The 121,896-nt window shown below is 38.9% G+C and overlaps 10 protein-coding genes across 19 annotated transcripts; 5 read left to right on the plus strand and 5 right to left on the minus strand.

The window, feature by feature from the left end:
* Positions 1 to 4,171: 4,171 nt before the first annotated feature.
* Positions 4,172 to 12,608, minus strand: LOC119494739 (ADP-ribosylation factor 3). The gene is made up of 5 exons (XM_037780862.1): positions 12,474 to 12,608; positions 8,529 to 8,781; positions 7,624 to 7,734; positions 7,405 to 7,529; positions 4,172 to 6,257 (listed from the first exon to the last, which is right to left on the minus strand). The coding sequence occupies exons 2-5, from the start codon at positions 8,674 to 8,676 to the stop codon at positions 6,096 to 6,098; spliced, it is 546 nt and encodes a 181-aa protein (XP_037636790.1). The 5' UTR covers positions 8,677 to 8,781; positions 12,474 to 12,608; the 3' UTR covers positions 4,172 to 6,095.
* Positions 12,609 to 20,006: 7,398 nt separating this feature from the next.
* Positions 20,007 to 24,463, plus strand: fkbp11 (FKBP prolyl isomerase 11). The gene is made up of 6 exons (XM_037766271.1): positions 20,007 to 20,397; positions 20,490 to 20,552; positions 22,342 to 22,429; positions 22,577 to 22,610; positions 22,757 to 22,827; positions 24,213 to 24,463. Exons 1-6 carry the CDS (start codon positions 20,299 to 20,301, stop codon positions 24,419 to 24,421), a joined length of 564 nt encoding a protein of 187 aa, XP_037622199.1. The 5' UTR covers positions 20,007 to 20,298; the 3' UTR covers positions 24,422 to 24,463.
* Positions 24,464 to 26,838: 2,375 nt separating this feature from the next.
* Positions 26,839 to 29,349, plus strand: LOC119483659 (40S ribosomal protein S26). Its single transcript, XM_037762050.1, has 4 exons — positions 26,839 to 26,970; positions 28,554 to 28,731; positions 28,820 to 28,950; positions 29,256 to 29,349. Exons 1-4 carry the CDS (start codon positions 26,968 to 26,970, stop codon positions 29,289 to 29,291), a joined length of 348 nt encoding a protein of 115 aa, XP_037617978.1. The 5' UTR covers positions 26,839 to 26,967; the 3' UTR covers positions 29,292 to 29,349.
* Positions 29,350 to 32,329: 2,980 nt separating this feature from the next.
* On the minus strand, positions 32,330 to 39,121 carry LOC119483425 (zinc finger protein Eos-like). Of its 4 annotated transcripts, none has more exons than XM_037761548.1 (8): positions 38,971 to 39,120; positions 37,528 to 37,585; positions 37,334 to 37,438; positions 36,755 to 37,009; positions 35,486 to 35,653; positions 35,245 to 35,394; positions 34,829 to 34,960; positions 32,330 to 34,145 (listed from the first exon to the last, which is right to left on the minus strand). In XM_037761548.1, exons 2-8 carry the CDS (start codon positions 37,565 to 37,567, stop codon positions 33,259 to 33,261), a joined length of 1,737 nt encoding a protein of 578 aa, XP_037617476.1. In that variant the 5' UTR covers positions 37,568 to 37,585; positions 38,971 to 39,120; the 3' UTR covers positions 32,330 to 33,258. The 4 variants fall into 4 exon arrangements, with proteins under 4 accessions (XP_037617476.1, XP_037617730.1, XP_037617555.1 ...); XM_037761627.1 differs by having other exon boundaries at positions 33,259 to 34,145; positions 38,931 to 39,057; XM_037761717.1 differs by lacking the exon at positions 38,971 to 39,120 and adding an exon at positions 38,462 to 38,813 and having other exon boundaries at positions 33,259 to 34,145.
* A 2,299-nt stretch (positions 39,122 to 41,420) lies between these two features.
* LOC119483731 (40S ribosomal protein S26-like) lies at positions 41,421 to 48,286 on the minus strand. Of its 6 annotated transcripts, none has more exons than XR_005205825.1 (4): positions 42,091 to 42,228; positions 41,871 to 41,988; positions 41,704 to 41,780; positions 41,421 to 41,517 (listed from the first exon to the last, which is right to left on the minus strand). XR_005205825.1 is itself a non-coding variant. In XM_037762170.1 (2 exons), the coding sequence occupies exons 1-2, from the start codon at positions 42,058 to 42,060 to the stop codon at positions 41,728 to 41,730; spliced, it is 243 nt and encodes an 80-aa protein (XP_037618098.1). In that variant the 5' UTR covers positions 42,061 to 42,199; the 3' UTR covers positions 41,524 to 41,727. The 6 variants fall into 6 exon arrangements, 1 of the variants encoding a protein (XP_037618098.1); XR_005205804.1 differs by having other exon boundaries at positions 42,080 to 42,214; XR_005205846.1 differs by having other exon boundaries at positions 41,704 to 41,768; positions 41,871 to 42,199.
* A 134-nt stretch (positions 48,287 to 48,420) lies between these two features.
* rhebl1 (Ras homolog, mTORC1 binding like 1) lies at positions 48,421 to 55,073 on the plus strand. Its single transcript, XM_037761915.1, has 8 exons — positions 48,421 to 48,842; positions 50,363 to 50,434; positions 50,545 to 50,612; positions 51,276 to 51,358; positions 51,733 to 51,789; positions 51,884 to 51,931; positions 52,357 to 52,438; positions 53,394 to 55,073. Exons 1-8 carry the CDS (start codon positions 48,791 to 48,793, stop codon positions 53,484 to 53,486), a joined length of 555 nt encoding a protein of 184 aa, XP_037617843.1. The 5' UTR covers positions 48,421 to 48,790; the 3' UTR covers positions 53,487 to 55,073.
* A 2,257-nt stretch (positions 55,074 to 57,330) lies between these two features.
* On the plus strand, positions 57,331 to 66,865 carry prkag1 (protein kinase, AMP-activated, gamma 1 non-catalytic subunit). The gene is made up of 13 exons (XM_037779943.1): positions 57,331 to 57,506; positions 60,479 to 60,530; positions 60,632 to 60,732; positions 60,823 to 60,904; positions 60,996 to 61,054; positions 61,271 to 61,316; positions 61,415 to 61,469; positions 62,625 to 62,751; positions 62,950 to 63,115; positions 63,209 to 63,246; positions 63,688 to 63,834; positions 64,877 to 64,976; positions 65,127 to 66,865. Exons 1-13 carry the CDS (start codon positions 57,498 to 57,500, stop codon positions 65,135 to 65,137), a joined length of 993 nt encoding a protein of 330 aa, XP_037635871.1. The 5' UTR covers positions 57,331 to 57,497; the 3' UTR covers positions 65,138 to 66,865.
* Positions 66,866 to 67,426: 561 nt separating this feature from the next.
* Positions 67,427 to 82,169, minus strand: LOC119489631 (activin receptor type-1B-like). Its single transcript, XM_037772344.1, has 9 exons — positions 81,903 to 82,169; positions 75,826 to 76,071; positions 73,731 to 74,000; positions 73,377 to 73,607; positions 73,075 to 73,242; positions 71,922 to 72,078; positions 71,680 to 71,804; positions 71,432 to 71,562; positions 67,427 to 70,248 (listed from the first exon to the last, which is right to left on the minus strand). The coding sequence occupies exons 1-9, from the start codon at positions 81,967 to 81,969 to the stop codon at positions 70,123 to 70,125; spliced, it is 1,521 nt and encodes a 506-aa protein (XP_037628272.1). The 5' UTR covers positions 81,970 to 82,169; the 3' UTR covers positions 67,427 to 70,122.
* Positions 82,170 to 85,318: 3,149 nt separating this feature from the next.
* ankrd33ab (ankyrin repeat domain 33Ab) lies at positions 85,319 to 94,460 on the minus strand. The gene is made up of 5 exons (XM_037772357.1): positions 91,456 to 94,460; positions 89,591 to 89,894; positions 89,373 to 89,502; positions 88,973 to 89,113; positions 85,319 to 86,987 (listed from the first exon to the last, which is right to left on the minus strand). The coding sequence occupies exons 2-5, from the start codon at positions 89,843 to 89,845 to the stop codon at positions 86,134 to 86,136; spliced, it is 1,380 nt and encodes a 459-aa protein (XP_037628285.1). The 5' UTR covers positions 89,846 to 89,894; positions 91,456 to 94,460; the 3' UTR covers positions 85,319 to 86,133.
* On the plus strand, positions 89,727 to 121,210 carry arhgef25b (Rho guanine nucleotide exchange factor (GEF) 25b). 2 transcript variants are annotated; one of them, XM_037772321.1, is made up of 18 exons: positions 89,727 to 89,863; positions 94,472 to 94,571; positions 96,418 to 96,526; positions 108,869 to 109,191; positions 109,286 to 109,387; positions 113,723 to 113,856; positions 114,919 to 114,985; positions 115,164 to 115,267; positions 115,414 to 115,483; positions 116,694 to 116,783; positions 116,888 to 116,980; positions 117,594 to 117,644; positions 118,076 to 118,153; positions 118,246 to 118,440; positions 118,523 to 118,703; positions 118,794 to 118,993; positions 119,094 to 119,234; positions 120,826 to 121,210. In XM_037772321.1, exons 2-18 carry the CDS (start codon positions 94,500 to 94,502, stop codon positions 120,907 to 120,909), a joined length of 2,094 nt encoding a protein of 697 aa, XP_037628249.1. In that variant the 5' UTR covers positions 89,727 to 89,863; positions 94,472 to 94,499; the 3' UTR covers positions 120,910 to 121,210. The 2 variants fall into 2 exon arrangements, with proteins under 2 accessions (XP_037628249.1, XP_037628258.1); XM_037772330.1 differs by lacking the exons at positions 89,727 to 89,863; positions 94,472 to 94,571; positions 96,418 to 96,526 and adding an exon at positions 96,907 to 96,999 and having other exon boundaries at positions 120,826 to 121,209.
* The last annotated feature ends 686 nt before the right edge of the window (positions 121,211 to 121,896 follow it).

Genomic DNA, 121,896 nt, shown 5'->3' on the forward strand with positions numbered 1-121,896 from the left:
AGAGTCTTGTCTGCACTTTTGTTCTCAATAACAAAGTAGCACACACACACAGAGTGGTGACTTTAGCGTTTGTTAGGAATCTGTTGTTATAATAATCCTGTTTGTTGTGTCTTTGTCTCACAAATGATCAGCTGCAACTAGGGCTGTCAACGTTGATGCGATAATAATGAAAAATCTGTTTAACCGCACTAATTTCTTTAACGCATTAACGCAATCGATCTTTCGTAGGTCGCAAAGGGTTCAGTTTTAAAGCTAGCATCATATAAAACTAGAAAACCTGATGAATCCATCGGTACCAACCATGTCGTACTAGCTTGTCACGAGAGAGGCTAAATAACGCTCCAAACTTGCGTTAAATTTTGGTGAGGAAAAACTGGCATGGCCATTTTCAAAGGTGTCCCTTGACCTCTGACCTCAAGATCTGTGAATGAAAATGGGTTCTCTGGGTACCCACGAGTCTCCCCTTTACAGACATGCCCACTTTATGATAATCACATGCAGTTTGGGGCAAGTCATAGTCAAGTCAGCACACTGACACACTGACAGCTGTTGTTGCCTGTTGGGCTGCAGTTTGCCATGTTATGATTTGAGTATATTGTTTATGGTAAATGCAGTACCTGTGAGGGTTTCTGGACAATATTTGTCATTGTTTTGTGTTGTTAATTGATTTCCAATAATAAATATATACATACATTTGCATAACGAAAGCATATTTGCCCACTCCCATGTTGATGAGAGTATTAAATACTGGACAAATCTCCGAAATCTTAAGGTACATTTTGAACAGATAAAAAATGTGTAATTAATTTGCGCTTAATCATGATTAACTAATCGTGATTAACTATGGACAATCATGTGATTAATCGCAATTAAATATTTTTAATCGATTGACAGACCTAGCTGCAACACAAAAACAGGAATAAAAGTCTATTTGACCCAAATGTATTGTGTTGTGCTCTGTGTGTGTATATGTATGCGCATATGTATATTTGGTATATTTCTATTTTATTTATTATTGTTAATTTATGTATTTTTATTTTTTGTTTATTTCTATATTTTTTTTTTGGCTCTCGTGTGTGGAGAATGTGTTCTGTGTTGAAGGGGAGTTAGAAAAGAGAGTACATATTTGTTTTATGCTCCTTAATCCTTAAATGTTCGACCCTTTTGAAATCAATAAATATACTCTTAAATAAAAAAAAAGCCTCTATAGTCAATGAGCCAGACCCCCAAAATGTGGCCATCGTGCCACTTTGGAGGGACCATGTCTCATAGTGATTTTTTTAAAGGTTTATATCCCTAGTGTTGGAAAACGCATGATAGCATTACAGCAATGGTAGCTTTCTATGTGCTATCACTCCTTTTTTCATCCCTCCATCATTAAAACTTTTCCATCTTTTTTCGCCATTTTACACATAGATCCAGTATAAAAGAGGGAAACCAACACACAATATCATGAAGTCATATATCGTTGTAAAGCTTAGACTATAATCTATCCTTCAGTCACATTGTCATGACACTGAGGTCAAGATAATTTGACCTTTGACCTCTAATACTGCAATAGGGCAAATTCTGAATGCAACTCCAAATGCCCTTATAACTAACTCCATATTGATCGATTGTGCCCATGGATAGTTCCAGCATAAAGAGCACAAAAAGAGCTTTAAATTTATATATTATATGACTAACAACAATAACAACATTTCTTATCAGAATAAACGTAACTTTGTGCAGTTTGTATCTGATAAAATGTTCAGAACCTTGCATTGGATTCTGTTATTGGGGCAGTTTGTAAATGGCTTTCTTTGCAGCAGAAACACAAAATAATACTAAAACTAAAAAAACTGTACTAAGAAATTAATTCTCTATCCATTATTTTATGTTTTCTCATTGTCAATATAAACATGTTCCAACTGATGAGGCCCTGACTCAGTGGCAATGGGTTATATTCCAGGTGATATGTGAAAATGATGTTCACTTTTTTATAAAGGCATGAAACTTGGTACACTTGAACAGTTTGGAGCCCTAAACATTTTGAGACATGGAGCCATCGTAACAAAAATTACCATAACCAAATTATGTATTTTGCATCATAGCTCCTGTGCCAAACATGATAACACAGAAAAGGTGATGTCTATCCCTTTGTTTAGATGGCCAATGTTTACAATGATACCATTCACAATATCATAAACTGTTCAGGTGAATAGTTAATGGCGAATTCAGTGATGTTGTATGAAGCAAATCACACTATCTGAGAACCTAGGCTAGACTTTATAATATCCTGTCTGTTGCATACAAAGTCTTAATCCTTTTGTTCATTAATCCTGACAATACAGTGACTGTAAAGAGTTTAACAATACTTTTACTTTTACCGTAACATGTTTGGCATAGGAGTTATGATGCAAAATACATAATTTGGTTATGGTAATTTTTCTACCAAACAACTGATCATGCTGGAACTAACAGTGTCCTGGAAAGAGCGTATGGATAAGGCCAATGAGAGGAAGCGAGACCAAGTACCAGGAGCTAGTGTAAGAATGTAGAAGGCAAGGCTGGCGAACTCGCTGTGAGCCTGTGGAGGTGGGCTGCAAAGTATTTGGGCACTGGGCAATGGGTATCACCGGGGAGGCCATAGAGGAAGGCCATCAGATCCATTACTGAAGCTGCAGAGAAAGCCACCAGACTGGCTTTGGATCAAGAGGCTATATCCATGGACGACTGCTGCTGGGACTCAAGCTCGGGTCTGATCAACCCTGGCTGGGTCGCCTGGGCGAGAGTGTCTGATGTTGAAAGACCCGAAATACCCAATGACCCCAGGTTCCATCGCTGATGATGCATCCCGGCACATCTGCAGGATGTATCTTTCATCTTTTGTGTTTGACATTCTTTTTAAGCTTTAAGTTGTTATGGTCATATTGAATATTGCTCTCCTCTTTACAGTCACTATATTGTCAGGGTTAATGAACAAAAGGATCAAGCTTTTTAAAACTCTATAAAACATACATGCACATAACAGACATGATATTATAGTCTAGTTAAGTAGTAGTAGTTAGGGATAGACATCTCCTTTTCTGTGTTATCATGTTTGGCACAGGAGATATGATGCAAAATACATAATTTGGTTATGGTAATTTTTGTTGCAATGGCTCCATGTCTCAAAATGTTTAGGGCTCCAAACTGTTCAAGTGTACCAAGTTTCATGCCTTTATAAAAAAGTTTACATCATTTTCACATATCACCTGGAATATAACCCATTGCCACTGAGTCAGGGCCTCATCAGTTGGAACATGTTTATATTGACAATGAGAAAACATAAAATAATGGATAGAGAATTAATTTCTTAGTAGAGTTTTTTTAGTTTTAGTATTATTTTGTGTTTCTGCTGCTAAGAAAGCCGTTTACAAACTGCCCCAATAACAGAATCCAATGCAAGGTTCTGAACATTTTATCAGATACAAACTGCACAAAGTTACGTTTATTCTGATAAGAAATGTTGTTATTGTTGTTAGTCATATAATATATCAATTTAAAGCTCTTTTTGTGCTCTTTATGCTGGAACTATCCATGGGCACAAGCGATCAATATGGAGTTAGTTATAAGGGCATTTGGAGTTGCATTCAGAATTTGCCCTATTGCAGTATTAGAGGTCAAAGGTCAAATTCTCTTGACCTCAGTGTCATGACAATGTGACTGAAGGATAGATTATAGTCTAACCTTTACAACGATATATGACTTCATGATATTGTGTGTTGGTTTCCCTCTTTTATACTGGATCTATGTGTAAAATGGCGAAAAAAGATGGAAAAGTTTTAATGATGGAGGGATGAAAAAAGGAGTGATAGCACATAGAAAGCTACCATTGCTGTAATGTTATCATGCGTTTTCCAACACTAGGGATATAAACCTTTAAAAAAATCACTATGAGACATGGTCCCTCCAAAGTGGCACGACCAACCCCCTGGCTCATGGACTACTACATGTAACTTTGATTCATAAAATGTAGACACAGCTCTTCATGCTTTGCTGTTGCTAGAGACTGCCCTCTTCTGGTGGAAGCTTGTTACAGTAAGACCTTTTTCTATTTTTTCAGTCACTTGTAAACATGGATATAAAATATGAAATATAAATCTGAAATCCATCAGTAACACTCACTCACAGTTGATGAGACACGTCATACAGAAAATGGGTTTATTTGTAATACAGCAGGATTTTGTTTGTTGTCTTACATCACATACAGATGTCCCCTTGCATTCAGCATTGAAACATGGTCTTCACCGTTTTTAAATCTACTTGTGTAACTATAACGGTACAGAATGAATCATCAGAAGTTTTTTTTGTTTGTTTGTTTGTTTTTGTTCATACTGATTCTCATTGTTTATCACAGACACAGTCTACATCAAAGTTTCTTTACACCCCAAAGAAAAAGCAAAGAAATCTACCACCAAATATGAATCAAGTAAACAAAAAGACAAAACCTTTGCCTGATCATCTTGTATTGTGGTGCAAAAACCTGCCTTCTGAGGGCTTAGAGAAATACATCTGTAAATCATTCTTTATAGATAAATATATGTGACTCGAAATCAGAAACAAACGAGCTGAGAGGAAATCAATTAGAAGTCATCACTAAATATAAGGCCACAAAACCCAAATGATTTAACATACAGTATATGCTGAATTTGAACAAAGCACTCATAACCTGGTGGAGTGGATTTACAGTGTGTTGTACTGTCACTGGTGTATGAGTAGTAGTACCCATGTATGGCACATAAGAAGTTGTTTTATTGTCTGTGGATTCTGCTGGTATCAGTGGTGACGCAGGAACTCGTCTGCTGTTCAGAAGCGAGTTCGTGGATGTGCTGATGATTGAACTGATCTGCTTACCCTGCTTTCTTTCACATAATTATCACCGAAATAAAAGGAATATAGCATGTCAAATAAATATTACAGCCATTTATAGATTCATCAACAATATTCACATTCAGTAACACAAAGTTATCATCCCCCCGATATGCAAGTCCGAGACAAAAACACACGAAGCGAGAGCAACCTGATGCAGTTTGAGTACTCATATGGACACATGAAGGCAGCAGGTCATGTGTGTTGTGTTTTGTATACTGCTTTCACATTAAAAAAGACCATAAAGCTGACTATACTATATTTAGCGCATGTTGACAACTAAATGCAGAAGTTGGTGGTTGGGTTAGTTTCTGCATCCTACTGTAAACAGCACCAGAACACGATGGGGTCAAAAACCTACAAACAGCGTCAACATGCATGCAGCTCCGAGGATGGAAAACTATGCAACAATGTCAGCAAGATCTACCAGGATGCATGCAGCTCAGGCGGTCGAGAACGCGTTGTTAAAATATTTAAAAAGGGCGGCTTCAACGCTGTGGGTTGCCACGCGGGGGGTAGAAACGCACCACAGATATCAAAAGGTTTCCAAAATGAGGCAGTAAGAGGACGTGTGACAGGGGAAACTTCCGTCCTGTTGTCTTTTTCATGATTAATACTGACAGTATGTGAGCACGCTCACACACATGTACACACTTGGTCTGAGTATCAAAGGGCCTCAGCATTGCTCACAAATTAAAACGGTGACATGAATCTGCCAGCTGTGATTGTTCCCAAAACATGGCTCCGTTAGGAAAAAAAATACAAAACAAAAACAGGAAGTGCAACTGACACAGAACAGTTCTCTGTATGAAAGACATATATCAACAAAAAGTAAGTCATATCGGACTCATTGCTGACTCAGCGGAGTCACACATGACTTGGTACAGCACCTAGAGACGAACATACAGTACATTGCACCTAAGGACAAGAGGTGGACACAGGAAAAGCAAGTGTCTGCTGTGAGTGCTTACGGTTAGTGTGCATTTGTGTGGTTAAATATGAAGTAAATCTGTTTTTAATAAGCGCTGAAAACTATTAGGAACCTCAACAGACTGAAAATGAAAGCCTAAAATCTCCCCCAAAAGTACCCAGAATCTTGCTTCTCACCTATTGATCAGAACCCCTGTACCTAACTTACGCCCCCATTCCCCAAAACAAATAAAAAAGTTGGACGGATGTGGCTGCTTGTTCCAGTTTTCTTCTTACTTCTTGTTCTTGAGTTGATTGGCCAGCCAATCAAGACCCTCGTAGAGGCCGTCGCCGCTGGTGGCGCAGGTGGCCTGGATGTACCAGTTACGGTGACGCAGGGAGTGTAAGCCCAGCTTGTCTGTGATCTCGGCGGCATTCATGGCGTTCGGTAAATCCTGTCAGAGACACGAGAGTTCAGTGAGGAAGAGTGATCAGCGATGAGGCTTTTGTGTGACCCTAAAGACAATTAGTATTAAACTAAATTGTTTAAAAAATCGCCAACTATTTTGATAATCGATTAATCAGTTTGAGTAATTTGTTTATGAAATAAAGTCAAAATTCTCTGATTCCAGCTTCTTAAATGTGAATATTTTCTGGTTTCTTTACTCCTCTATGACAGTAAACGAAATATCTTTGAGTCGTGGACAAAACAAGACATTTGAAGACGTCATCTTGGGCTTTGGGAAACACTGATCGAAATTTTTCAAAATGTTCTGACATTTTATAGACCAAACATCTAATCGATTAATCGAGAAAATGATCAGTCACATTAATGGATGATGAGAATGATCATTAGTTGCAGCCCTTCTTTTATGCATATCTGAAGTAAATTAAGTGATTATTCAATTGACACCAATTGTTTTGATATTTTTTTCCATGAAATAGGCCAAACATTCTCTGGTTCCAGCTTTTTCAATGTGAAGATTTGCTGCTTTTCTTTGTCATATATGATATAAATTAAATATCAAAACAAGCAGTTTGTAGTTGTCACCTTGAGCTCTGTGAAATTGTTGAGGGCATTTTGTAGGTTGTAAACTACCCTAAAATATAAGACCTTCCACGACTTTCTGTGTTTCCTGCCTTTAGACGGCTTTTAATGTGAAGAATGCAGGCCAGTTGTTCCGAGAAAATCCAACGAATGTGATGTCAAGCGCGCTCGCAAGTGCCTTTACTCTCTTCAGCTCCGTTACAAGGCTAACAGTGTGAAACCATGGCTAAAGTTCAGTTGGAAATGGAGTCCGCTAACGCCAACAAACGACCAGCCCCTACCACAACTCAGACTCCAACACAAACTCCACGGAAGCACAAAAAACACAAAGTTATATCTGGTGACGCCCGTCTTGCAAATCAGGAATGTGACCGACGTCAGGTGAATTCTAAGATCAATAATGCCTTTGAATTTAGATCACAAATAATTACATCAGCTTGAGGTAGAATTTTATCTGAAGGATACTAAGAGGTGGGTTAATGAGGGTTGATGCTCCACTACATCCCTCATTTCTATGTACAGTATATATGTGCAGAGCAGTTATGGTTTCTTGCCTGTTTGTTGGCAAACACAAGGAGGACTGCATCTCTCAGTTCGTCCTCAGCCAGCATCCTCATCAGCTCCTCTCGTGCTTCGTTCACGCGCTCTCTGTCGTTACTGTCCACCACGAAGATTAGACCTGAAAAAGCAAAAGGAACAAACAAAATGTGTTTTTTCCTGAAGAAGAAGAAGAGGAAAGTTGCCGGGGTTACCCTGTGATTAGCTCGTCTCACCCTGTGTGTTCTGAAAGTAGTGTCTCCAGAGGGGGCGGATCTTGTCCTGCCCGCCCACGTCCCACACAGTGAAGCTGATGTTCTTGTACTCCACCGTCTCCACGTTAAACCCTAAAAATAAGAGCAGAGAAACACAATGTGTAAAACAAACCTAGTGGTCCACTCTTTAGTGTGCATGACAAACCTTAAACCTGCAGTAGGCAGAATATTTTTTTGCATCATTGGGCAAAAATTCCATATTAACCTTTCAGCATATTGTAATTTAAGTGTTCTGAGAGAAAACTAGACTTCTGCACCTCCTCATGGCTCTGTTTTCAGGCTTTAAAAAATCTAGCCCGTGACTGGAGACTATGGCCAATCACAGGTAGGGATGTGCATTCCAAGCAAAAATACTATTCGAAATCACTGGGAATTAGTCGATTATTATTCGAAAATCGCCGCATAACCACCAGCTGGTGAGCGGTGCTTGGTATTTCCTCAACTGATCTCAACATGGCTGCCGGGTCACAAACTTTCTCATTTTACAGCTAAACAGTGCACTACAAGATGTTTCTGAAAACATTTGAGGCGAGAAATAGGCATTACAGTAACAGAATATTGATTCATATTTGATCAGCGCTGCCTAGTTTGACCGTTTGATCAGAGTTTACAAGTGATTGACAGCTGGTCAGAGACGGAAAGGCTCCAGCTCGGCTCTGATTGGTTGTTTTCTTCCAGTCTGTTCAATCTTGAAGATGCCATTAGGAGCACCGGAGGACACAGAGGCACATGATTTTTTTCAGATTACCTGTCTCATGTACTACTGTCAGGATATAGTGACCGTTTTATAAACATAACTTTTTAAAATCATATTTCCTCCATTTTTACCCACTTCAGCTTTAATATTATGTTGACTGTGCACCTACCAATGGTCGGGATGGTGGTGACTATTTCCCCCAGTTTGAGCTTGTAGAGGATTGTTGTTTTTCCCGCAGCATCGAGTCCCACCATCAAGATCCTCATCTCCTTCTTCCCTATGAGGCTCTTCAGCAAATTCCCGAAAATGTTCCCCATGATTCAGATGAAGTTCTTAAACTTCAGTGTATGGCTACAATCGTGATTACAGATGCCTTTCTGTGGAGTTTCACTTGTCCAGCAGGGATAGATTATAAAGGAGGGCTGAAAAGAAACAGAACAAATAACCATTATTTTTATGTGTGTTGCTAATATTGCGAGGTAAACATCAAATCAAGGTCTAAATCACAAACATGTTGAATAAAAGAGAAGATTATTAATAAGCTAAACTGTCTGTAAGGCCGTTGTTAAACTACAATCACGGGAATGCTCCAGCTCACCTTCGTTTTCTCTTCTGAAAAGACTGCACCACCCTGCTGCCAGATACTCTCACTTCTACATGCACACCCCAAGACAGGTGCAAGCTATGCTAATTGCCCTCAGTCATCATCACAGAGAGGGCGAAGGAGAAGCATGTCAGTGCCATGACTCCAGGCTGCAGCACAATCTGTTCAGAACCCTTTTTTCTCTTTCAAATGGTATCCTGCAACAACGCCAAGCCCTCAGAGCACATGCAAAATGTCCTACATTACCAGGCCTGGCTGGAACACATTCAGTTCAACTCCAACCACAAAGCCACCTGGACTAAATAAAGCAGGGACAGAAGAACACGATTTTCACGAGTCTGCAGTCTAGTTGTATTTTCAGAATATTGTAAGAGGCCAAAAATGTTTTGCAGATATAGTTGTCAATGGAGCATAGGAGGAAAATACTATTCCAGTGTAACAGGAGAGACTTCAGAGACCAGGTCCAATGCACACTGAACAACATGGATTAAAATCAATCAACTTTATTAAAAGACTAACGTTTCAATGCCAACTGTGTCTTCATCAGAGGACTCTGTGTGCTTTGGACCTGGTCTCTGAAGTCTCTCCTGTTACAAGATTGCCCTATTCTGTGAGTACCGGACAGGCCTACTATTCTTTGTGAAATGGCTGAAGCGCGTTTAAGCTCCTTTTCTTCACTATTCCAGTGTCCAATCTTAAGGTAGAGGTGCACAAGCTCAAAGGTCCACTTACCAGCTTTCTGAGCTTTCAACCACATACTACTAGCCTGATGATCAGATTGATTTCATTTCAATTAATTTGTTCTTTTAATTTTCACTATTTGAAGTGTTGAACAGATTGGACATCATTCAGAGGTCTAGAACCAGGCTTGTATCTTGTGGTTTATGCATTTATGTTCAGGGCCGGCTTAAGGCACAGGCCATATAGACAATCGCCAGGGTGCTACGTTCTCGGGGGCGCTGGTCGCCATCTAAAAAAAAAAAAAGAAATACCGGTAGGCGCCCTTCCTCATTTTCTGAATTGAGGTAACAAATGAACAAATAAAGAAATAAAGAAATGCACTTTTGACCCCTTTTAAAAGTGTAAACTATAGTGAAACTGACTAAACACTTTTAAGACAACAATATCACCATTGGACCAATTCATCCATCCATCCATTATCTGTAACCACTTATCCTATTCAGGGTCGCCAGCTGAAATTGGGCGAAGGCGGGTACACCCTGGACAGGTCGCCAGACTTGCCAGACTTGCCTGTGAGGTGACAGTGCTAACCACCGCACCATCAGGGACCAATTGTTTATTTATATTATAATATGGGCTGTCAATCGATTCAAATATTTAATTGTGATTAATCCCATGATTGTCCATAGTTAATCGTGATAAATCGAAATTAATCACACATTTTTTTAATCTTTTCAAAATGTACCTTAAAGGGAGATTTGTCAGGTATTTAATACTCTTATCAACATGGGAGTGGACAAATATGCTGCTTTACAAAAATGTATGTATATATTTATAATTGGAAATCAATTAACAACACAAAACAATGACAAATATTGTTCAGAAACCCTCACAGGTACTGCATTTAGCATAAAACAATATGCTCAAATCATAACATGGCAAACTGCAGCCCAACAGGGAACAACAGCTGTCAGTGTGTCAGTGTGCTGACTTGACTATGACTTGCCCAGGACTGCATGTGATTATCATAAAGTGGGCATGTCTTTAAAGGGGAGACTCGCGGGTATCCATAGAACCCATTTTCATTCACATATCTTGAGGTCGGAGGTTAAGAGACCCCTTTGAAAACCAGTTTCTCCTCGCCAAAACTTAGCTTAAGTTTGGAGCGTTATTTAGCCTCCTTCCCGACAAGCTAGTATGAAATGGTTGGATTCTGGAGGTTTAACCCTAACCCTATAGCCCTATAGAGCTCCAAATCCGAATTACGGGCTATAGCCGGCTCTGTTTATGTTGCTTTTCAACACAGCACATTTTCAACAGAAAACAATGCAAAGTGATGTGTTATAAGTGATATAAATGTTCCCAACTAATGTCTTCTAAATGTACAAATATACCTCTGGACATTGTGGTATATTGTAGGGTATAGGTGCTATGTGAAATGTCATAGTCAGGGTCTGAAATTAACCTTTTTCCTCACCTGCCACTGTGGCAGGTCACTGAACATTTCTACCGGCCACCCAATTTTTGTCAATTGTCTGCCACTTCTGAAATCTAGGTAGAACGCTTTAAAATTGTGAACACTGAGTCAGTGGTACCAGACTGTAGAATTATGGAATATATCATGTTACCTTAATCCATGACTACTGTATATTTAATTCAGGCTTTAGAATTAAGGAAAACCTGTCTGCCATGGTGGCAGGCGACCTGCATTTGTTACCTGCCACAGCCAACATTTACCCTGTATTTGGCAGGTGGCAGGTGCTAATTTCATTCCCTGGTCATAGTAAATGCACATACTGAATTATAAAGTATGTGCACACAAGCTATATGTCACAATGGGGGGAAAGATCCTTATCATGTGCATTGACTTGATCATCAGGGATTCAGAGACTCAAATAAAGTGATAAATAGAAGATAAAATAGAAGTAGTCAGTAGATATAGGGCTAGTTGCAGCCCTGCAACACCAGTGAGGGATTCAGAGACTCAAATGAAGTGATAAATAGAAGATAAATAGATGATAAGATAGAAGTAGTCAGTAGATATAAGGCTATAGTTGTATTCAGAGACTCAAATAAAGTGGATAAATAGAAGATAAGATAGAAGTAGTCAGTAGATATAGGGCTATAGTTGCAGCCCTGTCCATGGTGCTGAAGAGGATCACCACTATGATCTCCACACATTGTCACCAGAGTGACTCCTATCCTCCTCTCACTGCTTTGGTTTACAGGTTTTACATATTATGAACTCTTATATTGTGTGGTTTATGTGTGAGCAGCAGGGCCACGATGTGCCGACGGCCTCATCATGTTAACTCAGCTCTGAGGTGACTCAGGTTAGCCGTTAGGATGCTAGCTGCTATATGGTAGCTAGGTAACCTATACGGTAGCTAGGTAACCTGTATGGTAGCTAGGTAACGGTACGGCTATCCTGCCGTTAGTAGCCGTTAGTAGCCGTTAACATCGGCCCCTGAACATCTCTCCGCTTTACTTGAAGATTCACACTGAATTTCAGCCACCAATCTTGATAGTTTCTTCATTATCTAATATGTTGTAAGCTCGTTTGTCAGTCTAGTTTAGTTTTATGCTGTATCAATGAGATGTAACGGTAGTTAGCGTCTATCTGCGGTCCTGATCCTCCTCATTCATCCCCCCGCTGTCCGCTATCAGCTCCTCCTCAGCGGGCATCCTGCTGCCAGAGAGCCGCCCGACGCTGCTACCAGCCGGACAACACGGAGGCAACACACCGGTATTTAATCAACCTGCTGGGATATATATATTGTCGGTTTCAGTGGTGGTGTTGGTGGTGTTGGTGGCAGCATCCTCACTTACCTGAGCCGAGGAGTCCTCTACTAAACGTCTCACGGTATGTTCCGGAGGGGCGGGCGGACAACTCAGCAGTAAACGAGATCTCGCGAGATTTGAAGTGAGATCTCAGTATAGAGATTTGTTGTTACACATTTACAAATCTGATTAGACACACACACACTGAGATACAGTTAAACAACTCTACACACACATTATGCAGATTGTTTTCATGCTACTTCTTTTTGGTTTCATTTACAGAAGAACTTCTCAAAACAGTTTAAAAAAGATATCATACTAACAAAGATTGAGACTCATTTTTAACAATTTTAGGCAGATGAAATTTGCATAATTAATTTGATTAATATATAAATAATACATAAATATTAATAAATATATATTAATATAATACATAAATATTATAAATATTAATAAATATTTATAATTCGATTAATATCTTAGCAAAATATTATATCCATCAAATGATATTGCTTAAAAGAATACCCTACTTTTAGTTATTTTTAATTACTGATTTTAAAACATATTTGAAAAGATTTCTAAGTTTGCAAAAACTATTAGATAATTTAGACATTTTTTATTTAATTTTCATTAACCTTTATTTAACCAGGTTAGACCCATTGAGATTAAAATCTCTTTTTCAAGAGCGACCTGGCCAAGAATGGCAGCAGTACAAACAGTTTCATACACACACATTAAAAAGAAAACAATAGATCAGCTCAAAGGTGCCATATTGTAAAAGTGCAGGGAAGCCATATAATCCAATTTCAATCAAAACAAGTACAATTATCAAGTAGTATCCATTTTTATAGATTTCACCATGCCTTTAGATTCATTTCAAATTTCAAATTTATTCCAATTGTTTAACAGACCCCGATTGTTTTTTTTGTTTGTTTGTTTTTTTGTTTTTATTCATCTTTTCCTTTCCTTACATTTCATTTGTTGTATAATTTATTTATTTTTTTATATCATTATTATACTGTGAAATATATTTGCTGAATTTTTTTGTAATGAAAAATCTGTAATCTGTTTATATAAGTACTGTATTGAACCTTCGAAATAAAGTATGAAGAAAAAAATTCACACATCGCTGCGAATAGCAATGTGCTTTTTTGGAGGGATTATTGATCATTTTGATCAATTCTTGAGTGGTAAAAAATGGTTAAATTTAGCACCAAATCTGTGTAACAAATGGTATCAACCCAAAAATTGATGCAACAACTTATGAGACATAATAGAGCATGGGAATGACGATCATATACTTTGATTACTTTGATCATAATGTTCTAAGACCTTATACATTTTTACAATATATTTTATATAAACTGCATCTCAAATTAATCTTCAGGTTCCCAGCTTTTAGATGATGTATACCACTTCTATGTGACTTATGACCTCCTGTCCCCCCTAAAAAAAGCCCAAAATGGGTCGATTGTGGGTCTCAGAAGGGAGCACTAATTAAAACAGAAACAGAAAACAATAATATGAGGTCATAAGGAACAAATGGATTGACAAAGTCATGAAAATTGGAATGATAGAATAAAGCACCTTTGAGATATGACAAAAAGTATTATACCTCTGGGGTTTTGCAGACACCCCAGCTGGTATAGGATGAAGGTTAAAGGCCCTGCACTCGCATGGTCTACCAGCACAGGTGAATACACTTATTTTGGCTGATTACACCTCCTCTCCGGACGTTGTGGGTGTGTACACATTGGCATCTCCTTCACTCTCCTATGGGACCCCCTAACTCCACTGACATAGGCCTAATGAACCAGAATAAGTGAAAACACCTGCATGGGTGTGCAGGGTCATTAAATCTCTCTGGGAAAACTTTGCTCTTGCTTACAGATTAAAACATGTGTTTGTCTCAGATAGCACAACACTTATCAATGAAAGTTTGTTTGCAATTATTTTAATTAACTTATCTACATTTTAGGTCAGACATCTCTCTCTGCTTTGGCCCTGTGTCCCCTCGCTTTACACTCCAGAGTAACAACCAGGGCCAAATTAATAGCTTAGTGGGCCCTGTGGTCATAGCAGGATTACTACAGGTAATAAGGACGCCCCTGAGGGTCTGGGGCCTTATAGGGCAGCTGGTAATCCGGCCTTGGTAACAACAGATACATCTTGAACATGCTGGTGTTCCTTAATCATTAAGGTTTCCATATTTATTCTTCTTTAAATGTGCTATTTCATAAGATAATTAAGTTTAAAAACCAATTTGAGTACTGAAATACAAATTATGAGTCAACTTACATGTTGTCAAACTTTATAATAATAATTTTTTTAAATGATTTGTCCATGACATATGACATATGACATATGACAATATATTCAATAATGTAATGCAGTTTATCATAGTATATTTTTCAAAAATAAATGAAGCACATTTGCAGGACAGGTTCACAATACAGTGAAGGAACACAATGGAAAGAAGTCCTGTGACTTTTTTGTGTTATACTTGATGCTTTTTTAACTGTGCATACATTGGTGCTGTAACCATGTAAAAAGGAGAATGGTATGCAGGACAGATAATGATGCACTATACTCACTTTTAACAGTCTCTTCTGCACTATATTCACTTTTTTTAATAGTTGTGTATCACAGCTGTGACTCTGCATTATATTCAGTTTTAACAGTTTTCTTCTTCATCTTGTATTTTTATATCTGGTATATTTTTTTTATTCTTTGCACTTTTGCACTTTGGAACTGTGATGCTGGAAACTTGAATTTCCCTCGGCATTAATAAAGTTACTATCTATCTATGTAAGTGTCTTTTTAAAATGAATTGTCAAAAAAAAAAAAAAAATACAGTCAGAATACCAAATGGTAAGAAGCATCAGCAGCTTCCCTCATTAAAACACAGATGACCAAAACACAACACTACGCTTGCTTCACCGAATTTTAATCAGTTGTATGCTGATTAGCATAAAGTTCAGCAATGATGTGTTAACTGGAAATAAACAGAAATTATAAGAAGTCATTTGGAAGTTGTAATAAATGTATTAACTGAGCCTGGCTTCCTGTTATATAAAGTTCCTGTTGTATGTGTGAAGTTTTGAAGTTTTCAGGAAACGGTGACTTGGTGTTCAGTATTGCATAATAACACTGGTGCAATATTTTCATCCACAGATGGGGAACAAAGTAAAGTTTTTAAATTGAAGCATTTGAAATGATCATGCATTCATTAATATAAAGTGTTGCAAATGGTAGAGAATATTTTAGGGGAGAGTGGGGTGAGTTGAGCCAGTTTTGAAATGTCTTTAAAGTGAGGGAATGACAGTAATGTTTTCAACTAAAGCATGTACATATATTTCAGGATGTGGTGCATCCTTGGGAATTATCACTTTGGATCTAAAATAAACAGTTTTCAATATATGACTTTCCAAAAAAAAGTGGTCTCCTGGCTCAACTTGCACCCAGTGAGGGGTAAATTGAGCCTAGGGAGAGGATAAATTGAGCCATATGTGGTACACTTAGTCTATACCTGTCTATCACTGATGTGAGGTTATCAAAGAACTGCCCCATATTGAGCCTAAAGGCAGCAGCTATTCAGAGAGAGGTGGCTTCAGGAGTGCGGTACAGATGGTGACGCATCCTAAAATGTGAACCAATCACCTCCTCAAAAAGTTTAAAAGTTGATTAACGTATAAATGATCATCTTTTTATTTATCCTTTATTGAACCATTGCAGTTTACATTGAGATTTACGTAACAAGTTGAAGCTATAATCTAATTATAATTATAAATGGCTCAACTTCCCCCAGGCCTTTTGGCACATGTGGCATTTTTCAAACTTGTCTGTAATTATTCAGACACAACAAATCATGACTCCTTGAACATAAAACAATCACTTTGAATGGCAAAAGGATGTTTTTTTAACCTAAATGTGTTTGTCATATGGGCCTCTCTCCATCACATGGTCAGTAAAATTGATGACTCTTCAAAAATGTTTGGTTACATGACCCATTCTGAAACAAGGGTTGGCTCAACTTCCCCACAGGCTCAAATCACTCAACTCTCCCAGACATGTTTTTACCAGCTATTACCACAGAGAATTTTTCACTTACTGGTAGCTTATACGTGATTCTTGTGATGCAGTAGTTGAATGTGGCGATGGGACCAAACCATAAACAGATACTGTGGTTTTATAAGCATATACTCCCATATCTTTCATCTGAGGGAGGAAGCAGGTTTTATCTTTAGTTGGCACACAAAGACGAGTCATTCATTTTTCAGTGCTGCACTGTAAGCGTTTTAATTTGATAATACTGCTATTTATATACAGGGAATCTGTATTTCCTGTCATTCCAGCGATTTAAGTTATATTGGCCGCATATCTAATGCTTTTGACATACAAGGTTGCTCACCAGGGTTCGGTGGACAGACATGAATAAGCTGCACAGTGCTTGAGCCTGCAAGCAGCATGGCATCACATCTGGTATATTTATCACTGAGCAGCCTGGGTATGTTTTAGTTAGCACCATCTAACAGAGCTTATCAAACTATAACTTCATCTGCATGAAAAACTATCCTTTGTCTAATACATGAGCATGTGGCATAAATACTGCAGTCTGTGCCAGTAATACTTCTATGATATCCTGCTGACAAAACAGAGGACTGGAGACAGTTGGTGGTTGAAGTGGTTGTAGCTTTGCAGGTCATGAAGTGAGGGGAAGTGGGAGTAATTTATGGATGACAACAACACAGTTGATGAGGTGAAATGAACAGAGTCCTTGGCAAAAAATGCTATCTCCTCTTTAATGCAACAGATCTGGGAATGTCTATCTCTTTGGCATGTATGACTCTGAGTTTGAGATTTTAGTGGGAAACAGAGGCAGAGTGACAGACATTATGATGTTGCATATCCCACCATATTGTACAGAAAAGGAGGGGGCTGAGAATAAAAGAGGTAACTTTTATACTAATTGACATTTTGTTTCTTTCTCTTAAAGCGGTTATAACTAACCAATACAATTTTTTTTCTCTTCTTCAGATACAGTATATGTTCAGTGGTTTTTCAGAAAGAAATGTATGACTATTAAATGTACATATGCCTATAAGTCCAAAAAAAGCTGGACCCGAAAAAAAAAAAGCGATCCCGACCGACTTTATTGTCTTTCAGAGGTTGTAGCTGATTCAGTTTTAGAGCTAGAGTGAAGCTAGCAGATATCATATGAAAGTATAAAACCTAAGGAATTCATTGGTACCATGTCATGGCTTGTCGGGAAGGAGGCCAAATAACGCTTCAAATTTAGGCTAAATTTTGGTGCGGAAAAACTGGCACGGCCATTTTCGAAGGGATCTTTTGTCCTCTGACCTCAAGATATGTGACTGAAAATGGGTTCTATGGGTACCCATAAGTCTCACCTTTACAGACATGCCCACTTTATGATAATCACATGCAGTTTTGGGTAAACATTGTGCAGTTTTTTTCATGCAGTATAGATGTGTTATTTTCGCCTATTCTAAAATGGTGTGTTTGAATATTTCTGACATTTTGTGACCCTGTTAACAAGTCACTGAGGGTTTCTGCCTGACAGCATCTGTGAGAGCGTTCACACGTTACACTGAAACTAAAAATAAGTGATGAAAGTGAGTCATAGGTGAAGAAAATCTGTTTCAGCGTCACTGGCAGTTTTGAGAACATCTCCTTTGCTTGGTAAATCTAATAAATCTATGAGCATCACATACTGTATTTTGTTGAATATACAGTTTGTATGTGACAACACAATGTGTGTTTTGTTTTATATTTTTAGAGCTACTCTCGTGTAGATTTTCATGCAGTTATAGGATTTAAAGGCCCTGAAAACATATTTTCTCAACTAGATTCTCACTCTGAGCAATGTGACCCTACATGAACACAGCTTTGGTTGTTAATTTATTATTTTGGCCTTGCTTCTCTTCGAGTTGGTTGAAGCCAGCTCATTAGGGAAAAGGTGATGTAATGTTTTGCCATGCACCAGTCAGAGTTTAGCAACACTTGACAGTTGTGGGACTGTTTGCTGTCTGACTACCGTCAATAAAATATGATAAAAACACACCCACACAGTCCTGATGAAGCAGATCAGCTGACCTTTTGAGTGTTAATTTCTTGATTAATAACAAGTAATCATGTTTTCCGAAGTTGAACTTATTTTTGCCTATTAGCCCTAACTATTTAATGTTACAGATACAAATTTTTTTTTAAAAAACTTCTTATGGGCTTTATTTATTTAATTCTCACATTTCTTTATTGTAGAATTCAACAATTACAATGTGTGACAATGTGACCAAACAGAAAACATTGGGCATCATACTAATAATAGTATGATGTCTAATGTTCTCTGTTTGGTCACATTGTCACATATTGTAATTGTTCATTTCTACAATCAAGAAATATGATAAATAATGATAATAAAATAAAGCCCATAAGAATGTTAGTTTATTAATTTTATTGGGGAAATTTCACATCCATAAAGATCTCGAGGTCTCGCCCATCATCTGAACACTTCAGAGTTGAATTTAGAAAGTACTATGAGTCTATCCAAATTATAAACAATAAGAAATTTGTGTCATTTATTGCCTGCAGTTTCTGTTGTTATTATTTATATAATTTATATTACTTTATTTTTTCCTCTCTCTTTTTTTTTTTATTAATTTTATTTTAAAGGTCCCATATCGTGCTCATTTTTAGGTTCATACTTATATTTTGTGTGACTACTACAACATGTTTACATGCTGTAATGTTCAAAAAAACTATTTTCCTCATACTGTCAGCCTGAATATACCTGTATTTACCCTCTGTCTGAAACGCTCCGTTTTAGTGCATTTCAACGGAATTGCAACGGAATTGCATTGCTAGGCAGCAGTTTGGCTCCATGTTTACTTCCTGTCAGCTGATGTCATTCACATCCACTGCAACAGGAAATAAACTGGGACACATTTAGAATGTTTATGTTTAAAACCGTGTAATGGTCTAAATATTTTATATTTGTGACATCACAAATGGACAGAAATCCTGACGGCTTGTTTCAAACGCACAATTTCTGAATACGGGCCGTGTGTGTTTCTCCGTATATTGAACGTTTTGAAAGTTTAACAGTATTTATACAGCACTTAAACCTGCTTTATAATATAAAAGACATGAAAATCTCCCTTTTTACAATATGCGACCTTTAAGGAAAAAGACAGTAATATAAATTATATAAATAATAACTTAACAGAGAAGATGGGCAATAAATCCAAAAACTCCTGTAGCAAAGCAAACACATTTGTTATTGTTTAGTTCATGGGCTTAAATAAATGTTTTCATCACATATTTGACATCACTTCCGGGCTGACTGCCTGCTACCTATCACTATCACTATCATCTTCACATTGTGCAGTGAGGACCAGTCTGGAACCAGCAGTGGTCTAGTGAGGGACTATATAGCAGCAACGTGGCGTCTGTGCAGCAGGCTCTTTAACAAGGTCTGTCTGCTGCTGACTGTCAGGCTCCAGCATGGAGCAGCAGAGCCGGGCGGTCTCCTGCACAGCACAGCACCGCCCCCCAGCGCCCCCTGCACCACGGCGCCGCTTCCGCTCCTCTCAGCCTGGCGGCCTGGTGGGTGAGATGCTGGCGGAATGTGTGTGAGGCGGTGCTCTTCAAAGGGACACCCAGGTGCTGGGACAACGTCCACGGGTCCTTATCTCTACTAAAGCCTTATAACACATCAGCATTACTCACTGCTGAGCCATTTTGGACACAGGAGGACTGGACTGTGCAGCTGCAGCAGCTGTGAGTGTGTGAGGAGGAGGAAGAAGAAGAAGCGGAAGTTGTTGGATGTGCAGCTGTTTTGCAGAAGTTCACAATGAAGTGCAGCGTTTTCCTGCTGCTGTTTGCAGCTTTCACCTGTGGACTCACACTGGGAGAGGACGATGAAGCCGAGGAGGTGCAGGTGGAGACCCTGGTGAGTGTTGTCATACAGTCATACTGCAGTAATACCAGCAGCTTAACACAATATCGCAAAATCACTAGTAACCGTTACTCTTCCGACCCAAGGTGAAACCAGAAACTTGCTCTGTACTTTCCTCAATGGGAGACACGCTGCAGATCCACTACACGGTAAGACTCCAGTCTGCTGTGTGCATGCTACATTTAATAATAATAATAATAATAATAATATCTATCTATGGAAACCGACCCAGCTGCTGATGTGGCACCGTCTGCATGAATCATATGTCCACACACCGCTGTGCATGTATGAATGATAACACACAGATGTGCAGCTGTTAGAAGTGTCTCTCTCTGATTGAACATTGGATCAGATTATCATTTATTGCCTGTCAGTTTTATTTTTGCTTTTATCTCGTGTGCTTTAATCTCGCCTCTGCTTCATACTGTGGAGTGATGGGGGCGGTGCAACACGTCAGCAGTAAACCGCTTCATCCATGCATGCGTAGTAGAGTAGTCTACTGGAGGTTTCCAGTCCTCCTCACACATGTTGATCTTTAGGAATTTAAAAACAGTTTGTTTTAATGATATGCGTTGAAGCTGCATGGCACAGCTGCAAAAGGTTTAATGTCAGCTCATGTTTTAGAACAGCAGTAAGTGTTGTGAAAAGATTTTAAAATATTGCCTGATATTTACAATAAATAAAAAAAATGTGCTTAGCTCTGTGACAAAAATATTATGGTAATACATGAGAGGAACAAACTGATACACAGCATACAGCGTGAACAAAATAACATACATAGTAAGATATGCCATATGTTTTGATCAGGGCTGTCAATCGATTAAAATATTTAATGTACGATTAATTGCAAATTAATCGTACATTTTTGTATCTGTTCAAAATGTCTCTTATCAACATGGGAGTGGGAAAATATACTTGCTTTATGGAAATGTATGTATATATTTATAATTGGAAATCAATTTCCAACACAAAACAATGACAAATATAGTCCAGAAACCCTCACAGATACTGCATTTAGCATAAACAAAATGCTCAAATCATAACATGTCAAACTCAAACCCAACAGGCAACAACAGCTGTCAGTGTGTCAGTGTGCTGACTTGACTATGACTTGCCCCAAACTGCATGTGATTATCATAAAGTGGGCATGTCTGTAAAGGGGAGACTCGTTGGTACCCAGAAAACCCATTTTCATTCACATATCTTGAGGTCAGAGGTCAAGGGACCCCTTTGAAAATGGCCATAACGCCCATAGCAACGGTCTGTTATAAAGAAATAACAGACAGTAGATCGCTGTGATTAACCAATCAGAATCCAGTATTCAACAAAGCTGTGTAATAAAAATGTATATCATTTCCAAAATAACTTTACTTATGGCGATCTAGTCTTTACTTTTATTTTCTAACTTTAAAGTAATTGTTATACAATTTGGGAAATACGCTTATTTGCTTTAATGCCAAGATTTAGATGAGAAGATAGATCCCACTTACATATCTGGAACCAGCAGTCGGTTAGCTTAGCTTAGCTTAGCTTGGAAACAGGGGAAAACAGGTAGCCAGGCTAGCTGTTTCCTCCTGTTTCCAGTCCTTATGCTAAGCTAAGCTAAACTGCAGACGGTAGCTTTACTGTACAGACGTGAGAATGGTAACAACCTTTTCACCTAACTCTTTGCAAGAAAGCTAATTTACCAAAATGTTGAACTATTCCTTAGATGTTTAATTTATCAAAAATGCTAATGTATAGGTTGTGCAACATTTCTTAAATATTATTTAAATGTTGGCTTCAAAGCTATGAAAAGACATCAAACCACAATATTTGTATGTTTTCTTCGCCTCATAAAGTATGCACCAAATGACTCTAATCAAGCTGTGAAATCTCTCAGTATTTTTTCTGTCATGTCACCATCTCGTGCCTCCCGTTGTGTGTGTCACTGTGCAGGGTAAACTGATGGATGGGAAGGTGATCGACTCATCACTATCCTTGGACCCTCTTGTGGTCGAGCTGGGGAAGAGGACAGTAATTGCCGGTAAATGAACAGTAAATCCTTTTGTGTTGCTCAATCAGTGACACTTGGATTTGCTTACGTTTGAGAGATAACTGTAGCCTGATGTGTGCCGGCCGGGGAACGTGCTCGCTTTGCTGATTGACTTTCTTTGTGTGATTTTCTTATCAGGTCTGGAACAAAGCTTGGTTGGCTTGTGTGAAGGGTAAGTGAAAAGTAAAGGTCCATTGGGAAGAAAGAGCGTAGCAATAGATTTTGCAGTCATGAACCAATTCAAAAACTACCAGTGTCTATTATCTACCAGATAACTATCAGTGAATGTGTTTTGTATTATTTTTTTCTCTCATTCAGGCAAAAAATCAAAGCCACTATTCCATCTCACCTTGCATATGGAAAAAAAGGTTACCCTCCTACGATTCCAGGTACTGAACTCATGCACACAAATCAATACACAGACACATGAGCACAGGGGCTGGGTGATAATGTTCAAATCAACATCACAATGTTAATAAGAATGTTTTTTTAATATACATATATTATATTATGGCACATATATGCAAAATCACATACAGAATCTAATTGCTGCTGAATGCAATGAACTCTGTTCCTATAGTACAGTATGTATTTGCAGAAAGTCCGAAGTCTGTGCACACTGAAGATCAGTGTTTGCACTTTACTGAACAACTCTGCACAACTAAGATCACATACATTAGCACAATCACACTGAACATTTGTTTAAGCATACGGTTGTTATTATTCTATAGTTTTCTTATTGTCAACAATCTCATGAAAAGGCCAAAACCAACAAAGGGTCCGTCATTTTCTAAACAGCAGGACACTACAATTTTAATACTTTTAAAGCAACAGTGTGTAACATTTTGGGGAATCTATTAATAGAAATGGAATATAATATTCATAACTATGTTTTCATTAGGGTATAATCACCTGAAACTAAGAATCGTTGTGTTTTCGTTAGCTTAGAATGAGGTGTAGGTAGAATGAGAATGAGGTATTCCACTAACTATAATGTAAACCCATCTGCAACAACAGTAAACGCTCCGATAAAGTGCGTTTGGAGTGTGGTGACGTAGTTTAAAGAGCGGGCGGGCGGGATGTTGAGGTAGATGGGTCCAACAAACACAAGACTTTCATCAAGGAGACCGCTGTTTGTGTCCTGTGCGTCACGTTACAATCAGCTGTTGATTTGTGTCCCGTGATCACAACGTTCAGTGTTGGCAGATTGTAAAACTGCTGTACCGCCAGCCGCCATCTGTCTTCCGTTGCTCCTAAAGTTGTTTTATTATGGTAAGGGTGGCCTCTGAGCGAGGCGAATGGTGTTACCACAAGCAGAGGGGTACTCAGTTGGTTGAAATCTGCAACCACGCCACTAGATGCCACCAAATCCTACACACTGTACCTTTAAACTGGAGTAAATAGTGCATTTGTCAGGGACTATTTTCACCTGCGGATTGATACACATAGTGAGTTTTTACAGCAGCAGGGCGGTGTATGTGCCCATGTTTATCTTGATGAGGGAGCATGTCACCCAGTGCGTATATGGCAGAGAAGAATAAGACTTACAATATGTGTCATTGTTGGTTTTGTTCTTTTCATGAGATTTGTTGACAACAAGAAAACTATAGAATATCACCCCTCGTTCCTTTAAATGTATGTTAGTGACTGCTTTTAGATACATTTACCTTCATTTATTTACATATGTACATAATGTAGATGGGTGAAAAATGAAAGGTAAACCCATCAATACCTAATGTGACAAAACATGGATCATGTACTTGATCTGTCCTAGGTGATGCCGTCCTTGAGTTTGAGGTGGAGGTGGTTTCTCTGACACAGCAGACACCGTGGCAGAAGATGGTCAACAACGTGTTGCCCCTCTTGTGTTTGGCGCTGGTGCCCACTCTGCTCGGCTTAGTGGGTATCTACCTCTACAAAAAGGCCAGTGCCGAGAAGCCTAGCAAAAAGAAGGCAAAGGACAAGAAGATCAAGAAGAAATAAAGACAAGGCACAGAACTATTTAAATAAATTTTTTAAATTGTATTTTGTGTTCTTCATGTTTATTTCATATTAATACATGCTTTTAATATGTGTATTAACACCTGGAATTAAGGTGTTTCGAAGAAAAAAACAAAAAAACAGCAGTTATCTTTTAAGTTCAATGTCTGTAAATCCTGGTTCTGCGATAGTAAGTTGAAACTTGGTACTACCAGAGAAGCTTTCATCCAAAGCGCTTTACAATTACAGTGTTTTGAACCTGATGCAACAAGTGCTAAAGCGTGACCCAACACTGGATCCACAATGCATCTCCTTCATGGTCTAGTCCAGGGGTCAGTAACCTTTACTATCAAAAGAGCCATTTTAGGCAAATAAAAAAAAGAAAATCTGTCTGGAGCCGCAAAACATTTGAGCATTGTGATGAAGGTAACACAGTTTATAGTCTAAGTATATAGTATATAAATCTAAAGCAGTGAAGGCCAAAGTGCAAATGTACTACGGAGTATTAAGGCCATATTGAGAGAAAATAAACCTGAGATTTCCAGAATAAATAGTCGTAATATTACAAAAAAAAAGTCATAACTTTACAAGAAAAAAAGTCGTAATATTACGAGAATAAAGTCATAACTTTATGAGAAAAAAGGTTGTAATATTACGAGAATAAAGTCATAACTTTACGAGAAAATAAGTCATAATATTACGAGAATTAAGTCATAACTTAATGAGAAAAAAAGGAAATAACATGTAAAATGACTACTTTATAATATTAGGACTTAATTTTCATAATACTACGACTTTTTTCTCTTAAACTTCTGACTTTATTCTCATATTACGGCTTTTTTTTCTCGTAAACCTATGACTTTATTCTTGTAATATTATGACTTTTTTCTCTTAAACTAATGACTTTATTCTCATAATATTACGACTTTTTTTCTCGTAAACATCTGACTTTATTCTCATATTACGACTTTTTTTCTTGTAAACCTATGACTTTATTCTTGTAATATTATGACTTTATTCTCTTTTTTTTTTTCCTCAATGTGGCCCTAATACTCCGTCGTACCATAGACCTACAACAATAATGAATAAAAATGAAAATGTAAACAAAAAACAGTTATTCATTTCCATTTTTAAAACTCCAGAGGAAGCCACTGGAGAGGAGCTAAAGAGCCGCATGTGGCTCCGGAGCTGCAGGTTGCTGACCCCTGTTCTAGTCAAAGAGGAGAGGGAGGCAGACTTGCGTTATGGATTGCAAAAACAGCTGTCACAGTTTATAAAAATCTGTAGTCAAATTGATTAAATGAAACTTCTCCTGCAAAAAAAACCCCACTTTGATGTCATCATGAGCTCTGCTGTTTCTAACAGACTTTACTGTTGACTTTAAATAAGGGCTATTTAAAGGCTAGAGTGTTCGTACTGGGAAGTTGATTCACCTCAGAAAAATGCATCCGCCGAGTTACAGACATCTCTTTCCCAATGTAAGTCTATGGGATGTGAAATATTTCTTACAAAAGTTAAAGAGTGACATAGATATAAATTGTTCCTTCTGCGAATCACATCCTGAAACTTACTCTCATTTATTCTGGTCCTGTAAATTTACATGTGAATTGTGGAAAGATGTCAATAATTTTATACTTGTTAACATTTTCTCAGATTTTGCACTGTACTATAGAAGTATTGTATTTAATTGCTATGATTACAGTGACAAAGACAGTAATGCATTTTTTCTTATTAATTTTATTTTATTTCTCACGAAGTTCCACATTCACGAGTGTATATTTACCAAAAAAAAAGCCTAATTTCTTTGTATTTATGAAAGAAATGGATCTATATCTGTCAACAATTTCTTCCTCACATAACAAAAAAGCAATGAAAACAATGAATGTATGAAATATCTTTAATGTTTTTAAGTAAAATTATTGTCATACTCTCGCTTTTTTTTATTATTATCTACTTATTTATTTATTTTTATTGTGTGTTTTTTTTATTTTATGTTTTTGTTTCATTTCTGTTGTCCTTTTATGTTTGTCACAGCTCTTTGTTTATGTTTTTGCTATGCTTCTTTTGTATGTAAATGTTTTTAATGTTTTCTGCTGTTACTATGTATACTGAAATTTAGAAATAAAAAAAATAAAAATAAAAAGTCTATTGGAAGAAGTCTTTTTGAGCCCAATAGCATCACGTGACGGACACGGAAGATGCAGTACTGCCGTTTGGCCGATGTGTGACGCTGTTCTCTTTATATATCCATGGTGACGCTTAGGAAAACCTGACTACTCTGATATCCCTCCGCGGATAAAGATATTATTAATGCTATTTTCCTGAAGAAAATATGTGTTATTTATTTTTTGCTTGGACAAATAATCAGAAAGCATACTTTTGTACAAAAATAAAAAGATATCAACGAGCTTGTATTTTTCATTTAAAAAAAAAAAAAATTGTTCTAGGGCGGAGCGGATGGATCTGTTAAAAGAACGGCGGACGGAGCGGATGGATCTACTTCTGGCCGCACTACCTCTTCCGGTTCTCTTTCCAGCCTCTCGTGCATCATGGTGAGTTGTGCTTCACTAACGGCCGCGAGGCTAAAAGAGAAATAACTCTCTTTTTACTCGAATTATCACACATAAAACGCTCTTATTGTGTACTGTAATCACAAAGCCAAACTACAACGTATAGAGCAGTCATTAGATGTGTCTCTAGTTTATTAAATAATGAGTCCGGGCCTGATGCTAACAGTAATGCTAGCTGGTAGGAGTTAGCATGCTAGCCGTTAGCATGCTAACAGTTCTGTGCATGTGTTCCTGTGAATCAGTGAAGGGTGATGTTACTGTCAATGTGCTGAGCAGTGTGGATTCAACTTGTATATTAGTTTCTCTCGCTGATGCGTTAGTTAAATAACACGGGGAAGCTTTGAGTTATTACATTTATATATGTATTAAGTGTGTTGTAATGGCAGCTGGTTCCATCACATGCATTTGATGACCCACTTTACAATATTTATTTTATTTAAAAGGGACCATGTACAGTTTAAAACTTAAATGCACCATACCAGATTATAGCTTTGAGCTATTTCACATCACTAGTCCCTTGGCAGATCAAAAAACAAAGAAAACATACTACAAGACAGAGCATACAAAACGCACAATGGCACATCACAAAGTATACTTGTCAAGTAAAAGCAAGTCATGAAGACCATGCAATAAAGATCAGTGAGTAAAAAGCTGAGCAGCTTTCAACAGACGTTTTAAGTTGGTTTTGAAAATGCTGAAAGAGCTGCAGCTCCTCACATCGTCAGGAAGCTAATGGAGAGTAGTCACTCCATCAAGCACTGATAAAACATCTCCTAAATCATGTTGACGTGGTGAATTAACCTACTGATGTGCAGGAGTTTGTCTTGTGATATCCTTTTCTTTCCCTTAATTGATAATGTTTAAGGTTAATGTTTAATTGAAATGGACTGCAACATTTAAGCACTGTTGGTGTTAAATGTTTAAAAGCTAGTAGTTGGTACATAACTTGGTAAGAATATCAGTACAGTATTGTTTTTAGTAAACCTTGAGGTGACCTATCTCTCAAAAAATCATTTTTTTTATTTATCGAAAAGTCCTTTTTTTATTTATCAAAAAAATCATTTTTATTTACCAGAAGAAGTTAAACTTGTCAAATGTTGTTTAAACACAAGCAGCCATACAATAACTTTGTCTGAATATATGTCTTAAATTGATGTCAGTTTTTGATACCAGATGCTGCGAGAACACTTTGTTCTGCACAAAAGTAGTATTTCCAGTTCCAGTCTTAGTTGTCAGGCTGTAATTGTCTTTCCAACTTTGGCATTTAGGATGTTCATAATTAACCATTAACCGACATTAAGCATTTTAACCGATTACCGCTATCGGTTAAAACGGTTAAAAAATATTTATAATTAATTAAAAAGCAGAGCGGCACAGCTGACAACATGCTAAACTAAACTAAATGCGGTGGACACTAGGAAAGTACTATTACTGGGAAAGTGGCTGCATGTCTGCGACACTAGTTACACGCAGCAGCGTGGCTGCTAAATTAACGCTCCCAGATTGGTGAACTGGGTTGTTGTCAGGCTGTAATTGTCTTTCTAACTGTGGCATTTGTTTTACAGACCAAGAAAAGAAGGAACAACGGTCGTGCCAAGAAGGGCCGTGGCCACGTGCAGCCCATCCGCTGCACCAACTGTGCCCGCTGTGTCCCCAAGGACAAGGCCATCAAGAAGTTTGTCATCAGGAACATCGTAGAGGCTGCTGCCGTGAGAGACATCTCAGATGCCAGCGTCTTTGACTGTAAGTGTTTTTCATTTCATGTATCATCTATTCTTTGTATTTTGATCCTGGTGGCTTGTCCTCATCTGAGCCTTTCTCCTTCCTGCAGCGTATGTTCTGCCCAAACTCTACGTGAAGCTGCACTACTGTGTCAGCTGTGCCATCCACAGCAAGGTGGTGAGGAACCGCTCCTGCGAGGCCAGGAAAGACCGCACCCCACCGCCCAGGTTCAGGCCCGCTGTGAGTATCTTCTACTGCACCGTGCTCTGTGTTTACTGTCGGATCTGTTAAGTGTAGTTCTGCAAAGTCCTATTTCACAGAGGATAATTTGACGAGTCACAGCAGGAAAAGCACAGGTGAGACTAATATGATTAATGGTTTTGTTAACCTTCAGATGAGTAGGTAAGCAGAGTGTTGGAACTGGCACACCTGAATGCAATCATTATTTGTTAACCTGTGTTTGACGAGTCACATTCTCCACAGTGAGAAGTATCTATATCAGATTTGGATCTTAATCATTTTTTTTTTTTCTTCTTTTGTTACAGGCCGGTGCACCAAGAGCCCCTCCTAAGCCCATGTAAAGCAGAATTTGAAGATGCTGTACACCTAAAGAATAAATTCAAGTCTTTACAAAAGCTTTAATGTGTGATGCTCGTTATTCTCAACTAACCACTAGTGTAGTTTTAGGAAAGACAGGCCTGTCAAGTATTTTATTTGGAATAGACTTTTCTTACAGTACAAAACTTACAGTAGTTTAAGATCGAATTACGCAAATGCATAATTACAATATGATACATTTAAAAAGGCTCTGCAGTTATTTAAAGCGATTTCAGACCATTTACAGGATGGGAAGGTTAACAAAGATGTTTAAACTGAAGGGAACAAATAGTGCAACAGGGAAAACATTTAAACACAAAATACCACAAAACCTTTTTTTCTGTTGTGAAGTCTTGAATCAGAGTAGACAGTTTATTTGGTTGTCCTTATGTCTAAAACGGAAAGGTGTAGGTTGAGGAGCAAACAGCATTGATATCACATGCATCAGGCTTAGAAGCACATTACTGTCTAGTGTTGAACATATGAATAAAAATCTACACCCAAACTTTCAACTTGTGAACGAGAGAGGGCTGATTTTTCCTGTGATGCAGAACTTTAAACTTAAAAATACAAATTCTGCAGAGGATTAGCCAAGTCATTAACTATTTTTGTACAATATTTGTCACACTTGAGGTCAACAAAGCGGCTGAGGGTTCAGGTCTACAGGAAGTTTCACACATAATGTAGTTAGTTCTTTGGCTCCTAGCAGTCTGCATTACCAATGTTCTTTTGATGGTCAATGGGTTGTAAATATGAACTTGGTTCTGGCCAAGGTCGCTGATTTACTGGTGGTTTTAGTTATACTCAAGGACATTTTCAAAGATGGCCAAAATAACGTGGAGCCTTCTGTAATGTGCAGTATTTGCATCACATGATTAACAACTGGCAAGGTAAGCGTTACACTTCAAATGTGAGTATTTTAACTGTTGAGAGGGAAACAAAATGCAAAAAGACCTCAGGCCAAAGGCACAATAGTAAAGTCTACTACACAGAAATCACACCAACAGGAGAAGAATCACACCAGGGCCTTTGTGTAAATACAAGCTGTTGCCTAAATCAGAATATACACAGTGAAGGAAGATGTAATCGGTTGGTCAAAGCAGGTTTTGCCCGTGCAAACTGACATGGCAATTTGATTTGCAATGACAACTTTGGTGTCGAATCATTTAAAGTCAATGTTTTCTAGATAAGGTTGCAGGAAACTACATCATCATCTTCTGCCCCAACATGACCTAACAGTCTCTATTCTTATATTAAGGCAAGATCATTTGATTATTAAATGAAACTACAACTTTGGAAGAGAAAAACACCTATTTAAGTTAATGTGTTTCTGTACTGGTGAGAAGATCGTCACAATGTAATGTCTAGAAGTGATTTGTAACAAGTCTTAAAACAAACGTAAATTGAGGTAAACCTTTACAATATTTATTTTGAAAGGGAAACCCTAACTGATCTTTTCTAAATGCAAAACTAAGTGGAGATAGCTCCTGGAAAAAAATGACAATTCTAACATCTACAAGGTTTTACTGACAGCAATGAAAACAGAAATGTTACCTTGCAGCTTCTTCCTAATTCATACCGTATGTACAAATATATTTAACTAATGTTTTCATTTTGCCTCTGTAATAGGGAAAAGTGCTTCACAGTAGGAAGTAGTGGTTCTTTGGTTCAGCCATGGGGGAACCATTATTTGGTACTATACAGAACCACACTCATGGTGATCTAAAAATAATATTAAATACTTTTCCTATTCCTCTTCATAAAAACAATATTTCAGAGTTCCTGCGCATCTCGACCACTGCTTCAGGATGTGAGACTCCATACAGGATTGAGTTCAGTATATGACAGAACCAAGGAACCAGTCACAACACTGAAATGACCTTAAACATTCATTTAAAGTCTTGAATGCTTCAGTGGTTTCTGTTCAGCCCGCAAGAGACCTCTGAAAAGCAACACGTCTTGATGCTGCAAAATGCCAGTTATGATAAACTTCTTGTTCAATAAGTCACAAATGTTAATGGGCTCAAGTCAGCTGATGATTTTGACTGTTGTCAGAATTATTCCAGCCTTTTTGGATAATGTCAGTTTGTCCCAAACGTACTTTTGTGGATATTTATAATGGAGATATGTCATCTACAAATGTCCTGTTCATCAACACAAATTATTGATTTTGTGCCCAATTCTGTCATCTAGACTTTACAAATAGTACAACTTATTGTGCTTAAAGTCAAATCTAAACAAGGAGTTTCTACAACAACTATATTGTTTTAACATGTAAACAGATAAAGACGGAATCAAGAGCTGACAGTGTTCTTTTGACTGACACATTTCTCTTGACATACACTTCATTTCTGCACCATATCACCAAGACAGGATATATTATAGATTATAACTGACAAAACCCATTTTGAAATAAACACCTGTTTCACTCTGTGGACTGAAATGTGTTCAAAGAAAATATCTTTTTTTGGGGTTTAACGTGTAAGGACGGTAGTGAACTGCCACTCCACACTGCACTCATTCATGTCATAGCAGCATGCGCCAAACGCCATGCACATTTAGTCTTTGATAAATTAGCAGAATTGGTTCTTTGCCAACACATTAATGAAAATCAACCCAACTTTTGGTGAATAGGAGAATATAAATATTGTGCAAAGCCACAGACTTGTGTCTGGAAAACAACTTGAGTTGGTATATTATTTTGTAACTCGTGAGCCACAATGATCTGATTCAAGATATGACGGTTGGTAGCTCATGTCCTTCAGTCTGGTCAACAAGGTGTGATCAGGGTGAAGAAAGGCACAATACAATGAGATAATAACACCCAAACCATTTTAAAATATGAACAGATTAGTGTTGGTTTGCAGTTTGATGTTGTTATGAAAGGGAAAATGTTAAAGACTTGTAAAGAGCCCAAACTCTTCAGTAATCTCTAAAAGTGTGGCAGTGATACTCTTTTTTCCTTTTGAGAAAAACATTCCATCAGTTTTTCTCACATTGAGAGAAATGTGCAGGTCATTAATGTATTCCATAAAATAGTTTAATATAATCATAGTATTCTGGCAGGTATCAGTGCAACAAAAGCAGTCATAGAAAAGAAAAAACAAACATTTCATACACCGCGCCACACGGCATTCACACAAAGGCCTTCATGTTCAACTTAACTTATTCAATTTACTTCCATAAAACACAGGGTCTGTCATGTTCTCCCTCTCTCTCTCTCACACACACACACACACACACACGCACACACACACACACACACTCAGATCTGTCCCCCCTGTTAAAAACAAAAGTGCATTTCTAATTCACGGACAACCCCTCAAGCACATCTATTCGACTTGGATCTGGTTTTTGAGTTTGGTCTGCACTTCACTCCTCATTATAAAAAGCAATCTATCACAGAATCAAAAAAAACTTTGCAGAACGTAACTAGTAGTTAGGGAATCATTTCATTGAATAAGTGCTTTTAGAACAAGGCATTAAAATTTCTGCAGATTCCATTGTAGGTGAGCCTATAAACTTCACATTAAGCTTTAATATGTTATCTCTGTTAAAGTGCACAAAAAGGGACAGTTTTGAGCTTGTGGACCAAAGTCAGATTTGTCTGCAGTAATTTGTGCGTCAGGTTTGAACCTGAATTTCGGAGCAAGGCACATCTGCGGATGAAAAAGTGCATTGGCTCTTCATCTACTTTAGAATACATTGGATTAAAAGTGCATTTTAAATTGATTCATTGTTCAAAGTGCATTCAAAATAACAAGGATCACTTTTATAACTTTAGAAAACACATATGAGCTTTCCATTAATGCTGGTACATGCCAACTGTACCAGTTTGAAATATTCATGTCATCAGTGTCTCCTTTAACTCGTGTGCAGACCAAACCCAGCCAGGTCCTCGTCTCAGTGTAAAAATAGCTCTAGGTGAAGCAGGTTGGCCACCCTTTATCCTCAGTCAAGGATGTGCTCCCCGCGGACGATGTGTGAAGAAAATTCATAGCGGTCCTGGCTGCGGTGACCACAGATGTTACACTCAAAAGGCTGGCGGAAACCGTGGCAGCCCATGTGGATGGTAAACATGACGTGGTCCAGGAAAAGCACACGGCAGTGCCTGCAACGGAAAGAGCGCACGGCGCGCCCCTCCCCGTCTACAACCCGGAACGCCTCCCTAGAAGTGGAGGAGGGCGCTGTAGGTGAGCTTGGAGTTGGCGCGAGGGCAGGAGGTGGGTGGGATGAGTGGCCTCCGTCCTCTCTTTCCACCTCCCTGTCTTTGGCGTGGCTGGGACTGCGTCTGTCCCGACTCCTGTGGTGTGCAATGGGAGCAGGCGCTGGGTGGTGGTTGTGTGAGTGTTGAAGATGATGGCCGTTGTTGCTGTGCAGGGTCAGAGTCGGAGCGGTGCTGTTGCAAGGCTCATCTGGCATGCTCTCCGTGTCCGTAGAGTCCTGGCAACCGTTGCTAGGCGAGGGTGCGTGACTTCGACCCGCAGGCAGGTCCTCGTGACCCTCTGCTGCCTCCCTCCCCCCGACACCCGCAACCCCCAGCCCAGCTCCAGTCCCTGTGCAATCCAGCCTCGGGCCTAGAGCGACAGAGTCGTGAATGGAGCCGTGGATCGGCCTGAGTTCTGATAAACATGAAGGGTGAGTGGTGGGAAGGTGCAGCGGCCTCAGTGTGTCGGACAGCCCTCCTCCTCCATTACCTGCTACACCTGCGTATTCTCCTCCAAGACCAGTAAAGTGCGGGGCATCAAGGTCCCCTGCGTGCATCTCGCCGTCTTTATCCAAACCAGCGCTGAGCTCATAAGGTGCATCTGCCAAGTTGAGGCGTATGTGCTTCTGTCCTGCAATACAGAAACACAATCTTATGATTCTGTACCATGGAAGTCTGAGGAAGACGTCAAAACTGAATTTTCAAAAAGACAAAAAAATAAATAAATATATGGGCTGTCAGCTTGCCCAGGTAAATGGACAGCCTATTTGGCTTCATTCTGGATGCCAAAATTAGGTTGACGGTTATGATGATTGAGTTCTAATTCAAAATCAAGTTTTTATTTAATTTCCTTCGAAAATGACAGTATTTTATTAATGCAACAGGAAAAAACCTGTTCCTCCAGACAGGGTTGCAGGACAAAAAAAACCAGAGTGTGACACCTGGAGTCAATTTATTCAAAAAGCATCTGAATTATGGTGCTTTTGGGAAATTTATGACAATAAGGGTTATCGCTGTTCACTTGTTAAACGTTTAATTATGTTTGTCCTGAGCCTGAATTCGACAACAGCACTCCTGCACCAGCTATGTGTAATTAACCTCGAAACAAAGCACAGAAGTTCCTGATTCACTTTGGCATTTGGTTTGAATCTACAGCCCATCACACAGCTTGGATACATAAAACTGCGAAAGCCCGTGATCACATCACTCGCACAAAAAGATCAGTACTATTGTATGTGGTATCCAATTCAACCAATTAATGCTGCTTTCAGTTTCCTCAACCTGTCCACACACTGAGACCTGATAATTGCTCACCTACAAATTTTTGTGGTGTGGATCTCTTGCGTTTGGTGATGCTGTTGGCGAGCCGATCGATAAATGCCATCTTGTCTGAGGAGGGTTGTAGTAGAGAGTCTGGTATAAACTCTAGCTCTCTCATCTCCTCTCCTGCGCAGAGTACAAACAAATTGTAATGTTATTTTGGGGGGTTTTCTTATCACCCAGACAGCATTTATCCCAAATGTTTAAATTGTATGCTGGCTTTCAATGTTTGGATAGAAAAGAAACTAAGTGAGGGGTTGTGTGCATTACCTTAAGGAGGTAGACTACATTTCTACACTACAATCCTTTTGGAAACTGATATTAACAACACTATATTGTATTTCGGTTACTGTCTTATCTGAGAACATTTTCTTTACTCCTTCATCTTCATGAATGCCATTAAACCGTACCTGGATTCTGTGCACAGGAGGGCTGCTGTGACTCCAGACTCTGTAAGTAGCTGTGGCAACGCTCACGGTGCTCCTCCAGGGTGCTCTGCTGCTTGTAACTACGGCCGCAATAACTGCACTTATATGGCTTCCCTACAGTTGGAGAGGACACTGGGGACAAAGTGGGAAGATTATTATTGTCACATTACTGCACACTATCATAAGAATAGAACAATTATTATCAGGCTTGAATCTGTCCTACCTGCATGAGTGCGAAGGTGGCCAGTGAGCGCATCTCGTCTTCGACAGGCATAGCTGCAAAAGGGACATTTAAAGGGCTTCTCCCCTGAGTGCAGCTTGATGTGGCGGAGCAGGTTACCCTTTTGAGTGAAGGAGGCACCACACTGGTTACACTGGAATGGCCGCTCACCTGGGGATAGATCAAACCTGTCAGCCCAACTTGTTTGATTATATTTATAGTGTCTGTTTTGTTCTTGAGTGGCACGCACAAGCGATTTAAGAGAATTTGTGGCATTAACCAATTTTTTCGGGGGTATGAACGAAATTTAAGAGTGGTCCAAACATGTATTACTCTCTCCACAAGGGGAAAAAAACACTTATTTCACCTGAAATCATAACGTCTTAATCTGAATGAATTTGGAGTTTAAATTTGTTAAGAGATAAAACAAACTTAATGCAAAATTAATATTTTGTTCACCATATCATCGTCGCTTGCCATTATGATTTTTATTGGCATTGGGAAATTCTCTCACTCCGATAGCTGACTCCGGCTCTTAATGCCGGTCTCTGTCCAGGATTATCCTCTGTTGCACCTTGTATGTACAGTAGATGTACTGTATTCTCTCGTCTAAAATATCTCCATGACTTTTACATCCCCTTGACTCATTCTCATATTAGTCATGGACCACTTTGCTTTAGACAGATGTTTTTTAGCATCTATCTGTGAATGAATTAAACCCACAAATGAAGCAGAATTGCGTCAAATTATGCTCATCATGAAATCTCACGGACACAGACCTCCTCATGAACAGGCGCTGTTCATCATCAGGCTGAAAGGCGATTTACGTCAAGTTTGTCCAGTTAAGAGCGTTTGGTGATTCCGACATGGAACACTTGTAGGAACAAGCCTCACAGAAATAAGTAAGAGAGGTTTAGGATAATAAAACAAAAATGTTCCTGTTCTTTCATCCAGATTCATCTGCAGATTCAATTGCAAGTACAGCAGGACATTCAAAATATTATCCATCATCAGAGCAGCTTTTTTTTTTCATTCAGTCTTGATTAATGGCCAGGGTTCAACTCTGCACAATTAACATTTTGTTCAGTACTCGTCTGGCATACAAAAATACAAATGTGTGCAGAAAATTATGTGTCAATCAAAATTTCCATTCCAATTACATGCCAAAACCCACGATACATTCTGTATTTAACCTAATCTCTTCCACAAAAAGCAAAAAGAGTGTATGTTTTCTCACAGAGATGACTTATGTGAACTAAACTGATCAGTCACCTGTATGGCTGCGTTTGTGCACCATGAGAACATTAGGCCCAATGCAGATCATCCCACAGATGTCACACTTGAGCTTTCCGTTTGGCAGTCTGGTGCCTCCAGCTTGCATGGCTTCAGGACTGGTGAGCTCCCTGTAGCCCCCGACAGCCTCAGATCCCTGCTCTGGACCTCCTTCCTCTACCCGCTCCCCTCTTTCATCTTCAGTACTGCGACCTTGGTCTTCATCGCTGTACAGCTCCACTTTAATGGAGTTGGCTACAGATGCACAAGAGCAAACATGTATGTCATTACTTAAAAGTATGTGATACAAGTAGGGATGCCTCATATTGATATCATTTGATATATTTAGTGAAATCTGAATAATAAAATAATCATAAAAAATGTCTGTACACCTTTACAAAACCTTTGAAAAAATTTGTCATATCACTGTAAGATTGTTTATTATTATGATATGTCCAATAATATATGGGGAGCTAAAAAAAAAAAAGAGAAGTGACTTGAGGAAAAATTCTGATTTTGAGGTTTGATTAACCGTTACACAGTCGTTTTTGTGGGATTCACACTCATTTTCTCACTGACCACTGAGGGAGCGACTAGGAGAGGTCTCCTTGCTGTTTGGGGTGCTCACTGTTGGACCCCCAAGGGCCCCCGAAAACTCTCTTTCCATGGAAGAGTCTCCGCTAGCTGCAACCAAAAAAGGAAAACAAAAGATCTCTCATTTGAACAGCATGATGCCAGCCATTTGAAGGTAAGTATAAAAAGCAGAGTCCTACCTGATATGCAAGACCGGCCATTGCAGTCATCCACATCCATACTAGTTCAAGCTGAATACTGAAATGACAGTTATATCAGATGGTAAGATCAAACTGAATTCAGGCACCAATTCACTCAAACATAAAACAACGTGTCGTGCACCTAACCATTAATACAACAGGAAAACAGACAGTAGTTACAGGTAGAGAGGTCCAGTTTGACATCACATTATGAAATGAACACCATATTATAACAACAGGCTCCACAACCAAGGCTGACCCCCATATGAGAACTATGAGGACTTTAAGAACTTTAAACATGCAACCATCTTGGACTCTAACCACTAGCGCACTTTACACTTACTTTACACTAAACATCCTATATACCACTTTATAGACTGCACATATGTACATATTACATAATTTATTGTAAATACTACATTTATTTATTGACAGACTGCACACACTATGTTCACCCATTCACTCTGTATCTTTTATATCTCTATTATTGTTTTTATAATTGTTGTATACCTTTACCTCTCCTGTGTTTCACTCTGTTTGCTAATGTTGCTGCTTTGACACCTGAATTTCCCTCAAGGGATTAATAAAGGTTCATCTTATATTATCTTATCTTATAATTCAGAGAGGTTCAAGATAATAATAAGAAAATGTTATGACCTCACACACTTTCAATGACCCACACATAAAATAAAAAACACTAAAGGCTAGCATGAATGTCAGCCAACTAGCCAGCTCAACAATACATGTGCTGAAGATTAGCTGACGCAGGTAAATACCAGAATATAGTTAACTAGCAGCCAAGTTAGCACCAACTCTAACCTTAGCAGCCACGGATCAGCTGTCTCAGTTACAGTGAGGTTGACTCATGACAACACTGATAAAGCAACTTAATGTGAAGCTAATCTAACATTAGGCTCATCTGAGACCAACCAACCTGACATCCAGAGCGGTATTTACTTTGACGTTTACATAAAGGTGTTGTTGAGGTAACCTAAGTGCACCAAGGGTCGGCCTTTGGTGGCTAACGTTAGCTTGATAACTGCATGTGATGGACATTACCGTTAGCAGAGTTAGCTCAACTCAGCACTAAAGAGCATGGCGCAAAGTTACAGCTTAGTATAATGTGCGATGACGCAATGTAGATAACGCTGATTTGCGGGATTACTTATCTGACTGACAGGTTCTAGGACGTCTTGTTTATCGCTAGCACAACAAACCAACCTGAACTATGTTAGCTTAGCTTAGCTAGCTCAATGTTTCCTAAACGGTTGCTATGGCAGCCACCGCCTCCCTGTTGCTAAGGCTAGCCAGCTAGCGGTTAGCATTAGCTCGAGCTCTCTCTGGAGCCCAGAAGATGGGTTTTAAAACACGACACAGCGGTGGCAGTCTACTGTAAGAAGTACTTTTGAAGTTGTCCGGTTCTCCCGGTAACTGTTGCGTTACCTGTCCCCGTCAGGGCCGGTTCAGTGAGGCTGTTCTGTGTTTCTCATCTGTCTGTTTATGACGGCAGCATCTCCCGGCAGAGCTCACCTCCAGACACTAACAACTTCCGGTTAGAGGCAAGTGTGGAGCTGCCTGTCAACCAGCAGTCAGTGAGTCAGTGAGTCAGTGAGTTCACATCAACCAGCAGTCAGTCAGTCAGTGAGTCAGTGAGTTCACATCAACCAGCAGTCTGTGTTACAAATAACAACTAACAAATCTATTTAAAACATTAGTTAATTTATTCAGCACGTATACATGAATATATGTATAGGCTAGAGCAGGGGTCAGCAACATGTGTCTTCAGCCTCTCTCCAGTGGCTCCATGTGGAGTTTTTAAAATGGAAATGAATAACTGTTTTTTATTTAATTTTCCATTTTTATTCATTATTGTTGTAGGTCTATGGTACGACGGGGTATTAGGGCCACATTGAAGAAACAAAACAAATAAATCTGAGATTTCGAGAATAAAGTCATAATATAACGAGAATAAAGTCACAAGTTTATGAGAAAAAAAGTTGTAATATTATGAGAATAAAGTCACAAGTTTATGAGAAAAAAAAGTTGTAATATTATGAGAATAAAGTCATAATATTACGAGAATAAAGTCACAAGTTTATGAGAAAAAAAGTTGTAATATTATGAGAATAAAGTCACAAGTTTATGAGAAAAAAAGTTGTAATATTATGAGAATAAAGTCATTATATTACGACAATAAAGTCACAAGTTTATGAGAAAAAAAGTTGTAATATTATGAGAATAAAGTCATAATATTACGAGAATAAAGTCACAAGTTTATGAGAAAAAAAGTTGTAATATTATGAGAATAAAGTCATTATATTACGACAATAAAGTCACAAGTTTATGAGAAAAAAAGTTGTAATATTATGAGAATAAAGTCATAAGTTTAAAAGAAAAAAGTCGTAGTATTATGAGAATAAAGTCAATATTATAAAGTAGTAATTTTACGAGTTATTTTATTTTTTTCTCGTAAAGTTATGACTTTACGATAAAGTCGTAATATTACGAGAATAAAGTCGTAATATTACGACTTTTTTCTCGCAAACTTCTGACTTTATTCTCATATTATTAAGACTTTTTTTCTCGTAAAGTTGTGGCTTTCTTCTCGTAACATTATGATTTTTTTCACTTTCCTCTCGGAACATTACAACTTTTTTCCCGTAAAGTTATGACTTTATTCTCGTAATATTACGTCTTTTTTTCTCATAAAGTTATGACTTTATTCTGGAAATCTCAGATGTTTTTTCCCTCAATGTAGCCCTAATACTCTGTAGTACATTTGCACTTTGGCCCTCATTTCATTAGACTTATATACTATATACTTAGACTATAAACTGTGTTACCTTCATCACAATGATCAAATGTTTTGCAGCTCCAGACGGATTTTTAATTTATTTTTTTATTTGCCTAAAATGGCTCTTTTGATAGTTAAGGTTGCTGACCCCTGGGCTAAAGGGAATACTCTCAAAAGTGCATTATATTTGAGATAAAAACAAACCACAACAATGTTTTTCATATTCTAGTGACTTAGCTGTGTTTTTGATTAACCCCTTTCCATTCTGCCCTCTTTTTTTATAGAGGGGTAGGGGACAGGGGATGTTCATTGGTAGAAAAAAAAAGTCAACAGTAGATGTCACATAGAAGTGGTTTACATAATCTGAAAGCTGGGAACCTGAAGATTAATTTGAGATACAGCTCAATACTGTGTGTCAAGTTGTTCTGGTTTATCAAAGCCAAAACAAAAAGCCAGAAAGCTTATAAAGGTTATCTCGGCTAGCTCAGTTGATAGAGTGTGAAACTCTTTGATTGATGATTTCAGGGTTGTGGACTCAAGCCCAGTGTTGGGTGTTGGCATTTTCAGCAATTCATTTGTATGACTGTTTTTGTATTGTTATTCACCAAAAGTTGGGTTGATTTTCATTAATGTGTTGGCAAAGAACCAATTCTACTAATTTATCAGAGACTAAATGTGCATGGCGTTTGGCGCATGCTGCTATGACATGAATGAGTGCAGTGTGGAGTGGAAGTTCACTACCGTCCTTACACATTAAATAAAAAAAAAAATAATTTCTTTGAACACATTTCAGTCCACAGAGTGAAACCGGTGTTTATTTCAAAATGGGTTTTGTCAGTTGTAATCTATAATATATCCTGTCTTGGTGATACCATCTTTGTTAACCTTCCCATCCTGTAAATGGTCTGAAATCGCTTTAAATAACTGCAGAGCCTTTTTAAATGTATCATATTGTAATTATGCATTTGCGTAATTCGATCTTAAACTACTGTAAGTTTTGTACTGTAAGAAAAGTCTATTCCAAATAAAATACTTGACAGGCCTGTCTTTCCTAAAACTACACAACTAGTGGTTAGTTGAGAATAACGAGCATCACACATTAAAGCTTTTAAAGACTTTTGAATTTATTCTTTAGGTGTACAGCATCTTCAAATTCTGCTTTACATGGTCTTAGGAGGGGCTCTTGGTGCACCGGCCTGTAACAAAAGAAACAAACAAAAATGATTAAGATCCAAATCTGATATAGATGCTTCTCACTGTGGAGAATGTGACTCGTCAAACACAGGTTAACAAATAATGATTGCATTCAGGTGTGCCAGTTCCAACACTCTGCTTACCTACTCATCTGAAGGTAACAAAACCATTAATCATATTAGTTTCACCTGTGCTTTTCCTGCTGTGACTCGTCAAATCATCCTCTGTGAAATAGGACTTTGCAGGCCTGAACCTGGGTGGTGGGCTGCAGGAGGAAGGAGAAAGGCTCAGATGAGGACAAGCATCCAGGATCAAAATACAAAGAACAGATGATGCATGAATGAAAAACACTTACAGTCAAAGACGCTGGCATCTGAGATGTCTCTCACGGCAGCAGCCTCCACGATGTTGCGGATGGGCTGCACGTGGCCACGGCCCTTCTTGGCACCACCGTTGTTCATTCTTCTCTTGGTCTGTAAAACAAATGCCACAGTTAGAAAGACAATTGCAGCCTGACAACTAGGACTGGAACAAGGGATGCTCATTTTGAAAAATGTTCTTAACCGATAACCGACCCTCGTTAACCGATTATTAACCGTTAACCGACAAGATTTGTGACTCGCGCTAGCTGCAGTGTATGAGCACAACAGACAACTGAGAACCCAGTTCACCCATCCGGGAGAGTTATAGCTGTGAACGTAGGTGTAGCAGTGTGTGTACACTTTATTCGTCGCTGAATAAATGCTAAGAAACTACTGCTCCTCCGCTCAACGCTCAAACGAGCCCTGAGCGAGCCAGAGACCGGAGAGACCGGAGCCGACATCCTGTATCCTGCAACTCTGGCTCCGCATCTGCCTCTTAAGGTGGGCTGTTAAGGTGGACCAGCTTTTCTCCTTAAATTGACGAGCCACTCAGCTTATTAATGAATTATAAATATTTTCTTTTAACCGTTTTAACCGATAGCGTTTATTAGTTAAAATGCTTAATGTTGGTTAACGGTTAATTATGAACATCCCTAAATGCCACAGTTGGAAAGACAATTACAGCCAGACAACTAGGACTGGAACTGGAAATACTACTTTGGTACAGAACAAAGTGTCCTCTCAGCATCTGGTATCAAAAACTGTCAAGTACCGAAAACTGGCATCAATTTAAGACATATATTCAGATAAAGTTCTTGTATGGCTGTTTGTGTTTAAACAACATTTGACAAGTTTAACGTCTTTTGATAAATAAAAAAAATAATTGATAAATAAAAAAAATGATTTTTTGAGAGTAAGGGCTCCTCAAGGTTTACTAAAAACAATACTGTAGTGATATCCTTACCAAGTTATGTACCAACTACTAGCTTTTAAACATTTCTTAATAAACTAGAGAGACATTTTATGACTATCCCTTACGTTGTAGTTTAGCTGTGTAATTACAATACCTAATAAGAGCATTTTAAGTTTGATAATTTGAATAAAACGACAGTTACTTCTGTTTAAGTCTCACGACCCACTAGAAAACAACTCACCATGTTGCTTGGGAAGCTGGAAAGAGTAGAGTGAATATTGTAAAGTGGATCATCAAATATATAGCTGCTGTGTCTCGAACCAGCTGACATTACATCACAGGTAAATAAAAGTTGGGTGGGCTGTTAAGGTGGACCAGCTTTTCTCCTTAAAGTGACGAACCGCTCAGCTTTTTAATTAATTATAAATATTTCCTTTAACCGTTTTAACTGATAGCGTTAATCGGTTAAAATGCTTAATGTCGGTTAACGGTTAATTATGAACATCCATAAATGCCAGAGTTGGAAAGACAATTACAGCCTGACAACTAGGACTGGAACTGGAAATACTACTTTGGTACAGAACAAAGTGTCCTCTCAGCATCTGGTATCAAAAACTGTCAAGTATCGAAAACTGGCATCAATTTAAGACATATATTCAGACAAAGTTCTTGTATGGCTGCTTGTGTTTAAACAACATTTGACAAGTTTAACTTCTTTTGATAAATAAAAAAATGTTTTTTTTTTGGTAAATAAAAAAAAGGATTTCTTTTCAGAAATAAAAAAAAAGGATTTCTTGTGAAATAAAAAAAATGATGTTTTTGGTAAATAAAAAATGATATTTTGATGAATAAAACGAGCCCCGGGCGAGCCAGAAACCGGAGAACCGGAGCCGACATCCTGTATCTTGCAACTCTGGCTCTTAAGGTGGGCTGTTAAGGTGGACCAGCTTTTCTCCTTACAGTGACGAGCCGCTCTGTTTTTTAATTAATTATAAATATTTATTTTAACTGTTTTAATCAATAGCGTTAATCAGTTAAAATGCTTAATGTCGGTTAACGGTTAATTATGAACATCCATAAATGCCAGAGTTGGAAAGACAGTTACAGCCTGACAACTAGGACTGGAACTGGAAATACTACTTTGGTACAGAACAAAGTGTCCTCGCAGCATCTGGTATCAAAAACTGTCAAGTACCGAAAACTGGCATCAATTTAAGACATATATTCAGATAAAGTTCTTGTATGGCTGTTTGTGTTTAAACAACATTTGACAAGTTTATAACTTCTTTTGATAAATAAAAAATGGATTTTTTGAGAGATAGGTCTCTTCAAGGTGTACTAAAAACAATACTGTACTGATATCCTTACCAAGTTATGTACCAACTACTAGCTTTTAAACATTTAACACCAACAGTGCTTAAATGTTGCAGTCCATTTCAATCAACGTTACACAATTTTTACACAGGCTTGTAAAGGTACTTCAACATTAACAATTAAGGGAAAGAAAAAGGATATCAAAAGACAAACTCCTGCACATCAGTAGGTTAATTCGCCATGTCAACATCATTTAGGAGATGTTTTATCGGTGCTTGATGGAGTGACTACTGTTTATTAGCTTTTGAATATTGTAAAGTGGGTCATCAAATGCATGTGATGGCTGCGGGGTCTCGAACAAGCTGCTATTACATCACACGTTAAAAAAAAAAGTTGGGTGGGCTGTTAAGGTGGACCAGCTTTTCTCCTTAAAGTGACGAACCGCTCAGCTTTTTAATTAATTAATTTCTTTTCTTTTAACCGTTTTAACCGATAGCGTTTATTAGTTAAAATGCTTAATGTTGGTTAACGGTTAATTATGAACATCCCTAAATGCCACAGTTGGAAAGACAATAACAGCCTGACAACTAGGACTGGAACTGGAAATACTACTTTGGTACAGAACAAAGTGTCCTCTCAGCATCTGGTATCAAAAACTGTCAAGTATCGAAAACTGGCATCAATTTAAGACATATATTCAGACAAAGTTCTTGTATGGCTGTTTGTGTTTAAACAACATTTGACAAGTTTAACGTCTTTTGATAAATAAAAAAAAGGATTTTTTGAGAGATAGGTCTCCTCAAGTTGTACTAAAAACAATACTGTACTGATATCCTCAAGTTGAACATGAAGGCCTTTGTGTGAATGCCGTGTGGCGCGGTGTATGAAATGTTTGTTTTTTCTTTTCTATGACTGCTTTTGTTGCACTGATACCTGCCAGAATACTATGATTATATTAAACTATTTTATGGAATACATTAATGACCTGCACATTTCTCTCAATGTGAGAAAAACTGATGGAATGTTTTTCTCAAAAGGAAAGAAGAGTATCACTGCCACACTTTTAGAGATTACTGAAGAGTTTGGGCTCTTTAAAAGTTTTTAACATTTTCCCTTTCATAACAACATCAAACTGCAAACCAACACTAATCTGTTCATATTTTAAAATGGTTTGGGTGTTATTATCTCATTGTATTGTGCCTTTCTTCACCCTGATACACCTTGTTGACCAGACTGAAGGACATGAGCTACCAACCGTCATATCTTGAATCAGATCATTGTGGGTCACGAGTTACAAAATAATTTACCCACTCAAGACATTAAGGGGGTTTCTGATCAGTTTCCAGAACAGAAGTGCTCGCCATCCAATTTCTGAAAAATGCAATTATTGCAGAAATCTCCAAATGTCAAAAGTTTTTGATACCAAATCACAGCATGGCTTTTTCTATGGTGTTCCTCAAGGTCTTGGTGTCTTAATGTGGTATATTGGAGGGATTATTGATAATTTTCATCAATTCTTGAATGATAAAAAAATGGTTAAATTTAGCACCACATCTTGGTGCAACCAACAATTCCTGCAACTTATGAAACATAACAGCATGGGGAATGGCCATCACAAATTTATGTCATCATGTTCTAAGCCCTTAAACATTTTCACAATTTATTTAAATTAATTAACTAATTGATTTTTATTTTCTTATTAATGACTATCAATCTACCTAGGAAAGCCATCCATCCTTTGAACACCCTAGGTCTCTAGTTTGTGTGTGTGGTTCATGAGGCTGTGATTATCCTAGAGGTCACCACAGGTCATTTTATACATTGAGGTCAAATTTTAAAAAATGGTCTCACTGCAATGAAATGGCTACTATAGGGACTAACATCATCAGACACGAATACAATTGGACTCATTGGTTCCACAAGAGTCTCAGCTTTACAGTCATACCCAATTTATGTAATTCAAGACTGTTTATTGATCCCAGTATGCAGAAATATTCAAATACACCGTTTTAGAATAGGCGAAAATAACACGTTTATACTGCATAAAACTGCATGTGATTATCATAAAGTGGGCATGTCTGTAAAGGGGAGACTCGTGGGTACCCATAGAACCCATTTTCATTCACATATCTTGAGGTCAGAGGTCAAGGGACCTCTTTGAAAATGGCCATGCCAGTTCTTCCACAACTGGAAACACAAGCCATGTCATTTCTGTGCTTAATTGTGTGTGATGGCTAATAGTATGTGATTTAATATGATCAAAATATTTACCATGGCAATATAGCTGAAATTCCTGATCAGGTTTAGATTAGTCGATCGATTAGTTGTCAACTATTAAATTAATCGGCAACTATTTTGATAATCGATTAACCGGTTTGAGTAATTTTTTTACGAAAAAAAAGTCTAAATTCTCTGATTCCAGCTTCTTAAATGTGAATATTTTCTGGTTTCTTTACTCCTCTATGACAGTAAACTGAATATCTTTGAGTTGTGGATAAAACAAGACATTTGAGGACGTCATCTTGGACTTTGGGAAATGTCCGATCAACATTTTTCACCATTTTCTGACATTATATAGACCAAACAAATAATAAATTAATCAAGAAAATAATCGATAGATTGTTGACAATGAAAATAGTCGTTAGTTACAGCCCTAATCGGGTCACATAATTTAAAAGGTTACAGAATTTGGTGTATCACTTGTAAACTGATCATATAATGTGCATGTATAAAAAGAGTGCTCCTCTTTCTATTTCACTTTTATTATCAAAAGAGATTTACTATCTACCATTACATGTCGACACTATAAGATAATGACTTAGCTCAGGGTTCTCCCCAGACGGATATGCAGTATTTGTGTAGTCTTTTGGGGTAGATGGCAGGTCAGATAAGCACAATATAGAGAGCCTACAGAGGAGCTATTTAACTTCCTACACACTAATCCCCATTGCATCTTCTCAGATGGGTGTTTCCTGGATGTACAGTACATCTGTTCAGATGAGGTTGTGACTGAACATCTGTCTTTTTTTTACATTTACAAACGTCTGCCATATTGTTCTATACTGCAACAATGGCAAACCCACACTTGTTGATATGAAAGACTGTACATTTCATTTAATTTCAAAATTTATTTAGAACATGTAGAATACAAAAAAAAATAAAAAATAAAAAGTAAAGAAAGAGAGTGATCATACCAACAAGTGGACAGTCGGAAACAAGTAGTATTTACATACAATGAAAAGAGTAAGAAAAATAAATGGTCAACACTTGATGCCTTGATTTACATATTCGAAAAGGAGTGAGAAGAAGTATAAATTTATTTAATCCCACCCCTTCTCCATAAGTCAATTATGAATTATTAACCATCTTCCTTATTGAGCCATACATATACTCCAATTCAATTTTCCTAAAGCTGTCTAACTATAATTATTATTATTTATAATTATTCTAACTATAATTAGTACCTTTAATCTGTGTCATACAGAAATATAAATTAATTACTGATATAATTATCCAATTATCAAAATATAAATTTGTTATCAATCCAGAATACCAATTCATTACTTATAATATAACTTAATCACAATACCAATTAATTACTTACATATTTATCTTAATCATTTGACTATTTGTTTTATATTTTATATTATTTATAATACACAATTTATAATATACAATATGCACATGCAATACAACCTGACAATAACCTGATATTTTCAGGTGGAATTTCATTCATTCATTCTCACTGTGCAATATCATTTTCCACTTGTGCAATTTTGTTAATAGTCTGTTTATTGTCAATACTGTATATACTGCCCCTATTTTTATACTTCCTTCTATTTAAATGGTTCATATTTTGTTACACTTTGTTTAGCTCTTTTTTTACTGTGTTAGCTGATGCATCTTGTTTTTTGCACTATCCCCTTTGCTGCTGTACACTGCACATTTCCCCACTGCTGGACTAATAAAGGAATATCTTATCTTATCTTATCTTATCTTATCTCATCTTATCTTATCTTAAATCTGTTCAGATGAGGTTGTGACTGAACATCTGTCTAGTTTTTTTTTACATTTACAAACCTCTGCCATATTGTTCTATACTGCAACAATGGAAACCCACACTTGTTGATATGAAGGACTGAACATGTATTTACATAGTGGTGATTGTGTCCTGAAGGTCAGTGTAGTCTGGAACAGTCTGAAGAGGCTGGCAGTGACCTCTACTGTACAAACTGCCCACAGCGCGTGTACCGTGTCAGTTATGACGTATGTGCTGGTTTTACGACGGTGTGCTCGCTCACACAATGACAGTTTCCGTCAGTTTGACTTGCGAATCCTAACCGCTGTTCAACGAGCGTTCTTTTTTTTCGTTTAAATTTCAGTTGGAAACGATAAATCCATAATTTTCAAACCCATCGATCGATACATTGATTACATTATCAGATACAGAAAGTGACCGTGTTTTGAGTTAGTACAAGTTGTACTTGTTGTACTTAAACTTCCAGCTCGAGGCCCAGCAACAAGAGCTCGAGCGGGCAGCTCCGAAAAGTTTGTTGTTGTCACGTGATGACGAGACGAATGTGTCGATAAAGTTTGTTTAGATAGTTAAACTACTAGGCGGTCTACTACATTATACTACTTTATACTACGCTATTAACACTTCTTCAACATCGTGTTTCACCAAACATGCCTCAACCCAAACATCGAAAGATTGCTGTAATAGGTTACAGATCTGTAGGTGAGTAAAGCAACACGAGCTCGGCTAATGTTAGTTAGCATGCTAACAGGCTAATGTTAGTGTGTTCTAATGCTAGCGAGCTAACATGCTAACGTCCTGGCTTTGTTTTCCTCTTTTAGTGTATCCGACTAACGCCCGTAAAGCTACATTACTCCGTGTTTCTTTGTGCTACGTGTGTTTGCTGAGCAGTTTATTCACTAAATTACACTAATGTTAACTTGCTGTATAGCTGTAGCGATCTGTTACTAGTTATAACGTGTTCTGTGAAAACAAAGTTAGCAGGGACATCCTGGTGTTGAAACTTTTAGTCTAGCATGTCTAACGAACAGGGTCTGGAATTAACCTTTTCCCTCTCCTGACACCGTGGCAGGTCACTGAACATTTCTACCAGCCACTCATTGTTTTTGTCTGCCACTTCTGAGATCTACAACGTTTTTAAAATAGTAAACACTGAGTCATCATCCGACTAACGCCTGTAACGCTACATTACTCCGTGTTTCTTTGTGCTACGTGTGTTTACTGAGCAGTTTACTACTAAATTACTCTAATATTATCTTGTTGTATATAGCTGTAGCCATCTGTTACTAGTTATAACGTGTTCTGTGAAAACAAAGTTAGCAGGGACATCCTGGTGTGGAGCCAGGTGTTGAAACTCTAGCATGTCTAACGTGACATAAAAAAAGTATGTAGTTAATGTCTAGAATGTAAGGAAATCATCCTGTAAACATATTCGACCTCCTACCAAGTAAATACGTGTAGTTTATATCCTAAAATGTCCTTGTGTGTTAAGCTGAAATCTGTGCCAGCAACACATGAGGTTGTTACACTGAAATCTGTGACCACTCAGATTTTGTGTTAACTGTATTAAAACATCTTTCAGCTGTATTGCCATTGCTAAAGTTTCGATCATACTAAATCACATACTACTAGCCATCACACACAATTAAGCACAAAAATGACATGGCTTGTGTTTCCAGTTGTGGAAGAACTACTCAGAAACTGTACGGTAGAAAATGACCCCATCGATGCACAGAGCATCACACATTTTGATATGCTGTGGCAGCACTTCACCTGTCAATATGTGTCACAGAATCTGACAGCTCAGATTTCAGTACACCAAAATCACAGCTATCTGCTAAATTTGTGACCCTATCTAAATACTACAAAGACTTGGGCTTTGGGAAATGTCTGATCAACATTTTTCACCATTTTCTGACATTTTATAGACTAAACAACTAATCGATTAATCAAGAAAATAATCAGTAGATTAATTGACAATACAAATAGTTGTTAGTTGCAGCCCTAATCAGGTCACATAATTTAAAACGTCACAGAATTTGGTGTTTTGTCTTTTATAAGGTTTCATATATAGCCATCAATAAGCCACTATACTGACACAGTTTTTGCGAGTGTGTGTGTTTAGTATTGTAATGTTTATTGTTATAAAGAAAGAGATGGTTTTAACATTGTATTAAAATGGTAGTAAAACAACCATGTTACTGTTTCTTTGCCATGCACAGGAAAGTCGTCTCTTACAATACAGTTTGTGGAAGGACAGTTTGTCGACTCCTATGACCCCACCATCGAAAACAGTATGTGTTATTATTGGATTGTTATTCAGATAATGCAGCAAAGAAAATCACAATGGTTCTGGCTTAATGTAAAGAAGTGTTTTGTAAAACTGGTTCATTCCTCTCCCCAGCCTTTAACAAATTGGTCTGTGTGAATGGTCAAGACTTCAATCTTCAGCTGGTTGATACAGCTGGACAAGTAAGTTGTTCATCTACCATATCTGACACTAAACTCTTGGTTTTAAATCAACACGTCTGATCTGTTAAATCCTAATATTTAACCTCAGGTTAAAACGCTGGTTTGTTATGTTAGTTTTAAGCAAGATATGTAGAGACTCTTGAATGTCCAATTTAGCGTTAGTTAGCCAGTTAATATCATGAGTCAGAGTTATCTACCTTGCCATATCACCCATATGACTTAGCTGTAACTTTGCTAACTTTGGTATTATGGTATTATGACATGTACTCTGATGTCAGATTGACAAGTTGTCTATTTAATTGAAAATGCCAAGTAGAGATGTTCAAATACCATTTTTTCCTTCCTGATAACGATTCCAATACCTGAATTTGCGGTATCGGCCGATACCGAGTACCAATCCGACACCAGCGTGAAATGTATAGTGATTATTATTATTATTATTTAACAGATGTATTTGCGACTTGGCAAATTGTATCTTGGTTCCAAATGCTCCATTAAGTGACGTATCAGACGCATTTCCGATACTGGTATCGGTATTGGAGCAACTGTAGTGGCAGTTATTCTAGAAGCTATAGTCTTGCATGTCTGACTCCATTTGATAATGTGTTGTTTTTGGTAACAGTCATACCCAATAAGATTATAATACCTTGTCTCTGTCTCTAGGATGAGTACTCAATTTTCCACCAATCCCACTCAATGGACATCCATGGGTATGTCCTTGTCTATGCAGTGACTTCCAATAAAAGGTGAGTGGATGGTTGAATTTTCATATCGGTATGAATAATGAGGCATACACTGTTGAAAGTCTTAAAACACTATATTAGGTAGACAACACTATATGTGTGATTTACAAGGGTTAAACCCACTGTTGTGTACATACACCAGCCGTGTTAAATAATACCATTTATAGGTTTATAATGTTCCATTTGTTGTTGTATTTAACTTCATTGGGTGCCTGTTCTGCCCATTGCTTTAACCAACTATGCCAAAGTATATGGCTCTTTAGACTGGCAATGAATTATAATAATAGGAAGTCAGTAAGTAACATCCAGGTTAGAGTTACATACTGATTACTCTCAGAGCAGTATCTAAAAGTACTTTGATGTCTGTCTTTGTTCAGTTTTGAAGTTGTGCAGGTTCTACACGACAAGCTGCTAGACATGGTTGGGAAGATTCAGTAAGTTTAGTTGGATCTTTTCAAATTCAACGATTCCAAAATGTTGTTTTTTCAAGTGATTTTACAACCACGTTCTTTTTTTTTGTCTTTTTAGGGTCCCAACTGTTCTTGTAGGGAACAAAAAAGATCTCCACATGGAAAGGTAATCAGGATTATTGATAGTCTTCAGAATATAAAGTGCATTGTGTTGTTATTGTCAGATTAAAAATAACACTGATAATAATGTCAAACTTTTTGGTCTAAAAAACACTCAATATATAATGATATATTTTAATGATATATAGTTAATAATAACTGATTTATTTTATGTCGTAGAACAAAATGTTAAAATCTCTTAATCTTGTGTTAGCCACAGACCTTATTTCAGGCTTATAACTAAAAGTCCATTAAAAAAAACCCACTGACTTCCAGAGGAGGGAACCAGAAGTGCTACAATGCTAACTCATTTCTGGGTTTTAGGACTCATTCCTGGTGCTCTCTATGAACACGTATTGCCTGTGTAGCCAAATATGATACAAAAGGTGTTTTCTGTTTTCAGTAAGCGAAGTTTCCATTTAATTTTCCCAGGGTTATCAAGCCAGAGGAGGGAAAGAAACTCGCTGATTCCTGGGGTGCTGCATTCATAGAGTCCTCAGCCAAGGAGAATGAGGTAATGATGGATATTTCTTTGAGTACCGACTCATCAATGTAGTCCACATATACTGTAGGCTGTGCGTTCCAATACCCATACTATCTAATATGCACGAAAAGGATTTAGTATGTCCGAATACATAGTGGCTTCCTCAAAAATCGCATACTATGCTTTACATACTCAATAGGTGTACTATCGTTTAACATACTTTTGTCTGAATAATCAGCAGTATGTATCTTTTTGGATGCACTGAGCAGTAATTTACGTCGTCACTTCCTGAGACCCTTCTTGCCGGTTGGAGACGTGTAACCATGGTAACCCTTGCCAACCTCATGTGTCCAAAACGGTGGTTTGTGAGAATCAAAGTCTGAATTAACTTAAAATATATTATTACACCTAGCAAAGTGAAATCTTATACTTACACTAAATTGAAGTGTTATTGATGTTACAGAGCTGTCCGTCAACATTTTTTATGAACGTTGTTGTCACTACCGCATTGCATTGTGGGACATTTATGCCACTGTAGTGTCCAGTTTTGCATACTGTAATATTTCACCGGAAATAGTATGCAATTCGTATAACTATTGATTTCATACTAAGGTTTCGGGAAACTAAAATATCTCGCATGTTTGTATGGAATATCGGACGCAACCAGTATGTCAAATGCAGCATGCCAAAAATACCAGGATGTTCTACTACATCCGGTCACATTTCGCAGTATGCAAGCCAGCATGCTTTTCTGATTATTCGGAACCACAATCCTCTGCGCAGCGGATATATGAGCAAGATGGTTCAAAGTTCAAAAGCGCAATGTTATGACGAAGTAGTATGTCCCAATTGTATGCATACTACATGCAATAATACGTACTTTGTAAGTGCAACTCCGGTTTGTACTAATGGTAAAGACAACGTATGGGATTTGGAACGTAGCGTAATTCTGACACACTCTGATGACAATATTCTTGCAATGCAGACTGCTGTGGAGGTTTTCAAGCGGATCATTTTGGAGATGGAGAAAGCTGATGGGAACGCGCCCCCAGAGGAGAAGAAGTGCGCTGTGATGTAAACGTGTACCCAGGACATCAGTAAGCTCATTTGCTGAAGACAGGGGGCACAACTTCACCAGCTTGCCAATTGTGACCTCACCGACACCAAGACACCACAGTGGAACTTTTCTGCTCGACTGTGACACCTCATTGATTTACATAGCAAGGCAACTGCCCAGACGTTGGTAAACTATCCCACTAATTGTAACCGCAGGGAGAAGTTTGTAAGAGCAAGATTCATCTTTGTTTTAGACAAAGAAGCACCGTTTTCTTTTGAAATGTAATCTATAACTGGGAAAAATCTTGACTTTGGAGTTCAACCAAATGCTCAGAAAACAAAATAATATTACCAAACATATTGGTCCCAATTAATTATATAAAATTCATGAACGTATTATAGTAATAACTACTTGTAAATGTGATGTTTGAGACATCATTGGGTTAACTCTCATAACACTTTGAGTAGTTAATGTACAGGTAGGGCTTGTATTATTTCATTAACAGGTATTTTTTTTGACAGTGATGGAGAGTCACAGTTCACATTGCTTTAAATGTGGTGTTAAAATGTCAGTATCTCTCACAAATGGTTTCCTTGAAACATCCGGGAAACAAATGTCACTGGTTTCACACTTCTTCTCACTGTAATTCTTATAAACTCATCTTCAGGTACCTTTCACCAGTGAACCTTTGAGCTGTGTCTTCACGATGGAGGAATCTATTTGTATATCTAACAACTCACATTTAAGCTCTTCTGCTAAGCAGATTAGTCCTCTTTTGTTTCTACAGTTTAATTTCTCCTTATTTACTGTAATAAAGATGTTATCTTACGGACAACCCTCAGAGAAATTTAGTATAGATTGGAATAGATGTTTGGTATTTACCAGTTATGGCCTTTTTATACAATATAAATAGAATCCTAGAAATTGGTTTGATACTATTGGTTATATTTTGAGTGGTGCTGGTTTGCTCTCCCTTCAATATCCTAAGTAGAGTATATTCTTATAAATGCGTTATAATTATGAACATTGTTGAGTTGCAATTTTTGTATTGCATTTTAACACTGCGTAAGACTATTTAAGTGGCTGAGGGCTACGGAGTTATAGATTAGTAATCTTTGAGCTCATGGTTTTGTTGTGATGGTTCATGCAGGCCAGGATGGCATGCAGTCCATTTACTTCACATTGTGGACTTGCATGATCACTGAGATCCTTAATGACTTGTTTTTCTTAGATCCTGTAGCCTTACAAAGACATGACACACTGTGGATTTCCCCCCATATTCCTCATGTTGTACCTGTAGTGGGTAATTGTACCTTTTTATCAAGTGCTTTGCTGAGTAAGTAGTTGATTGATTGATTGATTGATTGATGATGGTTGAAAAGAAGCTGGTGATGCTGTGTCTTGTGCCTTACAGTTCCTCAAACTCCCTCATTTGCTTCCCTTCAGGACTCAAGGTGCTCTTAAAGGGTTTTTTTTCTCCTTCTGTTGACTTGATACCACGGTGCAGGTGGTGTACCTGAACACCAATATCCCCTCGTGGGTCAATGTTAATACAGAAATCTTGCTGTAAACAGTTTTGTATATAAAATAAATCTGTTACTCATTTGACGTGACATTGTGCTATTTTCGGCCGGATTATTTAGGTAGCAAAAAGCAAGGTCTCCTGCAGTAGTGGTTCTCAATCTTTTTCATGTCGAGTGTTAGAAAGTGTTTCATGTCTGCCATAACCCTGATGAGCTCAGAGAGGAGCCATAGGCTCACCTGTGCTGTTTGGAGGCAGCAAGGCACAGGTGAGCTCCATCTACAAACAATAAGTGCTCGGCTCCTATAACTAGGAGGGGAGGAGGAAGAACACTAAATATGAGGAATATTGGACATATCATTTGGTAATTAATCAAAAATAACATTGGAAAAGGGAAGAAAAAGTAGGATGAGGACAGTAAAGGTGGAGAAGTAGAGAAAAGAAAAGAAGGGAGGAGGTAGTTCTCTCCAGGTTAAGGTTTGATCACACTGGTTTAAATAACAATATTTCTATTGGGAAAAGTAAATTCACAAGTATGTGTGCACTGTTGTAGCCTATTTCTGAAAATGCTTAACGTGGTAATGCAATGTGTCAAATATAATGAAGAAGGGTTGCAACAAAGGGTGAGGCTGGATGAAAATGGGATTTGGAACGGATACTCGGAACAAATGGAGATAAGGTGTGGGAAACTCAGAGAGGGGTAATAGATTTATTTCAAGAATTTATTAGGGCTGTCAAAGTTAATGCAATTTAACGCCACTAATTTCTTTAATGCAACTTGGGATTTTTTAGGTTTTAAAGCTAGAGTGAAGATACTGGCATTATATGAAACTAAAAAAACCTAAGGAATCCATTGGTACCAACCATCATACTGGTGTATCGGGAAGAATGCTAAATAATTCTCCAAACTTACACTACAAAATATAAAAATACAATATGTATATTGATGAGATGAGTTTTGCCAGATTATTGCACAAAGTGTCCGTCAGATAATTACATAATTATTGCACAGAGTGATCAGCATATGTTATTGCACATGTTCGTAACAGTAGATTTACAGTATTTACATTGCAAAAGTGACCAACGTGTTATTGCACATTTACATTGCACGTGTTTAACTCAGACAGAGGAGACGTCAGAGTTCAGGAGGTTTATGACTAATGTAAAGTAGAGCCTGTTCTGATGCTGCCAAGGTGGGTGGCGGTATATATGCACCTACAAGTTGGTGTTGCAATCCGACAATAAACACCAAAGAAGAAGAAGAAGCCATAAACGCGAAGAATAAATTGTGGTGCGGCAACACTACAGGTACTACGGTAACTGACTGTACAGACATTCAACACTACATGTATTACGGTAACGACTGTACAGACATTCAAGTTAGTGATGGGAATTCCGGCTCTTTTTAGTGAGCCAGATCATTTGGCTCAGCTCACCAAGAAGAGCCGGCTCTTTCGGCTCCCAAACGGCTCTTCATTTGACCACTTCTGCCTTTTATAATTCAGCCAAATTTAGCGCTATTTTGACCTATGATTAGTGTGTGTGCACATATATCACGCGCACCCACGCCCCTCCCTGCTTGATGGTATGATCCTCGTCTGTCATCACCTGATTGTTCGCACGGACGTCATTAAAACAACATTCAGTCACAGTCAGTGCATGGAGTTCCCGTGGCGTGGAGAAGATCGTATTATCATTCTGCCTTGAATTAAAGGGACTGTTTGTAACTTTTTAAGCGTATAAATGTACCGGGTTGGGACACATGCGCGCTCGCGTGTGTCTGCTGTCTCTGCTCCTCTGCCTCCTTGCCTTCATTCAGACAGCGCTCACTACACACTGCAGAAGACTTCGTAGCTCTGAGATTATCTAGTGAATGTACAGTGGACGTTTGTGCAGAAATAAATGCTGCAGCTCCTCCAGACCAACAGAGGTTTTCTGTGTCTTGTGAAGTGATGGGGCTCCGCAACGAGAAACGTTATCAGCGGCACCCGGTCGGCGACGATAACGTTTCTCTTCCTGCTCCGGTGGGTGTCTCCCACCGGAGAGGGAGACACCGGAGGCTGAGGCATGAAAAGCCAGCATTGATTCATGGAGAGACCTTCGTCTGGTCAGCTAACATTACTGCCAAGCAGGTGAAATATAGAGTGATATTGTGATTTTAGCTGACGTGTGTCACCCCACTGTTTTGAGCGATGCTCGTTCGAGGCTATTTATAGCGAGCGAGCGTGAGCCCGACGCTGACTTTCGTTGACTTCACGGCCACAGGTGTCACTGTTAACAAGCAATTCTGAAAGTTACAAATAGTCCCTTTAAAGAAAAGGAGCCGGCTCTTATCGTTCACTTCAAAGAGCCGGCTCTTTGAACCGGCTCGTTCGTGACGACACATCACTAACAGCCATTGAAGTTGCTGGTTGCTCGCTGTAGCGGAAGACTTGTGTTGGTTTAGTAAGATCTAACCTGCCATTTGTAACCGGACCCGGCTACAGGACGACGACACAGCGGATGGGAACATGGAGTGTGTAAGTTAATCTAGCTAGTTATCTTTCTAACAAACACCTCTAAAGTTAACTAACGAGACTTTCTGAAGCTGCTAACAGCAGCAGCTAACCAGCTAGCTGGAGAGGCTCTCTGGTTAGTAACGGTAGTCAACCGACAGGGAGGCTCATATCTCTGCTCCTGGTGAAGGTTAAACACCTTAAAGACACAAGAACAACAGCTAAATGAAGAGTAAAGTCACCTCGACTGGCTGCTTAATGTCAACAGACTGTGACGCCAGCTAGCTTCATGCTAATGCTGAGCTAACATTGTTATTAATGTTGTTTTCAGTTTGCTCATAACTTTGACACTGTGTCTGTTAGCCAACCAGGCACCGCTGAATTACAGTAATACTGTCAAATTCATCTTTTATAACAACTATAGCCATGTTTTACAATGCTAAAGTAAACAGTTGTGCTAAGCTAAAGTGCCTTGTTGTTGTTAAACTAGCTGTATATTCAGTTAGTTGGCAAACTAACTGAATCCCACAGTTGGAGTCATGATAAATGAAGCAATGTGTATTTTGCAGTGTCATATATCCTGAGTAATAAAGCAGTGGACCAGTAGTTAGTGAGTCCTTGAAGAACAAACCTTGAAAGCTGCTTGATACATAATGTTAAATCCGGCTTAAACATGCATGCATAGCTACATATTCATACCACTTAAAGGTCCCATATTATGTTGATTTTCAGGCTCATACTTAAGATAAGATGAACCTTTATTAATCCCTTGAGGGAAAATTCAGGTGTCAAAGCAGCAACATCAGCAAACAGAGTGAAACACAGGACAGGTAAAGGTATACAAAAATGATAAAAACAATAATAGAGATATAAAAGATACAGAGTGAATGGGTGAACATAGTGTGCGCAGTCCATCAATAAATAAATGTAGTATGTACATATGTGCAGTCTATAAAGTGGTATATAGGATGTATAGTGTAAATTAAGTGTAATGTGCGCCAGTGGTTAGAGTCCAAGATGATTGCAGATATTGCATGTTTAAAGTTCTTAAAGTCCTCATAGTTCTCATATTGGGGTCAGCCTTGGTTGTGGAGCCTGATGGCTACCAGCATGAAGGACTGACCCAGGCGCTTTGTGTTGTGCTGAAGGGGGATGAGGCTATGACTGAAGGTGCTCCTCATCTTGACTACTAGCTCATCATAGAGGGGTTGGGAGGGGTTCTCCAGGATAGCGTCCAGCTTCCTCCTCATCCTCCCCTCTGACACCACCTCCAGATCGTCCAGTTCAGATCCAACCACAGAGCTAAACTTGTATTTTGTGTTTCTACTAGAACATGTTTACATGCTGTAATGTCAAAAAAAACAACTTTATTTTCCTCATACTGTCGGCCTGAATATACCTGTATTTACCCTCTGTCTGAAACGCTCCGTTTTAGTGCATTTCAAATGGAATTGCTACAGAATTGCGTAGCCTTGCAACAGTTTGGGTCCATGTTGAATTCCTGTCAGCTGATGACATTCACATCCACTGCAACAGGAAATAAACTGGGACACATTTAGAATGTTTATGTTTAAAACCGTGTAATGGTCTAAATATTGTATATTTGTGACATCACAAAAGGACAGAAATCCTAACGGCTTGTTTCAAAAGCACAATTTCTGAATAGGGGCTGTGTGTATTGCTCAGTATATCGAGCGCTTCGATACTTTCACAATATTTAAAGCACTTAAACCTGCTTTATAATATAAAAGACATGAAAATCTTACTTTTTACAATATGGGACCTTTAACTTGACCTAATGTAAACCCAGCAGTTGGCATTATAACATCATAATACATAAACCCTATAACAGAGGTGGAGGAAGTACTCCGCTCTTCTACTTCTGTAAAAGTAGTAATACCACAGTGTATAAGTCAAATCATGCATTCTAAATTGTACTTAGGTAAAAGTACAAAACTATTAGCATCAAAATATACCCAAAGTACCAAAAGTAGGAGTATACTCATTATGTAGAATAATATATATTTTGCATTATCACTTTAATATTGCAGCTGGTAAATGTGGAGGTCATTTCAATTACTTTATATACTGCTGGGTAGTTTAATCTATAATAGTACATCACCAGGTATTAGTTGATTATATTTTGTTTCAATAATCTGAATCTGCAAAGGTATCAAATACAAGTAGTGGAGTAAAAAAGTACAATATTTCCCTCTGAAATGTAGAGGAGTAGAAGTATAAAGTAGCAGAAAATGGATATACTCAAGTAAAGTACAAGTAGGGATGCACCGATCCATCTTTTTCTATCGCGATACAGATAAACAGAGTACCGATCTGATACTAGTGTTTAATTAATAAGCTGTTTGCCTCACTGTGTGGAAGTGACTGGGATCATTCTATGTGTGTGGATACATCAGGCATGACTTCAACATTGCTTTCCATATTTGTAAAAAAAAAAGTAACCAATAAATACATAGATATAAATTTACTGAATTGTTATTTATTATTAAAATAGTACAAAAAATAGAAAATGGTACACCAACAACTTGGTAAAAAATCTTCAAAATTAACAGGAATTACAATTGAAGTGTAAACCTTTTTAATGCGGTAACAAATTGGTCAAAACTTAAAAAGGAATTAAAATACCAGTATGTATATTATATACATATTGAATTGAATTGAATTGAAGTACCTCAAATTTCTACTTAAGTACAGTACTTGAGTAAATGTACTTAATTACATCTCACCACTGTGTAACAATGTCAAGGGTTGTACCTAACCACTGGTCATAAAGATTTTAAACTATATGCTTATAGCCTTGCTTGGCAGGTCAATCAGTGCTTCTGCTCATAACTTTTAGATTTGAGCTCGGCTGGTGATTATTTAGCCGTGTCATGCAGGCTTTTGAGTAACAATATTTTTCTTTCCACATTTACTTATTTTGGATGTTGTGCCCAGACAAACTGAATTTTAATGACCTTATCTTTTTATTTCAGATTCCAGCGGCTATTGATGATCTTGAGGGCAAAAAGGACCCGGTCGTAGAGGGTAAAGGACTTAATATACATCTTGTGAGACCAAACTCAGAAACAGTGATGTTTAAAAAAACAGCAAACACGTGTTCTCAATAGTCTCTCTCATTCCTTCAGACCCAGAGCACAATGTGTACACCCGGTTTATGAAGTCCCACCGGTGTTACGACCTCGTACCTACCAGCTCCAAACTAGTTGTGTTTGATACATCGCTTCAGGTAAAACAAAAGCTTTGAATCTAAAAAAAAAAAGGAATCCATCTCTTATTAGCTAATTAGACTGAACAATTGGTGTAATTTGTTTTACAGGTCAAGAAGGCATTTTTTGCTCTTGTTTCTAATGGGGTGAGGGCAGCGCCCCTGTGGGACAGCAAGAAGCAGTGCTTCGTGGGTAAGGGCGATTTTCATTTGGCACACTTTCACTTTGTGTAAGACAAAATGAATTAAAGGATTGACTTGATTCTCACCATGCATCTCCGCAGGTATGCTGACCATCACAGACTTTATTAACATCCTACATCGCTACTACAAATCTCCATTGGTAAGATGGTGGACACCAAATGATTGTAGTCCTTGAATTGTAGAATCAGGTGTAACATAATAAATCTCACAGTTGAACTACAGCTTTTTATTTTGTCATAGGTAGGGTTTTAATTATTAATTTGCTGAATGTGCAATTTGTATCAAGAGCTTGTCTTGATTTCTTTATTTGTTCCTCTTAAATATGTCAACCGTGTTCCTCTTTGTAATCATTCAGGTTCAGATATACGAGTTGGAAGAACATAAAATTGAAACATGGAGAGGTGAGAAAGTTTAAATGAATATGTATGTATGTACTTCTTTTATTGACTCGTGTTGTCTTGAAGGTCTTGACTATATTATCTGTTGTTGTTTATTATAGAGTTGTACCTTCAAGACTCTTTTAAGCCCTTGGTTAGCATATCTCCCAATGCGAGGTGAGTTTTTAAAATTTTGATTAGTGCTTGGTTTGACAGTAGTTCTTCCAGGCATTTACATTTTGTTGTTGGTTTCTGAACACACAGATGTTGCATGCTGGGACATACAGCTAGTGGGGGGGGTCATCTGGTGGTTTAGCCTCTGGTAGTAACTCTTTAAAGTTGGCCTATAGAGTGCTCCAGGGATGACGTATTTTTGTAGGCCAACCCGGAAGTTGGCATCGCCCTGGTTCCCTCTACAATGGGGTTTTTCCATTGGGTTTTGGATTGTGTGGCAAAACACACTTTTATGATACTTACATGTTTTGTTTAGCAAGATAATCTTCACAAATTAACACCACTTTTATGATTTTTGAAGCGCGAATGCAATCGCCAGAAGTAAAAAGCTAACTTTAGGCTATAAACAAACTACACCACAGTCGCAGGTATAAATGAGGCTGTAAAGGCGGACGAGTCGGCGTGATGACGTTGTGTAGTATAATTTAGCCACTTGTTAGCAACCGCCTTTATTAGGACACGTAAAAGCTTAAAAATTCACGAGTGGGATATTTACTGACGTATTAATGTCATAGAACAAAATGTTAAATTCTCTTAAGCTTGTGTTAACCACAGACCTTAATTCAGGCATCTGACTTAAAATCCATTCAAAAAACCCACTGACTTTGTCACAAGGAAACCATAACTGCTAAAATGCTAACTCATTTCTGGGTTTTAGGACTCATTCCTGTGCCACTCTATTCCCAGCAGACGTCGTTGAGGAAGTACAAATAGGCGTCTGAAATGTTATTCTTTAGACCAGTGTCTCTGTTAATGGAGACAGACATCGAACATTACCTGGAAATTAGCTGTGGCTACAAGCAGCTTTTCTACAATTTTGGGATTGATAGAAACTTATTGATTAATATTTCAGTTCCAAACCTTTTGTTGTCTAAATAAAGTTGCTGGGAAATCTGTAGTTTTGTTTGTACCCATAATATTTATCGTATCAATGCTTCACTTACTTACACTTGAAGATATTACAATTCATGCCAACAGTTGACAAGCTAACATTAGTAACTATATCTTAGTTACTTTTCTTTTTTTAAGCTACCTTATTTCACAACATGTTATGTCCAAAATAACTTGATTAACTTGATCCTCTCTGAACTGTCCCAGTTTGTATGATGCGGTGTCATCGCTGCTGAAGAATAAGATCCACAGACTGCCTGTAATCGACCCCCTGACAGGGAACACGCTCTATATCCTCACACACAAGAGGATTCTCAAGTTCCTGAAGCTTTTTGTAAGTCTCTTTGGTTTCTCTCCTCACTACTACTACATTGAATAAGTTATTTTTGAGTCTGATAATAACACAGCAGATGTCTAGTACAGAGTGAAGACTCTTGGCTACTGTTAAGGAAAATTATACTATTTCACAAAGACTTCCTTTCTCCTACAGTTTTAATAAAGTCTCTTAATAAATACAATCTCTTGTTTTCAGATATCAGAGATGCCAAAACCCTCGTTCTTGAGACAAACCGTAGAGGACCTGAAGATCGGGACATTCCAGAACATAGCAGTGGTCCGCACCGACACACCGCTGTACACGGCGCTGGGTATTTTTGTTGAGCAGCGAGTGTCGGCGCTCCCCGTTGTGGATGACAAAGGTATGTGGGCTGGTTGAAATGATGTCCATGTTGACTTTGCATTAATGACCTCTTGAATTTTGTTTGTGTACTGATATGCTGCCTCTCTTGCAGGTCGAGTGGTGGATATATACTCCAAATTTGATGTTATAGTAAGTTATCGGTCTTTTACCTCTTTTTTTTTTTTGCTTATAAGCACACAGTGAAAAAGGTAAAAAGGCATTCAAATGACTTGCTGTATTTGACCAACAGTACAAAACCCCCAAATATTGAGTTTGCAATCAGATATGACAAAGAAAAGCATCACATTTGAGAAGCTTTAATCAGCTTAAATGATTATTTTATTATCAAAATAATTGACAATACATTTTCGTTGCAGCTTTAATATTGAGGGTACAGTTGGGAAATATGACAACATGTATAATGTGAGACAATAGACTTTTATTTTTTTGTAATACTGTTTCTAGCAAGGTAACCGTCTCGCCATTGTGGGCAGTGTTGCAAATCTGCTTTAGGACAAATTCTAATTTACCGAATTTTGTTTAATTTAAGATGAAGAAACCTTTTTAAGCTGAAGGCCTGTGTTTATACAGAACCTGGCAGCAGAGAAGACGTACAACAACCTGGATGTGACGGTGACCAAAGCCTTGCAGCACCGCTCTCAGTACTTTGAAGGGGTGCTGACCTGCCACAGGCACGAGACCCTGGAGGCCATCATCAACAGGCTGGTGGAGGCCGAGGTGAGAGTTGGACGTCATTAGGTGTCACTAGGTAGTCGTCTCTTGTGGCCGGTTTGCCCCCCTGTTGCTTTTTGCTATTACTGTCCAGAGTGCAATGCACTGTAGCCTGTGATAAACAATGTCTGAAATGATCCTCCGCATTTTATTCTTTGATTTTTAAATTAAAGTCCTAAACAGAGGGACACATCGAACACTAGCTGAAAATGAGCGAAGGCTACAACTAGCATTAGCATGAATCTTGGGTGAACCGATCACAAGAGGACAGCTCTAAGCACATCTGTACACGCCGAGTGCAGGTGTTGTGACATAATATTACAGGAATGTCAGTAGTGATATCCTACATATTCGTGAATTCTAGTATTATTTTATTAACATCTAAATAAAAGGTTATTGTCTTGTCGTGCCGCCGACACCACCGCTACAGGGTCTGGGAATGAAAGCGGGCAAGTTGTGTTCTGGGTGACAGCAACCGGAACAAAAACAGTGACACATCACCGACAGTATGATAATAGCCTAATACACTTCCAGTGCGTAGTCTGGTAGTCTATAGATATATAGATAAGATGTATATTTTAATATGTTGCTATAGCATTAGCCTATAAAGAAAATACTTTTGTACCGACATACAGTACACAGAATCTGTTTCCATGCCGCGAGGCAGACAAGCGCTCGTTTCTGCCTGTGTATTCATCTGAGGAGCGGAGGAGACCCGCAGAGACCCGCGGATCCCAGCGGGATGTCAGTCGAGTAGGCGGTCCTTCAATGTGGCCCAGACCACCTCTGAATGTGGTCTGAAAGATCGGATCTCAATGGGTTTTGGGTGCGTTCACACCTGTACTTGGAGCTGTCCACTTGTGATCCGATCACTCAAGACACATGTTAATGCCAGGTCTGAACAGGGCCGTTGTCTCTTGTTATCAATGCTGCTCTTTGTGTATAGTTACATTGTCATCTATCAGTCTCTGCATTCCTCTCGCCATAGTAGAAATACGATATTACAGAGGTAAAAGTAGCGTTGATGGTCCTCCCGTGTGTCCTTCAGGTGCACAGGCTGGTGGTGGTGGACGAGCAGGAAGTGGTGAAGGGAATCGTCTCCCTTTCAGATATTCTGCAGGCACTAGTGCTGACTGATGGAGAAGAGGGTAAGTGCCGTTTTTGGAGCTCACATATTTTTAATAGAAGCAACATCAAACTATAAATACAGGAATTATTTAAGTAGCATTTAAAAGCAGTGTCATCATTCACACGTTTTCCTGAATATGTTGACTAAGTGATGATTTTTCTGTCCACAGGCACAGCTTGAGGTAGTAACCCGAACAATGAAAGGCTGCAAAGTTTTAAGAGGAGGTCAGAGCAAAGTGAGAAAGAAGAGGCATGTGAGAGGGGAATATTGACAGTATATTGAAGTATCATCACCCATCTCCTGTAACCAGACGTCCTATATTCACACATGAAGACGTCTCCCTCCCTGCAGAAATATGAAGCTTTAGCAACGCAGCAATATTAAATTGTAGTAGCACAAGACTGTAAATGGAGCCGCGAGAGAGCGAGAGCCAAGAGACCTGTGACGAAGAGCTGACCAGGCATCATTCCCACTTCTGTGCTTGTTGATCTACGTACAGTAGAGGAGGACCATTAATTATGGCTTGATTACAAATGTTTTCCCGATAGTGTAAATTATGTTTCATCAGTTCACTGATTTACCTGTATTGCCTTTTGTTGGCAGCGTTTCATTTCTATAATGAGGCTGAAGTGTAGATGCACATAGAGCCTGTATAAGGGTCATTTTAAACACTTTGTCAGATCAACAATTGGTGTGCGTTGTTGCTCCGACATCTATCTGAGACCTGTTCTTTTTACATATATGTAGTATGGTGTTTTCCGGCTTTAATAATCTTGTTATGCAGCTAGTTTGATTATTTAAATTCAGGTGGAGGGTTGAAATCATTTTTACCTTAAACAACTACCAATATGCATAGACGGTGATCGGTTACAGAAGTATTTATCTGTATGTATGTGTCATACATACTGTACATGTATACAAAAACTAGCCTCATGCTACGTTTGTGTGAAGATTGTAAAAATGATCTAGCATAATTTATCATTCAAACACTAGACCTTGAAGACCTCGGAGCTGGCCAGTAGTCTGCACTGGTCAGTTATATTTGAAAATTATTTCACAGATGTAAAATGAAAATGGTCATTGTCTAACTAAGTATTTGGGCTTTTAGAAGTTTAAGCTTCGGGACCTCTTGCTTCAAAAAACCTAATTAAGACAGTTTTAATTAACTAAAAAAATGGTTTCATGTAAATTTGTCGACAATTAAATCAAGTTACCACAGTTACCAGTATGCGAAGAATTAAAGTGCTCAGGTTTGAATCTGTTGTGTAGCGAGACGGCAAAGTAGCAAACCTGGAGGAGCACTTCAGCATCGACGAATCTGCTGTCAGAGACGACGACCGTTAATAATTGTGCTGTGTCCTATTTGAATGCACAAGCTCTGGAGATATATATATGGGTTTTATGTTTTACCATGTTGTCATGTATAACATGTTTAATGGATTGTACATTTTACTTTAGAGACACCTTTATTTTCTGCTTGTTTTGTTACTCACACTTTGGCATCATTAGCGTTAAAGGGACTTGCTTATTGCTTTCACTGCTGCAAAATCTCATCAGTTTTTTTGAAAAGTGCTCCATCACTTGAAAACTAATGGTCAAATTAACAATTTCTGTGGCATTGTTTGTTTTCTGATTTCTACCGTTTGATGTCTTAATGCCAGTTACAGTCAGTGATGGCACGTCTGAACATCTATCTCATCGTCTCACATCTGTTCATAAGTGTTTGTCAAAATCACTCAATACCAGCATTTCCTGTCCATTTTCTTAAGAGGATGGGTCAGGAATATGTCACACTTCCTGTTTTGGTAAATATGAAATGGAATGTGTACAACTGTATGAAAACACACAGTGTTTCTGCATCGAGATTAAGATTGAATGGATGAGCAATAAAGATTCTTTGAGAGTTTGTTTCAAATGTTATTATTTATTACACGGCTGTATTGAATACTCAATTCTGATTGGTCAATCACGGCGTTCTGGGGTCTGTTATTTCTTTATAGCAGACCGTTGCTCTGTATAACAGACTGTTGCTATGGGCGCAGTTCTGATCTTGTACTCTGGCAGACCGTTTTGTGTCAAATTATTGATTTATTGAGTAAGTAGCTGTGTAATAAGCGTAATAATGTACAGCTAGCAGGTTATTGTTGTGAAATAAACCCCTTCAGAGCGATGCAAGACCCCTCCGCTTCGTATTGGAGTCCGCCGACCGCATCGCCCTGTCGGGGTTTATATCACAACAATGACCGGCTCGCTGTACATTATCTCTTACATGAGATGTATGCATTTATCACATATAACCGTTGTCTAAAGATATAACTGGGAAGCATTCACTGATCTTTTAGCCACTTTGGAACAGCGGAAACAAGCTCTAAACAACAGACATATCACCTTGAAACCACATATGGTGAACTTCAAATAAAAGGTTGGGGTTGGACATGATTAAAGAAAGTAAAATAAATAGACAGCACATAGGAAAACAACTGCATTTATTACTCTATATTAGAAGGTACATGATTGAAGCCCGAAAGGGTTTTTTACATGGATGCAGTCGTCTCTTTGCCATGACTGGACAGAGACCTGGGAGTTGTCACAACCTGTAGAATACCTCATTTCTTTGAGTCATCATGGGGATACTTGGAGCAAGGTATTAAAACCTTAAATACACTATGCATTTTAGACATTATAAGGCAGATACAATTTTCAAACATACCCCTTTAGTGTATAAATATGGTCAACACTATCAAACAGTAGAGCTCCCCAGTCTTTCCAGCCCAAAGCAACAGCATCAAGTCTCTGTTCTTACAAACATCCTGTCAGACTTAAACATTACAGTGTAGTGAGCAAGTGATTTTTAAAATAAAAAATATTGGTCAAACATATTTGTGAGACATTTCAGTAGTTTCAACATTTCATCTCCCAAAGAAAAAGTCAGATTCTCTGTACAGACTGCAACTGGTTGGCATGATTTGAATAAACAGTCTCATTTTTCAGTGGCGTGATCTTAAATAAACACTAGAGGCCAGGACCAGATTCTGAGAACAATTTGGTTTTAATGCTGCGAGGTCAGTAGTAGTGCACATGTGGCCTTTCAGGCTTTCATAGGGACTCACAGCATACAAATATAAATAACATGGGAAAGACTACACACAGACAGTACCTGTTGAAGTTGCATACAGCTAAAGACAAAAGTGCACCTATTTCCTGAAAACATAAATAATGCAGACAGTGATTTCAGACGATGATAGCTTGACGGAAACAATCCACATACAAGTTGCACATTTAGGAGGTATTGTATGAAGATGTGAGGGGAAACATTGATTAAAAATCAAATACCGCTCTGCAGTAATAGAGGGCTATACATGAGCAGTGTGTCTGACACATACAGTAAAGTCACGTCAGAGGTCAAAAAAGTAGATTGGTACATTATTCCGTTCACAAACACCAATATAGAAGTTTTCCCACCAACCAAAAAAGCCGATATAAAAGATTCAGCCATCTAAAACATGACCTACGTGTCAACATAAAATCTTATTTACACAAGTTTCACCTTAAAAAGCTAGTTTATGTGCAGTAGTCATACTTGGCCAGGGAAAATATGCCCTGAGGGGGAAAAGAACATTATGGACATGCTTTTACAATATAAAAGAATGAACATAAAATCAAACTATTCCTGGAGAAAGTGTACTTAAAAGGGATTAAAAATATAACATTTTTGCCCCGCATTTAAAGTACAGTGTAAAATAGGATTGGCTGCTGCGAACGGCGAAAGGTAGGACTGTCCCCAATACCATTTTTTGGGCTTTGAAGCTTCGGTGAGAAATATTCAAAGGTATTTGAAGCTTCAGGGAGCGGCGCGGCGCAGCAGGCTGACATGTTCTTCTGTCTGTCTGTCTGTCTCCATCTACCCCGTTTCAGTGTCGCTGACGCACTACTGTACACGCACAACAAACAGCGATATCCATCTGAGAATAACTAATAATAATTAATGTTTGTATGTATGAATAATGCATAATGTTGTGGGATTATTCCTTATTTCATAGGCTATTTGGGGTTACATACTTCTTACAATCCCCGAAGCATTCGAATACTGTTTTGGAGGTCGACTACCATGGCAACGGTTTAAGCTTCGAAGCATTCGGGTCAGCCCTATAGTGAAAGGTTTATCTGAATGTGGTGTATACAGTACCAGCTTATCTGAGGGGCTGGAGCAACGTTTACTCTCATGGCAGGTTGTGGTCTGTGGATTGATCGAGAGACAGCAGCTGCATATCAGATTGAAATACCACCATTTAAATATTCTACATGTGTTTTGTAATGGTTCTAAACAGACAAAAAAGGATTGGTAAGCATAAGGAAAACCTGAGGTTTACAACAGCTTATGGGGCGGGCTCCAGTGGTCCAAAGGCTAAATCATGTTTGGCAGGTTGCCCTAGTGTTGTAAAGTAGACGGGCTGCATTTGCACAAACTGCCTCAACTGCTTTGTACATGCTTACATGGTAATCAGCAGACAACTAAACGGCACAGCTGTAGCAGAACCGGATGGATTATTCTCTACGGCGCAGTTTGCGATGTGCCTGTATGCTGTAGGCGGCACGGAGAAACCTGCACAATAGCCTCACAAACACCCACATTATTAATAACAAGATCTAGTCATTTAAATGACAGAAGCGGTAAAAAATAAGTTAAAAACACTCCTAATTCTTCCAGCTTGCCCCCCTTTCTAAGACAAAAAGAGCGAATGCTGTTTGTTAACTATTAAGCGACTGTGATCAAAGAGACCTTGAGGAAACATCAGCAACTGATTTTCAAAATGGTTAATTACACATCCTGCCATCGATTGCATACAAGTACAGAGGAAATCCAAGGATCCTTGTTAGTACGGAGTGTAGAGAGGAACAGAAAGGGCAGCAGTAGCTGAGGACAAGACAGGAAAGGTGTTCTTGGTAGTTTGGCTGGGTAAGCGAGGTAGGGTTTGTCAGAAATCAAGTGGCTTCAAAACTGGCAGGAGTGTCAATGGAGGAATATTTTTACAAAGTGCGACTCTCCATCACATTCTCTTACTTTGTGCGTTCTCTGCAGACGGCCCGGCACCTTCTTCTCAGTGTCCTACAGTCTGGAGTCGGGTCCTGCTCAGTGCTTTCTCTCAATGCTCCGCTGACTTGGTTCAGACTTTAATGTCCTCTTGAATGCTGAGCTGGGAGAGGGTCTTCTTGATGCGCAGAGCCGTCAGGCGGGCGGCTCCATTGGCATACCAACACTCCCTCATGATTTTACCCATAACCCGCAAGGACTGGAACAGCAGGGGTGGGGGGAAGTAAAGAAGGATACAGACAGTATAAATGAATATACGCTTGAATATATGCTTGAATATGCCTGTATTTACCCTCTGTCTGAAACGCTCCGTTTTAGTGCATTTCAATGGCATTGCAACAGAATTGCGTTGCTAGGCAACAGCTTGGGTCCATGTTTACTTCCTGTCAGCTGATGTCATTCACATACACTGCAACAGGAAATAAACTGGGACCCATTTAGAATGTTTACGTTTAAAACTGTGAAATGATCTAAATATTGTAGATTTGTGACATCACAAATGGACAGAAATCCTAATGGCTTGTTTCAAAAGCACAGTTTCTGAATACGGGCTGTGTGTATTTTTTTGTAGATTAAGCGTTTCGATACTTTCACAGTATTTATATAGAACTTAAACCTGATTTATAATATAAAAGCCATGAAAATGTTACTTTTTACAATATGGGACCTTTAATAAAAAAAAATATTTTGACTTAGTGTCTCAGATGTTTTCCAGACTGCCATCTAATACCGAGGACTTCCTTTAAAAGTAAGCTGGACAGTCAATGTTTTTTCTATTTTTATATTCGTAGCTTCGTCCATTATTTCCAGCAGTTACTCATTTAAGTTCTTGCTGAAATCTTGGAAATACGATCGGGCAAAGTCAGACAATCTGACTAGTTGTAAACACAAAGCCCAACCAATACTGGACTTTTGACAGTTGGAAAAACTTGTCAAAGCTCTCTGTTGGACAAACTACACAGTACAATGGAGACACTGTTTCTAGATTACATCAAACAAGTCTTTGGCATTTCTGTTCACCAGTTCCTTATCGCCTGACACATGCTCTACTAAATCTAGTAATACCGGCTGCTCTAGTTGTAAATGAGACAACAGATTAGCCTTATTAACCGAGAGCGAGTGCACCTGAAATGTGCATCATGGCACAAGAAAACAGTCTGTAGACGGTGTGATGAACAATGTTTTGAGTAATAATTGTAACCATATTAAAATAATTTTACCCTGGAGGACTAACCTGATAACCTCTTGGACTTCTTTTTAGTGATTTCACAGCGTTTCTAGATCTTAGCAATTAACTTGATGTTGTCATAAACTGGAATTATACTTCCAGTGCAGATCTTAAACGGTGACGACATTTTAGCATTAATCGACAATTTTTATACCTCGTAGCTCTGCCACCAATTAGGGATGTTGGGCCGTAGCTTTTGGTCGCACACCAGCTTTCTCATCTCCTCTATGGAAGGGTCAGAAGGTACCAGGTCATAGTAGGGCAGCTGGTACTCTTCATGGATACCTGATAACACAGGACAGCGGTGGGGTCAGATCAGTGCGGTGATCTCAGTTGTTAACATCGCTAAAAAAATCAAACAACACAGGTTGAGTATCCAGAGTGAAAACAAAAGAGTCTGACCTCCACTATTACAGCGGCGTGCAATCTCCCAGTAGACCAGCCCCAAAGCGTAGATATCAGCACATTTGAATGAGTCAAAGTGTCTCATGTTGATCGTCTCATCCAGAACCTCTGGAGCCATGTACCTGAGAGATGTAAAAACAATCACAGTGTGGAAGTTTTTCGGGGAAAAGTGTCAAAGATATCTGTGAGAAAGGACGGTCAGCAGCTGCAGGTGTGTGTGTGTGTGTGTTGACACAGACCTCTTGGTGCCCACCCTCTGATTGGGCGCAATGTCGATAGTGTCTGTGGCAGAGTCGTGACGGACGGCTAAGCCCAGGTCAGCGATGGCACAGGTGCAGTTCTTCTTCACCAGGATGTTCTTGGACTTCAGGTCTCTGTGGGCGATGCCTGGCTTTCCTACCAAAACATAAATGTACATGTCAGACACTTGTGAATTTTTATCTCTAAATTACATTTTTGTCAACTCTCTTTCACGAAAAACTAGAAACTACAGCAGGTAATGCAATTTTCCTTTTTTTTGGGAATCAGTTTGGTTGATAAAAACAGAAAACAATCCTCCATTTGTTCAACAAAATGTCCTCAACTGCAGTTTAAATGACATTCAATTATTGACATTTAGAAATTCAGTTCAATTTCACCACACTGGATTCTCATTGTCTTTTATTTTTCAACAGGTTTACCATTTATTTATTTTCATTGCATAAACTGCCATCTTGCAATATGTTTAAGTATGTCGCAGGGCTGTCATGATATCAGATTTTCACTACACAATTATTGTGGCCAAAAGAATTCACAATAACGATATGAGGAAAAAATAAAATAATAATGCTATCAGTCAAATTCATCTTTAACTTTGTTTATTGAGCATTTCGTCTCTTTTTGGCAAATGAATTACACTCAAAATACGAGTGTAGTGAGATGGAGAGGGAGTCGATTACCATAACTGTATATATCAAATGATTTAACAGGCACGGGATTATTTACACAATATTGTCATGTGTATTATTAATATGATATCAATATTTCCTTTTTTTTTTTTTTTAAATATCACGGTTATCGCAACATCCCTAGTATGTAGACACCCTCTCAATAATAAAACAATGTCTTCAAGAACATAATTTATTCATCCATTTCTATTTATTTCGGTCTCTATTTTATTTTCTATTCATAAATTAACAGCAAATTATGGAGAATGTTACAAACCTATTTTTTATGGGTAACATGTAATCACTACATTCTACATGCTGTAAATGTGATATATTCTGTTTTATGAATTAAACTGTATCAGAGTCAACATGAGAGGCATTGTGGGGGGAGGAAACATAAGGAACGTGTTTCAAAAGAGAAATGAATCCAACGAGCACTACGAGCGGTGAGAAGTGTAGCTGTCACCTTGTGTTCCCAGAATCTCCATGTGCAGATGAGCCAGGCCGCTGGCAGCTGACAGAGCCAGTTTGATCATTCCTTCAGTAGTGACCGAGTAGCGGTTCAGGTAATCAAACAGAGAGCCGTGCTCATGGTAGTCTGACACCAACCACAGCTGGGTCCATGTGCCATTGTCTGGACAGAAGATGGAAATATAGACAAACACAAGAAAATTATAAGTTTACTTGAGAATGATGAATTATTACACAACAAAGAAAACACACACAACCCTTCATTCTTCAACATGCTGTGATGTCACAGGTTTGCACCTTTGTTGTCAGCAGCTATAAAGCCCAGGATGTTTTCATGGCGGAGCATGATAGTCTGATAGATTTCAGCCTCACGGAACCAGGACCGCTCCTCTCTGGATGAGAAAATCTTCACCGCCACGTCGCCGCCCCTCCAACGTCCTCGCCACACCTCCCCGAAACGCCCTTTGCCAATAATTTCTTGGAGCACAATTGTTCTGGCCACGGTCCGCTGGACAAACAGAGGCAGACCTGCTCAGAAAAGAAGAGAACAGTCATTAGCAGTTTTACGATATTAATTTAATCTAAAAAAACAAACAAACAGTCTAAACGGCAACTTGAGCCTGCAGCTATGTTAACACGTTGTGCACTGACCGGAGCCTGAACCAGACGTGGACAGATCGTATATGAGGTCCTGCAGGATCCTGTCTTTGGATATGTAGAGGTGGTCACAGGAGGGGTCCTCCACCACCTCTAACCGTTGCCTGTGGCTATAGGCCCTCTGGTGGTACTGGTACAGGAACAGACTCATCAGCAGCAGCAGACACAGCAGGAACAGCGGCCCCGCGATCACAGCGACCAGTTCCACCAGTCCCCACGCCCCACCTGGGCCGTAGCCTCCCCCGAGTCCTGCCTTAGTCGTGACTGAAAAGAGACCAGTGGAGAATTAAGATGCAACATCTGGCACCCAGTGCACACATAAGAAAGAATCCCTCATATAAACTGCTTAGTGTGCTTAAACAGTATACAACGTTTGGCTAAGCAGACAGTTTGAAAACTGAGTCAACGTTTGACTCTTGCATTAACTTCTATTGATTATTCCCAGTTATTTAAGAAAGAACTGCTCAATTCTCTACACTGAAAGGCTTTTACTGTGAAAAAAGAAACGTACAAGAAGTATTGAAACAGCATACTAATACTGTTAAAGGTCTGCTTATCCTCTCTCTTGACCATTCTTGCATTTTTCAGCAGAGCTTTGTCTCAATTATTTCCTGTACTATGTCTAACCATTGTCTAAGTCTGGCTGTGTCTGCTACAAGCCAGCATCTTGTAATAGCCTTTCTGCCAGCTGTGAGTAGGAATTTATCCAAGTACTGATCTTCCTTCAGCACCATTGTAGTTATATTACTCTGGTATAAAATGGAACATTTCTTGATGATTATATATCCTGAAACTACTGAAATGTTGTTTATTATTAAAATAATAAATCGTACACCAAGAACTTGGTAAAAAAATCTTCAAAATTAACAGGAATTATTTAAATTAATTACAATTCAAGTGTAAACCTTTTTAATGCAGCAACAAATTGCTCAAAACTTAAACAGGAATTAAAGTTCCAGTATATAATGTATGTAATAAACATCGAATTGAATTGAATTGAATAGAATAGATCGGCTCCATTGTCACCGATACCCGATCCAGCTATAAATGTCAGTATCGGCCCGATATTCTATCCAGTATCGGTATCGGTGCATTCCTACATTCAACGTGCATAACTGTGGAAGGGAAAACTTTGTTGTTTTTTACACACATTTTTCATACAGTGTTGCACAGTTCACAGTTTTGATGAGGATATCTACTCCACGAGTGCTTTATGCCATTTAAAACCATATGAGCTTTGTTTTTTTCGTGCATGCTGGGGATGAATAATGTCCATAGTTTCCTGTCACAATAGTTCCACTTTGACACTCTTCTCTCCACATACTCTCTGCTAAATATTTTTAGACACTGGGACAAAACACCACAGGAAACGCGTATCTTCTCAAGAACGATGACTAAACTGTGAAGAAAACAGGAAACATGTTCTTGGCTGGGGTTTGTTCACTCACTGTATGTTAGATTTGTGGTACTCCAGGTAAAGACTAGGCTAGTTTTAGTTTAGTTTCAGTTTTTCAGAAAGGTTTAGTTTTAGTTTTTATATATTTAGTTTTAGTTTTATAGTCTTTTTAGTTTGTTTTTGTTAGGGCCAGGTATAACGTCTCAGAAGTATGTAGCTGTATACATAAATGGTGGGAGAACTGTGTACGAATGGCTATAATGTTTAATGTTCTTTGCGCTACTTTAGTGTCCGATGTGAAGCAGTTGCGGCGTAGTGCCATCTCCTGGAAGATCAAGTCCGTTCAATTTCTGTGGTTCAACGTAACGAAAATTGACAGGAAATTCATACGGTCTCCTTTTTATTATATTATAGCTAAAAAATACTAAAACTGAAATGAATTTACACTCTTTTTTATTTTATTTTTTATTCGTTTTTAACCAGGATCTATAGTTTTAGTTTAATTTTTCTTAAAAAATATATTTATTATTTAGCATCAGTTTACTAACTTTTAGTTTACTATAATAACCCTGGTAAAGACACACTTTAAAAAAAACAAACCAAACCGTAAAGGTCAGACACTTGGTGATAGATAGCAGCCCTAAATGTAAACGATCGTGCTGTATATGCTGTGTGACGCTTCGCACTTCTCACCTGAGGGTACTTTGAGGTCGATGCTATTGCAGAAGTCGGTGTAGCAGCAGTGGATGTTGAGCAAGCCCTCTGCACTGAGGCAGTAGAACGGTTGTCCGGGGGGCACCAGATTGTCCCGTGTGATGCAGATACGGATGTGCTGCTCCTGGCCATCGATGAAGGAAGTGGAGGCCATGCAGGCTCCATCGGTCTCACACTGGGAGCCAGTCTTCTCACACTGGGCAGTGGTGCAGTTACACCGCAGAGCTGCAGGTTCGGAGGGGGCAGAAGGAGTAACACAGTGTGAAATATAAGAGTTACAAAACAGTCAAATGTTTGAGAAAAAGTACTTTATTTTCTTCTCAGCTGTGCAGAAACTTACAGTACACATGATGTGCAGTAGAGGGTAATAACAGCCAGCAGTAACAGTACGCAGAACATAATAAGCTATGGACTTACAAACAATAGGCAACAACATATCCTTACATAAAGGACAATAACTAGTAATACTTTGTCAGTGATGAACTTTAGAGCTGCAACGATTAGTCAAATTATCGATTAGTCGATCAACAGAAAAATAATCGTCAACTAATTTCATAATCGATTAATCGTTAAAGTAATTCTTCATGCAAAAATGGCAGAAATTGCTGTTTTCAGCCTCTCGAATATGGAGATTTCCTGCTTTTCTCTGTTTTATATCGTATTTAACTGAATATCTTTGGGTTTTGGACTGATAAAACAAGACATTTAAAGACATCACTTGGGACTTTGAGTAACTGGAGGTGACATTTTTCACTATTTTCGGACTTTATAGACCGAGCGATTAAAGCTTAAGTAATTGGAGCAAATGTGATTTAAAAAAAGTTATTTTTATAAAAAACAGTCACTATACCCTGACAGTAGTGCATGAGACAAGTAATCTGAAAGAAATCATGTGCTTCTGTGTCCTCCGTTGCTCCTAATGGCATCTGCAGGATTTCGCAGACCGGAGGAAAACAACCAATCAGAGCCGAGCTGGAGCCTGCCGTCTCTGAGCAGCTGTCAATCACTCATAAACTCCGATCAAACTAGGCAGCGCTGATCAAATGTGAATCAATATTCTGTTACTGTAAAGCCTATTTCTCACCTAAAATGTTTTCAGAAACATCTTGTAGTGTACAACTTAGCTGTAAAATGAGAAAGTTTGTGACCCGGCAGCCGTGTTGAGATCTTTTGAGGAAATACCAAGCACCGCCCACCAGCCGGAGCAAACCTTCTCATTTTACAGCTAAACAGTACACTACAAGATGTTTCTGAATACATTTGAGGTGAGAAATAGGCATTAAAGTAGCAGAATATTGATTCATATTTGATCAGCGCTGCCTAGTTTGACCGTTTGATCAGAGTTCATGAGTGATTGACAGCTGTCTCCGTTGAATGAACAGCCAATAGGAACGCTCTCTCTCTGAAATGACCTGTGATTGGCCAAAGTCTCCCATCACAGGCTAGATTTTCTAAAGCCTGAAAACAGAGCCATGAGGAAGTGCAGAAGTCTAGTTATCTCTCAGAACACTTGAATTACAATATACTGAAAGGTTATTATGACATTTTTTGCCCAATGATGCCAAACATATTCTGCCTACTGCAGGTTTAATCGGTTAATCTTGAAAGTAATCAGCAGATTAATCGATAATGAAAATAATGAATAATTGCAGCCCTAATGAACTTCTATCGTGATTTCTTTAGCACGTGGCATCTCACTTTTTGTTTGCTACGGATGATGGCAATATAAATTGGTTTGTGGGAGATAAGCTCGAGGCAGCTACCTAACAAGGTTAGAGAGTCAAATTATGCAGCGGAGCGCCGGCGCCCCATAAATATTTCAAGAACTAAAGGAACATTTTCAGATGAGCTGCAAAGATGAACTAGAGAGAGGGTAGGGCAGAGGGATGGAGGGTGGTACTGGCGAGGCCAGGAGAAGAGGAAGTGTTATAGGTGGGGTGGGGTGTGTTATACTGTCAGGGCCTTTGGGAGGATGGGTGGAGAGTTGATGTGAGGGCATGTAGGAGTAGGAGACTTCCTCTGTGAAATTGAGTAATATTATTAAGACCCAGACATGATGTGACATTCCAGTAATGCTGGAAAAAAATCCCCCAGTGGATTCTCTGTGTGCTGGATGTGTTTATTAGAAAAAAAAACACATACATGCAGCTGAACTTCAGTGTCATCTACGTCAACCAGGGGAAATGTAGAGTTAATGTGTTACAACATCATTTGCGGCGCTGACTCATACGGTGCCAACACCTACTCGGCAGATGCTTGTGGTCTAATACGAAAACAACCAGAGAAGAAATAAACAAGAAAAAAGGTTTGACATTTCAGACTTTCCATGGCTTTGAATGTTACACTAATCCACGTTTGGGCTGATTGTTTTAAAAACACCTCAGAGCACAGCCAAGATACTGAGCACTGCAGTTCAATTGTGATAAAAAGGATAATAGTAAAAAGGTGTTTGTTTAACCTCTGAAACAGAAACATTTCAGTGGTTTAAATAAATCACAATGTAAAAACTTGTTTCCTTGAAAAGTAAACAACAGTTTATATCACCACTCGACTTTAGTTGCTTGAGGAATGGGTTATCTTTTTCTGTTCTTGACCAGAACACATCAGGACGAGATGTTTTATGACTCATTTTATACCCCGAGCAACAACTTAATGATCCATAATTTTGAAGACAATAAGGGGAACAGAATTAACATGTCTAACTGTGTGGGGAAATCAGAGGAATATACTGTAGAGTTAAGTGTGTGTATGTGTTCCTGGCACTGTTTCACAGGTTGCAATGACAGTAGAAAGGAGAAGGAACAGCTTCCACATTTCTCAACATAACTTTGTCCTAGAGGGTGGGGATGTGATGATTAATATTATTAATACTGTGGCAACTATTCCTTAAATATCTCTGTTTCTCAAGAAAAAAAACCCCCCAGAGATTCTCTGAAACCAGAGAAGCTTCTCAAATGTGAGGATTTGCTTCTCTATATCAGTGATTCTCAAAGTGGGCTCCGTGGCGCTCTGTCAGGGGGTCCGCGACATAATTAGGCATAAATGATAAAACTGGGCTGTATCATTAAAAAGTGAATATCTACTGATGGGGACCATTTGCACCAATAAAACAAACGTGTGTATTATTACTGTGTAAGTGTATTGTGTATATTACTCCCACCTATGTTATCTTTGGGCCAATAGAAACTCTGATATGATTGTGACACACAGCAATAAATTCATTATTTTTAAGTTGGTGCACTTACTGAAAGTCAGATTTAGACTGGTAAATTTAAATATCTGGATTTATTAAGACTATGCCAGACTTACTGTTAATTTAAGAAAATGTTTAAGATCAATTACATCAAATGTGGATATAAATGCTGTCAAGTTGAGTCCAAAATGCAATTTAAATAAATCACCCTCTATTTAAAGATATATAAATGGTATAAACATTCAATAACATTGCAAATTTCCCAGCTGCGGGACTACTAAAGGATTATCTCATCTTATCTTGACATGATTCAAACTGAAATGTGTTTGTTTATCACTATGAAACTATCAACTATTTAGGTTGAAAAGTTTTTGAATACTAATACTTCCAATGGCATCTAAGAGTACTAATGGTAGTAAGCATTATGCTTAATCAGTGTTACAATTAAGAGGAGGTCCTTGGAAAATTTTCTTTCCGACATGTAAGGGCTCTGTGGCCCCACAAAGTTTGAGAACCCCCTGTTATTTATCAGTTTGTTTGTGCAGAAATAAATGCTGCAGCTCCTCCAGACCAACAGATGTTTTGAGTGATGCTCGTTCATGTCTATTTAGAGCGAACGCGAGCCTGACGCTGACTTTCGTTGACTTAACAGCCACAGGTGTCGCTGTTAACAAGCATTTCTGATTCTTAAAAACAGTCCCTTTAACTATTTTTTTTTCTTCCCATCTGCCTATTTGATCTATAAACATGTTTTCCATTGTATATCCAGGAATTATGGATGATAAATAAGGATATTACATATATATGTAATCCACTCCTACTCTGCCCCCATCAGGTAAACAAGCCACATATTATCAACCTGTAACCTGTAAGTAAAAGTGGAATAATGCAAAACAAATATATATATACAGTATATAAACTACAGGAGAGTGAACACACCAGACTCCAAATGATGGTGATAATAAACTATGTAATAATCTACTATCACATACGGTAAACTTGTAATAATAGAGCATATTAAACATCATCTCCATGTCTGTGTCTGGATGATGTAGATATTTGATTACTAATATCTGTAATTAGAGTACATCTATTGTAATCATACATTAACATTTGAGCACTCTCTTGACACACAATAATATCTGCATCTAAATATCTACATGTCTCTCTGGATATCATTACTGTGATGAAAATAATTGTTAATTGCAGCCTTAGCTTCTTTATGGAAATACTGGATTTTTGCATCAATGTGGTTATCTATTTTTTTTTTATCTTCCCATCTGCCTATTTGATCAATAAACAGTTTTTCCCATTGAATTTCCAGGAATTATGGATGATAAATAAGGATATTACATATAACCTGATATTTTCAGGTGGAATTTCATTTCATTCTCACTGTGCAATATCATTTTCCACTTGTGCAATTTTGTCAATAGTCTGTTTATTGTCAATACTGTACATACTTCTCCTATTTTTATATTTCCTTCTATTTAAATGGTTCATATTTTGTTACACTTTGTTTAGCTCTTTTTTTTACTGTGTTAGCTGATGCATCTTGTTTTTGCACTCTTCCCTTTGCTGCTGTACACTGCACATTTCCCCACTGTGGGACTAATAAAGGAATATCTTATCTTATCTTATCTCTTACATAATCCACTCCTACTCTGCCCCATCAGGTAAACAAGCCACATGTTATAAACCTGACACCTGTAAGTAAAAGTGGAATAATGCTAAAAAAGACTGTGTTATAATCTACTATCACATACAGTAAACTTGTAATAATATTAAACATCATCTCCATATCTGTGTCTGGATGCTGTAGATATTTGATTACTAATGTCTGTAATTAGAGTATATCTATTGTAATGTAATCATTTGAGCACTCTTCACACAATAATATCTAAATATCTACATGTCTCTCTGGATATCATTACTGTGATGAAAACAATTGTTAATTACAGCCTTAGCTTCTTTATGGAAATACTGGATTTTTGCATCAATGTGGTTATCTATTTTTTTTTAATCTATAAACAGTTTTGCATTGAATTTCCAGGAATTATGGATGATAAATAAGGATATTACATATATAATCCACTCCTACTCTGTCTGCCCCATCAGGTAAACAAGCCACATATTATCAACCTGTAACCTGTAAGAAAAAGTGGAATAATGCTAAAAGAAAAATATATACATAAACCACAGGAGAGTGAACACACCAGACTCCAAATTATGTAATAATCTACTATCACATACAGTATACTTGTAATAATACAGGACATTAAACATAATCACCATGTCTGTGTCTGGATGCTTTAGATATTTGATGTCTGTAATTAGAGTATATCTATTGTAATGTAATCATTTGAGCACTCTTCACACAATAATATCATGGCATCACATCTAAATATCTACATGTCTCTCTGGACATCATGACTGTGATGCAAAGAGCTAATTAAAGGCTTGTAATATATTAATAATAAGGTTTCACACAACCATCTGTGTAGTTAAATGTAACCATTACTACCACGTGAAGGTGAGCCCAACGTCTCTAACGTTCTGTTTACAGCCGTTGGTACCTAAACGCACCTTTCAACGGCTGTTTCACACTAACATAACTAGCATAACGAGCACGACAGCGACACAAAACACGGTGAGATATCGTGTTTTTGTTATCATGAAAGCTATTTAATTACACACCCAGGTTTATACGAATGAAAGGTTACATGTCTGTGTGTCAGTTCACTTTGTCGTCCCCGGCTAGGCTAGCTAACACAGCTAACACTAAGCTAGCCTCGAAGCTAACTCCACAGTGTTGTTGATGGCAGCAGCTTATTATGAATAAAACAAACAGTAAGTCACTCACCCTGGCAGCTTCTGTACAGGACGACCTGGACAACCACGACAGCTAACGAGATCTGTAGGTTAGCCATGATCAATAAATTCCCAGTTCATCGCATTAAGACATTTTAGTTAGATGTGGCGAGGAGGCGTGATGATGATGACAGCTAACCAGGCTGTCAGTGAGAGCACAGTGAACCGGTTACTAATAACATGCTCCACCAGCAGGCTGCAGCACACACACACACACACTGGGGACTAAAGAGAGAAGTATCTATCTATCTATCTGTCTATCTATCTATCTATCTATCTATCTATCTATCTATCTATCTGAGTATCCATCTATCCATACATCCATCCATCCATCCATCCATCTATCCATACATCTATCTATCTTATCCATCCATCCATCTATCTATCTATCTATCTATCTACTGTCTACTATATCTATCTATCTATCTATCTATCTATCTGTCTATCTATCTATCTATCTATCTATCCGTCTATCCGTCCATCCATCCATCCATCATCCATCTATCTATACATCTATCTATAAATCTATCTATCTTATCCATCCATCCATCTATCTATCTATCTATCTATACATCTATACATCTATACATCTATACATCTATCTATAAATCTATCTATCTTATCCATCCATCTATCTATCTATCTATCTATCTATCTATCTATCTATCTATCTATCTATCTATCTATCTATCCGTCTATCCGTCCATCCATCCATCCATCATCCATCTATCTATACATCTATCTATACATCTATCTATCTTATCCATCCATCCATCTATCTATCTATCTATCTATACATCTATACATCTATACATCTATACATCTATCTATAAATCTATCTATCTTATCCATCCATCTATCTATCTATCTATACATCTATACATCTATACATCTATACATCTATCTATACATCTATCTATACATCTATCTATCTTACCCATCCATCCATCTATCTATCTATCTATCTACTGTCTACTGTATCTATCTATCTATCTATCTATCTATCTATCTATCTATCTATCCATCCATCTATCTATCTATCTATCTATCTATCTATCTATCTATCTATCTATCTATCTATCTATCTTATCCATCCATCCATCCATTTATCTATCTATCTAGATCAGGGGTCAGCAACCTTTACTATCAAAAGAGCCGTTTTAGGCAAAAACAACAACAACAACAAAAATCTGGCTGGAGCCGCAAAACATTTGAGCATTGTGATGAAGGTAACACAGTTTATAGTCTAAGTATATAAGTCTAATGCAATGAGGGCCAAAGTGCAAATGTACGACGGAGTATAAGGGTCACATTGAGGGAAAAAAACATCTGAGATTTCCAGAATAAAGTCATAACTTTATGAGAAAAAAGTCACAACTTTACGAGAGTAAAGTCATAACTTTATGAGAAAAAAAGACGTAATATTACGAGAATAAAGTCATAACTTTACGAGAAAAACAGTCGTAATATTATGAGAATAAAGTCATAGGTTTACGAGAAAAAAAGTCGTAATATAACGAGAATAAAGTCATAGGTTTACGAGAAAAAAAGTCGTAATATTACGAGACTAAAGTCATAACTTTACGAAAAAAAAGTTGTAATATGAGAATGAAGTCATAGGTTTACGAGAAAAAAAGTCGTAATATTACGAGAATAAAGGCATAACTTTACGAGAAATAAAGTTGGAATATTACGAGAATAAAGTCATAACTTTACGAGAAAAAAGAAAATAGCACGTAAAATTACTACTTTATAATATTATGACTTTATTCTCATAATACTACGACTTTTTTTCTTATAAACCTATGACTTTATTCTCGAAATGTCAAATTTATTTTTTTTCCTCAATGTGGCCCTTATACTCCGTCGTACCGTCGTACCATAGACCTACAACAATGATAAATAAAAATGAAACTGTTAACAGAAAAACAGTTATTCATTTCCATTTTTGAAAATCCACAGGAAGCCACTGGAGAGGGGCTGAAGAGCCGCATGTGGCTCCGGAGCCGCAGGTTGCAGACCCCTGATCTAGGTTAAAGGTTAACATCATGAGGACGTAATCCTGGATGTGGCAGACAGGGTGCTTTGAGAGACAGATATGCAACACAATACAGACCAATACATACATATTAGGTCTGGGGCAGGGTCTGCAACCTGCGGCCCCTCTCCAGTGGCTCCCTGTGAATTTTTTAAAATGGAAATGAATAACTGTTTTTTTGTTTACATTTTCATTTTTATTTATCATTGTTGTAGGTCTATGGTACGACGGTTTATTAGGGCCACATTGAGGGAAAAAAATAAATCTGAGATTTTGAGAATAAAGTCCTAATATTACGAAAATTAAGTCCTAATATTATAAAGTAATAATTTTCCGTGTTATTTCCTTATTTTCTCATAAAGTTATGAGTTTATTCTCGTAATATTACGACTTTTTTTCTCGTAAAGTTATGACTTTATTCTCGTAATATTACGACTTTTTTCTCGTAAAGTTATGACTTTATTCTCGTAATATTACGACTTTTTTCTCGTGAAGTTATGACTTTATTCTCGTAATATTACGACTTTTTTCTCGTAAAGTTATGACTTAGACTGAGCCCTTTATATCTACATAGGGAGCATGTCCTCTTCACATAGTCTGCCATGTCGCTCCGCCATGTTTCTACAGTAGCCCAGAACGGACAAACCAAACACTGGCTCTAGAGAGAGCTTTTCACGTTTTTACGTTACCTGAAGGCCACCGTAGTTCTCTGACACGCTTGTGAAGCTGTGTTAACGCGAGCCACAGAGTGCAAAACCGTGGCACTGCCAGCCGCCATCTGACTTCCGTTGCTCCTAAAATAGTGTTATTATGGTACGGATGACGTCTGAGTGAAGCAAACAGCATTACTGCGGTTTTGCACTCGGTGGCTCACGTTACCACAGTCTTGGAAATGGAGGAGTGAGCGGAGGGGTGGTCAGTTAGTTTAAACCTGCAACCACACCACTAGATGCCGCCAAATCCTACACACTGTACCTTCAATATGAAGTTATTGAGTAATGAAGCTTTAAACACCAATGAATTAATTAATTTATTGAATTAAAACGTTGACTGTCCAATATTTATTTGTAATTTCTCAGAGAGTTAATAAAATCAGGAGATATCATATGAAAATATTATTGGCAATATCAGAAAATGGCAAAAAAAATTAGAACTGAACGAGAGGATTAAACAGATCCTCCGTTGTGATGCATGCTTGTTACTGTACAGTATTTACAATTGATCTTTGGCTAGCTATTTACAAAAAATACACAACACATAAAACAATATTACTTAATACAAATGAGCTGTAGTTAAGTGTTTCTATATGTCCATCTTGCATAGGAAATGGTTAAAGGTATACACACAGTATGTGCCTGCCTGCCTGTGTTTTATGCGACTGATGAGGTAGATCCCATAAATGCTTTAGCACCTGTGAAACTGAATCAGTAAATATGGTTTGATTACACCTGTTCAACAAGCATAAACATGATGAAACGGTTAAACATGTAGGAAAGCAACGTTTCAATCTGCTCCGTCCGCAGTCTCTGATCAGCAGAGCGGTTAGCTCGGCGGCTAACAGCTAACTGTAAACACGTGTAAGTTATTTATTTGAGTTGTGAATGACTTTAGTTCCGTCTAGTAAGCCGTGTTTCAGTGTACGTGTCCAGGGAGTTTATTGTGAAGGGAGGAACGGAAGATGTGAAGCAGTGATACGCTGTTACTGACAAGGATGCAGACGACAGAGCCTCCTTTTTTTCAGTCATATATTTTCACCATTCAAGTTTTGTTAAAATTCTTGTTATAATATCGTATCGTATCGTGAGCTGAGTGAATCGTCACATCCCTAGTTTTCATACATTGTAGCATAATAATGTTTGAATATATTAATAAAAAAAAATAAATGTTTTTTTCTATCCTAATCAAAATATATGTAATATATACCTTCAGACATTAGAGGCTAAAAGCTTCAAACTCCTCCCATAGAGTCTCTGCAATGCTCGTTGAAGTCCTCCGTCTTTCAGTTTTAGGAAGAAAGAAATATCTCCTCTCTTACCTATTTTCCCTTTAAGGTTATAGGTTCTATATTTGCTGAATATTTCCAAGATATTTGGTTTGAAATTTGAGAGTTGAACACATTTTTAAAAACCATATTGTTCTCAAATGGGATGATTCGTACAGCACCACAGCCCTTTTTTTGAAACACTTAATTTTTGGCCTTCTTGTCGTCTTTTCCTTTCTTTTTCTCCTTTTTCTCCTTCTCTTTCTCTGCCTTTTCTTGGTCAGCTTTCTTCTTCTCCCTCTTTTTCTCCTCCTTGATTTCCTTGTACCTCGGCTTGGGCAGTTCCAGGAAGCCATTTTCCCTCTTCTTCTTCTTCTTCTTTTCTTTCTTTGGCGTTGCATCTGAAGGCCTGCTGATGTCGATCTTGGGGATGCAGCCGGAAGGGAATATGCTGTTCCTTCTCGCCATACTACGGGGAATGAATGCGGTAGCCACTTTGGCGGAGGCCAATGAGAGCAAGCTGTCTCGCCGCTCTGTCTCGGCGCAGCACGTTGTATGGATGGCCTCTGCAGAGTGGATTGAGGGAATCATGTGCGATACTGAGCCGTTGCTGTGGCACACTGGGCTCTCCTCTAGTTCCTTATCCGGGTGTTTCTTCATCAGCTCTGGCACAGCCAGGCGCCTCTTCCCCACCTCAGGAGGGCTCGTAGGGCAGAGTGGACGACATCCAGTTGAGATTAGGGGACTGTGGACACTGGTGGTCATGCGCACCATGTGGTCCAAGGCCCCGTCGTCCTGGGGGTCACGAGGAAACCTGAATCCAAATGAGCTTTTGATCCGCTGGGTGATTTTTTCCTTGGCAGTTTTCTCAGATGTGGCCTTGGCTACCCTCTCCTGGAGCTCAGGCCAATCAGGGACATAACTTTCACAGCACTGCTCAGCTTTTGGCCGCATATTCAGGCGGCGGAGACGATGCAGGGTCTCATAGCGACCTGTTTTCAGCGCCCAGTCCCGAGCGCATTTTCCTCTGGTGGTGTCTACTGCATGTATGTCTGCTCCTGGAAATAAAAGTGGTTGAGCAAAGGAATTAGGAGAGCAAGGGTTGATTTAAATTTTAAAAGAATTATTCATTCTTCTTTTCTTTTAAGTGTTATTCAGATCTGCTGAGAGCCGATAGGCGTTTTTCATGGCTGACATTTTGGCTTGTCACAGCAGGAAAAGCACATGTCGTCAATCACATTATCGACGGGCTGTTGCAACACATTCTCACTGCCAACTCGTCAAAAACCACCGCTTGGTCTGTGCCCCTCAGCATCGGAGGCCGACGCATGGGGTACCCCCCTCTTGGGTTACTTTTGGACAGACTAGGGACGGCGTGTTAATATACGCTCGACATGCATTGTGTCCTCTCAAAATAAACTTTTCTTTATTTTCATAGAAAGTTTGGTTTAGGCAACACAACCACTAAGTGAAGTTTAGGAAACGGTCGTGGTTGACGTTAACTTCACTGAATCGCAACTCACGGGACTCATGGGACTGACGATACTAACGACTCACATGACTAACGTCTCTCGTGACTCAAGGGACTGACGATACCGACAAGTCACGTGACTAACGACTGACAGGAAAAATAAGTCAATATTACTTTTAGTTTCACACGGGACACGAACACCGGCCTCCTGGTTGAAAGTCTTGTGTTTGTTTGACCCATCCACCACCACCGCTCCCGCCAACCCTTAGCGGACTCTCGCGCTATTAATACTACACTTGCTGAATAACGCTGCGTGTGGGTTGACATTGGAGTTAGTTGAAAGCCCAGTTCGTCACATACTGTTACTAAAGGGTGCCTCCGTGCGTCGGTTTCTGATGCCAATGGGTGCTGCGCAATCGGCGGCATTTGACGAGTTGGGAGTGAGGCCGGGTTGCCTATTCCAGTTTACAGGTAAAAGTTCCATCCTGGTGAGCCAGCATGCACAAAGCCAGGGCTGTGAAACTGAAACCCTCAATTGAATGCAGCCATTATTAATGATTAAATACACTTTTGCTTTTTCACCTATAACATCTCTGCCACAAAAAGGCCAATTACTGCCCTAAACAAATCAATTATACAGCATGGTAGTCACTGTGTAGGCCATTTTCACAGCACACATTTTGACTTGTCGTAGTGGGAAAAGCACAGGTGTAACTTATAACCTTAACGATGGCTCAGTAGCCTGCATGCACAATACCAGGACCCTGAAGCCAAAGCAGCTATATGCAATGCAGCCTTCATTAATTTTATGATTGACACCTGTTTACAGCACTATTGCATTGTTAAACAATAATTTATGACTGGCAGAGATTTTAGGAAACGTGTGTCGTCTACAAATAGCTTTGCAAGCTAGTGGCTAATCTACAACCAGCCAGCAGGACTAGTAAATCAGAGGTTGGTGGATGGTGTGTTAAGATGTGATAATGTCCTCAGAGTGATCCCTTAAACCGGCCTGGCGTCACTGGCACACTCACTTGCGATCAGAGTTAGCTGGCTTCAAATATGGACAGATAAACCGTGGGCTCAGCTATTCTCACCACCAGTGCTGTAACTGTTCATTTAGAGCTGTAAAAGTCCTGGTTAATGAGCTAATGGTAGGGATTCAAAAAAGACCAGATAATATCATAGAGCAGCAGCTCCTGTATGAGTACAACATTGTCAAAGGTTATTCCACTGGTGGATGAAGAAATGACGGACAATTGTGTTTGTAAAAGTCGAGCCTTTGGATGGTGAGAGAACTGTACTATCAGTCATCTGAGCATTATTTTATATGTCCATGTACTTTTATGCATTTTATTACACATGTAAAGGTTTGTAGAAGTGACTGACAACTTAGAAATCTATGAATATGCAAAGAACATGTGATATATTGGTATGATACCAGCAAGGTCCCAATATCTTCCAGAAAGTTTGCATAAATTATGCATTCAATTTATCAAAATGAATAACAAAAAAGGATAGTTTTCCAAGACTCCAGTGACAATAAATGGTAAATCAAGCAAACAAACGTACCAGCCATAACGAGGGCAGCCATGACGTCAGTGCGGCCAGTCATTGCAGCTTTGATGAGGGCTGTGAAACCTCGACAATCCCTTATTTCAGTGTCTATACCAGGATAGTAGTTTAGGAGGTACATGACTGTGTTGACATGTCCTGCAGATAAAAACACAGAATTCAGAGATCAGATCAGCAGTGTGTCAGAAAATGTGTAACATTTGAAAACTGGCTGGTTGGGACTGTTTGCATGAAGATAAAATGAAAGTTTTACAGTTTTCAGTCTACAGTATATAAGTCACATCATGCTGTATATGCTACTGTCTAATTAGACCATAATTGTGTTTCACTTTACTGAACTTTATCCTCTGAACTTGACTTTTGTTTTGTTTATGTTTGTTGTGTATGTACGACTGACCGGCTTGGGATGCAATCATCACAGCAGTGTTGCCTTCGTTGTCCTGGTGGTTTATGTCTATAAAGGGACAGGTTTGAAGCCCGTATACGATGTCCACGAAGCCTTTGCAGCAAGCCACCATCAAGCCATTCTGTTGAAAACGGTAAGGATCAATAACCGTGGGATTGTTTTAGACATCATGGGCTATGCTATGATACCATTATGAATGACACTCTCACCCATCCATTGATGTCCAGCTCTCTGACCTCCTCTTTCGTGACCCCCCTCTCCAGAACTTTCCGCAGAGAGACGTGTTCATTACGGGCGCATGCTTGATACAGTGTCGATGCCGCACGGCTATCAGTCGTCTCCGATGTGTAGTCTGGAAGCACCGAGTCATCGGAGAGGATGCTGTCTGAATCGGACTCCGACAGAGACACGTCGTCCTCATCAGGGCCTGAGCCCAGGTAGGGGTCCTTTGCTGCAGTGGCCATCTTCTAACAGCAGAACAGGTGAGATGCTGCTGTGTCCTTTTGGCTACATCTACAAGTAAATCAAAAAAAGAAACTAGTCGGGCTGAAATTACTGGATGTTGTCCATAGCAACAAAGGTGTGCTCTTGGAAACTCAGAAAGGATGAATTTTTCCTCCCTGGAAAGCTCTCCATAATTGCACATAATGCCAAGTTAAAATCATATCCTCATTCAAAGCACAAAGTTATTGGTGAATCACAACATACTGTAGCCTATAGAAACGGCTTCAGATCTGCCACACTGACAGATCAACAGTTTGTTTATTGTCAGATTGACGTAGGGAAAACATGAGTCTATCCGTCAGGGATTATGAGTGTGTTATCTGTGTGTCATGGAGTGGGTGTGGTCGCATGAGCTCAGTGTGCCTTTTTGCTGTTGAGTAACTGGATCAGCATCTCAAAGCCCTGCTGAACATACAGGAGGGCTAAATGAGGAACAACCCACCTCAGAATAACCTCAGTCACATGTGGCACCGGTCAACTCATGCTTTGGCTCTCTTACTGCGTTCTGAAGTCAACATGACTATTGAAACTAATGACCACTAAGACGATCACTGACAGTGGTTTTCCAGATATTTTCATGAAACACACATTACTTGTGTTGTTCAAGAAAGAACTTCTCGATATGAAAAATTATCAGACGAGGGCTGTCAAAGTTAACGCGTTAATAACGCATCAACGCAAAATCGTTTTAACGCCACTAATTTCTTTAATGCATTAACACAATCGATCTTTCGGAGGTTGTAGCGGGCTCAGAAGATATTAGAGTAAAGATACTGGCATCATATGAAACTAAAAAAACATAAGGAATCCATTGGTACCAACCGTGTCATACTAGCTTGTTGTGAAGGAGGCTAAATAACGCTCCAAACTTGCGCTCAATTTTGGCGAGGAAAAACAGTCATGGCCATTTTCAAAGGGGTCACTTAACTTCTGACTTCAAGATATGTGAATGAAAATTGGTTCTATGGGTACCCACGAGTCTCCCCTTTACAGACATGCCCACTTTATGATAATCACATGCAGTTTGGGGCAAGTCATAGTCAAGTCAGCACACTGACACACTGACAGCTGTTGTTGCCTGTTGGGCTGCAGTTTACCATGTTATGATTTGAGCATATTGTTTTATGCTAAATGCAGTACCTGTGAGGGTTTCTGGACAATATTTGTCATCGTTTTGTGTTGTTAATTGATTTCAAATAATATATATATACATACATTTGCATAAAGTAAGCATATTTGCCAGCTCCCATGTTGATAAGAGCATTAAAGACTTGACAAATCTCCCTTTAAGGTACATGTTGAACAGATAAAAAATGTGTGATCAATTTGCCATTATTCGTGATTAATCATATTCAATCATGCGATTAATTGCGATTGAAAATTTTATTCGATTGAGAGTACTAGTTCAGACATATCAAATGTTTTATGTCACAGACCAATGTGAAACCACAGATCATGAAATCAAAGTAAAGAAGTGAAGCATCTGCAGCATTTACCGTCCTTCATCATTACAGAATATATGTACTATCACTTTGATCAAACTAACTAAACATAAAGAATATACACTCACCATAAGGGGTAATCAATCAGCTGTAAATGTAACTGTATCCAGGCGTGTCGGTCCGTGACTCCTGACTTCCTCCAACGCTGCTACTGTGTTTTCAGAGCAGCCGAGAGGTCACAGTTTCCTCCTGGGCCTGTAAATAGAGGTACTTTACCCATTTCCATCCCCACATATTCGTCGTGATGACATAAAACTGAGAGGAGGAGTCTTCGCAGAGTCTTCACAGAGACGCTGTATGTTCAGCTTCTGTGCTTAGCTCATCCCACTTACAACAGCTTTATGGAGAGGATTACTTTCTGCTTCATCTTTCAACTCAACACTTGTGTTGTCCATACTACCTGCTACTTATACCTGTTTATAATTGGCTAAACTAAAGAGAGTTTCTATGTTATTTTCTTCACTTTTTTGTCTTTATTTTGATACTTTTTTTTGTGGAAAATAAGTTAATTCGCCTGTCATCACTGGTACATTTGACCCAAAACGATAGAGCACAAATCATGATGAGAAACTTAAAAAAAAAAATTAAAACAGAAACAGAACATTGAGGAAAACTTGGAGGAAGAATAACAAACACATGTCAGCAACAACCGCACCTCATCTTCTGTCAAATATGAATAAATATGCATTTATGCAAGCAATCGCTTATTAAAACACAGAACAGTATTTTGTATTCTGTCCACAAATAACTCTTTAATCCAATTGTAAACGTATAAGTTGTTAACTGTAAGCTGCTTAAGCCAGAGGAATCAAATTAATTGTTAGATGGACTAGCAGATGATCAAATCCCACCAGAGGGGACTGACCTGCTCTGAGCAGATGGGACAGATTCCAACAGTTGAAACAGCAACAAAAGTCATTTCACTGAACAGCAGCGGCAGCCTTGGCTGAGTGATGATGTTCCTCAGATATACCACAGGATGGGGATCTCTCGCACAGTTTCAGTCTTTATAATTTGGTCACAATAGAGTGAAACTGATGAGTAGTTGTATATGTGTCCTAGTAAATATCAGGAATGTACAAACTGCATGGACATGATTTAAATCTGAAATGCATCTGCGTTCTATGAAGCGAGGTCTAAGAGGATTTAAACTTTTGGAGCTTGCACTGCAGTCATAAAAACAGGACTAAAAGCTGTAAATGAATGAAACAGGACTAATACAGTTTCTCACATTCGCTTTGGCTCAATTCTTGAATGAGAATTGCAGTGGAGTTGTGATGTCCCATCAAACAGTTGTGACAATTGCACTTTCAGTTTAGAGAAAGTTAAGACCGTTTCAAAAAATGAGCCAAAGCGACTAAGAAAAACTGTAATTATAAAGGAATTCATACAGGCAGTAAGATCTGGTATACTCAATTATAATAATAAAGCAGTTTTTGAGTTAGTTAAAACTCCTTCTTTGGGAATGGTCACAGACTGAAATTAGCCTGTGGGACTAGAGGGACGTGGCTGAACCTGTCAGGACAGATTGACCCCTCTCTTATCCAGAAGGGCCTGAGAACAGATCCCACTGCAATTCAACAGCTGTCCCATCTGCCCTGAGGAGAAAAAGAAACCTGGTTCAAAGCATATAGATTGTCTGCTTTAGTCCTTCTGTTGGACGTCAGGCAGGACGGCAGAGATCTTTTTCTGAAGCTTTTCAACTTGTCTTTTGATTAAATAAAAATCAAAGGATCGGACATGGATGCTTAAATGAGGGAAGAAGAGTGAATTTAAAAACATTAAGGTGAAGAGAAAGGACGCCACATTAGGACAAACGGAAGAGAAAGGGATGCAAAATGAAGACTTTGGCAAAAGTGCAGGGGAGGACTGAACAGCTTCTGGGATACAGGGTTGATAAGGTGAGTGTCTTTGGTCCACGCTGTTCAAGTGAGGTGATGAAAATAACAAACTTCAATGCTAAAGACTTGCATGTCAACTTGGGCTACTCTTAATTATTATGACAAAGGCTGAAATTGTGTGAAATGTAATTAGAGACATTATTAATAACACAAAACAAGAAGACCACACCTGAAATATTCTGTATGCATTTATTTGTGTCAGATGATCTGTACCTTCTTTGTTAATAGGAATTGAAACACCCAAACATTGCTGCAGCTTGTCCTATAATCTATATCATCATATTCATTTGTCTTAAAAAATAGGGTTGATTTTAAGTTGATCTAAGTTTTATTATAATAGGCCATGTGTTATTTTACACAGTATTTTTATTTAAAATTTTAACGCCATGAAATACAGCCTTTTACATTGATGTAATATATTAGACAATATAAAGTTGCTGCATTGGCACAAAACAAAGAAAGAAACAACAACAACAACAAAAAAACAAGAATGCTCCTCCTCTTTTCGTGAATGGTTATCTATATAAAATGGAGTATATTAAATGCAACAGATACAAAAAATAACAAGTGTTTTAAGAAGAAAAATACAAATTCTACAAGCTCAGGAACTCACTTGATCAACTGTTAAATCTAAATCCATAACATATTAATGAAGGACCTCCACTGACACAATTTAGCTGTTGTTTATGTGGCAGTACTTTCTCATTTTGAGAATGCACAAACATCGAGGTGCATTAAATAACCATCTTGCTTTTTAGACTTGTTTCTGTGGCAATAACCAGAAAAGCCCTGATTTCTGTTTTTGGTGTCTTATAGACTAGAAGTCACTTTTAAGATGAAATCAGCCCAACTTATTCTTCAGACAACATCAGACTTCTTTTGCCGAGGACTTGATGTTATCCTGTACTCTCCCGATCAGTTTAGTCCTCTCAGGGAAATTCCTCGGATGAGATAAGAAACCACTTAAGCTGAAGCAAAAATAGGAAAAGAGAGAGGGGTGGAGAGAGAGGAGAAATTGGGTGGAAAAGTGGTATAATTAGCTCAATCACTCTCTGTTCTGTACCCCTAAATCTGTCACACATATACATTCAAATCTAAATACAGCTACAAATAAATGACTCTGATGAAGAAGACAAGGTGTTTTTAATTGAAATTGAACTTGTTTAACTCTCTTTTGTGTCAGGTTTCCAGCCGGGAGAAACTGTTGTCGGATGAAAATAATCAGGACAACCAGACGCAGTTCAAGTGGGCCAGGAAGTCCAGTGTGGCTGCAGGATGCAAAGGTAACACAGGGTTTATCTGCTATACTCTTGTCTTCAGTGACTTTGAAGAAATACAGTAGTTTACTGCTGTGTGCACCTCTTATGTCACCCATAGTGGGGAGCTATCTGACAGAGAAGAAGAGCAGCGTCAGAGTTTTGACTGAAAATGTTTCACTTTGCACACAAACCATCCTGGATGTATTTGAGATTTTAAATACTCAAAGCAACACCAAACACAAAAAAGCACACATTACTTTATCCTGATGATTAAATATTGGCTAATTTGGTGCGTGCCCGCCCACACACACATGCATGCACATACAGTAATCCTACATTGTGGAGAGATCAGTGCTTTTCAGCTCACATGGATCATCATGTCAGCAGAGTTTTTAAAAGCTTAACTCGATGGCCAAGAGAGCAAGAGCATTTTGATATTTTTATAGCTGTAATCTGTCTTCAGTGGATTGAGATTCCAGGGTTGTGTTGGTCGACCTGTGACGTGAATGTGTGCTTATCTATCTGTGTGTGTGCGTGGAGCTGTCTAACATACAGTGTGTCACATAGAAACAGCAGCTGAAGTCCTCTCTTCCTGTTATTTTCTTCTTCACCGACTTTGTCCATGTTTGGGTTTGTATGAGTTTATGCATAAATCTTCTTAAAACACACTACCGGCTGCCACGAGCCTGGACAGCTGTGCTCAGAAGATCATTTAGTCGTGAATACTTAATCTTGGCTTTGAGATTAAATGGGTCTGCCTCCATCCTGCCAGCTCAGTTTGCTGTGTTTGGGATACCTCCACATGTTGTTTTTTCCACAGAAGGAAATGCTTTGGTAACAAACAGGCATCTGCCTTATTGATTAGAGAGGGAGGTAATTTACCAGTTTTAAAAAAAACATACAGTATATGATAGATCATCTTTGTTGATGATTCATAATTCATCTGCGAGTGCAAGTACATCTGAGTAACTTTTATTGAGTGTGAGTGAAAGTGTGACACAGTCAGTTACATACAGAGAAACTCCCAGCTTTACAGTGGGAGTGTCATGGTGTTTGTGCACACAGTTTTAGGCAAAAGGAAAAAAAGTTTTTTCATGATGTCTCCGTTTTTCCTTTTTGCCTAAAACTGAAACCAATTTATGTTAATTTTTATGTTAGTTTTTAACCAGACAATATTGTTTCAGTTTAGATTTACTTTTAGATGATACCCTGTTAATCATCTAATGACTCCTTAGACTTATCACGTGACCCCCTGAGGGAGTCCTGACCCCCACGTTGGGCACCACTGACTTAAAACACATATTGCTTATTTCATGGAAAAGTCCTTTGCTCACGCGATGGCGACACTAAAGGTCCCACTGCCACAGAGCGAACACTGATGAGGAATGCGTGAGGAGAGAGGGGAGAGAGAGCAGAAGGGGAGGGGAGAAGAATGAAAGGAGGTGGGACTGGGAAACAGATGCTGGCACAGCAGTGCAGCATGTTGGCCACCACCCCCCTCCCTCATCACAGTCCCTCCCACTCCCTGCCTCTCTGTCGCTCCCTCACGCACTTTTGGTCCCTCTCATAATCTTTGCCCACTATCTGACCACACAGAGAGGCTCGAGAGTGGAGGAGAGAGCGCTGTCTCTCTGGGTTTTTCCACTGTTTTTCTTCAAATCATGGGATAGAAACGGCAGTTTTTTCATCCCAGGGGTTTCTACTCATTGTTGGACTATGATTGTGGAGCTCTCTGTACACTTTTCCTCCCATCTCCTCTGGGTATTACCACAGGAATAGTGTGTGTGTGTTTGTGTGTGTGTGTGTGTGTGTGTGTGTGTGTGTGTCCGTCCAGCATGGTGCCTGCTTCTGATAGTCTTGTGTCTAGCAGCAGGAGTGGATCATCATGAGAGGGGGTCACCACCAGCAAGCGTGTGGGTGTCAGCACCTGTTCAGAAAACTGCTCAGCAAATGTGGCTGCTGCTTTGTTCAAGTTAGAGGTATGTGGATGCTCTTCAGGAGGACTTTTACTCTAGTTGTTCTCTGACTGTGGAGGAAAGTTTTTACTGATGATGAAATAGTTATTTCTGTTGCTTGAACACAATGTTTTGTAATGTTAGAAGATGCGCTCGGTTGTTATGTATCATATATCAAAGCCAAAGTTAGTTTCACTAAGTCAAAGTAAAATCCAAAGAACCTTTTTATATATGTTTTTTTTGCAACATTTGTATTAATCATTATTATGTTTTTCATCCAATCACCACCCAGTCCCATTCTGTTTGTTATACCCCTCCCACACACCATGTACACGCCTCTTAGCTACTGTAGGCCAGTTGAAATATTCTTTAATCTTATTGTGAATCCACATTAGCTTCCACTAAGCGGTTACTAGCTGTGTTGCCAGATTGGGCTGGTTTCTGCCCAATTGGGCTACTTTTGATTAAGTTTGCCGGGGGGAAATAACGTTGGTCTGGTAGGTGAAATTTGGGCTGCTTTTGTCAACATTTAGCAAGTTTTAAAAATGTTTGTAAAAACAATACTAGCAAACAAGCATTTTATGGTTAAAAACACAGATACATATTCAGTAAATTTTGTTGTCCACTCACTCATCCAATTGACTCATTTAATTTGAGAAATATTTGATTGACATATCGTTACGTATAAAGGAAGGCCTTCTTACTTTGACGTCATCATCATTGACATTCACATGGTCATTTGTGTATTTGATTGTCTGACTGTACTCTTTGTGGGTTGCTATAGCCCATTTATCTAACATTTTATCTTTGGTTATTTGATGCAAATATGAGGCTTTGTATGCTTATGATGTGTTTTCTGTTGCGCACGTAATGGTTTTATGGTTTTACACGGGTTTCTGGGAAGGTTATTTTGGGCTGTTTTTTATTGAATTAGACAGGTTTTAAGTTGTGATTTGGCTGGAAACTGTCAATCTGATCTGGCAACACTGGTCGCTAGTCTTCCTGGGGTCCAGGCTACGATTAGCATCCTTATATTTGCCCTTTAAGGTTGGTTTGTATTTGTTTATTGGGTCTAAAATTGTGCAGTTACAATATTGTTTGCAGTGTTATGATGCACAACAACCAAATGGCTACTTTTTTGGAAGTATTAGCTGAAACAATGAAGCTCGCCATATTAACTCTGCTAACTAACTACTGTTAGCAATAACCTCAGCCAGCAAATAGTGTACTACACCATTGCTTGTCCCTGTTAGATTTTGGTTTATCTTTTGAGAGCAAATATGTTTTTTGTGTCATAATTGACCCTGGTGTTGGTGTCAGGATTGGAGGCACAAATAGTGTTGGCAAACTTTGCACTGTATGAATGTTAATCATGACTTCTAGCATTAAAGAAAAGGAGATAGAGCTGAACAGTGAGTGAGTACTCCTTTAAATAGGAACTCTGACTCTATGAAATACGTTCGTGTGTAGAAGGTAACCCACAAGTTGCGAAACTCTCTTGAGTTGGTTGAGGTTAGGATAGATAGCCATCCTTTTTCCTTTCAGGATTCATTTACAGTAAATCAGCAGTCAGTATTTCAAAGGATGTTATACAGATACAGTGATTCATGTTTCAACAGAAGTCAGTGATGGAGTCACATCTGGATCTCTCCAGTTTCTCTGAATATGCTGCTTATCACTGAATCTCTGAAACACATGGATCAATGAGTCACTGTCCTGATATTCCTCTCCCTATAAACTAGGCTTAAACACCCCCGTCACACAGAGAGAGAGAAAGGGAGAGTTAGATATCATCTCTGGAAAAAAAGAAACAAGATTTATGAGACCCAGAATAGAATATTTTCATAACAATCTCTGTGTGCATCCCTGGCAATAATTAGATATAATGAGCTGAAAACATTTGCTTTTTTTTTTTTGTTTCTGCTGGTAATATCAGTCATTTATGCTTCTCACTGCTGTAGCATCACTCTTTAGTTTAGGTCGTTTGACATTATGAGAAAAGAGACATTAAATCACGCAAAAATCTACAAAATATAAAGGATAACACAATAAAGTCCAGCACTTAAGAGTGGTGGTGTCTGTGAACTTTCAGGTAGCGCTAGCTGGCTGGCTTAGTAAGCATTAGCTTGCCTGCTAAAATGCTTAGCTTCTGTTACAAGAGTAACCAATGGTCAAGCAAAAACATAGAGTTTCTGTTTTCTGATTGTAGGTTGAAGGAAAATTATAAAGCCTTATATTTATTTTTACACTCAATTTTAATTATTCAATCAACAATATGTTATATTTTTGACTTGACTTTTAAATTTGTACTACATTTAGTAAGTTTTGGGGCTCCCTATGTGTATACCACAAACCAGGCTGTTCTCATACACCGTTCGTAGCTATACCTACGAAATGTAATGTACTGTAATTTGTATATATCCCACAAAATTTGTATGTAATCTACGTAATCGTGAACCAAGAAGTAAGAGCGACAAACGTCACGTAGGGAGGAGCTCGGGGTGAATTGGTGGGTCAAAAAAATATCGGACTTTCGCCGAGGAGACCGGTGTTCATACACCGTGTGAAACCAGAAGTCAACGTTGATTTATTTGTCACGTAACTACTGTACTTTAGTTACAACACTTCAGAAGTTACTGTATACATGTAACGGCCAGAAATATAAACGTGTGTCACGTGTTGCTGGACATTCGTAGGAAAACGCTCGAAAAATGAGGAATAACTTTTGTCATGCGAACCGTTGTATGAGGATTAAGATACAATGAGATGAAAACATTAGCTTACATTATTAAAGGTTTTTCTCTTTTATCTCTTTGTTCCTGCATAACGTTAGTTACTGTTTTCACATCAGATGCATTTTTGACTGCATGTCAAAACAGAGAGTGATTTTCTTAATCTGTACCCCTACAGTACTGTGACTCTGCTTCAGAGCAAAGGCAGCTGTACACACACACACACACACACACACACACACACACACACAAACACACACACACACACACACACACACACACACACACACACACACACACACGCACACACACTTTTGAACAAGCACACACACAAACATGTCCCATTACTGCCCCGACCCTTAAATCCTCTGTTGTTCCAGTTGCTCGGGGAGTGATTACAGAACAGCTCTTCTCTGAGCTGCACCGCTCTGACAGACCCTGCAAATAGACATGTTAAATATATAGAAATTAAAACAGCCTTGAGTTGAGATGCCTTGCTTTCTCACCTTTGATTGCAAAGATTAGAACACCTCAGACACTTTTCTTTGGGATACACATCGCCTGTGTGATGTGGTGTCAGTATTGCTGTTATACAAGGTGTTTTCTTCCCGTCTGACTCTAAAAATAGCATTTGTGTCTGTTTGTGAGTCTGTGGATGAGTTTGCTTTGTGTTTATAGAAAGCCTAGCAGTCAGGCTCTCCTATTTTCATCTGTTTGCCTCTCCTTTTGTACCTTTTCTCTTCATCTGGTTGCAGGAATCCTTTTGCTGGAGAGCCTTTTCTTTCATTTTCAAGTGTTGTTCTTATGTGGTTTGAAGCTTTCTCCTCTGTTTTTGTGGCTTTCTGATCTCCCTCTACCTCCCCTGAAGACTTCCTTCATATAACTCCGTCATTCTGCGATCTCTCTCAATGAGTGTTTCATTTCATTTGGCACAATGTCCAACAGCTATTTTTAAATGCAGAGAAACACTTCCAGATAAAGTATATTTGGGGGAACTTGCTTGGAAATCTACTTAAATGTCCTGCCAACAATCTCACTGTCTCATTACATATACATCACCGCCATGACTAACAGTCTATTAGTCCACCACTGTGTGTGAAGTCATCACTGCCAGTATGCGAAGAAGTAAACTTGATGACTAACAAGCCCCAAAGTGTTTAGTACCACAGAGCACCTACATACTGTAAACAGAAGCTTATCTATAAGCTCAGCCATGTTGCACTTTTGCATTTCGTGGTTGCATGTTTTGAGCGTCTGCTGGACACTTACAGGACAAGTGTCCAGCAGACGCTCTCCTCTTAGACAAGGCAACTTTATTAGTAGAGCACAGGCAATTCAAAGTGCTTTACATGAAGCATCAAACAGGAAATATAGACTAAAACATTAAAATGAAAATTAGGAACAATTCTAAAAAGATAAAACAGAGAAATAAATTGCAGATACTGTAGGTCAAGCTGTAAGTGCAAGGTGCATAATGATGAGTGATTAAAGCTGCTATAATCAATATTTTTTTATATCAACAATAGATCAAATGACTACTTATATGAGGAAGTGTTGTTTGTGGTGATGAACTCACAGAGAAATATCACCCAACTCTGCAGTTTCCCTCAGCTTTACAGAGATTTTTAGCATCGTTCAGCTCAATGTCATTTCGTCAAAAAGGTTTGATATACTTTCCTCTAAACATTAAGTACAGCTGAGGCTAATGGGAATGTCATTAGTTTTGCAGGTATTTAGTAGGTGTGGGGAAAAAATGGATTCACCTGTATTGCGGCAGTAGAAGGAAGTTACCGCTTTTTTTATTGTAGTCAGAGTAATGTGACATCATATCTGTTCCGTATCCGTCAAAAATCAAAATCGCTGCAGTGAGCTGAAACGAGAAAGTAGAAAACAGAAGAGGGTCCGCGTGGATACGACCTACACCTTCACCTCAACGGCCCTGATGGAGCTGACCATGGATGTATAAAGAGAACGGAGCTGACGTGAGAGCTCAGAGCTAGTGACGGACTTGGCGAAGTTAGCGGAAGTATTGTATACATCTCTGACTACATACATGCTGAAAATCAAACATTTTTAATGTATCAATTTAGATATTTTCCAAAGTAAAAGGCCCTAAAAGTTTATGAGTCAACTGGTCTAGGGTTAAAAACGTTAACAAAATCGCAATAAATCATAATATCGAATCGCAATTCTTAAAAACCGCAATACATATCGAATCGACACCCAAGTATTGAATTTGGAGATAGGTGTATCGTCCCAGCCCTACCTACTATAAGCTTCCTCATTCTCGTCTTACCCTGAACTCAAACTGACCTTAACCAGAGCTCCAGTGAGGGGAGAGGGAGTAGACCGAAAACTATGAGGGATGACAACAATGTACGAGTGAGAAGCCACATGCAGCGCCGTGGGAAAAAGGAAGTGGTGGCATGGGGAGTAGATGTCCTGCGACACTGGGAAAACTGGGTCAGTCGTCATCATGCATGATGTATTTGTATGTGATGGGAAGGGACATTAATCACAATTATTCTTGTCATAGTTTATCAGCAAATACAATCGACCTAATAATGGCTCAGGTCACAGACGCTTAGAGAAATAAAAGAACAAACTACAGGCATGTATACACTTATACTGATATATGAACACATATGGCAATATAGATGATGAAATGTATATGTATATAATGTAACGCCCTAGTTAACTAATTTTCGTAATACTAAATATGGCTGTTAATATCTAATGTTAGCAAAATAATAGAGCAGCTAGAACAGTCTGGTAAATTCAGAATATTACATCACTTTACTGTAATAAAGCCTTTAAAACCAGGAAAAGACAACACTTATGCCATATTACGATATCCAAAATCTAAGATGATATCTAATCTCATACGTATCACGATATCGGTAAAATGTTGGGTAACAATTCATTTTACAGGTCCGCAAATTTCATGGTAATTAGGTGATAATTAGCAAGTAACCTATTTGAAATTTCTTTGGAATTACTGCCAAATTACCCCAAAATTGATAAAAAAAATTACTTTATTATAAACATGATTTAATAATTATATGCTAAAATAGCATATAATTGTTAAAATAGGGCCCTTAGGCTTGAGAAGCGGCTGCTCTTCATCGGAGGTGGAAAACCAAAACTAATAGAAGACACTTCTGATCAGACACAAATCTCACCATTGTGTGACTTATTTTCTACACAAATGTAACCTGGTAACTAATGTAATGATTCAGGGAGTTTTTTAAGACATTTCAAAAGTTATTTGCTAATTATTATCTATTTATCAGCAGACATGGAAATATAGCATATCAATTAACTTTGTATTCTTTTCCTGAAAATGTATTAAATAAATTACCAGCTATTGGGAAATAGTGGAATATAATTATTAAAGTATGTTTATAATAAAGGAATTTTTTATAAATTTTGAGGTAAATATTGGGGTAATTTGGCAGTAATTTCAAAGAAATTTCCAATAGGATACTTGCTAATTATCACCTAATTACCATGGACCTGTAAAATGAAGTGTTATCAAATACTGATATATTGCCCAACCCTAGTTGGAAGCAGTAGTATTTTAAAGTAAATAACATAGAAGGTGCAGGCCAATGACTGACAAGTAAAAGCTGTTAGCAGCAGCATTTGAATGTATGGAGTGGGATAGATCAGACTGATCAGCTGATCAGATCTTGGTTTAACCTTGAGCTCCATTCTGCATTTGTACATGTGACTTTTGAAAGTGACAGCAACTATAATGTAGCATTTTTACCAACATGTTAAAAGTCCTCTCTTGTGCTTAGGAATGAAAACCACTCATTAGTTTAATGTGGAGCAAAGGAGATGACGTGTGTGTGTTTAATTCTATTAATCTGTCACTCTGCTGGATTAATAAACTGTAGCTCTGTTTAGGAGTGAGTGGATGCAGATGACAATGAAAGTTGTAGTTTTGGGGACGACAGCGGTGCAGACTGAGAAGTATTTTCCTCGGCAGTATTCCAACAGGAAGAGAAGCAGGCCTTTAACCCCAAAATGACTTGGCTCGATTACAATAATGATAATTTCATACATCAGCACGTACAGAATATGAAACACCAACAGTAATCAGCTCCCACACAAATGAAGGCCTGGCACGTAACGTGTGTAAAGCTTTTGCCATGCTTAGATTAGATAGCTTGGTGAAGTGTCGTCATGCTGTTTGAAGCTCTAACAGCATCTCAGTAATTCCTGCTGTTGCTGACCGTGACCATTTATGGGGTTTAGTCGGGGGAGATGTAGTTAACTGTCTCCTAACCATCTGCTTTAAAGGAATTAAGTGTGTAACATTTAGGGGGATCTATTGGCAGAAATGGAATATAATATTAATAACTATGTTTTCTTTAGTGTATAATCACCTGATAATAAGAATCGTTGTGTTTTCATTAGCTTTGAATGAGCCGTTTATGTCTACATAGGGAGCGGGTCCTCTTCACAGAGTCTACCATGTTTCTAAAGTAGCCTAGAAAAGACAAACCAAACACTGTTAACTTTTCCTGCCTAGGCCGGAGTCGATAACGTTACTCGCTCCCGTTACTCGCTCCCGTTGCCGGCGCTCTTTCTCTCTTGCTTCACCACTCACTTCCCACCGCTAAGCACTGACTCTGCTCCAAAGAGTAGCGTACTCTTAAAACAACTGGTTCTAGAGAGGGCCATTCACGTTTTTGCATTGGCCAACGTAGCAATCGTACACGTTTGGCACACGGGAGAGGCTTCAGCTGAGTTATAATCTGCAACCTCACTGCTAGATACCGGCAGATCCTACACACTGTCCCTTTAAAAAATATTCTATGGTGCGGTGGAGTTTCTAATTGTAGATTTACTAAAATATCAGGAAGATACAAAGGTCTGGAAATGAACACACGGTTTTGTAATTTATGTAATGACAACTGCTTGGTGGATGAATATCATGTTTTGTTTGAAATGTAAAAACAAGCATTGTTGAGAATAGAAAGAAGTATCTGCCTTTGTAAACCATCCGTCTCTGTTTAAACTTATCTTATTATTGCAGACAGATAAACCAGGGATAGTATGTAAACTAGGGGCTTTTTTGAGTAATGTTTTGTCTTTAAATGACGTATTTTGTGCTAAAGATCTATTCTGGTTGTTTACCTTTGTACTGCTGTTTTGTTCTCTGTTTGAACTCCATACAACGATGTGTGGTTGAGAGTAAATCTGAAAATTAAAATGAGCTACTCAGAGAAAGTAGAACTAAGTCACTTTAAAAATCTTAGAAGGACATTGTTGGACATGATTTTGACAACATCTAAAGGCTGAGAGGAGAGAGCTCGAACTGGATTGTTTTAACAGAAACCGTTGAAAACAGTTTCTCCACACCTGCATGCCTAGGACAGGTGCATTGAAAGTGTCAACTCCTGAACACCGGCATCATTCACATTTATTATTAATTGTCCAATAAATTAACTGTAGGAATAAATAAAGTATGAAGAAGCGTACTTCTTCTTTTAAGTGGAAATTATAATATAAAAAGGATAAACAAAGTTAAGCCAGATGAGTTTCCTTTTCCATGTTAATTAACGGCTCTGATGAATGTCTCCACAGTTGTCTGGTTGACGGTGAGTTGTAGTAAAGTATGCTGCTTCAGTAAAAGCTTACAAAAGAAAAAAGAAAAAGTATTGCCTTTTAAAAATACTCCAAAAACTACACTAACAATCTACTCAATTTCAGTCAGTTTCCATTCTCGCATATCAAACTGTTATTCAGGCACAGTGTAGTGCGATTTGCTGGCATTGAGCAGCCGGTGCCTCAGTGCAACAGACAGGATTACTGTTGGAGAGACTGAAACCTTTGCTAATGTTTTGGTCCCGTTTCCTGCCCTCTCTTTCCATCTGGGTAGGTGTGTTGTCTGAGCTGACGGGGTTTCCGAGAAAATCAAACCCCACCCAATCTTGATCCATCCATTAATCTGTGTGCAGTAGAGAATGTGTGGCACATTAAACCACCTCCATGACAAGTTACACACATCTGCCCCATTGATATGTGAAAATAGTTCTCTTAAAATATAAGTTGGATTTTAACAACCACTATTTACTATTTTCATGGACAGAAGGTTTTCACAAGAAGAACAAGTTCAATAAAATGTGGATGTCCATAAGGCCTGCATGTGAGGATGCATTCACAGCATGCATTCATGCAGACTGACTGACTGCTGACACTCCCTGCTGTCCGGATGGAGGTCCAGCTGTTGCTCTGTGGGAAAACGACACATTACATAAGTGTCTCAAACAAACACGACAAGCTGAGTAGCTCAGCTCAGCAGTGATTTGGACGTCACAATGACCATTACACACCATTAAGGGTCAGTTCCTAGAAAATGCTGATGTGTTTGTAGAAAAAGGTGCACTTTTTGTATCTTTTCAACAGATGGTGGTTGTTACTTAGTGGTCCTGTATGACCTGATGACGTCTGACTCCCGCTAAGGTGATAACATACAGTGTGTGTATGTGGGCATCTGGATGTTTGCACCAACTGATTCTGTTGAATTTGTTCTGTTGTGTTCTTATCTGAGTCACATAGTCGAGGATATGGTGTCAGAAAGTAATTTTTGGTAAAGCCATTCTAACATTTTATGGTTAATTGTTGGGATGTTGTTAGGCAGTTTTGGCTGATACGCCTCGTCAATGTTGCGCGGAGGTCGGGTACAGGTCCTGCAGAATGGCAGACCGGGGTGGTGGTCCCCATTTTTAAAAAGGGAAAGCTTATGTGAGGGTGTTAGAAAGGAGGAACCGGACCATTGCTATGAGCTGTCCGGTCCTTACATAACTGGAGTTTGTCCAATACTTTGGTTTATGACCAAATACCAAGTACCAAGTGCTAAGTACCAAATGTTATCATGCTAACACGCAAGACTAAGATGGTCAACATGCTAAACAGTATACCTCCTTAACACAGTGAGCTACCTCCGGTTCTGAAAAGTGAAGCCAATGCAGAAGTTACGTAAACTTGCATTCTTTCTAACAGCCAGCAGGGGGCGACTCCTCTGGTTGCAAAAAGAAGTCTGATTGTATAGAAGTCTATGAAAAAATGACCCTACTTCTCACTTGATTTATTACCTCAGTAAACATTGTAAACATGAGTTTATGGTCTCAATCACTAGTTTCAAGTCTTCTTCAATACATCACGATGTTCATTTAGTAAATTATGGTCCCATTTAGAGTCAAATAGACCATAAAGCAGGGTATGCTTTAGGGCGTGGCTACGTTGTGATTAACAAGTCGCTACCGTGGCGTTGTCTGGGAGTTGTCCGTGTTTTTGTCTTACAACTTTAATCCTTTCACAGTGTTTTTTCAGTTCATGAAAGTTAATTATAACATTTTGGTCGCCTAAAAATGTCTTATTCAGCATTCGGTTGTATTTAGCTCCACCCTCTCGTGTCACTTCTGGTTGCAAAATAACAAGATACCAAACTCGAGGCTTCAAAACTGCAGTCCACTCCTTATATAAAGTGCTGTAGATTCATGTTCCCGAATGAAACATGTCTTCCAGCTGTGCAGGTTCTTTTTTTCTCTCCTTCTCTCCATCAATTATTTGACTTCACTCTTTTGGATTCCATAATTTTCTGGATTAATTTTTCTTCCTTCCTAGACGGGTTGATTATTGTTGGTCTGCATGACTTTTGATGAGATGATAAGCGAACTGCCCCAATTGTTCAAACCTCGGCTAAGAACCACCAGACACACACACACACACAAACACACACACACACTCAACACACAAGCACTCATTCTTTCTCTCTCTCTCACACACACACACACACACACACACACACATTGACCCTCCTCCCTTCCCTCTTAATCATCCCATTATAGAAATGAGTTTGTGTTGTTCACTGCATGAGTGAAGTACCAGGCGATGAATTAATTTAATTACAGTCTTGTTTGTCTGCATTGTTTTGTAGGAGACTGAACTTTTTTCTGGCAGTCAGTATATTAACATGATAAATATAGAGTACATGTATAAATGAATAAATGAATAAAATCATCTCCAATGGCGTGAACAGTGAACTTAATATTTGTGAATTTCTTTGTATTTAAGGAAGATTTTACTGGTCCACGTGAAATAAAAGGAGAACTGAAATGAATCAGGAAGAAAAACCCATTATTTAGTATTTCACTGTCATCAGGGCTTCTTGTTTAATGGCAGTATCAGACAGTTTTGGTTAATAGCTGACCTAGATTTCCACTGGCTTCTTGAAAGCTTGCTATTATGATTACAGCTTACGTAAATGTGCTGACAGGGAAAAGTGGCTTCTGGCAAGAGTCCAAAACGACAAAATGAGGCTCCTGAAAGATTTCCCTTTGCTACGATCAGCAGAACAGAGTGAAATGTTAATGTTAGGGTGCTTGATTAAAACAGCATGGTAGAGGATTATGTACCAGTTTCCATAGTCAAGAGACTCAAAGCTGGAAACAAGATCCGGCTGTGGCGTAAAAGGGTGTCAGCTCCAGTGTTGGTCCAGCAGTTCAGTGCAGACGGTATGCGTTCAGTTGTGACTGAGGACAGGAAAACAAATCATTCCAGTTTGTAATCTTTAAATCTTATTGTTGAGAGGTTGGTGGGATTAATGAGATTTAGGTCATTGCTTTCTTTTAAAGGTACAGTGTGTAGGATTTGGCGACATCTAGTGGTGTTAGTTGCAACCCCCTGAGTAACGCCGTTCACCTTGCTCAGAGGCCATCCTTACCATAATAACACTACTTTAGGAGCAACGGAAGTCAGACGGTGGCTGTCGGTACCACAGTTTTGCACTCTGTGGCTCACGTTTTCACAGTTTCACAAGCGTGTCGGAGAACTAAAGTGGCCTTCAGATAACGCAAAAACATGAAAGTCTCTCTCTAGAGCCAGTGTTTGGTTTGTCCGTTCTGGGCTACTGTAGAAAACATGGCGGAGCAACATGGTGGACTCTGTGAAGAGGACCCATTCTCTATGTAGATATGAAGGGTTCATTCTAAGCTAACGGAAATACAACAATTCATAGTTTCAGAGGATTATACATCAATTCCCCTGAAGTGTTACACACTGTTCCTTTAAATAATAACAATGCCCAAGGACTAATGTCATGTTGTCTGCATATCAGTTGATCTACAAGCCGTGAGGTGCACCTCTGCAAAAGCAAATATTGTTTGTGTCAGTGCATCAAAAAGAAGACTTTCCATGTTCAGTTTTGCTTTATTTTAACTGCCTCTATACTCCTGCATTGATTCTAACTCAGTTTAGTAAAAGCGCTGCAAATACTTTGAACAGGACAGAACAGGACCAACCACAGTCACCACATTTTTGGTTTGAATACATTTTCATTTTCAGACAATATCTAACAAATGCATGCAGTCAAGCTGCATTATATAATCTCCACTTTAATTTACAAATCCTTCCTCGTGAGAACAGATGTGCTTATAATAATTTAGGACTGGTAGGTACAGTAGCCAGCTACTAAAGTTACAGTTGGGGCTTAACTCAGGAAATTGACCAACATTTTTGTGCAGAAATCTGTCTGCAGCATCTGACCTGAGAGGATGTACCCCACAATTAGCTGCTGTATGTTAACCCAATCCTTTTCCCTCTTTCTCTCTCTCTGCAGCAGAGTCGTACACTGTGGCGGGCAGTACCGGTAGTATCACCCCATCAGTGGGCCCTGTGCCCCACCAGGCCTCAGGCAGCTCCAGCCCCTGCTCCCACTCCCTGTCTGGAGGATCACGGCACCCTGTCAGCGCCCTCAAGAAATGGCTCACCAATCCCGTCCGCAAGCTGAGCTCGGATGCCAGAGGAGGAGCGGGAAAAGCCGAGAAGCAGATGTGCAGGTCAGACAGGAGGCAGCCGCCGTCGCTCCTTTCCCACAGAGGAACTCAGCCGAGGCCTCTGGAACCGCACGACAACTACACCATCCTCCCCTCTGGAGATACGGTGAGACTTAAAGACAGACGGCTACATTCATACCTCCTGAGGAAACACATGTTATGATGTTATTTGTAATGGTTGCTGTGCTTGTGTTGTACAGGTGTGGACAAACGGTCCGTCGAGTCCAGCAGCTCCTCCGACACAACCGCCCTGTCAGTGCTGCTTATCTGACCTCCTGCCAGGCATAGACAACCAGACTCTAGTAATGTCTCTATTCTAATCTATTCTATTCTGTTATATTCAAAGGTCTGTCTCAATAGATAAACTGCAGTTGTAGGTGAAAATCTGCACAAGTTCTGGACTTGTTTTCATCGTTGACCCTGATGTTTACACAGTCCACCAACCTTTATCAAGACAGGCATTCAATGTCTTAAACTAAGTAAGGGATAGTGTACAGTGAGCCGGGCATTGTTGTGAGATAAACCCTGACAAGGCGATTCGGGGGTTTCTTTCACAACAATGATCTGCTCGCTGTACATTATCCCATTTATTACACGGCTACTTACTTAAGAAATCAACAATTTGACCCAAAAATGGTCCGCCAGAGTTCGACATCAGAACTGCGCCCGTAGCAACGGTCTGCTATACATAGCAACGGTCTGCTATAAAGAAATAACAGACCGTAGAACGCCGTGATTGACCAATCAGAATCAAGTATTCAACAGAGCCGTGTTATAAGATATATTATTACATAACTAAACTAAAAAACTAAACTGAATCATATGAACAAAGAAATTACAGAAGGTTAAATAGTTCTAAATGGTCATCCGGTCCACAAGAACATGCACAAAAGAAGTTGGGGAACATAAAGTACACGTTATAGCGATGCTGTGAAATGACATCATATAGAATTGTATTTTTTCTGATGAGGAAATATAAGTACAGTACAAAGTAGTTAGATACAAATTAATAATAAATAATGCAAACTATACAAGTCAGAAGCGCTCTCAGCACTAAATTCTTCACTCCCCTGACAGTAATTATAATTCTTATAGTGGAGCGTCTCTCATCATCAAACCCTTCGGTAATGCAAGTCTCATGAATTATGTATATGTATATAATGTATAAATGACGTAAACACATACACTTAAATGTTGAAACTCACACTGAAACTATGAATTATAAACATGCACGTCCCTCTACATCTTGGTCAGTTGTATTAGCATGTGAAAGGATTCTTATTTGCACACATTATTTGACTTCAACCAATTGTGCCAGATGAATAGCACACATTTTCACATTTTTGCTGCATATCTTTTGTGTGTGTGCACACACATAAACACACACAAGCACACACCACTACGTTTCTGGTAAACCAACACTAGTGAGTACTCTTTGAAAGGCCCTGTGGAGTGGAATCAATCCTGTGGGCTTTTCTAGATGGCATCTGGAAGTAATCAACTAGGAAAGCAGTGTGTAACAGGCTGAAACAGGGTCAGGGTTGGGGGGTGAGGAGTGTACTGTCACGACAACCAAGCAGCCTGAGCAATAAAGAGCTAATTAGCCGATAGGGGCAGTTCAGGGCCGCCAGCCGTACGTGAACATAAATACTGTTGTTGGCTGTTGTACTGGTAAAGTAGCGGTTTTACCACCACGTCCAACTCGTCAAGAACCTGTCATTCTTTCCTTTCTTGGCTGTCGACTGATCCACTTCCTGTTGTTTGACATTGTTCTGCTTGATAAATGACTGTTTTCACTTTCAGCCTTTCTCAGTCCAATTGGGAGATTTTTATTCCATAGACACCTGCAGCTTTATGTTTACTCTGGCTCCTCAACCCTTTAAAGGAACGGCGTGTGACATTTAGGGGATCTACTGGCAGATAAGAATCGTTGTGTTTTCGTTACCTTAGAATAAGTCGTTCCTATCTACACAGAGAGCGGGTCCTCTTCACAGAGCCGGCCGCCGTGTTTCTACAGTAGCCCAGGACGGATAAACCAAACACTGGCTCTCGATAGGGCCATTCACGTTTTCATGTTTTTGCGTCGGCCACGGTAGTTCTCCTACATGCTTGGTACACCGGAGAAGCTTCAGTTGATTGCAATCTGCAACCTCTGCTGCCAGATCCTACACACTGCTCTTTAAGTCAGACCAGTCTTTAGAATGGACTTTACGTGGGTTGCACCAACTAAACGTAAGCCTAGTCTTAACTACGCCCGGTCTTAGGGATGTAGATTTATATGAATACCCACCAGAATATGCCTATTGCCTAGTAGCGTGCTTCATGTTGCTTAGATACCTTGTTAACAATCTCCCGCTAATGTGTCGCTAATCATTTATCATTTGCAGCAACGTTATTATGGAGGATCAGAGAAAAAGTCTCCAGCACATAGTCCAACACATAACCCCAAATTGTCATTGTTTGACATTTGTTTTTTGAACAAATCAAACAAAGGAGATACAACATGTTAATTAGCGCTTTTTAGAGGTGCTGTTAGGCATATTTTGTTATATTTGGACATAGCCAGGCTAGCTGTTTCCCCCTGTTTCCAGTCTTTATGCTAAGCTATGCTAACTGGATGCTGACTCAACTACATATCATCCCACAGACATGAGAGTGGTATCGATCTTCTAATCTCACTCTCGGCATGAAAGCGAAGAAGCATATTTTCCTTTTTCAGAGGAGCTAATGTATTTCTAGCTGATGAGAAATTACTGTGAGAGAGGAGGAAAAGTTTAGAGCTCTGTTTTAATGGCTGCTGACTAGTTGATCAGAACCAGAGTGGAGTTTGAATCAGCCTCAGATGTTTCTCATAGGCAGGCTGTCTGCTGGGTGAAGACATGAACAGTCGACGCAGACAGAGCGAAAGAGCAAAAAAGACCCTGAAAATAAACAGAGTGCATATTTGACCTACAAAAGGATTATGATCTAGGGCACCGAGGCAGAGCACACAATGTGGCGAGACTACAGTATGTCAAGAGGATTGCAGTTACATTAGATCATACTGCTTTTAGGTGAGGATTGATGTTTGTTATGTAACAACTCTTACCATGATTTTTATTATATGACTGGACTCATTAATCACCTTCATCTGCCAGGCCTGATTCTACTTTTCCAAATTTCTCTGCCCAGCAGTGTCCTCAGCAGCAAGGAGAGACATTAAAAAGTGATTATTACTCTCAGGTTACTTGGGATTTTTTGGGGTGGCATGACTTTCCAAAAAGGAACATAAAGGGCAGCGTAACATTGCTCTACTGACGTGTTCCCCAGGATTAGGACCCTCTCATCTTTATATATTTCTACAGATGTGTGCTGGCTGGGTCAGGGGACGCTGTAGATGAAGCTTAATGATTTAAGTTTGTGTGGTTGATGACTACTGGTCAGACATCACTCTGTTCCACAGCGCTGGGAAGAAGTACTCAGATCCTTTACTCAAGTAAAAGTACCAATACAACAATTTAAGGATACTCCATTACAAGTTAAAACGCCTGCATTCAACCTCATACTTAAAGGGATAGTTTGGGTGTTTTGAAGTGGGGTTGTATGAGGTACTTATCCATAGTCGTTGTATTATTTACAGTAGATGACAGTCGGCGCAGATGTTGCAGATGTTGGTCAGATGTTGGTCAATTTCCTCGTTTTTTTCAATTGAGTCTGGTTGTTTTGGCGAGAGCGTAGACGATGGCTTCAGTTCCCCGTCGGAAACATAGATTGTATAGCTATTTCACGCCAAGGTAAACTGGCGAAAATATTCTAAATATAGCGTAAACTTAAATTGATATTGATTTTTTTAGGTGAGCCTTTCTTTTAGGTGGCTAAAATACGTTTTGCTGCCAGACCTGTCCACAGCAGTACATTGCTTTGCTCCTGTCTGTTTCTCCAAACTGGGAGCATGCCGACCATCATCTATTATAAATAATACAACGACTATGGATAAGTACATCATACAACTCCACCTCAAAACACACAAACTATCCCTTTAAGTACAAGTGCAGAACTATCCCTGTGACTAATATATTATTATATGACATTATTAGATTGTTAATACTGATACCTCAATGTGTAAGTAGCATTTTAGTGTTGTAGCTGGCCGAAGTGTAGTCCAGTGGTTCCCAACCTACAAATTAATGTGGATTTTTCTGACTTTTCAAATCTTTGCTTTTTTGTGAAATAATGGATGTTACCTCCTTACCTTAAAATAAAAATCACCTAAGAAGTTTAGAGGGCAAATCTGTCTTTGGTAAAACTACTAACAGTTCATAGACATTTAAATTTAAACAAGGGACCCTACATAGACGTTGCTTTGCTTTGAGTCACAAGGATCAAAAAGTTTAGGAGCCTCTAGTTTCATCTTTAGCAATTCATAGTATTTTATAAGCTTATCATATTTTTTAAATGTAAAATCTTAATCTGAGAAGTCTAGCTACAAATAAATGTAGGAGAGTAAATGGAAATACTCAAAATTATACTTCAGTACAATACTTGAGAAAATGTACTTCCCGCTGCCCCACAATACATGATGCCTCTCTGTCTGTTTCCTCTTACATAATATGTTAAATGTTTAACAAAAGCTGTACTGTCTTGTTTGTGTGTTTTAGACTAAAAAATCCAGCATCAACACTCTCCAAGAGGAAGGGGAAGACGGCTGCACTGTGACTGACGACTCAGCCAGCCATTTGTCTGTGACGGTGGACAGCGAAGAGGAGAGGAACGCTGCATTAGAGAAGAGCATGTAGGTGTCGACCTCTACATTAAAGGAGCAGTTTGACATTTTGGGAAACATGCTTATTCGCTTTCTAGCAAAGAGTAAGATGAGAAGACTGATACCACTTTCATGTCTGTATGTTAAATATGAGGCGACAACCAGCAGACGATTAGCTTAGCTTAGCGTAAAGACTAGAAACGGGGAAACAACTAGCCTAGCTAAAGAAAAATCTGCCTACCAGCACCTCTAAAGCTCACTGATTAACACATTATATCTTATTTGTTCAACCCGTTGCAAAAAACTGAGTGTAAAAACGACGAGTTGTTGTTTATCTGGCTGGGAAAAGTGACTTCCTGCGGTCTTGACGTCACTGTGATGTCATCATGCCCCCAGCGGAGACTGTAGGAAGTCATTGTGCCTGGCGAATTGTCCTTTTTTACACTTTTTAGTACAGATCCAATCTTTTTTCCTCTGGGAGCTAATTTGACAAAATGAAAGCGACTGAGAGCTACTCATAGCACCAAGTTGTGCATTGCCAATAGCAGACAGAATTTCTGTCTTACTCTTATGGTCCTTTAATAATGTTTCAGCCACCGCAGTCATCGCCTCTATTGCAATCCTGTTATAAGCGAAGGGCTTTTTGTGTGTCACTAAACAAAGACTCTGTTGCTGCGTTGGCGTTTTTTGTTAGTTTGGTAAACAGAGACTGTTGTCTTTTAAGCGTTGTTTTCAGCTCCTTTACCTTCTCTGTTCGTTGACTGCTACCAGCAGGACGTCCCATGAAAAGTTGCTTTGGACTTTAGTGAAATGTGCACTTGCTAGTCTGCCGACATCACCTAATGTTACGGCCTCACTGATGTAACCAAACTTGAAAGCAGCGTGACTCGTTTAATTGACAGCTGACATGACAGACATGAGAGTGGTATCAACCTTCTCATCAAACTCTCAGCAAGAAAGTGAATAAGCCTATTTCCTAAAATGTCGGACCTCCTTTAACATGTATACACATTTCTGATTTTATTTTACCAAAATTAACATTTCTATTACTTAATGTCCTTTTATTTGCTGTTTGAAAATCTCTCTCTTCAGATATGTGCTGACAGAGCTGATAGAGACAGAAAGGTTGTATGTGGACGATCTTGGACTCATAGTGCAGGTGTGTCTCTCTTCCAGCCTTTAAATAATCTGCTTATGACCTTTATACATAACTGAGATTCCTTCATCAATAACATGCTGCAACATTCACGTCTTAAACTGAGAAAGAAGTTTGGATTTCCATCTGGAAACCTCTGATTTGATTAGTGACATGTGTCCATGTGTGTGTGTGTGTTTAGGGCTACGTGGGCAACATGGCCAGTCAGGGAGTTCCAGAGGACCTGAAAGGGAAGGACAGGATCGTGTTTGGAAACATCCACCAGATCTACGACTGGCATAAGAGGTGAGTCAGAGACGTCTCTTCTGTTCCCCTTATGGTGGTTTAGCCTGTGTCACGTCTCCTGTGGCTGGTTGTTTCCTCTGTGTGTGTGTTGTGTGTTTGACTGGATGATTGTTCCTGCCTGACCTTCTCTGCTTCGTGTCACACAGTTATTTCCTGGGAGAGCTGGAGAAATGTGTTGGTGATCCTGACAGCCTGGCCCAGCTCTTCATCAAACATGTGAGTCCACAGATCAGCAAATTTCTCTTTTTTCCGTCTCTGCGTGTTTTCAGTTTGGTTGAAGGTCACAGTCGTCTCACAGATCAGAGCCCCCCCCCTCCTCCACCATCCAGATGTGTCTTCATGTTGTAGATCCGTTCATCTGCAGGTGCAGCTGCAGAACAAACGCTCTTGTAATCATCAACTCTCAAAGCCGACAATCAGTGTGAAAGATGCTCCGCAGAGACTGCGCCGTGTGTGAAGACAAGCTGTAATTGCAAATCTCATAGCTCTATAAAAAGTATTCACACCCACTTCAAGTTTTTCATATGTAGTTGTTTAACACTGAACTTTGATAAAACATATTATTTAATATCAAAGTGAAAACAGATCTCTACAAATTGAATTTCCAAAGGATTTACAAACTTAAACTGCTGAATTGAAAGATCACATAAATTCACTGTTTTAAAACATAAAAAACTCTTAAATGTAGGGCTTGGTTATGCTGAGAAACTGGCAAGAGTACGCTAGATTTTTAAACATTATCCAACCGGATACCAGCCCGTTCTCATTCCCAGAGCGTAAATTACCGACGCTTTGTCTCGACCATTGGCTTTCCATTAACTACAACCTGTCAGCTGCAACAGTAAACATGTGTTTAAAGAGTAGTTTAAAGAGCAAAGGAGACACACAGGGTGGGAAGGGATGTGGATGGGTCCAACAAACACAAGACTTGCATCCAGGAGACCGCTGTTCGTAAAGTTTCACTTTCACGTTACAATCAGCTGTTTGTTCGTGTCCAGTGTTCATGTCAAGTCACATTTTCACTGTACAAATGCAGAAATTTTAAGCCCAATCATGTTGTTTTTTCCTAAATCTAACTAAGTGGTTTTAGTGGCATTACAGACAGTCCGGCTCAGCTTTCCTTTTTGCTTCCCTCAGTGTAGTGTAGCACGCCAAATTAAGCCACGGCAAATTAAACCATTCTTTCTCAGCCACTGGAACTATTTAATGAGGCAAAGGTCCGGCACTGGTTTGACAAAACTCCCAAAACAAACTCTTGAGGCGAATGGGAACACAACAAAACTGAGAGGAAACTAAGAGTCAGAGCAGCTCAGAGGCTTAACTCTTCCTCTGTCTGTTCTCCCCCTCACACACACAGATTATTGGGAATAATTGTCACATGACTTCTCTCTCTCTATCTCTCTCTCTTAAATTCTTCAATTTCCAGGAACGGCGTCTTCACATGTATGTGGTTTACTGTCAGAACAAACCCAAATCAGAGCACATTGTCTCAGAGTTCATTGAGACCTACTTTGAGGTGAATAAACTTTTATACTGCAGTCAATTTTACTGCAGCTCTTTAAATACTTTTTTTTTTGTTTTACTTATAACACTTTTTCTCTTTTTCTGTCGCCTTGACAGGATGTCCGGCAGCAGCTGGGTCACAGACTGCAGCTCAATGATCTGCTCATCAAACCTGTTCAGAGGATCATGAAGTATCAACTACTGCTGAAGGTTTGCAGTTTAACATGACTGTGTATCTGCATGTTTGACACAGTTTCACAACATTAAAGATTAAAAGACAAACTGCTTCATATATGTCTTCCCAGGAACTCTGAGGAAGACATGTGTTCATTTTTAATCATGTAGCCACTATAATAAAGACTCTTTACATCACGGTCAGATCCAACTAGAGCTGCAACGATTAATCGATTAGCTGTCAACTACTAAATTAATCACCAACTATTTTGATAATCGATTAATCGGTTTGAGTAATTTTTTAAGAAAACAAAGTAAAAATTCTCTGATTTCAGCTTCTTAAATGTAAATATTTTCTGGTTTCTTTACTGCTCTATGACAGTAAACTGAATTTCTTTGAGTTGTGGACAAAACAAGACATTTGCGGACGTCATCGTGGGCTTTGGGAAATACTGATTGACATTTTTCACCATTTTCTGACATTTTATAGACCAAACAACTAATCGATTAATCGAGAAAATAATTGTTAGTTGCAGCCCTAGATCAATGTAGCATTCTTCCTTTATTTTTTATTATAAGGGTATTTTTTACTTTCTTATTAAAAATCATTAAACCTCTAAATAAACCTCTCTCTGACTGGCAACCACAGGACTTCCTGAAGTACTACAGCAAAGCAGGAAGGGATGTTGAGGAGCTGCAGGTACGAATATATATACAGTCAGCTGCCAGTTTATTAGGTTCAACTAGCTAAACCGACGTTGTCTAATGCAATACATTCATCCATTTATGCATTATCTGTAACCGCTTAGTCAACAATTAACCTGCATGTCTTTGGACTGTGGGAGGAAGCCGGAGAAAAGCCACGCTAACACGGATAGAACCTGCAAACTCTTAATACATGTCCTTCAAAATAAAGTACCCTCATGAAGGTTATAATGTTCAGTTGTTGAAATGGTGAACAGTACACCTCTCTTTCAACAAAAACAGGTTGGATTTAATGTGGGGTATTAGACTGTATTAGTTTTAGCTAGGTGTACCTTATAAACTGGCAACTGAATCTGTAAAATACAATTCTGAGTCTATATATCACAAAATTGTGCTTTCACTTACTCATCCAATTTCCTCCATCAGAGGGCGGTGGAGGTGATGTGTTTTGTGCCAAAACGCTGTAATGATATGATGAACGTGGGCAGGCTACAAGGTTTTGAGGTGAGATACCGACTATTTCCTGTCCATCATCACAGATGAAACACATATCCAGGGTGATTATGGGCCTGTGACAATGTTTGTCATTGTTTCAGGGGAAAATCACGGCTCAGGGGAAGCTGCTGCAGCAGGATACTTTCTCTGTCAGCGAGCAGGAAAGCAGCAGTTTCCCGTCCAGACCGAAGGAGAGGAGGGTCTTCCTGTTTGAGCAGCTGGTCATCTTCAGCGAGCCAATTGATAAGAAAAAGGGCTTCTCTTTGCCGGGGTACACTTTTAAAAACAGCATCAAGGTGCGAGTATGTTTTAAAACATTTTTAAAACATCTTTGTTTTTGTTTTTCTTAATGGTTAACAAGTGTCCTGTGTGCTTCAGGTCAGCTGTTTGGGCGTGGAGGAGCACTCTGAGACTGAGCCATGCTCTCTGGTCCTCACCTCCCGCGGGACTGACAGCAGCGTGACACGCTTCATCATGCAGGCGTCATCTCCGGAAATACAGCAGGCTTGGCTTGATGACGTGGTCCAGATCTTAGAGACTCAGAGGAACTTCCTTAATGGTAATAGAGTTCAGTGTTTCTGCAATAAATCCACAGATTTAAGAGTTTGGTGCGTTTGAACGATGTGACATCTCTTCCTGTCCACTGTAGCCCTTCAGTCTCCGATAGAATACCAACGCAGGGAAAGCAACAGCCTGGGCAGGAACGCAAAGTCTCTGACTGCGTCAGCATCTGGCCTGCGACCTCACTCCTCTGCGTCGATGGACCGACGCCATCAGCCCTGCCTGCTGTCTTACAACACCTCCCTGCCCTCTCTGCATCCACCACACCACAGCCCGGCCTTGAAGGTGGTGAGTGTGCAGCAGCGCTCCCTCGGCACATTTGTGTACATTAGTACGTTTCTCCTTCTCTGACCTCTCCTCTTTCTTTGATTTCTCTTTTTCTCTCAAGCTTTCTAATCCCTGTGCTGCGACACCTCAAGCAGCTCTGCCTCCACTTCCCTCCCACCAGCAGCTCGGTTCGTGTTCAGAAGTGAGACACGCCGGCCGGACGTCCAATGGCCTGCCACCCTGCAGGCAGCACAGCATGCAGGTGCATCAGTCTTACTTCACACAGTAGTGAAAGGTGTATTCAGATTCATAAGTAGAAGTAGGAACATCACAACAGACAGCAACCTCCTGCTCTGAAAAGCAGAAGTGCCTTAAACTTGCATCCTTTCTAATAGCCAGCAGGGGGCGACTCCTCTGGTTGTATAGAAGTCAATGAGAAAATGACCCTACTTCTAACTTGATTTATTACCTCAGTAAACATTGTAAACATGAGTTTATGGTCTCAATCGCTAGTTTCAAGTCTTCTTCAATACAGCATGATGTACATTTAGTAAATTATGGTCCCATGTAGAGTCAAATAGACCATAAAGCAGGGGATGCTTTAGGGCGTGGCTACCTTGTGATTGACAGGTCGCTACCACGGAGTTGTCCAGTCTGGGAGTTGTCCGTGTTTTCGTCTTCGAACTTTAACCCTTTCACAGTGTGTTTTCAGTTCATCAATATTATTATAATATTTTGGTCACCTAAAATTGTCTTATTCAGCGTTCGGTTGTACTTAGCTCCACCCTCTCGTGTCACTTTTGGTTGCAAATAACAATAAGATGGCAACAGCCAAAATGCCAAACTCGAGGCTTCAAAACGTCAGTCCGCAAACCAATAGGTGACGTCACGGTGACTATGTCCATATTTTATACAGTCTATGGTTTAAAAGCAAAGCAGTATAACAATAAAGATTAGTTGATTTAATCAACATATCTGTTAAACTGAGTTCCTCCTCAAAGAATCACACAAAAGCACCACTTGTGTTTGTCAGAGATGTGCTCATAAGTTTCTTGGGAATAAGTCATTCAGCATGAAAAAAGTATAAAAAATGACTGGAGAAATCTCAGTCGACTAAGACCAAAACAACCGATTAGTCGACTAATCCACTCAGAGGGGGCAGCCTTACTTTAAACCTCTGTCTGTACAACTGATTGAATGGTGCAGCTGTGCGATTTATCAGGTTAGGTTAGGACCATTACAAACATTATAACTAGCCTGTTAAGTGTTTATTGAGCACAGTATAAATATCATTAACACTGTTTTTTTTAAATTGGGTGTATCAGATAGAGCCGTTATCTCTGTGTCAGCAGCATGAGGCAGCTTGTTGATGAGAGGAAATCACTCTCTGGTTGCCTTTGTCAAATATCCTGTTGTTGCCTCTGTGTGGATTTATAAACCAGGTCGACCTGATCTGTGCCAATGTCACTCAGTCATCCAGTTTATGGAAAAACCCACTGACCTGCTGTTTTATCTTATTCACTCAGACTTCCACCAAGAGGAGGAAATGGCTCGTCACATATTAGACGTGCTTATCTGTCTTATTGGCCCTCCTTGTGTTCTTGGATCAGTATTTTGGATGTTTTCTTTCCACTAGTCTGAAAGAAGACATGTTATGGAAGCAAAATAACCCACAAATCTCAAAATTGAGCAGTGCATGAAAAACGTTTCTTGGGGTGTCTCCCCTTAACTGTAGCTGTTTAAAGAAGTTTAATCTTATCGTCTAGGAATGTTCTTTGTACTATATGACGTTGCACATTTAAAACACACAAGTATTAAAAAAGCATTTCATTTAGTTGCTTTGTTCCTCGCAGGGTGTGACTGCCACTTTCCAGGCGACCACATTAAATGAGGGTCGACCACACAACATGGATCAGCTGAAGGAGAGCAAGCAGTGACGACCTGAAGTGACAAATGAACTCACTTTACCTTTCTGGAGTAGGAGCGCCTCGACTGAGTCAAGGTGCTTTCGTCAGCACCGTTTGTTTCACTCCTGTACAGAACTCACAGCCCATTATCAGGCCATTAAATAATCGTTAACAGTCGCTTTAAGCCCCAAAGATGTAGGTCAATAGAGCCCTGCTACACCCACATTGTAGGTTTTATCATCTATTCACATGGTAGATCACCAAAAGAAGGTATAAACGAACACAACAGTGACCCATAGCGACCGTAGTAATTACGACAGGAGCAGAAGCGGAAGTCCGTAGTTTCACAAAACGTGTTGCTTTTAAGTTTCACTTTCACTTTTACACCGTAGTAGGCCCCTAATGACCCACGTCTATGGTGCTTATAGTGACTGATAACGCCTATTTAATGGTAACAGTTGAATCGGGTGCATGTCATCAAGGTCTCGGTGTCTCCGTTCTTCACATTTTTTCCTGCATTTCCCTCCACATTTCCTTCAAATGCCGCCATGCTTTAGGCTAACCTGGATTTGATATTGTATAATCATATTGGTTTGATCGTGTGTGTGTTTCCTATGAATACACACACGTCTACAGATTGTGATAACAGATGAGATGTAATGTGTGAAAATATGGTTTTGAAGCACCGCAGAGACTGTACTTCATATTGTATATGTATAAATTCCTTACTTTTCCATTGAGAATTCATGGATGGTTATTTTTGTAATGCATAATATTTTCACAAGGGACCAATTCCATTTCATTCCCCCCTGAGAATCTCAAATCCCGCTACGCAGTCGTGTACGTCTGTGCGTTCCCTGCAGATTAGCAAATAGCTGTGTTTTCCCTTTGGTAGGCTATTTTAACCCCAAGTACTGTTAGACTGGTATCTGAAAGAAACACATTTTCAAAATGCATCCTAATCAGGCAGAAAGAGGAAAAAGGGAACAAAGGTAAAACAGGTGCTCACCGGTCACT

Source organism: Sebastes umbrosus, chromosome 1, assembly GCF_015220745.1.
Source record: "Sebastes umbrosus isolate fSebUmb1 chromosome 1, fSebUmb1.pri, whole genome shotgun sequence".
Classification (NCBI taxonomy): Eukaryota; Metazoa; Chordata; class Actinopteri; order Perciformes; family Sebastidae; genus Sebastes; species Sebastes umbrosus.

What these genes read in the sequence shown, in the direction of transcription:
- LOC119494739 (XM_037780862.1), bottom strand. Translation starts at nt 8,676, where the DNA reads ATGGGGAACATTTTCGGGAATTTGCTGAAGAGCCTCATAGGGAAGAAG. An exon ending in CTACTTTCAGAACACACAGG is followed by an intron (nt 7,530 to 7,623) that starts GTGAGACGAGCT and finishes TTGCTTTTTCAG; the next exon opens with GTCTAATCTTCGTGGTGGAC. An exon ending in TTGTGTTTGCCAACAAACAG is followed by an intron (nt 6,258 to 7,404) that starts GCAAGAAACCAT and finishes TGTCTCTGACAG; the next exon opens with GATTTACCGAACGCCATGAA.
- fkbp11 (XM_037766271.1), top strand. Translation starts at nt 20,299, where the DNA reads ATGAAGTGCAGCGTTTTCCTGCTGCTGTTTGCAGCTTTCACCTGTGGA. An exon ending in AGGTGCAGGTGGAGACCCTG is followed by an intron (nt 20,398 to 20,489) that starts GTGAGTGTTGTC and finishes TTCCGACCCAAG; the next exon opens with GTGAAACCAGAAACTTGCTC. An exon ending in TTACCCTCCTACGATTCCAG is followed by an intron (nt 22,828 to 24,212) that starts GTACTGAACTCA and finishes GATCTGTCCTAG; the next exon opens with GTGATGCCGTCCTTGAGTTT.
- LOC119483659 (XM_037762050.1), top strand. An exon ending in AGATGCCAGCGTCTTTGACT is followed by an intron (nt 28,732 to 28,819) that starts GTAAGTGTTTTT and finishes TCCTTCCTGCAG; the next exon opens with CGTATGTTCTGCCCAAACTC. An exon ending in CGCCCAGGTTCAGGCCCGCT is followed by an intron (nt 28,951 to 29,255) that starts GTGAGTATCTTC and finishes CTTTTGTTACAG; the next exon opens with GCCGGTGCACCAAGAGCCCC.
- LOC119483425 (XM_037761548.1), bottom strand. Translation starts at nt 37,567, where the DNA reads ATGGATGTGGATGACTGCAATGGCCGGTCTTGCATATCAG. An exon ending in TGGCCGGTCTTGCATATCAG is followed by an intron (nt 37,439 to 37,527) that starts GTAGGACTCTGC and finishes TTTTGGTTGCAG; the next exon opens with CTAGCGGAGACTCTTCCATG. An exon ending in CCACCTTCGCACTCATGCAG is followed by an intron (nt 35,395 to 35,485) that starts GTAGGACAGATT and finishes CTTTGTCCCCAG; the next exon opens with TGTCCTCTCCAACTGTAGGG.
- LOC119483731 (XM_037762170.1), bottom strand. Translation starts at nt 42,060, where the DNA reads ATGAGCATCCCTTGTTCCAGTCCTAGTTGTCAGGCTGCAATTGTCTTT. An exon ending in AGATGCCAGCGTCTTTGACT is followed by an intron (nt 41,781 to 41,870) that starts GTAAGTGTTTTT and finishes TTCCTCCTGCAG; the next exon opens with CCCACCACCCAGGTTCAGGC.
- rhebl1 (XM_037761915.1), top strand. Translation starts at nt 48,791, where the DNA reads ATGCCTCAACCCAAACATCGAAAGATTGCTGTAATAGGTTACAGATCT. An exon ending in AATAGGTTACAGATCTGTAG is followed by an intron (nt 48,843 to 50,362) that starts GTGAGTAAAGCA and finishes TGCCATGCACAG; the next exon opens with GAAAGTCGTCTCTTACAATA. An exon ending in GACATGGTTGGGAAGATTCA is followed by an intron (nt 51,790 to 51,883) that starts GTAAGTTTAGTT and finishes TTGTCTTTTTAG; the next exon opens with GGTCCCAACTGTTCTTGTAG.
- prkag1 (XM_037779943.1), top strand. An exon ending in TAAAATTGAAACATGGAGAG is followed by an intron (nt 61,317 to 61,414) that starts GTGAGAAAGTTT and finishes TGTTTATTATAG; the next exon opens with AGTTGTACCTTCAAGACTCT. An exon ending in ACAGGCTGGTGGAGGCCGAG is followed by an intron (nt 63,835 to 64,876) that starts GTGAGAGTTGGA and finishes TGTGTCCTTCAG; the next exon opens with GTGCACAGGCTGGTGGTGGT.
- LOC119489631 (XM_037772344.1), bottom strand. Translation starts at nt 81,969, where the DNA reads ATGGCTAACCTACAGATCTCGTTAGCTGTCGTGGTTGTCCAGGTCGTC. An exon ending in CCTGTACAGAAGCTGCCAGG is followed by an intron (nt 76,072 to 81,902) that starts GTGAGTGACTTA and finishes CCGAACCTGCAG; the next exon opens with CTCTGCGGTGTAACTGCACC. An exon ending in ACGCCGCTGTAATAGTGGAG is followed by an intron (nt 71,563 to 71,679) that starts GTCAGACTCTTT and finishes CTGTGTTATCAG; the next exon opens with GTATCCATGAAGAGTACCAG.
- ankrd33ab (XM_037772357.1), bottom strand. Translation starts at nt 89,845, where the DNA reads ATGGCCACTGCAGCAAAGGACCCCTACCTGGGCTCAGGCCCTGATGAG. An exon ending in AGCTGGACATCAATGGATGG is followed by an intron (nt 89,503 to 89,590) that starts GTGAGAGTGTCA and finishes CGTTTTCAACAG; the next exon opens with AATGGCTTGATGGTGGCTTG. An exon ending in GATGATTGCATCCCAAGCCG is followed by an intron (nt 89,114 to 89,372) that starts GTCAGTCGTACA and finishes TTTTATCTGCAG; the next exon opens with GACATGTCAACACAGTCATG.
- arhgef25b (XM_037772321.1), top strand. Translation starts at nt 94,500, where the DNA reads ATGAAAATAATCAGGACAACCAGACGCAGTTCAAGTGGGCCAGGAAGT. An exon ending in CTGCTTTGTTCAAGTTAGAG is followed by an intron (nt 96,527 to 108,868) that starts GTATGTGGATGC and finishes CTCTCTCTGCAG; the next exon opens with CAGAGTCGTACACTGTGGCG. An exon ending in GCAGGCAGCACAGCATGCAG is followed by an intron (nt 119,235 to 120,825) that starts GTGCATCAGTCT and finishes TGTTCCTCGCAG; the next exon opens with GGTGTGACTGCCACTTTCCA.